The 144,179-nt window shown below is 42.6% G+C and overlaps 1 long non-coding RNA gene across 1 annotated transcript; it reads right to left on the bottom strand.

The window, feature by feature from the left end:
• Positions 1 to 62,574: 62,574 nt before the first annotated feature.
• Positions 62,575 to 105,743, bottom strand: LOC141105808 (uncharacterized). Its single transcript, XR_012235654.1, has 2 exons — positions 105,709 to 105,743; positions 62,575 to 63,911 (listed from the first exon to the last, which is right to left on the bottom strand). It is a non-coding gene; the product is annotated as an uncharacterized lncRNA (long non-coding RNA).
• Positions 105,744 to 144,179: the final 38,436 nt, after the last annotated feature.

The following is a 144,179-nucleotide window of genomic DNA, read 5'->3' as shown; positions in this document are numbered from 1 at the left end:
TACGCATGCGCAGTGTGTATAAAGCGTAACACACGTGCGTCTTACGTACGATCTGTGAGCGGAGGAAGGAGCATCGGAGACGCCGATCGTGATAACGAAGGTAAGATCTAAACTTGCGCCTATACTGCTTCGAAATGGAAGCCTATATTGTAACAAGATTAGGGGAGTTTGGCCTGACATTAGGGTTTGTCTTGTGTTGTGTCTTGCAGAGAAAATGGATGGGTTCAACGACCACAATTTCCTGCCCCTGTTCATAGACAAATACAGGGAGCTGCCCTGTCTGTGGCAGGTGAGACACCCCTACTATAACCACAAACAGAAGAGGCAGGCAGCGCTGGAGAAACTGCTGGAGTTGGTGAAGCCAGTGGTCCCCACAGCAACCATCCCCTATTTAAAAGCCAAAATTGGTGGCCTGAGGAGCACTTATCTGAGGGAGCGCAAGAAGGTCACAGATTCCCAGAGGTCCGGAGCTGCAGCAGATGACGTTTATGTCCCCAGGCTGTGGTACTATGAGAGACTGCGATTTCTGTCAGACCACACTGAAGTCAGGGAATCACTCTCTACTCTTCCTTCCACTCTTCCTTCCATACCAGCTGAGGCTTCTGATGTCCAACCTGGGCCTTCCAGCCAGGAAGAAGTGGAGGAGCCCAGCTGGAGTCAGGTATAGCATTGTTCTACTGATTTCTGGTCAATAAATAAATGATGTTTACTAGATGTTATTATTGATCACTAATTGCTGATTGAAAAAAGTGTTTTACATATCAATAGACAGTAGTGGGCACCCAAAATTGGGACAAGAATGAAAAATACTGGGCTCAGAATGATAGTCTGTTATATTTGTTAACATTCAATTTGCAACAGTCAGGAGGTGAAAATTGTGTGTGATTGATGAAGAAAAACTAAAACTATGTCCCTTTTTCATACACAGGAAGACCTCAGCCAGGAGGAGGCTGTGGAATTTGGCAGTCAGGAGGAGGCGAGGATTAGTGGCAGCCAGGAGGAGGCGGGGCTAAGTGTCAGCCAAAAGAAGCCTGGGACCAGTCGCAGCCTGACTGAGTCTCAGGTCCCTCCCCTCTGCCTTCCATACAAAAGGGCCAGGAAGGCCACTCCGAGTCTTGTGCAGGATTCAGCGTACAGGCTGATCCAGGAGGCTTCTGCGTCCCTCAGAGCCTTCCCCAGTCCTGAAGAGGCCTTTGCCTGCATGGCTGCCACCAAATTGCAGGGCATGCAGGAGGGTCAACGCAGGCTCTCTGAGGACCTGATTTATAAAGTCCTACGTAAGGGGTTGAGTGGGGAACTAACACCCAAGACGGATGTCATTGAGATGGACGATCCTCCTCCTCCTCCTGCTGCCACAACTCCACCACCACAGCCACCGCGTGGAAGGAAGCTTGGAGGGAAGACCTGAGAGTGATTGCCCTGGGTTCAGTCTGGTCTGACAGAAGATGCAGTCTCTCGTATGACCACAGCCTGGGGACACAGATGTCATCTGCTGCTTTCCGGATCTCTAGGACTTCTGGACCAGACTGCCCTCCCTTAGATAAGGACTCCTCAGGCCACCAATTTTGCTTTTAAATAATTGATGTCTGCCCTGGGGGTCCAAGGCTTCGCCCACTTCTGCAGTTTCTCCAGCGTTGCCTCCCTCTTTGTTTATAGTTGTGACCCCTTAATAAATTTTTTTGGTAAATTATACTCTCCTGTGTGTGTTTTCATCCAAAAAAGACAGTTTGTTGGTGAGGATTCAGGTACATTTCTAACATAAAATGTGAAATTAACAAGGGACAACAACACCAAACAATCTCCTACAGATTAAATAGAACAACATATCAATGGTGTTGTGGGAACTTGTCACAAAAAACACACACAAACATTTTCGGGAGTACAAATCAAAATCGCAAAAAAAAAAAAAATAATAGAAACACAAAAAAAGATTCTACATTAAAGCCAAAAAAATTAATAAAAAATATACAAAAATATGTTGTCAGATGTGAGAAATCAAAATATATTGAGGGAATCCCGATAAATAGTAACAAAATAAGTTTGTGAGAAGTGTGTGTGAATATGAGCAACAAAACTACTATATTCTTGTCACATTATAAAGAAGAAGAGAGTGCGCTGTATTAAACCATTTTGAACATTGCAGCGTGACGAAAGTGCTGTATCCATTGCGAACGCTAATTTTACCAGAACGAGCTGTCCCGTCTCGGAATTTCTTCTGAGCATGCGTGGCACTTTGTGCGTCGGAACAGGCCACACACGGTCGGAATTGACGCGATCGGATTTTGTTGTCAGAAAATTTTATCTCCTGCTGTCCAACTTTGTGTGTCGGAAAATCCGATGGAAAATGTCCGATGGAGCCCACACACGGTCGGAATTTCCGACAACACGCTCCGATCGGACATTTTCCATCGGAAAATCCGACCGTGTGTACGGGGCATAACTGTGCGGGCTTACAGTGTTGTGGCAACACCAACACCCAAGACCCAAATTTCTGCAGAGTATATAGGGCAGGCCCCTACTTTCAAACATCCAACTTACAAACAACTCCTACTTGCAAACGGAAGGAGACAACAGGAAGTGAGATGAAATCTACCCCTAGGAAAGGAAATTCTCTCCTGTAAGAGTTAATATGGGAAAAATGTGTCTCCTCTCCACTGATGCTTTATCACCAATCCTTGTTTCACTAAAAACCCCAAATTTTCAAAAAACATTTGTCATTGGGATAGAAAGTGAGGTGAAATCTTCTGAAGAGGTGCACAGACAGCAAAACAATTGTTACAGGGGTGATAACCCTTCCCTATGTTTTCCAAAAAGCTTATAGATTTTTTGTCTGGAGCTACACTTTAAAAATGTACCAGTTCAAAATTACAAACAGATTCTACTTAACAACAAACCTACAGTCCATGTCCTGTCTTGTTTGCACCGCCTTTATACGGCTGTTCAGAGTATATAGGGCCTGGGTGCCCCACGCCTTTCCTTTTTTTAATTTGGGTGCGGGGTTCCCCTTAATAGCCATACAAGACCCAAAGGGCCTGGTAATGGACTGGGGGGGGTACCCATGCCATTTGTCTCACTGATTTTCATCAATATTGCGGGGACCCGACATTACATTAAAGCCGCAAGCAGTTTTACACAACTTTTATTCCTTTAAAAATGTCATTTTGTGCAGGGACTGTTCTAAGCACGGGAAACACGCGCCACTTTACACTATAGACACCCCCAGATACGATATTTAAAGGAATATTTCACTTTTTTTTCACTTTAAGCATCATTAAAATCACTGCTCCCAAAAAACGGCCATTTTAAAACTTTTTTTTGCACTGATACATGTCCCCTGGGGCAGGACCCGGGTCCCCAAACCCTTTTTAGGACAACAACTTGCATATTAGCCTTTAAAATTAGCACTTTTGATTTTGAACGTTCGAGTCCCACAGACTTTAACGGGGTTCTAAGGTTCGCGCGAACTTTCGGTCCGTTTTCAGGTTCTGGTGCCAACAGAACCGGGGGTGTTCGGCTCATCCCTACTCTTGAGCACAAAAATGGGCCCTGCTGTGAAACATTAGATAAAAAAATTGTAATTATGTGCCCCTTTTAAACAGGGGCAGAAAAATTGGGCCATAGGCAGTGGTGTTGGTGCCACGCTATAACCCCTCACAGATTCTCTTGTTGAGGGCAGGTACCAGCCCCGCTGTGAAATATTAGAGCAAAAATTGTAATTACATGCCCCTGGTAACCACTTAAGGACTGCCTCACGCCGATGTACGTTGGCAAGGTGGCACGGGCAGGCAGAATCATGTACATATACGTGATCTGCCTCCCGCGGGGGGGGGGTCCGATCGGACTCCCCCCCCGGTGCCCGAGGCGGTTCGCTTTTGACCAGCGGCGATCAGAGGTGAGGGGGAGACCATCCGTTCGTGGCCCCCCTCGCTATCACAGCCGGCCAATCGAATCATTCCTCTGCTGCTGTATGATAAACAGCAGCAAAGGAAATTATGTCATCTCTCCTCGGCTCTGTATTTTCCGTTCCGGCGCCGAGGAGAGAAGACTGCAATGTGAGTGTAACACTACACACACACAATAGAACATGCCAGGCACACAAAAAACCCCCCTTTACCCCCCGATCACCCCCTAATCCCCCCTCCCCTGTCACACTGACACCAAGCAGTTTTTTTTTTTTCTGATTACTGCATGGTGTCAGTTTGTGACAGTTAGTGTGTTAGGGCAGTTAGGGTTAGCCCCCTTTAGGTCTAGGGTACCCCCCAAACCCCCCCTAATAAAGTTTTAACCCCTTGATCACCCCCCGTCACCAGTGTTGCTAAGCGATAATTTTTCTGATCGCTGTATTAGTGTCACTGGTGACGATAGTTAGGGAGGTAAATATTTAGGTTCGCCGTCAGCGTTTTATAGTGACAGGGACCCCCATATACTACCTAATAAAAGTTTTAACCCCTTGATTGCCCCCTAGTTAACCCTTTCACCACTGATCACCGTATAACTGTTACGGGTGACGCTGGTTAGTTTGTTTATTTTTTATAGTGTCAGGGCACCCGCCGTTTATTACCGAATAAAGGTTTAGCCCCCTGATCGCCCCAGGCAGCGTCAGATTAGGGCCAGTACCGCTAACACCCACGCAGCATACGCCTCCCTTAGTGGTATAGTATCTATACGGATCAATATCTGATCCGATCAGATCTATACTAGCGTCCCCAGCAGTTTAGGGTTCCCAAAAAGGCAGTGTTAGCGGGATCAGCCCAGATACCTGCTAGCACCTGCGTTTTGCCCCTCCGCCCGGCCCAGCCCACCCAAGTGCAGTATCGATCGATCACTGTCACTTACAAAACACTAAACGCATAACTGCAGCGTTCGCAGAGTCAGGCCTGATCCCTGCCATCGCTAACAGTTTTTTTGGTAGCATTTTGGTGAACTGGCAAGCACCAGCCCCAGGCAGCGTCAGGTTAGCGCCAGTACCGCTAACACCTACGCACGCACCGTACACCTCCCTTAGTGGTATAGTATCTAAACAGATCAATATCTGATCCGATCAGATCTATACTAGCGTCCCCAGCAGTTTAGGGTTCCCAAAAACGCAGTGTTAGCGGGATCAGCCCAGATACCTGCTAGCACCTGCGTTTGGCCCCTCCGCCCGGCCCAGCCCAGCCCACCCAAGTGCAGTATCGATCGATCACTGTCACTTACAAAACACTAAATGCATAACTGCAGCGTTCGCAGAGTCAGGCCTGATTCCTGTGATCGCTAACGTTTTTTTTGGTAGCGTTTTGGTGAACTGGCAAGCACTAGCGGCCTAGTACACCCCGGTCGTAGTCAAACCAGCACTGCAGTAATACTTGGTGACGTGGCGAGTCCCATAAATGCAGTTCAAGCTGGTGAGGTGGCAAGCACAAGTAGTGTCCCGCTGCCACCAAGAAGAAGACAAACACAGGCCCGTCGTGCCCATAGTGCCCTTCCTGCTGCATTCGCCAATCCTAATTGGGAACCCACCACTTCTGCAGCGCCCGTACTTCCCCCATTCACATCCCCAACCTAATGCAGTCGGCTGCATGAGAGGCATTTTCTTTATGTCCTCCCGAGTACCCCTACCCAGCGAACCGCCCCCCCAAAAAAGATGTTGTGTCTGCAGCAAGTGCGGATATAGGCATGACACCCGCTATTATTGTCCCTCCTGTCCTGACAATCTTGGTCTTTGCATTGGTGAATGTTTTGAACTCTACCATTCACTAGTTGAGTATTAGCGTAGGGTACAGCATTGCACAGACTAGGCACACTTTCACAGGGTCTCCCAAGATGCCATCGCATTTTGAGAGACCCAAATCTGGAACCGGTTACAGTTATAAAAGTTAGTTACAAAAAAAAGTGTAAAAAAAAAAAAAAAATTATATATATATATATATATATATATATATATATATATATATATATATATATATATATATATATATATATATATATATAAAATAAAAATAAAAATAGTTGTTGTTTTATTGTTCTCTCTCTCTCTATTCTCTCTCTATTGTTCTGCTCTTTTTTACTATATTCTATTCTGCAATGTTTTATTGTTATTATGTTTTATCATGTTTGCTTTTCAGGTATGCAATTATTTATACTTTACCGTTTACTGTGTTTTATTGTTAACCATTTTCTTGTCTTCAGGTACGCCATTCACGACTTTGAGTGGTTATACCAGAATGATGCCTGCAGGTTTAGGTATCATCTTGGTATCATTCTTTTCAGCCAGCGGTCGGCTTTCATGTAAAAGCAATCCTAGCGGCTAATTAGCCTCTAGACTGCTTTTACAAGCAGTGGGAGGGAATGCCCCCCCACCACCGTTTTTCTCTGGCTCTCCTGTCTCAACAGGGAACCTGAGAATGCAGCCGGTGATTCAGCCAGCTGACCATAGAGCTGATCAGAGACCAGAGTGGCTCCAAACATCTCTATGGAGTATGAAACCGGAAGCTACGAGCATTTCATGACTTAGATTTCGCCGGATGTAAACAGCGCCATTGGGAAATTGGAAAATCATTTTATCACACCAATCTTGGTGTGGTCAGATGCTTTGAGGGCAGAGGAGAAATCTAGGGTCTAATAGACCCCAATTTTTTCAAAAAAGAGTACCTGTCACTACCTATTGCTATCATAGGGGATATTTACATTCCCTGAGATAACAATAAAAATGATTAAAAAAAAAAAAAAAAAAATGAAAGGAACAGTTTAAAAAAAAGATAAAAAAGCAAAAAAATAATAAAGAAAAAAAAAAGCACCCCTGTCCCCCCCTGCTCTCGCGCAAAGGCGAACGCAAGCATCGGTCTGGCGTCAAATGTAAACAGCAATTGCACCATGCATGTGAGGTGTCACCGCGAACGTCAGATCGAGGGCAGTAATTTTAGCAGTAGACCTCCTCTGTATATCTAAAGTGGTAACCTGTAAAGGCTTTTAAAAATGTATTTAGTTTGTCGCCACTGCACGTTTGTGCGCAATTTTAAAGCATGTCATGTTTGGTATCCATGTACTCGGCCTAAGATCATATTTTTTATTTTATCAAACATTTGGGCAATATAGTGTGTTTTAGTGCATTAAAATTTAAAAAAGTGTGTTTTTTCCCCAAAAAATGCGTTTGAAAAATCGCTGCGCAAATACTGTGTGAAAAAAAATGAAACACCCAGCATTTTAATCTGTAGGGCATTTGTTTTAAAAAAATATATAATGTTTGGGGGTTCAAAGTAATTTTCTTGCAAAAAAAATTTTTTTCATGTAAACAAAAAGTGTCAGAAAGGGCTTTGTCTTCAAATGGTTAGAAGAGTGGGTGATGTGTGACATAAGCTTCTAAATGTTGTGCATAAAATGCCAGGACAGTTCAAAACCACCCCCCCAAATGACCCCATTTTGGAAAGTAGACACCCCAAGCTATTTGCTGAGAGTCATGTCGAGTCCATAGAATATTTTATATTGTGACACAAGTTGCGGGAAAGAGACAAATTTTTTTTTTTTTTGCACAAAGTTGTCACTAAATGATATATTGCTCAAACATGCCATGGGAATATGTGAAATTACACCCCAAAATACATTCTGTTGCTTCTCCTGAATACGGGGATACCACATGTGTGAGACTTTTTGTGAGCCTAGCCGCGTACGGGACCCCGAAAACCAAGCACCGCCTTCAGGCTTTCTAAGGGCGTAAATTTTTGATTTCACTCTTCACTGCCTATCACAGTTTCGGAGGCCATGGAATGCCCAGGTGGCACAACCCCCCCCCAAATGACCCCATTTTGGAAAGTAGACACCCCAAGCTATTTGCTGAGAGGTATAGTGAGTATTTTGCAGACCTCATTTTTTGTCAAAGTTTTGAAAATTGAAAAAAGAAAAAAAAATGTTTTTTCTTGTCTTTCTTCATTTTCAAAAACAAATGAGAGCTGCAAAATACTCACCATGCCTCTCAGAAAATAGCTTGGGGTGTCTACTTTCCAAAATGGGGTCATTTGGGGGGGGTTTTGTGCCACCTGGGCATTCCATGGCCTCCGAAACTTTGATAGGCAGTGAAGAGTGAAATGCATATTGAGCAAGCTCTGGCCAGTGGTCCATCCTCAAGACCCAGTAACCCAGTGGATGTTCTGTTGGAAAGTTCTCCAAGTCTGATCTTGCCCCTAGATATTCCTGTACCATGTCAGATGCTGGCGATGGTTGCTGGAACCGATCAGACCTTGGCACTGAGGACTGAAGAATTGTCTGAAATCATTGGTCAGCCGGCCACCTTCTCCACCACTCTTTCTGTGACTGAACGAAGCCTCAGCAACACATTGTCCAGCACCAGGAAATTGTAACCTTCCAGGCTCTGGAAACACATAGCACAAACCTTTCTGAAGATGTTTCATCTTCTGCTCCCTCTGCGAAGGCTGGATAAGTTTTGCAACCTTACCCTTGTAATGTGGATCAAGAAGGATTGCCAGCCAGTAATGATCCCTCTCCTTGATACCACGAATCCTAAGGTCCTTTCGCAGGCTTTGCAGGATCAGGGAGGCCATGCAGCGTAAGTTTGCAGAGGCATTCGATCCTGAGTCCTCTGGGTCACTAAGGATCACATGATCCACAACCACCTCCTCCCAGCCACATACAACTCCATGGGTTTCTGGGGACTGAAAACGATCCCTTGAAGACTGCTGCTGATGCTGAGTGTTATCCTCCACCTCCATTCTGACACAATCATCCTCCTCCTCCTCCTCCTCCTCCTCCTCCTCTTCTTCTTCCTGTGTGATCGGCGGGCCCGCAGGAATACTATCTGGATAAAGGGGGCCTTGGGAGGTAAGGAAGTCCTCCTCTTCCTCCCGCTGTTTTGATTAAAGTGCCCTGTCCATTATTCCAAGAAGCGTGTGCTCCAACAGGAAGACAAGATGGACAGTATCACTGATGCATGCACTCACTGTCACTGCTCACCATCCTCGTGGCCTCCTCAAATGGTGACAGGACAGTGCATGCATCCTTGATCAGTAGCCACTGGCGTGGCAAAAAAAAGCCAAGCTCGTCTGACCCTGTCCTGGTACCATACTCACACAGGCACTCATTGATGGCCCCCTGCTGCGTGTGCAGCTGCTGCAGCATTGCCAGCATTGAGTTCCACCTGGTGGGCATGTCACAAATGAGGCGGTTCTTGGGCAGGTTGCATTCCCTTTGAAGGTCAACCAGCCGAGCACTGGCATTATATGACTGGCGGAAATGACCACAGACTTTCCTGGCCTGCCTCAGGAGATCCTGTAAGCCCGGGTACCTGCTCAAGAACCGCTGCACCACCATATTCAGGATGTGAGCCAAACAGGGAACATGGGTCAAGTGTCCCTGTCGGAGGGCAGAGAGGAGGTTGGTGCCATTGTCGCATACAACCATTCCTGGCTGAAGCTGGCATGGCGTCAACAACCTCTGAGCCTGCCCCTGCAGATCTGACAGAATCTCTGCCCCAGTGTGGCTCCTGTCCCCTAAGCAGACCAACTCAAGCACCGCATGACATCTGTTTACCTGAGTGCTTGCGTAGCCCCTTGTACACCCCCAGAAAAGTAGTAGCAACTGCAATAGGGGTGCACTGTACTGTGTACACCAACAGAAATGTAATAACTATGGGTGCACTGTATTGTGTACTGTGTACACCACCAGAAAAGTAGTAGCAACTGCACTATGGGTGCACGGTACTGTGTACACCGTCTGAAGATATTAGAAAAAGTACACCAGTAATAGCCTGCGGTCAGATATAGGCTTGGCTACACTGGATGCAGTATATATATTTATATACATACACACACACACACACACACACACGGAATAACCTGCCTGCCTGAAGTATATTAGAAAAAAAACACCAGGAATGGCCTGCAGTCAGATCTAGCTACACTGGATGCTGACTGTGTGTGTGTGTGTGTGTGTGTGTGTGTGTATGTGTGTGTGTATATATATATATATATTTATTAAATACACTGCAGCTAACTGAATAACCTGCCTGCCTGCTCAATCTAAATCACTCTCTCTCTCTGTCAATGCCAACAACACACTACACAGGGCCGACGTGCAGGCAGCCTTATATATTTTGGGGCGTGGACTTAGTCCCCCTGAGCCATATTGGCTAAAGGCACCCTGCCTTTGGCCAATTATGGCTCTCTTTGCTGAGGGCGCTGGGATTGACCAAAGCATGCAGGTCATGGTGCATGCTTTGGCCAATCATCATACAGAAATGCACTGCGATCTCGCAGTGCATTATGGGGCGTCAAACGGCGCTCAAATTTGCCTCGAACTCGACTTGAATTTGCCGCGAACCGAGAATTTGACTCGAACACCCGATGTTCGAGTCGAACTCATGTTCGACCCGAACATAAAGCTCATCCCTACTTGTCACTTTAACTGCTTCCTGACCGCCACATGAGGATGTACATCTGCAGACTGGCACGGCTGGGCAAATGGGCGTACCTGTACGTCCCTTTAAATTTCCCGCCATGCCATTGCGTGCGCGCCGGCCGGGACCTCTGTGAGTCGGGTCGCGGGTCCCGCGGACTCTAACACCGTGGGGATACCTGCGATCGTCTCATGGAGAGGATGAACGGGGAGATGCTAATGTAAACAAGCATCTCCCCGTTCTGCCTAGTGACAGTGTCACTGATCTCTGCTCCCTGTGATCGGGAGCAGAGATCAGTGACGTGCCACACACAGCCCCTCCCCCCACAGTTAGAAACATTCCCCAGGACATACTTATCCCCTCCCCGCCCTCTAGTGGTTAACCCCTTCACTGCCAGTGTCATTTACACAGGAATCAGTGCATTTGTATAGCACTGATTGCTGTATAAATGACAATGGTCCCAAAAATGTGTCAAAAATGTCCGATGTGTCCGCCATAATGTCGCAGTCATGATAAAAATCGATGATCGCCGCCATTACTAGTAAAAAAAAAAAAATATTAATAAAAATGCCATAAAACTAACCCTTATTTTGTAAACGCTATAACTTTTGCGCAAACCAATCAATAAATGCTTATCACAATTTTTTTTACCAAAAATATGTAGAAGAATACATATTGGCCTAAACTGAGGAAAAAAAATGTTTTTTATATATTTTTGGGGGATATTTATTATAGCAAAATGTAAAAAATAATGCGTTTTTTTCAAAATTGTTGTTCTTTTTTGGTTTATAGCGCAAAAACTAAAAACTGCAGGGGTGATCAAATACCAACAAAAGGAAGCTCTATTTGTGGGAAAAAAAGGATGTCAATTTTGTTTGGGAGCCATGTTGCACGGCCGCGCAATTGTCAGTTAAAGGGACGCAGTGCCGAATTGCAAAAAGTGCTCTGGTTAGGAAGGGGGTAAATTCTTCTGGGGCTGAAGTGGTTAAACCTTTGTTCACCACTGACTGACAGGTGGAACCTTTATGCCCTATTCTTGTTTCCCTGGGGAATGTTTTAATCATCAGACACTTCCCCCTTCCTCTAGTTTTGGAGAAAGGGGTTTTTCATTTGATTCAGAGGAAAGCAAGCCAGCAGTACCTCGTGGGGAGGTGATTGTTTATTGAAGTTTTCTAAAGTTTAAAGTTGCACCCCTTGGCAAGCGGAGCAAGGTATGCAGTAAAGGTGCATTGCCTATAAAAGTATATGTCATTAGGCATAAATTGAGTCCATGCTGTTAGTTTTAAAGATATGCTGTAGACAAACCAAATGTTTGAACATATAGTCATGTTTCCTTAGATGTTTAATGTCAATTTAGATATATGTGTATAGATAACGGAACACCACTTTGTAACTCCACATTTGTAATTCTGTTGTAACCCCCCCTTTTGTGATCTGTGTAAACTAATGCATTTTATGTCATTTTACAGTTTTCACGGTGCAAATGGTGCTTATGGTGTTTAAGGAGTTAAAAGGATTAACCTCTGTGGTGTTCAACCTTAATGCACACCTTTTATGGGAAAAGAATAAAAGTACTGCACCTGTCAGAAGCTCTCCTCTCGTTATTTACTCAAAGCCAATGGGGCCGCTACAGTGAAAACTTGTCGCTGCAGTGGAGACTTGACACCGCATCTCTGTCATCACCGGCTGCGTCGCTGTCTTCATCAAACTGTGAGTAAAGGCTTCCCAATACCTCGCAAGGACACGTGCGGACGCCATCTTAGCAACAGAGAATAGGCTGAAAAGTAAACGCGTCACATGAACAATTGAATATAGCGGGCTGCTTTTTACGCAGTCTGGAAATTACCTTTAATTAGTATACAAACTAAATAATGAATATTTTACTAAAGCAATGATTGTTATTATATTCGTGATATGAGTGCCTAGTGTTTAGTGGCCTAGTGTCAAATTGTAAGCAACGCTATCTGCCAAGTTCCTAATCCACTAAACTGTTGTTAATTATGTAAAGGGTAAATTGTCTGATTAAAAAATATCAGCAGTATATTCGTTTAACAACATTTTGTCGTATGGTATGCATTGTTTGCTAATCTTTGTAAGTTACAAGTGTAAATGCCTATTTTCTTTCGTAGCCCCTTAGTAGCAAGTTTAAGCCAACTCTCATTCAAATTAGGTTATAGAAACACACTTGAAAGGCAAAGGCACACTAAAACAAAATGTTGTCACCCACTGAAGAAACAGACAAACCTGAGTCACAAGTGCGGTCCAGCTCCAGAGAGCGAAGCTTAACAGAAAAGGGCCAAGAAATGCACAAAGAAACAGTTAAGAAAAATAAAATGGCATTCAATAAGGTGTACAACTCTTGGAAGGAGCTAGCAAAAGAAATTAGGACGAAGTTAAAGAACATCTGCCTAGCCGAAGACCTTGATACAAGAATGAAGGAGATTAAAGCCAAAGTAGCGTTAGTACACCAACAGTATGAGTCCATTTGCCGTAATCATTCCACTACCTCATACGTTGTTACAAGAATGGATGCATGCACCACGTTAACAGCTGAAATCTGCAAGCTCACCAGCAAACGGCTTGAGAATGTGGAGAAAACCTTTAAAGGTCAACATGTAAAGGAAAGAGTGAGGATGGTACTTAATAAAGAAGAGCACGAGTCAGTCTTTGGAAACACAGAAACAGAAACTGTCCTCTTAGAGTCATTACCAGACTCAAGCTAGAGAGCCACTTCCAGATCTTCTAGCAAACGCGCAGACGCAGAAGCTGACCTTGCAACCAAGATAGAACAGGCAAAAGGCGATGCAACAGATGCGTGAGCAACAAGCTAAGCTGAGCAAAATGGAGGCAGAAATTAAACTTAAGTTAGATGAGAAAAAGACAAGACTGAAACAGCTACAAGCAGAAAATGAAGTCAAGGTAGTTGCAGTAAGAGTGAAAGCTTACAACGCCTATGATAGTTTTGAATATTGTGAACAGGAGACAGACCACAAGGTGCAAAACCTTACAAAAAAAAAGAATCACAAACCTCATTGAATCCGAAAGCTGTGCCATTTCAACCTTCAAATACACCACTTGAGGTGTCAACACCACAAGAAGAAGGTAGTCTAATACCAGGACTTGCAAGTCTGCTCATCTCCAACAGTCTCCCTATACCTGAACCAACTGTATTTACAGGTGATCCTTTAAAGTTCATAGATTGGAAGATATCCTTTATGGCACTGATTGATCAAAAACCACTCCCTGTGTGCAAAAAAATGCTGTACTTAAAGAGGTATCTCGGTGGTGAAGCTCATAAGGCAGTGGCAGGTTTCTTCTACCGGAATTCAGAAGACGCATATCTAGGTGCCTGGGGAATCCTACAGGACAGGTATGGAGGTCCATTCATAGTGCAAAGAGCTTTCAGAGAAAGGCTGACTAAATGGCCAAAGATATCGGCAAACTACCCTGTAGCATTAAAAGTTTGCGGATTTCCTTCAAGGTTGTGGGGAGGCCATTTACCATGTTAAAGGCCTAGCTATCCTAAATGATTGTGAAGAAAACCACAAGCTTCTCAGAGAAACACTGAGCCTGTCAAAACACCAAACGATGATTCAGTAGCTACGGGAGATAAGGTAAATGACAACATTCCCAAAGTTATGTCCCATACATTGACAAGGCATACTCTTGCCACCTCCTGCATTGTTCCAGTTCTGTTGTCAGCTGCGGCGGAGCCTCTGAGAAATCCTTACTTATGCCTTACTTGACACGCAGAGAGATTCAACCTTTATTTTGGCAGACCTGGTATCTAAGCTAAGTGTGAGCACCAAGCCGTTACAGCTAAAGCTCAGCACCATGACAGCCATTGATAGTTATATCAAACAAATTTTCTCACGGTCTGCGAGTGCACGGTTTCGACTCTAAAGCTCTAGTCCAACTCCGTCAAGCCTATACGAGAGACTTCATTCCAGTAGTTAAGTCTCACATCCCAACCAAGGAGACTGCACTTCAGTGGCCACACCTCAAGCATTTGGCAAACAAGTTACAACCACTTCAAGACTGCAAAGTTGGACTGCTGATCGGTTACGATTGCCCATCAACACTGTCTCCCTTGGTGGTCATTGCTGGCTCCGAAGACGAACCCTTTATTCTTCTCCTCAGTCTTCACGAGTGAATCGGGGGGCTTCAGTAACCAAAACTGGAGTGTTTATCCTCAAGACACAACACAGGAAGCACCTACATGGTTAACAGAGGACGGAATTAAAATTAGACTTGAGAAACTTAACATTAATAAATCACCGGGACCAGATGGCTTGCATCCGAGGGTACTTAGGGAACTCAGTCAGGTGATTGCCAGACCGTTGTTCCTAATTTTTACAGACAGTCTAATGACTGGAATGGTACCAGCTGATTGGAGAAAAGCCAATGTAGCACCAATATTTAAAAAGGGCCCAAAAAACATCCCTGGGAATTACAGACCAGTTAGCCTAACATCAATAGTATGTAAACTCTTGGAGGGGATGATAAGGGACTATATACAAGATTTTAGTAATAAGAATGATATCATTAGCAGTAATCAGCATGGATTCATGAAGAATCGTTCTTGCCAAACCAATCTATTAACCTTCTATGAGGAGGTGAGTTGCCATCTAGATAAAGGAAGGCCCGTAGACGTGGTGTATCTGGATTTTGCAAAAGCATTTGACACAGTTCCCCATAAACGTTTACTGTACAAAATAAGGTGCGTTGGCATGGACCATAGGGTGAGTACATGGATTGAAAACTGGCTACAAGGGCGTGTTCAGAGGGTGGTGATAAATGGGGAGTACTCAGAATGGTCAGGGGTGGGTAGTGGGGTCCCCCAGGGTTCTTTGCTGGGACCAATCCTATTTAATTTGTTCATAAACGACCTGGAGGATGGGATAAACAGTTCCATCTCTGTATTTGCAGACGATACTAAGCTAAGCAGGGCAATAACTTCTCCGCAGGATGTGGAAATCTTGCAAAAAGACCTGAACAAATTAATGGGGTGGGCGACTACATGGCAAATGAGGTTCAATGTAGAAAAATGTAAAAGAATGCATTTGGGTGGCAAAAATATGAATGCAATCTATACACTGGGGGGAGAACCTCTGGGGGAATCTAGGATGGAAAAGGACTTGGGGGTCCTAGTGGATGATAGGCTCAGCAATGGCATGCAATGCCAAGCTGCTGCTAATACAGCAAACAGAATATTGGCATGCATTAAAAGGGGGATCAACTGCAGAGATAAAACGATAATTCTCCCGCTCTACAAGACTCTGGTCCGGCCGCACCTGGAGTATGCTGTCCAGTTCTGGGCACCAGTCCTCAGGAGGGACGTACTGGAAATGGAACGAGTACAAAGAAGGGCAACAAAGCTAATAAAGGGTCTGGAGGATCTTAGTTATGAGGAAAGGTTGCGAGCACTGAACTTATTCTCTCTGGAGAAGAGACGCTTGAGAGGGGATATGATTTCAATTTACAAATACTGTACTGGTGACCCCACAATAGGGATAAAACTTTTTCGCAGAAGAGAGTTTAATAAGACTCGTGGCCACTCATTACAATTAGAAGAAAAGAGGTTTAACCTTAAACTACGTAGAGGGTTCTTTACTGTAAGAGCGGCAAGGATGTGGAATTCCCTTCCACAGGCGGTGGTCTCAGCGGGGAGCATTGATAGCTTCAAGAAACTATTAGATAATCACCTGAATGACTGCAATATACAGGGATATGTAATGTAATACTGACACATAATCACACACATAGGTTGGACTTGATGGACTTGTGTCTTTTTTCAACCTCACCTACTATGTAACTATAATTCACTTTTCCTTATATAGAATCAAACTAAAATATATTCAAGTCAATTATCTTAAGATCTTTGAGTATGTGTCGATACGAATGTGATGCATTTGAGGTATAAATGGATTTAGAGTTAGATTTAGATTATATATGGATTTAAAATAAGATTGTTTAATCTATCATTTTGAGAGGGAAATGTTAGAATATCAGAGTTTATGAATGCATTTGGGTCTTTTGAGAATGATTGACTTGCTTATGTATATCATCATATATTCTAGATATGGATAAAGTGAAATATATATGTATAGATTTTTACATATATTTATGTAAAGATTTGTTCAAAGCTTCATATGCATTTCTTGGGATAGCTTCAAAAGCAGTTCTATGTAGAATTCTCCTGTGGTATCAATTAATCTCACCTCCCCCATCTCATGAGAAGAAAAGTTTCAATTCTTCTTTAGAGGCTAATAGTTTCAAGTTTTAGTTAAAGAACATAATTTCTTTATATTACAATATTTCTTGATTAGGATTATTATTAAGAACATTCTATATACTGATGTATGTAGTAATTGATTCAAGGATTTTAGCTGTAAAAAGAAACTTATATTGTATATGTTTAACTTTACATTGACAAAGCAGATATGCCATCCCCATGGAATGTTTTGATTAGACGTGGTTTTGTATTTCACATCCTGTGTTGGAATGAGTGACACCCACCTTTTTAAAAAGGTGGGAGTGAAATTACTCATTGAAAGTTCCCGGTTTTTCTTTAGGACTATAAGACAAATACAAACTTTTAAGCCAGGCGCCCTGCCCTGCGGCCCCCCCACCCCAAAGCACCTTGCCCCCATGTTGATGAGGACAAGGGCCTCTTCCCGACAACCCTGGCCATTGGTTGTCGGGGTCTGCGGGCGGTGGGCTTATCGGAATCTGGGAGCCCCCCTTTAAAAGGGGCCCCCAGATCCCTGCCCTCCACCCTATGTGAATGAGTATGGGGTACATCATACCCCTACCCATTCACCTAGGAGAAAAAGTGTCAATAAAAAAAAACACACTACACAGGTTTTTAAAGTAATTTATTAGACAACTCCGGGGGTCTTCTTCCGACTTCGGGGGTCTTCTTCCGACTTCGGGGGTCTCTCCGGTCTCTTCTCCCGGCGTCCGGAGAACATTTAAAAATGTTGATATAGAATATTAAAGCTTCCCTATAGCATTTTGGGGAAGGGACAAAGTTCCAACAGTTTTTTTTTTCTTCTCTCTTTCGACATTGGATAATTGTTTTATATAAATGTATGTCATTGTAGCTATTACCAACTATGACAGTAACACCTGGGTGTTAGCAACAGTCATGTGACTATTTTCTTTGTATATGTGACATACAGTCCTCTCTACAGTTCTAATATTTGGCAGTCATCAGATGTGGTCATTGATCAATTTTTTTTTGTTGGTCAGTTTTCTTTTTTGTGCCATAACTAAGTTCAAAGAGCATTGCGTGAATATCATATAGATATATTGGGACTTGTGAGACTCATAATGATTGGCAAATAGCAGGGAGTATAATACAATTGTACTTAAGAGGATTTTAGTTTGATTGTTCCAAAAGCCACTAGTGACTGGTGACATCACACTTATCCATATTCTGAAATCAAGTTATTTTTGTTTGCGTAGGCGACACTGCCTAATCTGCAAATGAGAACTCTTAAAGTGATGACCTCTTCCGTAGCCTGCTAAAGGCAGGACTCGTACAGTAGCTACACACAGTAGCCAAGGACAGAGCTATATGCACAAATGTTTGGCACCCACTAGGGTTTGTAGAACTGAACACAGCTTCAGTAAAAAGTGTTAGTGGTGAGTTGCGATGGCAACAAGATTCCCCTGGACACTTGAAGGGTCATACACACACACACACACACCGTGGTATTCCACAGAAGGTGGGGCAGAGTTACTTGCAGGCATATGACAATGGAGGAAGAAAGATGGGGGATGGAAATCAGACACCTGGCTGAAGGGTGTAACCATTCAAATTGTCACACGTCACTGGGAAAGGGGTCTAATTATTATGTTGCAGTATATGTATGGCAATTCTAATCAAAGAATACTGCTCAGACTTACCAGACAAGCATTCAGTTGAATGCATATGTCTTAAATGTACTCGTGTTTCTTTCTCTACCTTTGTCCACATTAATAAAATATAATCTTAGAAAGCCAGGAAAGCTGATCCCCAGGCCGTTACTGTATGCTGTATCCAATTGGAATCACCAGGGAAGGCTGTCCCAGAAGCAAGGGCAACAAGACCAGATTAGTCTTATAGACTTTCGTACTGTTATTATCGGACTATTGAGAACAAGGATCCTAATATTTTTTGTTTCCCTTCTTGTTTTTTTTTTGTGCTGGCTCTTATGATTTTTATTATGGACTTATGACATCTCGAACAAGTAATGACCACCAATACGGGTATCCAGAAATGTGGACTGTAGAGATGGAGACTTTAAAAGTTTTTTTTTCCCCCTCAGAGTTTTTTTTTGTTGTTTCAGAAGGCAAAGCCAAAAGTTCCAAATATTAACCACTTCAGCCCCGGAAGGATTTACCCCTTTCCTGACCAGAGCACTTTTTACAATTTGGCACTGCGTCGCTTTAACTGCTAATTGCGCGCCCATGCAATGCTGTACCCAAACGAAATTTGCGTCCTTTTCTTCCCACAAATAGAGCTTTCTTTTGATGGTATTTGATCACCTCTGCGGTTTTTATTTTTTGCGCTATAAACGGAAAAAGACCGAAAATTTTGAAAAAAATATATTTTCTACTTTTTGTTATAAAAAAAAATCCAATAAACTCAATTTTAATCATACATTTAGGCCAAAATGTAGTCGACCACATGTCTTTGGTAAAATTAATGTCAATAAGCGTATATTTATTGGTTTGCGCAAAAGTTATAGCATCTACAAACTAGGGTACATTTTCTGGAATCTACACAGCTTTTAGTTTATTGCCGCGTACACACGAGCGGACTTTACGGCAGACTTTACACGGCAGACGGGATTTCGTCGGCCAATTCGATAGTGTGTGGGCTCCAGCGGACTTTGTCTGCTCAAAAGTTGGACGGACTTAGATTTGAAACATGTTTTAAATCTTTCCGTCGAACTCGAGTCCGGTCGAAAAGTCCACTCGTCTGTATGTTAGTTCGATGGACAAAAACCCACGCTAGGGCAGCTATTGGCTACTGGCTATGAACTTCCTTGTTTTAGTCCGGTCGTACGTCATCATGTACGAATTCGTCGGACTTTGGTGGATTGTGTGTAAGCAAGTCCGTTCATTCAGAAAGTCCGTCAGAAAGTCCGTCGAAAAGTCCGCCGGGCAAAGTCTGCCGTAAAGTCCGCTCGTATGTACGCGGCATATGACTGCCTATGTCATTTCTTGAGGTGCTAAAATGGCAGGGCAGTACAAACCCCCCCCCCCCCAAATGACCCCATTTTGGAAAGTAGACACCCCAAGGAAATTGCTGAGAGGCATGTTGAGCCCATTGAATATTAATTTTTTTTGTCCCAAGTGATTGAATAATGACAAAAAAAAATTACAAAAAGTTGTCACTAAATGATATACCCCAAGCTTTTTGCTGAGAGGCATGTTGAGTCCATGGAATATTTTATATTTTGACACAAGTTGCGGGAAAGTGACAAATTTTATTTTTTTTTGCACAAAGTTGTCACTAAATGATATATTGCTCACACAGGCCATGGGCATATGTGGAATTGCACCCCAAAATACATTTAGCTGCTTCTCCTGAGTATGGGGATACCACATGTGTGGGACTTTTTAGGAGCCTAGCCGCGTACGGGGCCCCGAAAACCAATCACCGCCTTCAGGATTTCTAAGGGCGTAAATTTTTGATTTCACTCTTCACTGCCCATCACAGTTTCGGAGGCCATGGAATGCCCAGGTGGCACAAACCCCCCCAAATGACCCCATTTTGGAAAGTAGACACCCCAAGCTATTTGCTGAGAGGCATGGGGAGTATTTTGCAGCTCTCATTTGTTTTTGAAAATAAAAAAAACACAAGAAAAAATGTTTTTTTTCTTTTTTCAATTTTCAAAACTTTGTGACAAAAAGTGAGGTCTGCAAAATACTCACTATACCTCTCAGCAAATAGCTTGGGGTTTCTACTTTCCAAAATAGGGTCATTTGGGGGGGTTTGTGCCACCTGGGCATTCCATGGCCTCCGAAACTGTGATAGACAGTGAAGAGTGAAATCAAAAATTTACGCCCTTAGAAAGCCTGAAGGCGGTGCTTGGTTTTCGGGGTCCCGTACGCGGCTAGGCTCCCAAAAAGTCTCACACACGTGGTATCCCCGTACTCAGGAGAAGCAACAGAATGTATTTTGGGGTGTAATTTCACATATTCCCATGGCATGTTTGAGCAATATATCATATAGTGACAACTTTGTGCAAAAAAAAAAAAAAAAAATTGTCTTTTTCCCTCAACTTGTGTCACAATATAAAATATTCCATGGACTCGACATGCCTCTCAGCAAATAGATTGGGGTGTCTACTTTCCAAAATGGGGTCATTTGGGGGGGTTTTGAACTGTCCTGGCATTTTATGCACAACATTTAGAAGCTTATGTCACACATTACCCACTCTTCTAACCACTTGAAGACAAAGCCCTTTCTGACACTTTTTGTTTACATGAAAAAAACATTTTTTGCAAGAAAATTACTTTGAACCCCCAAACATTATATATTTTTTAAAGCAAATGCCCTACAGATTAAAATGGTGGGTGTTTCATTTTTTTTTTTCCACACAGTATTTGCGCATCGATTTTTCAAACGCATTTTTTGGGGAAAAAACACACTTTTTAAAATTTTAATGCACTAAAACACACTATATTGCCCAAATGTTTTGAAATAAAAAAGATGATCTTAGGCCGAGTACATGGATACCAAACATGACATGCTTTAAAATTGCGCACAAACGTGCAGTGGCTACAAACTAAATACATTTTTAAAAGCTATTAAAAGCCTTTACAGGTTACCACTTTAGATTTACAGAGGAGGTCTACTGCTAAAATGACTGCCCTCGATCTGACCTTCGCGGTGATACCTCACATGCTTGGTGCAATTGCTGTTTACATTTGACACCAGACCGACGCTTGCGTTCGTCTTAGCGCGAGAACAGGGGGGGACAGGGGTGCTTTTTTTTTTTCCTTAAATATTTTTTTGCTTTTTTATCTTATTTTTAAACTGTTCCTTTCATTTTTTTTTTTTTTTATTGTTATCTCAGGGAATGTAAATATCCCCTATGATAGCAATAGGTAGTGACAGGTACTCTTTTTTGAAAAAAATTGGGTCTATTAGACTCTAGATCTCTCCTCTGCCCTCAAAGCATCTGACCACACCAAGATCGGTGTGATAAAATGCTTTCCCAATGGCGCTGTTTACATCCGGCGAAATCTAAGTCATGAAATGTTCGTAGCTTCCGGTTTCTTAGGCCATAGAGATGTTTGGAGCCACTCTGGTCTCTGATCAGCTCTATGGTCAGCTGGCTGAATCACCGGCTGCATTCTCAGGTTCCCTGTTGAGACAGGAGAGCCAGCGAAATACACGGAAGACGGTGGGGGGGGGGCATTCCATCCCACTGCTTGTAAAAGCAGTCCAGAGGCTAATTAGCTGCTAGGATTGCTTTTACATGAAAGCCGACCGCTGGCTGAAAAGAATGATACCAAGATGATACCTAAACCTGCAGGCATCATTCTGGTATAACCACTCAAAGTCGTGAATGGCGTACCTGAAGACAAAAAAATGGTTAACAATAAAACACAGTAAACGGTAAAGTATAAAAAATTGCATGCCTGAAAAGCAAACATGATAAAACATAATAACAATAAAACATTGCAGAATAGAATACAGTAAAGAAGAGCAGAACAATAGAGAGAGAATAGAGAGAGAGAACAATAAAACGACAACTATTTTTTTTATTTTATATATTTTTTGTGTTTTTTTTTTTTTTACACTTTTTTTTGTAACTTTTATAACTGTAACCGGTTCCAGGTTCGGGTCTCTCAAAATGCGATGGAATCTTGGGAGACCCTGTGAAAGTGTGCCTAGTCTGTGCAATGCTGTATGCTACGCTAATACTCAACTAGCGAATAGTAGCGTTCAAAACATTCACCAATGCAAAGACCAGGATTGTCAGGACAGGAGGGACAATAATAGCAGGTGTCACGCCTATATCCGCGCTTGCTGCAGACACAACATCTTTTTGGGGGGTTCGTTGGGTAGGGGTACTCCGGAGGACATAAAGAATACGCCTCTCATGCAGCCAACTGCATTTGGTTGGGGATGTGAATGGGGGAAGCACGGGTGCTGCAGAAGTGGTGGGTTCCCAATTATTAGGATTGGCGAATGCAGCAGGAAGGGCATTATGGGAACAACGGGCCTGTGTTTGTCTTCTTCTTGGTGGCAGCAAGACACTATTTGTGCTTGCCACCTCACCAGCTCGAACTGCACTTATGGGACTCGCCACGTCACCAAGTATTACTGCAGTGCTGGTTTGACTACGACCGCAGTGTACTAGGCCGCTGGTGCTTGCCAGTTCCCCAAAACGCTACCAAAAAAACTGTTAGCGATCGCAGGGATCAGGCCTGACTCTGCAAATGCTGCAGTTATGCGTTTAGTGTTTTGTAAGTGACAGCGATCGATCGATACTGCACTTGGGTGGGCTGGGCTGGGCTGGGCGGAGGGGCAAAATGCAGGTGCTAGCAGATATCTGGGCGATCCCGCTAACACTGCGTTTTTGGGAACCCTAAACTGCTCGGGATGCTAGTATAGATCTGATCGGATCAGATATTGATCCGTTCAGATACTATACCAATAAGGGAGGCGTATGCTGCGTGCGTGGGTGTAAGCGGTACTGGCGCTAACCTGACGCTGCCTGGGGCGACGCATATCACCGCCGGGCGATCAGGGGGCTAAACCTTTATTAGGTAATAAACGGCGGGTGCCCTGACACTATAAAAAAAAAACTAACTAACCAGCGTCACCCGTAACAGTTATACGGGGATCGCTGGTGAAAGGGTTAACTAGGGGGCAATCAAGGGGTTAAAACCTTTATTAGGTAGTATATGGGGGTCCCTGACGCTATAAAACGCTGACGGCGAACCTAAATATTTAACTCCCTAACTAGCGTCACCAGTGACGCTAATACAGCGATCAGAAAAATGATTGCTTAGTGACACTGGCGACGGGGGGTGATCAAGGGGTTAAAACTTTATTAGGGGGGGGTTAGGGGGGTAACCTAGACCTAAAGGGGGCTAACACTAACTGCTCTACCACACTAACTGTCACAAACTGACACCAATGCAGTAATCAGAAAAAAAAAAAACTGCTTGGTGTAGTGTGACAGGGGGGGAGGGGTGATTAGGGGGTGATCGGGGGTGAAATGTGTGCCTGGCATGTTCTACTGTGTGTGTGTGGTGTGCACTCACTCGGATGTCTTCTCTCCTCGGCGCCGGAACGGAAAATACCGAGCCGAGGAGAGATTACATCATTTCCTCTGCTGCTGTTTACTATACAGCAGCAGAGGAATGATCTCATTGGCCAGGAGCGATCGGGAGGGGGGCCACGAATGGATGGCCACCCCCTCACCTCCGATCGCCGGGGGAGAAATGCCGACCGCCTCGGGCCCTGGGGGGGGTCCGATCGTGATTCTGCCTGCCCGTGCCATTCTGCCGACGTATATCGTCGTGAGGCGGTCGGCAACTGGTTAAGGGAGATTACACATAAACCATTATTTCAGGTGTGGCCGAGTCTCATATTCTCAACTGGCCACAAGGGGCCATCTGTTGCCTTATGAGTTTATGTGAAATCTCCATTAATAGCTGTAAAATATTGTAATTATGAATATAGTTCATTTAGCTTGCATCTATTGAAGGCGTGCAAAAGGGCGTCACAGAAGTGCTTGTTTAGAGCAGACACTTCGTGCCTAGGCTTTTGTGTACAAACAATGGGTTTCCAACCTCATTGTGGTACACAAACTCACTTCAAAGGCTCCCATCCTGGCATATGCAATGAAGGTGGCCCACCCCGGATTCAATACTTAAACTTCCCGGGATCATTCAAGTTAATCTATGGCTCACAAGGATGTGCATTAAAGGGGGCTGGCTTAGGCAGAGTATAGGGAAGCTAACCAATCAGAAGTCACGCTATGCCGACCAATGAGGCATCAGCCTGTATTCATATACACAAACTAGATGGGAAAGATTTTTCTCTTTATGGTAGAGCAGCCATCAGAATGGAACCTTGGTGAGAAACGGGTAATTATGGGAAAGGTCTGCCCTTTTACTTGTAATAAATATGTTTGTAGATTAATGTTTTAAGGAATATACTCTGTATTCCTTCATGTAATTCTTTTATTTTAACCTAATCTTTTTTTCTTTGGTGTAAGACTATAGATAGATGTTTGTGTATTAGATGCTTTCAACTACTGCCTAATAAATGTTATTATATTAGAACTTTCACTCTTGGTCAAAGGACTCTCATTTAACCCACCTCATATATTTGAGATATTAAATCTTAAATATAATAAACGGGTAACATATGTGTGTGTGGATGTTGCTGCATTATGTAAGGCTGGGTTCACACTAACTTTGCATGCGGCTCACAGCAGGGGTCCGTTACGTCCCTGTTCACCGTTTCAGGTCCAATTTCCAAATTTTTGTCTGAGTTCGGACTTGAAAAGGACCAAAAGATGCTCAGGGCTCCTGTGCAAATTCGCAATGGAGCCACAGCGGAGATGTGTGAAGCGGCTCCATAGAGAGCCAGTCAAAATCTCCTGCTATTGTGAATTTGATGCTGGGAACCCACATCCAATATGCAATAGTGTGAACCCAGCTTAAAATTATTCAAATAGTTATTTACAATTTAGAATGGGGTACCTCGAGACTGTGCATAATTTTAGAGGGTGCCTTGACTAAAAAAAGGTTGAGAAACACTGCTCTAACCTGTACTTGGCATTGAGTCCTTTGTATGGTGTTAACCCAGCCTATATAGTAATGTGCTGTCTAAAGTATGCCTGTATGCCCTGGATACTGAAATGAAAGAATTAAACATAAATAAATAAGTAAGCCATCAGTTCCAGTTTGGGAGTACTTGGCAGATATTTATAAAAGTTCTGAATGAGCTTTAAATCAACAGCTAGAAGCCTGGAGGATATTATAATTATTAGCACTTTACAATGTAAAGGGGTACAGCACAATTACAATACGGTTCAATACAGAAGGGACAGGAGGGCCCTACTCATGGAGCTTACATTGTAAAGGGAGTGGGAGGTAGTACGAAATGTAGTAGCTGTGGGGATGGTCTGATGGGGGTGGCTCGGTTACAGTTCTTAGGTGGGTGTGGGATAGGCTTCCCTGAATAATTGAGTTTTCAGGGATCTCCTAAAGGTGGACAAGGTAGGGGCTGAGAAGACAGACTGGGGCAGGGTGTTCTAGAGGATGGGAGAGGCTCTAGGGAAGTCCTGAAGGTGAGCATGGGAGGAGGTAACAAGGGAGCTAGAGAGCAGGAGGTCTGCAGCTGAGGTTGGTGATGTTGCTGGGGGCGATATTGTGGATGGCCTTGTATGTTGTGGTTAGTATCTTCAATTCTATATGGTGGGTACCCTGGCAAGTGTGGAGGGACCAATGGTTGTGCCGTTGATCTTAATGGTAAAGTCACGGGGAGGGGATCGGGGAGGAGGAAATATTACAAGCTCAGTTTTAGAAACACTGAGTTTAAGAAAGTGGTGTGACATCCATACCGATATGTCATTCAGTAAGTTTGTGATCCTTGAGGAGATCGAGGGGGTGAGTTGAGGAGTGGAGAGATAGATCTGGGTGTCGTTGGCATAGAGGTGATATTGGAAGCCATGGGAGGTTATCAACTGGCCCAGAGAAGAGGTATAGAGAAAAAATAGGAGGAGCTCAAGGATGGAGCCTTGGGGTACCCCAACAGAAAGAGGAAGAGGAGCGGAGGGGATGGTGTTGTATGTGACACTGAAAGTGCGCTGAGTAGGAGGAGAACCAGGATAGAGCAGAATCACGGAGACCAAGGGAGTGGAATTTGTTGAGGAGGAGAAGGTGGTCAACTGTGTCGAAGGCAGCAGAGAGGTCAAAGAGTATGATTATCGAGTACTGACTGTTGGTTTTAGCAGCTAGTAGGTCGTTGGTGAGTTTTAGCAGGGCAGTTTCAGTGGAATGTTTTGGGCGGAAGCCGGACTGTGGGGGATTGAGAGGGTTGTTGTCAGTGAGGTAGCAACTCATATGGTCATGGACAAGGCGTTTGAGGAGCTTGGAGGCAAACAGGAGCAGGGAGATGGGTCTTAAGTTATTCAAACAGGTGGGGTCCGGTGAGGGTTTTTTAAGTATTGGGGTAATCGGTGCACGTTTGAGCGGGACGGGAAAAGTGCCAGAGGAGAGGGAGAGGTTGAAGATGTGGGTTAGAGAGTTTAAGATAGAGTGGGAAGGTGGTCTCAGTATTTGTGAGGGGACAGGGTCCAAGGAACAGGTGGTGGGGTGGGACATGGAGAGGAGTTTGGCAACTTCCTTGGTGATAACAGGGCTGAAGGAGGAAAGTATTGAGTGCCAACAGAAAGAGGAAGTATTTGCCCTATCCCTATTTCAGCATGCTAAGTAAGGATGAGGTTCGGGTTCAAACCAAAGTAGAATCCAGTCTGAACTTTGCCTGTCTGGTGTTCGGCAAACTGGAAAACTAAATGGGATGATCACCTGTCTGCTGTGCTGATCCTCTGGCTACAATGGAAAGTGATATTTTGTCACAGCTCCCCCCTGTGCGGGTGCCTGTGAGCTGGGGCAGGTGCACTGTGCAGTGCCGATCTCAGTGTGTACAGACAGGATGGAGGAGGCTCAATCTAACTTAAAACAGGGCCTTAAATCTATGGTATGTATGTTGAGGGATTTCCCATGCCATGTTTAAGCTAGGAAACAAAGCTAACAGGGAGCTAACATTTACTGGCAATTTAAACTGCATTCTTTTTCTTTCTAAATGTCTATTTTACTGTAGTACATTGTATGATTGTATGTACATAGAGTCCCCTAAATCAAAAAAGAAACATCAGGGGTCTGTTTAGATCCCTGATATTTCCCCAAAGTACTGTAATGTGAAAAAAAAATAGAAAAATAAAGATTAAAAAAGGAAATAAAAACACTGTTTCCTACAGGAAGTACAGTCACTGTGAAAGTGTTGGGGGTCATGCCGATGCCTTTGGATACAAAGGTTTATAAATGGTGAATTCATGCCTGTATGTCCCTCCATTATTTGATGTGTGTGAGCAACTTAAAAAAACAAATGTTTTATTCATATAAAATAGTGTATTATTTTTGTCATTATTTGATCTTAAGTGATCTCAACAGTTCTTACCTATTTACCTATTCTCTATTTATGTAGTTATACAAACTGCTGTAATGTATATTTGAGAAAGAAAGGGGCATTAAGGCCATAAATTGGCCCCAGGGACTTTTAACGGTGCTAGGATCAATAAAGTAGAGAACGTAAAATAAAACAGATCTTTTATTTAACAATCTTTAAAAACAGACATTGGCCAAAAACAACACTAAAGTAGATTTACAAAGCAAATACGGTAATTCATAGATACAGAGATTAATACCACTCTCTCAACATGTTTCGCTTTCCTAAGCTTCTTCAGGAATATGCTGTGGTATTTTGGTCAACTATAAAGGTAGAAAAAATATACAATAAGAATTTAATGTCTGCTAGTGAATTTACAGTCATAGAGTATATTGGTTTAATCTAAAGGGAAAAATATAAATGAAAAAATATAAAGATGAAAAATATATCATACAACAAAACATACAATATATAAATTGCTATTATAACTTTACTTTGTATGGAAAAAAAAAAAAAAAAAAAAAAAAAAACACACACCACGTCACACACCACGTCACAGATTTCTTTTCGATCTTACCCGTAGAGAAAGACAGATGTATATTAAAAAATAGATTTGTGCATGGCAGATGTTTTGCTCTTCAGTCCGCACCTCAGTGAAAAGGCATGCAGAGAGGGATACAAAAAATTCAAAGAGTAGATGAAATTCTCTAGAAAAGGGAGAAGTCAAATACAAGGGTATTACAAAAAATAGTATCAATTTCAATAAATAAGGTTGGCTAGCAATGACACTATATATGGGGGTGAAAAGCATCCAGGATAAGGATATAGTTGTATACCTTTAATATGGTAAGTAGAATCAATTCACAGGTAACAAAGAATCACATCCGAAGGATGATGAAAAGCCTGATTGCTGAATATATAAATGAATGGTTCTTTTAATGCAGCAGGATAGCAGCCGGGAAATGGGCAGCATACAGGGCTAGAGCACCCACAAACAGCTGGTGGGTAATCAAACCTGGGGACACGTATGCAGCCTACCACAAAGAGCCTAAAAATGTAAGCAAAAAGAATGGGCTGAGTTTCATTAACACAGAAAAAGTAGTGGGTTTTTGCTAAAGAGAGTGGAAAAATAACCAAAGAACTTACTAATAGTGGTCGGAACCATTTGTAGCAGCACTAGCGTAAGGAACATCCATCTGCCCAGCATATCAAAAAGGAATGACAGAGACTGGCGGGGAAAGCCCCGCTTTTTAAGCCTCTCCAGCGTGGCCTTGGGGCCTTCTGGTGCCTGTGAAGAGAGGGAGGAAGCAGAGGAGGTGTCAGAATCATTAGGTTCAGAAGGGGCATCTCTAGAAGTTTGCATTTTAGTATTGCGTCTCTTGTTTGTTTTAGTCTGTGTCCAAGCATAAGCTTGATTAGAAATTTCTTTTTCTTCGTTTTTAGAATTTCAGCTACATAGGTCTCTATATGTGCTTTGAGGGTGCCCTCACGGCTAGAAAAAAGCTCATTTGAAACAACTGAACTATTTTCAGCATACAATTTTTCTATCTCCTTATCTAGAGAAGCCAATTCCAATCCTGCTCCATGAAAATGATGGAACTATTATGTGGTCATTATAGCGAGGAATTGGCTTCTCTAGATAAGGAGATAGAAAAATTGTATGCTGAAAACAGTTCAGTTGTTTCAAATGAGATTTTTTCTAGCCGTGAGGGCACCCTCAAAGCACATATAGAGACCTATGTAGCTGAAATTCTAAAAACGAAGGAAAATAAATTTCTAAGAGATAAATTAATATGATAATAATCAAGCTTATGCTTGGACACAGACTAAAATAAACAAGAGACGCAATACTAAAATGCGAACTTCTAGAGAAGTTCTCCAGAACCTAATGATTCTGACACCTCCTCTGCTTCCTCCCTCTCTTCACAGGCACCAGAAGGCCCCAAGGATTTTGGATCCTCTAAGTGCACCAACGGTAACATCAATGCGCCCATTGGGTCAAGTAAGCGGCACCAAAACACCAATCGAACACCAATTCACACTAGAGCCATCATGGCCAAAATCAACAACACTTCACACGCACCGGGACACCGGGACACTCTTCCCAACACTCATACAAGTACCTCACTACCCTCAACATCGGCACCATCAACAAATAACACCAACGATCCCGTCACCCAGTCGGATTTTCATCCGGCCCCTATCTTTACACAACTGGTGCACGATTCTTCAAAAAAGATGACCGTCATGGAGGGTCTTCAGAAACAGGCAAAAAATTTGAAGTAATCAATCTATCCTCCATTCCTCTCAGTGCTGATCAAGTTTCTGTCTTGGAATTAGGGTTAACCTTCTGTCCGACACAGAAAATTGATCAGTTTGAACTTATAAAAGATCTTAATCTATTTGCTCGCAAACTAATGCTTCGCATTATGTTTGATAAACCTGTACAACCCAGTTCCACGCCACTTCCCCCTGAACCTGCAGTGGAAAACATCACACTGAACGAGATTAAAGCAATGGAAGAACTCATGGAGCTTTGGGACGAGGGACACATAGATGAGACAGATCTCCTGGAAGCTCATACCCTTGATCGGGATGGCTTTCCCGACCATGAGTCATGTGCTCCCCGCCCAGTAGTCCCTTTTACCTCTAGGGAATATAAACCCAAACCCAAAACTTTTCCCACACCACAGGGTAACCCCAATGTCTGGGCCTTTATCCATCAGGTCACAGAAGACAACTGCAAGACCAAATGGAAGGGCCTAACACAATCAAATCTCACAAGCCAACAAAAAATGGCTTTAAAGTCACTGCAGCTGGACTCTCGTCTGGTGGTCAAACCCTCAGACAAGGGAGGCAATCTGGTAGTGATGACCACCGAACAATATGAGTCTATGGTCTTACGCCTTTTACAAAATCGAGATTGGTACAAGAAAGTATCTGAGGCGCATGTCACCAACATGACCATACGCTATAGAAAATTAATTGGGACTGCTTACCATCAGGGTTTGATCACCAAACCAACATGGGAGTTTCACAATGTGCCCTGTCCTCGGATTCCTACACTGTACGCCCTCCCCAAAGTGCACAAGGACTTATCAAACCCCCCTGGCCGACCGATAGTGTCCGGAAACGGATCTCTCACTGAAAATGCTAGCCAACTTATAGATGATTTTCTCAGGCCTCACATCATACTTACAAGATACCAGTGAACTTCTTCGAACTTTGGATGGTTTGGCCATTCCAGAGGGAGCATGGCTTGTGACTTGTGATGTGGAGGCCCTCTACAACTCCATTCCCCATGATTTGGGTTGTGGCAGTTGTGGAGGGCTTCATTTATCGCGATGGTGATGTCCCCCGGACCTAGAATGGGTTCATTTTGGACCTATTGAGGTTCATTCTCACAAATAACATTTTTCTGTTTGCACGCTCCCACTACCTCCAGGTGCAGGGGGTCGCTATGGGGACCAGATGTGCCCCATCTTATGCGAACCTGTACCTGGGGGAGTGGGAGCAAAGACTTTTCTTTAGGGAAGATATGCAAACCCTGGTGGAAAATATACCGATATGGAAACGGTATATTGATGATGTGTTCTTGATCTGGACGGGCAGCAGAGAAGATCTCTCCCATTTCTTAGAGGGTTTGAAAACCAATCCCTATAACCTAACGTTTACCATGGAAGCGAATCAGTCCATCTTAACTTTCTTGGACATCACCCTATTCATCAACCCCGACAGAACCATAGGAACTACCCTTTTCCCGCCATTTTGGATGACCCCGGAAGTGCCAATGCAAACAAGCCTGGGAGCTGGATTCTCATCAGAGGGGTCCTTGTCCCTATATAAAGGAGTCTGGCTGCAGTGAGCAAGTACCCCAGACGAAGTCTTGTATGATGAAACGCGTCGGGAGGACTCCACTGCCGCCATTTTACTTGCAAGCGCTTTTTATTCTGAAATGTAAGTGTTTTTCCTTTTAATAAATTTTTTATGGTTTACGGAATTACGCTATGAGCCCCTTCTTCATTACATGTGGGTAATGTCTGTTGGTGTCCAAGCTTCCATATGAAGAAGACCTCTTTGGGATAGCAACGTTACAACTTCACCATTCACCAGCCCTTGGTTCCCTACCTTCATTGCCAGTGAGCAATCCAAGCCTGTTTGACCCATATAGCGTATGCTAGGTGGGTCCCAACTTTCTGGTAAGCCTCCAGTCATCCTAGGTGGCGGTTTCGCACAAGTGTTTGTCAGCACATGTTGGATTACATACAGAAATCTCTCACGAGTATATGTTTTGGAATTTATCACCATTGCAAAATTTATGTTCATCGTACCTGCACATTCAGTTTTGGACTTTATTGCCATTTTTACATCCTGTTATCACTTTTGGTGACCCTAAGGCTTTATAACATAAGTGTTCTATATGTATGAATGTTCACAAAGTATACAAAACACTATCTTTTCACAATTCATTTTGCTATTATATGTGGTATAGCAATATTCTCTTTCTCATTTTTTAGCGCTACACTTGGTTACATATGATTTATTACAAATTTTCTATTTGTTGTGTTAGCTGCTTACATCTATGACTTTTTTGGAGTAAGCGCATGGTTTATAGGTTTTTTTACTCACGTGGAAGGCCTGACATCATACTTACAAGATACCAGTGAACTTCTTCAAACTTTGGATGGTTTGGCCATTCCAGAGGGAGCATGGCTTGTGACTTAGGATGTGGAGGCCCTCTACAACTCCATTCCCCATGATTTGGGGGTGGCAGTTGTGGAGGGCTTCATTTATCGCGATGGTGATGTCCCCCGGACCTAGAATGGGTTCATTTTGGACCTATTGAGGTTCATTCTCACAAATAACATTTTTCTGTTTGCACGCTCCCACTACCTCCAGGTGCAGGGGGTCGCTATGGGGACCAGATGTGCCCCATCTTATGCGAACCTGTACCTGGGGGAGTGGGAGCAAAGACTTTTCTTTAGGGAAGATATGCAAACCCTGGTGGAAAATATACCGATATGGAAACGGTATATTGATGATGTGTTCTTGATCTGGACGGGCAGCAGAGAAGATCTCTCCCGTTTCTTCGAGGGTTTGAAAACCAATCCCTATAACCTAACGTTTACCATGGAAGCGAATCAGTCCATCTTAACTTTCTTGGACATCACCCTATTCATCAACCCCGACAGAACCATAGGAACTACCCTTTTCCGTAAAGCATCAGCAGGAAATTCACTCCTGCATGCTACCAGTTCACATCCTCTATCACTCATTAACAAGTATCTAAGATTAAGGAGAAATTGCAGTGAGAATGTTCACTTCGAATCCGAGGCCAGGGCACTGAGAGAACGTCTCAAGGCACGTGGCTATAGTAATAAATGCCTAAAAAGAGCCTACCTCAGGGCCAAAAAAAGTAACCGTAGCCAACTCATTCATGGGTACACAAAACCAAAATTAGACCCAGGCCTAAGAGTAATTACAACCTTCTCTGGACAACATCAGCAAATGCGTGATTTGCTACAAAAGCACTGGTATTTGCTGATGGGTGATCCGAAGGTGTCTAAACATCTAAAAGATCATCCGGAGATCACCTACCGACGATCCCGGTCAATCAGGGATCACATTGTCCATAGCCACTATGCCCCACTGTCCACAACCAATACCAAAAACAAGGGTACTAAACCCTGCCATAAGTGTGACTTTTGCAGGTACATTCATGCATCTCGCAATATCATCCTCCCAAATGGACAGCTTTATAATCCCAATTTCTTAGCCACATGCCAATCCATCGGCGTGGTTTATATAATGATATGCGAATGCAATGCATTCTACATGGGGAAAACCAAACGTCCCTTCTTCCATCGGATCAGAGACCAAGTCTCCTTAGTGAATAAAAAAAAGATGGAAACTCCCATAAGCCGGCATATGGGTCTTTGTCACCAATTCGATGACATTAAAATGCACTTTTATGCCCTGGAGCATGCCCCCCCGAATGAAAGAGGGGGTGATTATGATAAGACCTTACAACGCGAGACTAAGTGGATTTTTACTTTAAATGCTCTGAAACATCCGGGCCTGAATGATGTTTTGAGTTACAAACCCTTTCTTTAATATTATGTTTTAATATGTTTTTTCTTTGTTTTTTTGTTTTTTTTTTACAACATCACCCACGCATTTCTTCCATATATATTTACTTTTTTATTGTCTATTTTTTCAGATTCGATCTGTCATAAATAATTAACCGAATAAGAATTCTGAATTTGTAGTTAGAATTCTTGATGTTATTTACATATTTATTTTTCTAATTTTGACCTTTACTGCTATTGTCTCTATATCAAGATTTTTGTGCGGTATGAGTTTTTTCTTTTATTTTCTCTCCAGTCCGTTTTCCTCTATTTTCCTGGCATGCACGGACACCCGGGGCACTCAGCAATTCATTTCGTAATCAATGTTTTGACTGCTCTGCTGCCCTTGAATTGACAAGTGCTGTCCCTCTTCCTCCCGGTTATCTTTCTATGTGGTACATTATGCCTTAATACCTATCTTTAGCCTTAGGGCTTCCGTATTGCCACATTCAGGGCATAGGATTTTCAAAGTTGGCAGCGGGTCAGTCATACATATCTGACGCCGCTGACGCTTATCTCCGCATAGAAGCTGGGATGCGTGCGCATGCGCAGTTGTCACTATCGGTCCGCAGCGTGACGGTGAGTCAGACGCCGTCACACTGGAGAGGCTTAAAAAGCGGGGCTTTCCCCGCCAGTCTCTGTCATTCCTTTTTGATATGCTGGGCAGATGGACGTTCCTCATGCTAGTGCTGCTACAAACGGTTCCGACCACTATTAGTAAGTTCTTTGGGTATTTTTCCACTCTCTTTAGCAAAAACCCACTACTTTTTCTGTGTTAATGAAACTCAGCCCATTCTTTTTGTTTACATTTTTAGGCTCTTTGTGGTAGGCTGCAGACGTGTCCCCAGGTTTGATTACCCACCAGCTGTTTGTGGGTGCTCTAGCCCTGTATGCTGCCCATTTCCCGACTGCTATCCTGCTGCATTAAAAGAACCATTCATTTATATATTAAGCAATCAGGCTTTTCATCATCCTTTGGATGTGATTCTTTGTTACCTGTGAATTGATTCTACTTACCATATTAAAGGTATACAACTATATCCTTATTCTGGATGCTTTTCACCCCCATATATAGTGTCATTGCTAGCCAACCTTATTTATTGAAATTGACACTATTTTTTGTAATAACCTTGTATTTGACTTCTCCCTTTTCTAGAGAATTTCATCTACTCTTTGAATTTTTTTTTTATCCCTCTCTGCATGCCTTTTCATTGAGGTGCGGACTGAAGAGCAAAACATCTGCCATGCACAAATCTATTTTTTAATATACATCTTTCTTTCTCTACGGGTAAGATCGAAAAGAAATCTGTGACGTGGTGTGTGACGTGGTGTGTGTTTTTTTTTTTGTTGTTTTTTTTTTTCCATACAAAGTAAAGTTATAATATCAATTTATATATTGTATGTTTTGTTGTATGATATATTTTTCATCTATATATTTTTTTATTTATATTTTTCCCTTTAGATTAAACCAATATACTCTATGACTGTAAATTCACTAGCAGACATTAAATTCTTATTGTATATTTTTTCTACCTTTATAGTTGACCAAAATACCACAGCATATCTCCTGAAGAAGCTTAGGAAAGCGAAACATGTTGAGAGAGTGGTATTAATCTCTGTATCTATGAATTACCGTATTTGCTTTGTAAATCTACTTTAGTGTTGTTTTTGGCCAATGTCTGTTTTTAAAGATTGTTAAATAAAAGATCTGTTTTATTTTACGTTCTCTACCTTATTGATCCTAGCACCGTTAAAAGTCCCTGGGGCCAATTTATGGCCTCAATGCCCCTTTCTTTCTCAAACGTACTTTTTGGGATGTGGTGCTCTTGACCTTTCCTCCTTTCCAAAAAAATGTTTTTCTTGCTGTAATGTTTACTGTACACATGCATCCCAATGTAAGATTGAATCTTCCTGTACTTTCTGAAATTGAATATTTTAAAAACACAGACTATGATTAGATTAGAATGAAGTATCAATTTTACATTAGGGGTAATCAACACTTTTTAGAACATTTTTTCCCAACAGCACCTAAAGGAAACTTTGACAAAGGAAAGATGAGAGATTCCTGGAGGCTGAGGACTGGCAAGAAATTGGCAACAGTGGCAATACATAGGCAAAAATAGCACGAAAAACATGAGCAACAGAAAGCCATTCAGTACACTACATGGGCAGTAAATGGGCATACAATACATTACCTGGGCAATAAAGGGGAAATCATTACATTGTATGAGAAAGAAAGACTTGATAACAAGCCGCAGCCAGCAAATGGGCAATCATTACAATTCATGGGAAACAAATGGGTAATTTTTACAATTTGTAGGTAGTAAATAGATACTCATTACAATATGCGGTAGGCAAATAGGCAATCATTACAGTCTGCAGACAACAAATGGGAAATTTTAGCAATTCATAAATATCAAGGATGCAAGCCAGCAGCAGCTAGCTGGCCAAGGTGAGTCAGTTGAATAGGGTAGGAGGAAATGAGGGGGAGCTTACTTTGAGTAAGCAAGACTGGCTGTGATACATTTTTCATAGCCCACACTACCTCTGGCCACCACTAGAGGGAGACTCCATGCCAATCTAGCTTACTGACCACACACAGGCAATCACATGCAATCTGGTGCACTCTAAGGCCCCTTTCACACTGGGGCCGAGGCCACGTTATCGCTAAATCGCCGCTCGTTTTAATGTGGCTTTAGCGCTGCTTAAACAAACAAAATATTTCTCAGCACACTTACCAGTCAGCCTGCAAAACAACCAAATTGGCCCTGTCTAACAGTTTTTGTTAAAAACAGAGGGTGTTTGCACACATTTGTAAATATATGCATAAGCCACAGTGCCCACATCAAGGGACCTCTGTATATACTGCGGTCCTAACTCAAAAATAAACACAAGAGGGCGCCTCTATCTAGATGTAGAGATTTATTAAAAAGGCATAAAAGACAATAATAATGCCACTCACTAGATAAAGGTAGATCAAAGCAGCTGTCAGACTTAAAGCTGGAACATAAGCATCAGCAGCTTCCAGAAGTGGCAAGATGGCTGCGGCTGCAAAACAGCACCTCTCTCGGCTGGGTGAAGACAGGAAGTGGAGGGGATGTGGCTACAATACAACAATCTCTCTAGTGATACGAGTCCTAGCTTAGTACAAAAAAGAAATGTATTAATTAAGACAAAAGGGTGTACAAAGTTTGTCTGTTTGCTGTGAAAAGAGGATAAAATAACAAAAATAGAATTTTACCAAGACACAAAAAAGAGGAAAGTGCACCAAAATGAGCCACGTCCATAAATCATTGAGGATACAAAATAAGGTAGTACTGAGTATTACCAGGGAGGCGGACTTTTTAGGCTAAGAAACAGTGGAGAAGATATAGCAGTATAAAAAATATAAATTTATTGAAAAATACAAATATCTAAAAAACAATGACAATTGTAACATATCATTTTAAAACAAAATTAGTGCAGCGCAAATTAAGAAATGTCCTTTATAAACTCATGAAACAAGTGCATTGATCCCGGAAGGAAAATGCTGAAGTCGTTCCCACAAGCATCAGTAATCGCCAAACCAGTAGTAAAATGCGCTTACCGGACTAGGTGGACCCCTTAATTATAGGAGCCTGGGTTCCTTAAGGAACTAATTACGACCTGGGTCTCTTGAGGGCACCGATCATCAACATCCACCAGTGGTCACATAGAGAATGAAACTAGTTAATAGTAACGCTCTGTGGGTTTCATAATCGAATCCTCCAATGTAGCATACCATAAGGCGATATCAAGTGTCGATCCCAAAAAAAGAAATAAAGATCCTCTAAGTGTAAACCGTTTGGCATTTATTAAAAAATAATTAAAAAAGTGGTAACATGTAAAAAGCGCTCAGCAGCGCAACTCGATACAAAAAAGCAGTTAATTCAAAATAAAATTATCCACACCAAGGCACAGACTGTTTGCGTCCGAACAGCTGAGAAGGCTGCGGGTGATGTCACAGGTGAAGCTCCACCCCCGTACGCGGCGTTACGTCCATACGGACTTCGTCAGCGAGGGTGGAGCTTGTTCGTCACCCTGGGTGTTAATAATTGATTTGATATATTTTATCAGTGGCAGTGGCTGTAAACTCTCATCCTTTTAACATTAAATTTGCATTGCTTACAAGCTGGACATTTTCCACATGCGTAAAACCCAGATATCTAATCAGGAATTTAATCACCTGTGACACTGTAGGTGTAGTGTACATGCTACAGTGTGAATGTGGACTCCAGTATGTCGGTAGGACTTCCAGACCTATGGGAGTCCGCATTGGCGAGCATGTTAATAACATTAAAAAAGGCCTTAAGACACATTATGTATCGAAACACTTCAGGATATGTCACAACAGAGATCCTAAAAAACTACAATTTTGGGGGATAGAGAAAGTGACAAAACACTGGAGCGGTGGTAATTTTATTAGGCAGCTTAGCCAGAGAGAATCTTTATGGATACATGAGATCCGAGTAGGTGTCCCTAGGGGGTTAAACGTTGAGTTTGACCTCAACTGCTTTATCTCTGATAAGTAAATTACACCAGGGGTGTAAATTGCCCAGTTTTGTTGTGTGGGGTACTCTTTGGGTCAAACTAACTATATATATCCTGTACCATGCTATATATATATATCCCTTTTTATATGTACTATTTATCTAGTATCCTATGTATACATTTTGTAAGAGAACGCTGCGGGTGTTTACAGGTTAAAAATATATATTTTTTATTTAGTTTTCAACATTCTTTTTAATATAACTTTTTTCTGATTTTGACACAATGTTGCTACAATCTTGCTCAATTAGGTTGTTCCTTGACCACAGTTAAGTTTTGATTGTTTTTATATACGAAGAGATTAGCCTTTATCATTGGTGTCATGAAAATCAGTATTAGCCATGTCCGGGATGGTGTCTACCTTCAGCTTTCCTTGTAAATTGGAGAGCGGTTTCCTTTTCCGGTCACCAGACACTCCCTGCTGACAGTCGGCAGCTTTATTAACACCCAGGGTGACCAACAAGCTCCACCCTCGCTGACGAAGTCCGTATGGACGTAACGCTGCATACAGGGGCGGAGCTTCACCTGTGACGTCACACGCAGCCTTCTCAGCTGTTCGGACGCGAACAGTCTGTGCCTTGGTGTGGAAATTTTATTTTGAATGAACTGCTTTTTTGTATCGAGTTGCGCTGCTGAGCGCTTTTTACATGTTACCACTTTTTAAATTATTTTTTAATAAATGCCAAACAGTTTACACTTAGAGGATCTTTTTTCTATTTTTGGGATCGACACTTGATATCACCTTATGGTATGCTACATTGAAGGATTCGATTATGAAAACCACAGAGCGTTAATATTAACTAGTTTCAGTCTCTATGTGACCACTGGTGGATGTTGATGATCGGTGCCCTCAAGAGATTCAGGTCGTAATTAGTTCCTTAAGGAACCCAGGCTCTTATGACCTCCTATAATTAAGGGGTCCACCTAGTGCGGTAAGCGCATTTTACTACTGGTTTGGCGATTATTGATGCTTGTGGGAACGACATCAGCCTTTTCCTTCCGGGATCAATGCACTTGTTTCATGAGTTTATAAAGGACATTTCATCATTTGCACTGCACTAATTTTGTTTTAAAATTGTAATTTTAGGTTGGTGAACCCTATAGTGTTCAGCTTGCAATTTTTTTTTTTCTTCTCTTTTACACATATTATTGTTTGCGCTGATTGCCCTTAGTTTAATTTATCAGTTTCTTTCACCTATCTATCAGCTGCATCCATGGAAGTCTTTTCCTTTCTTAAGCAGAGAGAGGGTAAATTGAATGAAATTTTTTCTAACACCCCCTCTGTTAATAGTTCGGATGACCTTACTACTAGCTTTAGAAAACTTGGATATCTTTTTGAAAAAAATATTAAAGCTTGGTGGGATATTGTGTCATTTGAACAATATATCAAATATAAACTGGTACCTAGCAGATTGAGGTGGGATCTTCCCCCCAATGATGGCCTTGCCGATGAGGAATCTATATCAGAATAGCACCAGTTTTTTAATAGTAAAGGCCAGGAACTTATAGAATTTCTCCTTACCAGAAAGAGGAAAAAAATGTTACTCTTAGATCAACAAATTACCGAGCTAAAAAGTTCATTGGAACTGGTACAGAGCTCTTCTGAATTTTCCAGGTTATCAGTAGAATTAAAAAACAAAATGGTTAAGTGGGATAAGGATGCACAAGAGAAAAAAAGAAATAAATTCATTAGGGATTCAGGTGATTTTTCTAATGGAGATATTTTTAAATGGCAATCTAAACTACCAACAGTAGCACCTGCTCCTGTTGCATCCACCCATCCTACTTCAAATACACTTCCAGTAGGCACACCTAGACCCTCCTCCCTACCTTCTTACTCACAGGGGCACTCCTCTCAGGGTGCTGTTCCCAGGAGAGTTACCAGTAGAAACCGAGGAAGAGGAAACTCTTCTAGAAAAGGTGGTGATAGGGCTCATTAACAATTGCCCCCCTATGATCAAGAACATAGAAGGGACAATTGGAGACCCCCACGCTCCCCCAGAGGACGGGGTTCCAATCATTCTGATAATAGAGGCCATCAACCATATTCTGATTACTATCCACAGAATAATTAGTACGAATATTGCCAGGATAGGACTCCCATCGCTTTAAATAGTAGATTTGCCCCTCTATCTCAGGACGATACATATTATCAAAATCATTTTTTAGGGAACCCCCAACCCCAATGGCCAGATCCAGGGGATTATACCCCAACAGGGAACAGACAAGGGGGAAAACGAAGACAAAGAGAGGGAGAAGAGCCGGACGAAAAACAAAAAAGACAAAAGTCCCATTAGGTATGGGCATTTATAATATCAGTGGCGTAGATCTTTCGGAAGACAAATTAAGAGTCTTAGACAAAGGTCTTAAATTCGCCCCAGCACGTAAACTCAGTAATGATGTGGAAAATGTCCAGCTTGTAAGCAATGCAAATTTAATGTTAAAAGGAAGAGAGTTTACAGCCACTGCCACTGATAAAACATATCAAATTAAGAATTTAATCACCTGTGACACTGTAGGTGTAGTGTACATGCTACAGTGTGAATGCGGACTCCAGTATGTCAGTAGGACTTCCAGACCTATGGGAGTCCGCATTGGCGAGCATGTTAATAACATTAAAAAAGGCCTTAAGACACATTATGTATCGAAACACTTCAGGATATGTCACAACAGAGATCCTAAAAAACTACAATTTTGGGGGATAGAGAAAGTGACAAAACACTGGAGGGGCGGTAATTTTATTAGGCAGCTTAGCCAGAGAGAATCTTTATGGATACATGAGACTTGAGTTGGTGTCCCTAGAGGGTTAAACATTGAGTTTGACCTCAACTGCTTTATCTCTGATAAGTAAATAATTACACCAGGGGTGTTTTGCCCAGTTTTGTTGTGTGGGGTACTCTTTGGGTCAAACTAACTATATAAATTCTGTACCATGCTATATATATATATATACCCCTTTTTATATGTATTATTTATCTAGTATCCTATGTATACATTTTGTAAGAGAACGCTGCGGGTGTTTACAGGTTAAAAATATATATTTTTTATTTAGTTTTCAACATTCTTTTTAATTTAACTTTTTTCTGATTTTGACACAATGTTGCTACAATCTTGCTCAATTAGGTTGTTCCTTGACCACAGTTAAGTTTTGATTGTTTTTATATACGAGGAGATTAGCCTTTATCATTGGTGTCATGAAAATCAGTATTAGCCATGTCCGGGTTGGTGTCTACCTTCAGCTTTCCTTGTAAATTGGAGAGCGGTTTCCTTTTCTGGTCACCAGACACTCCCTGCTGACAGTCGGCGGCTTTATTAACACCCGGAGTGACGAACAAGCTCCACCCTCACTGATGAAGTCCGTATGGACATAACGCCGTGTACGGGGGGCGGAGCTTCACCTGTGACGTCACCCGCAGCCTTCTCAGCTGTTCAGATGCAAACAGTCTGTGCCTTGGTGTGGATATTTTATTTTGAATGAACTGCTTTTTTGTATCAAGTTGTGCTGCTGAGCACAAAGTGGTAACATGTAAAAAGCGCTCACCATGCCTCTCAGCAAATAGCTTGGGGTGTCTACTTTCCAAAATGGGGTCATTTGGGGGGGGGTTGTGCCACCTGGGCATTCCATGGCCTCCGAAACTGTGATAGGCAGTGAAGAGTGAAATCAAAAATTTACACCCTTAGAAATCCTGAAGGCGGTGCTTGGTTTTCGAGGCCCCGTACGCGGCTAGGCTCCTAAAAAGTCCCACACATGTGGTATCCCCATACTTAGGAGAAGCAGCTTAATGTATTTTTGGGGGGAATACCACATATGCCCATGGCCTGTGTGAGCAATATATCATTTAGTGACAACTTTGTGCAAAAAAAAAAAAAAATGTGTCACTTTCCCGCAACTTGTGTCAAAATATAAAACATTCCATGGACTCAACATGTCTCAAAGCAAATAGCTTGGGGTGTCTACTTTCCAAAATGGGGTCATTTGGGGGGGTTTTATGCCATCTGGGCATTTTATGGCCTTCAAAACTGATAGGTAGTGAGGAGTAAAATCAAAAATGTACGCCCTTAGAAATCCTGAAGGCAGTGATTGGTTTTCGGGGCCCCGTACGCGGCTAGGCTCCCAAAAAGTCCCACACATGTGGTATCCCCATACTCAGGAGAAGCAGCTAAATGTATTTTGGGGTGCAATTCCACATATGCCCATGGCCTGTGTGAGCAATATATCATTTAGTGACAACTTTTTGTAATTTTTTTTTTTTTTTTTGTCATTATTCAATCACTTGGGACAAAAAAAATGAATATTCAATGAGCTCAACATGCCTCTCAGCAATTTCCTTGGGGTGTCTACTTTCCAAAATGGGGTAATTTGTGGGGGTTTTGTACTGCCCTGCCATTTTAGCACCTCAAGAAATGACATAGGCAGTCATAAATTAAAGGCTGTGTAAATTCCAGAAAATGTACCCTAGTTTGTAGGCGCTATAACTTTTGCGCAAACCAATAAATATACACTTATTGACATTTTTTTTACCAAAGACATGTGGCCGAATACATTTTGGCCAAAATGTATGACTAAAATTGAGTTTATTGGATTTTTTTTAGAACAAAAAGTAGAAAATATCATTTTTTTTCAAAATTTTCGGTCTTTTTCCGTGTATAGCGCAAAAAATAAAAACGGTAGAGCTGATCAAATACCATCAAAAGAAAGCTCTATTTGTGGGAAGAAAAGGACGCAAATTTCGTTTGGGTACTGCATTGCATGACCGCGCAATTAGCAGTTAAATCGACGCAGTGCCAAATTGTAAAAAGTGCTCTGGTCAGGAAGGGGGTAAATCCTTCCGGGGCTGAAGTGGTTAAGGGAGCAGCCATTAGAGGGAGGAGGGCCTATACCGGATGCACCACTTAGATCCTGGATTTAGTATCAGCAATGCTGAAGGCTCAATACAATCCCATCGCTGCATCTATAAGCATATAATGACAGATTAACCTAAATATAAAAACGGTAATATCATGTAGAAATTTTACTGCAGCAATGATAATAGCATATAGGAAGTTTGGGGCAGCAAGGGCCAAGTGATAGTATATAGCTAAGTCCCTACATTCAGAATACAAATAATCCAGCGTGCCCCTGGGAGACAGCAATACACTGCACACAGGACCAGCAGCAGCTGACAGATATTTATATCCTTGATCAGTCACAGCTGATCCTGAGAACTAGCATCATGTGATTCCAGGATAGCAGATTGAATTGTGGGGATTGTAGGCCAACAGCAACAGAGCTTTCTGCACATATGCAGGAAGATATGCCGAAAAAAAAAAAATCCTATCTGTGAATCCTAGGATTTTTTCAGACGGATGTTGGCTCAAACTTGTCTTGCATACACACGGTCACACAAAGTTGTCAGAAAATCCGATCATTCTGAACGCGGTGATGTAAAACACATACGTCGGGACTATAAACGGGGCAGTAGCCAATAGCTTTCATCTCTTTATTTATTCTGAGCATGCGTGGCACTTTGTGCTTCGGATTTGTGTACACACGATCGGAAATTCCGACAACGGATTTTGTTATCGGAAAATTTTATAGCCTGCTCTCAAACTTTGTGTCGGAAAATCCGATGGAAAATGTGTGATGGAGCCCACACACGGTCGGAATTTCCGACAACAAGGTCCTATCACACATTTTCCGTCGGAAAATCCGACCATGTGTACAGGGCATAAGTCTGTTTAACATATGTTACCTTATCTAAAGGAACAGAAAGGGGAAAAGGGGGGATGGGGGGGGGTAAATAGGGAAGCAATTGAGGAGGGATACACAAGAGCTGCAAGTGAAGCAAATCGCATGGTACAACATAGGATGACCGCATTAAAGAAAGGGTTTGAAACTGATCATGTCATTTGTGCCTGGATAGACCGTGGCTCATAACTTATGTATCCATTGCGTTTCACGCTGGAGTACTCTTTTATCAAAATCGCCCCCACGGGGGTCTGCGTAGACAATGTCAAGAGCTGCAAATTTAAACATCAGTAGTTAGAATGTGCCAATGTTTTTGGATAGTTGAACGTATGGTTTGATGTTGGTCAGAATAGGTTGTGATGAACCTAACTACCTCTGAATTAGTTTGTTTTGGTTCCGGAAACAGCAGGGCTTTTTTAATAGCTTTTTTGAGAGTGGTTTTGGTGTATCCTCTTACTAATGCGACTTTTGCGATTTGCTACTGACAGGACCTTCGGTTCCTCTCCCAAATGGTCACACACACGTCCTACGGCACCACATCACATGTCAAACTCAAGGAGTTATTTACATCATCTTTTGTCCATGTGGAGCCTTCTATGTGGGCAAAACCATTAGGCCCTTCTGGAGTAGAATTAAAGACCACGTATACTATGCTACAAATTGTCTTTTAAACACCACAATGGGTTATCACGTAGCCTTCAAGCATATGTATGACCCCGTGATGTTTAAATTTGCAGCTCTTGACATTGTCTACGCAAACCCCCGTGGGGGCGATTTTGATAAAAGAGTACTCCAGCGTGAAACGCAATGGATACATAAGTTACGAGCCACGGTCTATCCAGGCATGAATGACATGATCAGTTTCAAACCCTTTCTCTAATACGGTCATCCTATGTTGTACCATGCGATGTGCTTGACTTGCAGCTCTTGTGTATCCCTCCTCAATTGCTTCCCTATTCCCCCCCCCATCCCCCCTTTTCCCCTTTCTGTTCCTTTAGATAAGGTAACATATGTTAAACAGACTTAGTCCGTATTTGAATCATTTGTAAAATTTGGTAGATGATTTGAATGGAGATATCGATATATATACCAATATAATGTCATGTATGCATAATGAGCATTAATCATAAACTGCATGTGATTTGGAGAATTCACGCATGGTCTACACATTGTTCTAATATATATGTGTATCATTTTGTTCATATACTGTGTTATATGCATCTTTGTTCTGTTTTTATGATGTATCATGCGCTATCCACCTGTGAGCGATATTGATGGAATATCTGAAGCTGAGTACCTGCTGTTCATCTACTTTCAAGTATGCAGCTCCTCAGATATGTATGTCTGGGGTAGCATACTGATCACGGTATTTTTAAAGGGATTTTTTACTGTCTAGCACCTGCTGACCTTTGCTAATTATAGCTAAGACAACAATGATTGCGCTTAGATTCGTGCGTTTTCTAGATAGCGATGGGGTAGCATACTGATTGTTATATTCTTAATATCTAAATTTTAATTGGCTTTATTAATAAGAATATGCATTTTCCATATTTGTGGGAATGATAGGACTTTGAGCTAGTGATATCCAGATGACCATTCATTGACTGAAAATGCAGGTCAAGACCCTGTCAGAATTTGATGGATTTTGTAAATATATGTATGGGTCTTCCTATGTAACCGATACTTTGTTTGATTTATGCGTTTATGTTTTAAGAGGTCTGATGTTTAGTCTGATAGCTTCTCACATATATCTGGTTTCATGTTTAAAAGGTTTGGTTAAAGTGAAAAACAGATGTTGCTCTCTGTTAGAAGGTGGAGAAAAAGGGAGTGTATGGGAGGGATTTGTGTTTGGGCGCGAATTTGAAAGACTGAGTTCATATAGACACAAGGAATCCAGTCTTCGGGCTCACTCTACACACACATCTCACTCTTTACACACATCTCTTCCTCTCAAGACACAGCTCTCTTTGCACACAGCTCTTGCTCCAGGACACATCTCCCTCTTCAAGACACACAGTTATCCTATGCACACAGAATTACTTCCAAGACACAAGAGGTTAATCGGCCATCTTAGATGACGAAACAAAGGAAGCACATGTCTAAAGACTTTCAGATCTTTGAAACAAATGAACTATATTTGAACATTTTTTGCATATATGAAACAACACTAATTCTGAATATGAATGTACTATTTTTGTAAGTATTTTCCAAGTTTATGTGTGTACAATAAAACACACGGTTTTGATTTAAGCTGACTCAAGCAGAAATAATTCCAAAATTCGTCTCACGAGAATCATCATTATTGAAGGCTTTTTATACAATATTAAGCCATATATTTCATTGGCGGACGCCAGCCAGTTTCAATCGTCAGAAGTTTTTGCCACTTTTCCGTTGTTCAGAGGGGAAATGTGATGAACAGGAGAAAACTTTGCAATTATTGAAAGAACCTAGAATCGCTTGATGTTTTTGATGATTGTGTGAAGACCAGAGGATTTTGGATACAGAAGTCTTGACAGACGGTTTAATTAGAGTCCAGCGGAAAACGGAAAAGTTTTATATTCGGTGAGTACCAAAATATGGAATTTATAAATGTTATAGCTGAAGGAAGTAAGTTAGAATTTGAAGGTTTAGCCAGCTATATTTCAGACACTAAGTTATGGCAGTCAATGTATAATCAATGCCTACAGGCAAATAAAGAAATTGAGAAGAATAGATTTTCATTAGCTAAATCTAAGAGAAAATTAAGCAATATAATGAAATTAGTCTCAGTCTTCAATGCCATGGTTTTTGATATGCCAGGAAAACAAAGGCAAAGTGTAACAGAAATTGCACAAACACAGGAGAATTTACATATTGAAAAATTAATGATTGAAAAAGATGCATTAGAATATAAAATGAATGCATTATTGGAATCGGTTAAAGAAAAAGAAAGTTGTATTACTTTTTTAACTCAGAAAGAAATTGAACAAGAGAATGTTATAAGTTTGCTTAAAACGCAATTATTGCAAGCTCAGTCTTCTGCACATGCTCAGTGTTTAGCTTATGAACACGTGACAAAGTCAGAGGCGAGGGATAATGATGCTGATTCTGGATTTGACTCAGTGGAGTCATTTGAGGAGGTTAATATTTCCTCAGACAATGAAAGCGTGAAGTCTGTTGATTTGAATATTAGTAATATTCAACAGAAATGTAAATTTTCATCGCCATATACTCAAAGAAAGGTATATGCAAAAAAACCAACTCTTAAATGTTTAGTTTGCAAAAGAGAGGGTCACATAGCTAGGTTTTGTGTGATGGCTAATAATAATGATATACAAAAGAGGTTGTATTATCCAAAAACGATGCCAAGGCGCTATGAAGTGTATTCTGTGCGCTGGTGTAGTAATTTGAGGTATAGAGGCCATAATAATCAAACTAATTTCCCTTTTAAGACCCAAATGCAAAGATTGCAAACTGCAAATAGTCCATTAAGACAGGAAAGGTATCACTATGTATCGTATAACACTGTGAAAAACAATGTTAGCAGTCCTTAAATGAACTGCATGGATGGTAAGGATTTTCTGGTTATTGATTCTTTGCTATGGATAATAAGGTTATGATTAGAGGTTTAGAGATTTGGTTTTTATTTGATATATTTTTTAGTATTTTCAAGGATAATCCTTTGGATTATTAATTTTTTATTAATTTTTCCCAGTTATGATTATTATGATTTTCATTTTTCATTTTTTGTTCAGATGGAACATTGAGAGGTTTAGCTCATCTGATAAGGGGGTAATTGACAGCTTTGTACTCAATTAGCAAAGGATGCAGATTTGTATGGAGAATTAGTGATTTTAACCTGAATATGGTCAAAATTATGTTGTGGAAAAAACAAATATAAGATTTTCCTTCGTTTTCAGAGGTTTAAAAGTTAAATCAATCTTTTCTTCCTCATCGGTTGTTATTAGATCTATATTTTTGTTAATGATAACAGGATCTAATATCATGACTTAGATGGATTTTCTATATTTTAATGTACCACAACACCTACAGGTGGAATTCACTAAATTTAACTATGACAGTTTAGATCACTTTGGTAAGCAAAAATTGCTTGAAGTTCTTAAAGAGAAATTCTATTGGGATAAAATGGAAGAGACAGTAGACAGAGTAATTAAATATTGTCTAATCTGTGTACAAAGATATTTTAATTACTGACAGGATATGGATTAATCATGTTTTTCTAGTTTGAGGTATACTAGCAAATCTCAGTAGTGACAGAGGATTCCATTTATAGGTAAAATCATGCAGGTAATGTGTAAAATCTTGGGAATAGGACAGAGATTTCATGTATCATATCATTCACAGTTTGCAGGTACAGTTTGTTCAGTTACGGAGTATTCTTCATTTGATTTAATGACAGGAAGAATTATTCTGTCACTTGTGTTTCACAATGAACGTTTGGTTGGCAATATACAGCAAGGATTGTTAGTGTAATGCTTGTGATTTGAGAAGGGATATTAGGATGTTATTTAAAGGTATTGAATGTCATTCAGAAAATGATATTTCTTTTTGGTATTTTGTGCTCCTTTTGCATAACAGTGTTTTGGTTATAGATGATCAAGGACAATTTGAACAGAATGGTGTTACATGCAGTTACTTGTATGAAAAATGGTCCTTCCACTCATTTTTAAGTTTGAGTTAAAAGATCATAATTTCCTTACTTTACAATATTCCTTGTTTAGGAGATTATTAAAAGACAATTTGTATATATACTGATATGTAATATTTGTTTTAGAAGTTTAAAGAAACTTGTATTGTATAAGTTAAATGGTTACTCACAGAGCACATAGCCCCACCCTTAGGAATTTGGAGAGTGAAGTGACACCATCCTTTTTAAAAAGGAGGGGGGGATTACTCATTGAGAGTCTGCATCTGTGGGACTACAAGACAAAAAAGAACCTTTCTGAATAAGAAAGGAGGGGGTTTGTCTTTTTAGGAGTAGAATGCCTGTAACAGAGTTTTTTGACAGACATGCACTCCAGTAGATGTTGCAACAGACACTCACTCCAGTATACACAAGACACATATACAGCATGAAAACTGTTGTTACATCCACACACACATATCAGATTCTTGTAACATTTTGTTATTTTATTATTAAAACCAAAATTATCTTTTATTCAAGATAAATGGTTTATCAAGATTGATGAATAAGAACGGAAAGATTTATTTAAATCAAAAATTAGATGCTGTTAGCATAAGTTTATACAGAAAGAAAAATGGTGATTAAAGAGTTGCCATGTGTATGGTCACACCCAGAGATGGTGAGTAGGGATGAGCCGAACACCCCCCGGTTCGGTTCGCACCAGAACCCGCGAACGGACCGAAAGTTCGCACGAACGTTAGAACCCCATTGACGTCTATGGGACTCGAACGTTCGAAATCAAAAGTGCTCATTTTAAAGGCTAATTTGCATGGTATTGTCCTAAAAAGGGTTTGGGGACCCGGGTCCTACCCCAGGGGACATGTATCAATGCAAAAAAAACTTTTAAAAACGGCCGTTTTTTCGGGAGCAGTGATTTTAATGATGCTTAAAGTAAAAAAAAAAAAGTGAAATATTCCTTTAAATATCGTACCTGGGGGGTGTCTATAGTATGCCTGTAAAGTGACGCGTGTTTCCCATGTTTAGAACAGTCCCTGCACCAAATGTCATTTTTAAAGGAAAAAATCTCATTTAAAACTGCTTGCGGGTTTAATGTCATGTCGGGTCATGGCAATATGGATGAAAATCAGTGAGACAAACGGCATGGGTACCCCCCAGTCCATTACCAGGCCCTTTGGGTCTTGTATGGATATTAAGGGGAACCCCGCACCCAAATTAAAATAAGGAAAGGTGTGGGGCCACCAGGCCCTATATACTCTGAACAGCAGTATACAGGCGGTGCAAACAAGACAGGGACTGTAGGTTTGTTGTTAAGTAGAATCTGTTTGTAATTTTGAACATTTTTAACGTGTTTAGCTCCAGCCAAAAAATCTTTTCTAAGCTTTTTGGAAAACATAGGGAAGGGTTATCACCCCTGTGACATTTGTTTTGCTGTCTTTCCTCCTCTTCAGAAGATTTCACCTCACTTTTTTGTCCCAATGAAAAATGTTTTTTGAAAATTTGGGTTTTTTTGTGGAACAAGGATTGGAAAGCATCAGTGGAAAGGAGAAATTGTTTTCCCATATTAACTCTTACAGGAGAGAATTTCCCTTCCTAGGGGTAGATTTCATCTCACTTCCTGTTGTCTCCTTCCGTTTGCAAGTAGGAGTCGTTTGTAAGTTAGATGTTTGAAAGTAGGGTCCTGCCCTATATACTCAGCAGAAATTTGGGCCTTAGGTGTTGCTGTGGCCACAACACTGTAAGCCCTCACAGGGCCCTGCTGTGAAATATTAGATCAAGAATTGTAATTACATGCCCCTGTTGAACAGGAGCTGAAAAATTAGGCCTTAGGCACTGGTGCTGGTGCCACAACACTGCAACCCCTCACAGACACTCTAGTTGGAACGCAGGAACGAGCCCTGCTGCAAATTATTGCTTCAAAAATTGTAATTACACGCCCCTGTTAGACAGGGGCAGAAAAATTGGGCCTTAGGCACTGGTGCTGGTGCCACAACACTGCAACCCCTCACAGACACTCTAGTTGGAACGCAGGAACGAGCCCTGCTGCAAAGTATTGCATCAAAAATTGTAATTACACGCCCCTGTTAGACAGGGGCAGAAAAATTGGGCCCTAGGCACTGGTGCTGGTGCCACAACACTGCAACCCCTCACAGACACTCTAGTTGGAATGCAGGAACGAGCCCTGCTGCAAAGTATTACATCAAAAATTGTAATTACACGCCCCTGTTAAACAGGGGCTGAAAAATTGTGCCTTAGGCACTGGTGGTGGCGCCCAGAACCAAAAATGTTCTTACAAGCTATCAGCGTGATGATTGAGGAGGAAGAGGATAATTACTCAGGGATAGTCACTCAGCATCAGCATAGGCAGTCTTTGAAGGGATCTGAGATTTCAAAAAAAATTATTCGGTTACATCAGCATCAGGTGCTTGGTAGCTGGTGGTGATCCAAGACTCATTCATTTTTATGAAGGTCAGCCGATCGACCGAGTCGGTGGACAGACGCACCCTGTGATCGGTTACCACGCCTCCAGCAGCACTGAATGTGCGTTCCGAAAGAACGCTGGATGCAGGACAGGCCAGTAGCTCAATTGCATACTGTGCAAGCTCTGGCCAGTGATCCATCCTCAAGACCCAGTAACCCAGAGGATTTTCGGTGGGAAAGGTGTCCAAGTCTGATCTTGCCCCTAGGTATTCCTGCACCATGTAAAACAGACGCTGGCGATGGTTGCTGGAACCGATCATACCTTGGGGCTGCGGACCAAAAAATTGTCTGAACGCATCGGTCAGACGGCCACCTTCTCCACCGCTCCTTCTTTGACTGACCGAAGCCTCAGCAACACGTTGTCCAGAAACAGGAGTTTGTAACCTCCCAGTCTCTGGGAACGCGTTGCACAGACCTTTCTGCAAGGCCTCCCGAAGATGTTTCATCCTCTGCTCCCTCTGCGATGGCAAGATAAGGTCCGCAACCTTACCCTTGTAACGTGGATCAAGGAGGGTTGCCAGCCAGTATTGGTCCTTCTCCTTGATACCACGAATACGAGGATCCTTACGCAGGCTTTGCAGGATCAGGGAGGCCATGCAGCGTAGGTTTGCTGAGGCATTCGGTCCGGAGTCCTCTGGGTCACTAAGAACGACATGGTCCGCAGCCACCTCCTCCCAGCCACGTACAAGTCCATGTGTTTCTTGGGACTGATCCCTTAAAGACTGCTGCTGATGCTGAGTGCCAGGCTCCACCTCCATACTGACACAATCTTCCTCCTCCTCCTCTTCCTCCTCGTCCTCTTCCTGTGTGATCGGCGGGCACGCAGGAACACTGTCTGGATAAAGGGGGCCTTGAGAGCTAAGGAAGTCCTCCTCTTCCTGCCTCTGTTCTGCCTCAAGTGCCCTGTCCATTATTCCACGCAGCGTGTGCTCCAACAGGTGGACAAGGGGGACAGTGTCACTGATGCATGCACTGTCACTGCTCACCATCCTCGTGGCCTCCTCGAATGGTGACAGGACAGTGCATGCATCCCTGATCATGGCCCACTGGCGTGGGGAAAAAAAACCAAGCTCCCCTGACCCTGTCCTGGTGCCATAGTCGCACAGGTACTCATTGATGGCCCTCTGCTGCGTGTGCAGCCGCTGCAGCATGGCCAACGTTGAGTTCCACCTGGTGGGCATGTCACAGATTAGGCGGTTCTTGGGCAGGTTAAACTCCTTTTGGAGGTCCGTCAGCCGAGCACTGGCATTATATGACCGGCGGAAATGCACACAGACTTTCCTGGCCTGCCTCAGGACATCCTGTAAGCCCGGGTACCTGCCCAAGAACCGCTGCACCACCAAGTTAAGGACGTGAGCCAAACAGGGCACATGGGTCATTTGTCCCTGTCGGAGGGCAGAGAGGAGGTTGGTGCCATTGTCGCAAACCACCATTCCTGCCTTAAGTTGGCGTGGCGTCAACCACCTCTGAACCTGCCCCTGCAGAGCTGACAGAACCTCTGCCCCAGTGTGGCTCCTGTCCCCCAAGCACACCAGCTCAAGCACCGCATGGCATCTTTTGGCCTGCGTACTTGCGTAGCCCCTTGAACGCCTACGGAGCACCGCTGGTTCCGAGGAAGAGGCCATGGAGGAAGAAGAAGAGGAGGGGGTGGAGGAGAGAGGTGTGTCACAATCAGCATTTTGGAGGCGTGGTGGCGGAACAACCTCCAACACTACTGCACCTTGTCCTGCATCCTTCCCAGCTGCCAGCAGAGTCACCCAATGCGCCGTGAAACTTAGGTAACGTCCCTGTCCATGCCTGCTGGACCATGAGTCAGCGGTAATATGCACCTTACCGCTGACCGCCCTGTCCAGCGAGGCATGGACATTGCCTTCCACATGCCGGTAGAGAGCCGGAATCGCCTTCCGTGAGAAAAAGTGGCGTTTGGGTACCTGCCACTGAGGAACCGCACATTCCACAAACTCACGGAAGGGGGCAGAGTCTACCAACTGAAAAGGCAGCAGTTGAAGTGCTAGCAATTTTGCCAAGCTAGCATTCAACCGCTGGGCATGTGGATGGCTGGGAGCAAACTTCTTTCGGCGGTGCAGCAGCTGGGGCAGGGAAATTTGCCTGGTACAATCTGACGTCGGTGTACCAAAAGCAGATTGCCCACAAGTACTTGGCTGTGACACACCTAATTCTACACCTTCATTCCTCTCACTGCAGGTCTCAGAGAGGACTGAAGGTCTAGTGGGGTTGGAAATCTCAGCTGATGAGGAGCAAGGAGAGATCCTCTTTGTTCTTTGGTGTGGGTCTTTTAGATACGCTTGCCAACGAACTGCATGGCAGGTCAACATATGTCTGGTCAAGCATGTGGTACCCAAGCGGGAGATATTTTGGCCACGCGAGATACGCTTGAGACATATGTTGCAAATAGCAGCGGTGCGATCTGATGCACTCGTCTCAAAAAAGGCCCACACCAAAGAACTTTTTGAATAACGCGCAGAGACTGCAGCGCCCTGCACATGTGGAGCTTTGGGGTGTGATGCAGTCAATGTGCTGCCCTTAGGCTGGCCCCTGGAGGGCATCCTGCCTCGTTGGTGATGTGCTGCCGCCTCCTCCTCCTCCTCCTCCTCCTCCTCCTCCTCCTCTCTCCTATCAGGCACCCACGTTGAGTCAGTGACCTCATCATCCCCTCCCTCCTCATCACTGGAGCAAACCTGGCAGTATGCTGCAGCAGAGGGAGCATGACTGCCAGATTGCTGTCCTTCTTGGGCACCCCCTCTGTCCGCGCTCATGTTGCTGCCGAAAAAAAGGCCAAGCGTGTCCCATGGCCACGTGCTGATGAGGATGCACCGTCTCCACGACCAGCACTAGACACAGAGCCTGCTTGCCCTCTCTTATTGGCTTGTGACTGTCTGCCTCTCCTTCTTGGCCTTCCAGACATACTAATGGCCTGTAGCTGCACTAAGCTGGGATAGAACACCTGTAATTTTCTTCAAGTAGCTTTATATACTGTAACCAGACAAGCCTGCCTGTCAGTAGGAAGATAACAGGAACGGATCTAGCTGAACACTGTGAGCAGGACGCACTGTACTAAATGTAAATAGTCTAGCTGCCTGACCGTGGTACTAATAGGATCAAATAGAACACCTGTAATTTTCTTCAGGTAGCTTTATATACTGTAACCAGACAAGCCTGCCTGTCAGTAGGAAGATAACAGGAACGGATCTAGCTGTACACTGTGAGCAGGACGCACTGTACTAAATGTAAATAGTCTAGCTGCCTGACCGTGGTACTAATAGGATCAAATAGAACACCTGTAATTTTCTTCAGGTAGCTTTATATACTGTAACCAGACAAGCCTGCCTGTCAGTAGGAAGATAACAGGAACGGATCTAGCTGAACACTGTGAGCAGGACGCACTGTACTAAATGTAAATAGTCTAGCTGCCTGACCGTGGTACTAATAGGATCAAATAGAACACCTGTAATTTTCTTCAGGTAGCTTTATATACTGTAACCAGACAAGCCTGCCGGTCAGTAGGAATTTAACAGGAACGGATCTAGCTGAACACTGTGAGCAGGACGCACTGCACTAAATGTAAATAGCAGGAACGGATCTAGCTGAACACTGTGAGCAGGACGCACTGCACTAAATGTAAATAGCAGGAACGGATCTAGCTGAACACTGTGAGCAGGACGCACTGCACTAAATGTAAATAGCAGGAACGGATCTAGCTGAACACTGTGAGCAGGACGCACTGCACTAAATGTAAATAGCAGGAACGGATCTAGCTGAACACTGTGAGCAGGACGCACTGCACTAAATGTAAATTGCAGGAACGGATCTAGCTGAACACTGTGAGCAGGACGCACTGCACTAAATGTAAATAGTCTAGAAGATAACAGGAACGGATCTAGCTGAACACTGTGAGCAGGACGCACTGCACTAAATGTAAATAGCAGGAACGGATCTAGCTGAACACTGTGAGCAGGACGCACTGCACTAAATGTAAATAGCAGGAACGGATCTAGCTGAACACTGTGAGCAGGACGCACTGCACTAAATGTAAATTGCAGGAACGGATCTAGCTGAACACTGTGAGCAGGACGCACTGCACTAAATGTAAATAGTCTAGAAGATAACAGGAACGGATCTAGCTGAACACTGTGAGTTGGACGCACTGCACTAAATGTAAATAGCAGGAACGGATCTAGCTGAACACTGTGAGCAGGACGCACTGCACTAAATGTAAATAGCAGGAACGGATCTAGCTGAACACTGTGAACAGGACGCACTGCACTAAATGTAAATTGCAGGAACGGATCTAGCTGAACACTGTGAGCAGGACGCACTGCACTAAATGTAAATAGTCTAGAAGATAACAGGAACGGATCTAGCTGAACACTGTGAGCAGGACGCACTGCACTAAATGTAAATAGCAGGAACGGATCTAGCTGAACACTGTGAGCAGGACGCACTGCATTAAATGTAAATAGTCTAGATAGAAGATAACAGGAACGGATCTAGCTAAACTGAATACAGTGTATATATATATATGCAACACCTGGGATGCATATATATACACAATACACTGTAAGTGCAGCTAACTGACTGACTGTTCTGCCTAATCTATCTAACTCAAATCAAATGACACTGTCTCTCTCTCTCTCTATCTCTCAGCACACCGGAACACACACTACACAGGGCCGCCGTGCAGGCGGCCTTATATAGTGTGGGGTGTGTACTAAATCCCCTGAGCCATAATTGGCCAAAGCCACCCTGGCTTTGGCCAATTACAGCTCTCTCTACTGACGGCGCTGTGATTGGCCAAGCATGCGGGTCATAGTGCATGCTTGGCCAATCATCAGCCAGCAATGCACTGCGATGCCGCAGTGAATTATGGGCCGTGACGCGCAACATGAATTTAGCGCGAACGGCCCATAACGTTCGCAATTCGGCGAACGATCGAACAGCCGATGTTCGAGTCGAACATGGGTTCGACTCGAACACGAAGCTCATCCCTAATGGTGAGATACACGTCACAGGCGGAACTAAAGGTTCAGGAGAACTGGACCATGGCAAAGTAATTGGGAAGGTCCATTTGACATTTTGGATGTTCAAGGGACAATGGCAATAGTTCAAGGATTTCTCAATTTAGTGAAAAAGCATGTATAAATAAAAATGTGGGTATAACAAATGTAATATTCTGAGATAAATGATGCTGCTTTTATTTTTCCTAGGAATGAATTATATTTCATTAACCTGGAGGAATCATGGATTCCAAAAAAGAAGAAAGATGACAGTTCAACAAAAGAAAGTGTTAAAGAGAGAAGATTTATCATCATCACAGGATTCATCTTTTCCCTAGTGACAATTTTATTTGTGGTAAAATATATCACAAACTGTTCCAGCTATGCAGAGGTTAACAGGATTGAAGAATTACACAACAAAGTAATTACATTATTCAGAGACAAAAAGAGATCTAGACACTGATATCAATATAGATGACAAAAGTGATAAAGACATTGATCTTAATACAAATGACAGAATATAATTCTAGATACGTTGATAACAATACAGCTGAAGAATTGTATGGATATGTATTTGTAGGACAGGGATATGATTGCTGTATGGAATTATATTTCATTCATAGCAATAATATCGAAGTCAACGTTAAAATAGAATCCAAAACAAATTGTTAAAATGCTGGGATCTTATAGGTTAAACAACAGAATCCGGAACTTTTGAATGTAATATATTGGGAAGGAGTTTTTGGTCAGTATTTGTAAAAGGTAACAATCTTTGAACATTTTTTGAAGATAATGATAGTTTGCATTTGATATGTAAAACAAAAATATCTGTACCTCAAGATTCATTGGTAATTTGGAAAAGGAACGATGAATTTTTGGGAAGTTTTCTTCACAGTTCTACTATGATAATTCATAAAGGAATTTATGGTAGTGTGAATTGGATCAATAATACATTTGTTTATCAACAAATGAGAGTATCTTTGAATGATACTGGTATATATGAATGTTGCATATCAATAGTAAATTATCCAATGAAATGTGCGAAGGGAAGTGTTGTTGTAAGGTCTCCTAGGAAAACTCCATGTGTTGGTAAGAAAAGTGTCTCAGCAAATCCATTTCAGATTAACCATTTCCAATCCAGAACTCTTTTGAGAGAGGGAAATTTTGTCATTATATTGTGGAACTTTAATGTTTCAGAATGGAAAATTTCTACAAGGTTTCCACAATGTCAAGGACATTTGGTTAATATGGAATTGGGTATTGAAAGATGATTTGGAATTAATAATAGAAATCATAACAGAAATAAGCGTGGTATTGTTGAAGGTATTTTAGGAGGGATTGGCACAATTGGGAATATTACTAATAGTATGGACATTAATACTTTAAAGTCTGATCTTGAGACAGCTGGTTTAGTGGGTAGTAATGGGATTAAAATACAAAGAAATTTAAATGAAATTTTAGAAAATATGGTTATTAAAACAGCAAATATAATGGGTCCATCTATTTTACATCTTCAAAATATTACTCTTGATTTAATGTTAAGTGAACAACATTCTCATATTGCCAGAGCATGTTTAGAGATCCAGACTGAATATTCCTCTAATTTTAAAATTATTGCACAAGCATTTCAGAGTGGAATAACCCCTCTTGGCATTTTACAGAATTTACCCAGAGAATATGTATATGCTATAAATCATACAGATTTATGGGTAAATAAATGGATAGGATGTAAACAGGATGTTTGTTATAGTTCTTTTATGATTCCAATAGCAGGACAAGAACAAATTTTGGTTCCAATCACTGTCTTGGGATTACCCGTCAGCAATACACAATTATTGTATTATAAATTACAGTATACAGATTTTGCATTTAACAATGAAAATTCTGAATTAGAACAATTAGATTTGTCATCATGTTTACAATTTCAGTCTAAAGTTATTTGTTTACCTAATCAAGATAAAAGTATTTTTCATTCTTGTTATCATAATCATACATTGTGTTCAGCAAGAATAGAAAAGGTTGAAACAATTTCTGAATTAATTACTCGTGTAGATAAAAAGAAGGTTTGTTTCCAGATCATGTCAGATACAGAAAGGGTTAAAACTTTTTTCTCTTCTTGTACAAATACAGAAAACCTAAATCAAGGCTTGTATTGTACAGAAGGAGACATTGTAGCAATAAGTATTAATGGGTTTAGAACAAATTTAACAAATATGCTTATGAAAAATATAAGTGCTCTTCCCACACAATATAATATATCTCAGATAGATGAATTTCCTTGGGAAGAATGGGCAAATGTAATTCATAAGGATAAAGGTTTATTGATAGCTTTGGCTAAGGAACTTCAGAATGCAGAAATATTGTTTAAACATGAACAAGGTAATTTGCAAGAGATATCTCATCAATGGTCAGAATTTTCAGGAAGTAATTGGTGGAAAAAATTTAGTAATAGTGTATCAATTTGGGGAAAAACTTCAATAACCTCAGCAGCAGGAAATATTTTATCACATCCTATAGTTATTCTTTTTATTATTATTATGCTATTCATTATATTCCAGTTATGTTTGATGTTTAGAATGAAAAAATTATATTATCAAATTAGAAATGAAATCAAGAAAGGAGATGATTTATTGCAAAATAAGCTTAAGAGAAAGATGAGTTTTGGTATTGCAAACTTGGTTGGTGATGGAAATACATTTGGAGTTATTGGATCAAAGTCTGAATGAATGGGACATGGATGCTATGAATGAATTTTAAAACCTTGAAAATATGATTGTTATTCATATTTCAGAGGGGAATGTTATATTCTTAATATCTAAATTTTAATTGGCTTTATTAATAAGAATATGCATTTTCCATATTTGTGGGAATGATAGGACTTTGAGCTAGTGATATCCAGATGACCATTCATTGACTGAAAATGCAGGTCAAGACCCTGTCAGAATTTGATGGATTTTGTAAATATATGTATGGGTCTTCCTATGTAACCGATACTTTGTTTGATTTATGCGTTTATGTTTTAAGAGGTCTGATGTTTAGTCTGATAGCTTCTCACATATATCTGGTTTCATGTTTAAAAGGTTTGGTTAAAGTGAAAAACAGATGTTGCTCTCTGTTAGAAGGTGGAGAAAAAGGGAGTGTATGGGAGGGATTTGTGTTTGGGCGCGAATTTGAAAGACTGAGTTCATATAGACACAAGGAATCCAGTCTTCGGGCTCACTCTACACACATCTCACTCTTTACACACATCTCTTCCTCTCAAGACACAGCTCTCTTTGCACACAGCTCTTGCTCCAGGACACATCTCCCTCTTCAAGACACACAGTTATCCTATGCACACAGAATTACTTCCAAGACACAAGAGGTTAATTGGCCATCTTAGATGAAGAAACAAAGGAAGCACATGTCTAAAGACTTTCAGATCTTTGAAACAATTTTTTGCATATATGAAACAACACTAATTCTGAATATGAATGTACTATTTTTGTAAGTATTTTCCAAGTTTATGTGTGTACAATAAAACACACGGTTTTGATTTAAGCTGACTCAAGCAGAAATAATTCCAAAATTCGTCTCACGAGAATCATCATTATTGAAGGCTTTTTATACAATATTAAGCCATATATTTCACTGATCATGGTATTTTTAAAGAGATTTTTTACTGTCTAGCACCTGCTGACCTTTGCTTATTATAGCTGAGACAACAGTGATTGCGCAGAGTTCTGGAGATTCATGCGTTTTCTAGATAGCGATGTCACTGCAACACTGGCAATCCGCCTATTTCGATACAGATCAAAAGTCTAGTAATGGAGAGAGGCACTATTTCCTACAATGTCCACAAAGCCGGCGTATGTGCGAGGTCTTCTCGCTCGGACGCTGTACTTGTTTGGCTCTCTTCACAGATAGGATTTTTTTTTTTTTCTTCGGCATATCTTCCTGCATATGTGCAGAAAGCTCTGTTGCTGTTGGCCTACAATCCCCATAATTCAATCTGCTATCCTGGAATCACATGATGCTAGTTCTCAGGATCAGCTGTGACTGATCAGGGATATAAATATCTGTCAGCTGCTGCTGGTCCTGTGTGCAGTGTATTGCTGTCTTCCAGGGGTATGCTGGATTATTTGTATCCTGAATGTAAGTACTTAGCTATATACTATCACTTGGCCCTTGCTGCACCAAATGCCCTATATGCTATTATCATTGCTGCAGTAAAATTTCTGCATGATATTACCGTTTTTATATTTAGCTTAATCGGTCATTATATGCTTATAGATGCAGCGATGGAATTGTATTGAGCCTTCAGCATTGCTGATACTAAATCCAGGATCTAAGTGGTGCATCCGGTGTTGGCCCTCCTCCCTCTAATGGCTGCTGCCTTAATTAGGAATATTGTTTGTTTTCATGCCCCTGCTGAGATATTTAGATATATCTAATATAGCAAGTCTCATTCTTTAATAAACCTATAAAGTTTTCTCTGCCCAAATGCATATTCTCGCTGATTGACGCTGGTTGCATTTGCTTTCATTTCAGCTTTCTTATTGCTGATTGAACTTTCTCATGCTACCGTGACTTGCATGATTTTGCATTCCAATTTAAGGTACCGGCTTGGTGGTCTTTCCTATGCTCGCAGTTGCTTAGCGCATGATTTTTATCGTTAACAGTTTGTTTATGTGTTTAGTTGTGTGTGTCTAATGACATTATATCTCATTTTAGATAGAGAGACATATTCCCTTCTCTGTCTCATCTGTGAACCTTGGCCGTGTTCTGAGGAAGCCTAACGGTGAAATGCGTAGACATACAAGGGCTCACTGCACAATAATCATAGATGCTATATGTTACAATTGTCATTGTTTTTTAGATATTTGTATTTTTCAATAAATTTTATATTTTTTATACTGCTATATCTTCTCCACTGTTTCTTAGCCTAAAAAGTCTGCCTCCCTGGTAATACTCAGTACTACCTTATTTTGTATCCTCAAGAATTTTACCAAGGTTTATCCCTTTACAGAAGCATGTCAGAAATGTCCTCAACTCACCAGTTAGACCGTCTCCACGTGAATCACCTATCCATATCTCAGGATCTTCAATTTATTGAGATATGGATGCAGGCTGGACTTTAGCCCTTGGCCAATCAACCCTTGGGGGTGTTCCCTTCCCAGCCCACAGGACACTTTTGTGTTCCAAAGTGATTAGAGTTAAATGGGCCGTGAATGGTTCTGATGGCTGGGTGGAGGATAAGATTTTCAACACCAGTGCAGAAGTCTGATCCCAACAAGACCAATAACCACTTGGCTGTCACAATCAGGTGCCATATAACCATACTGCAGGTCTCTCTGGGGTTTTATATACACTACAAATACAGTTTAACATGTACATATACCCCAAAATGTCTGATCAGAAGGAACTATTTTCATCTCTCTGCAACTAATATTTACATTTTTTATGAGAGATAAAAATATATTCCTCTGATAGGAATCAATGGCGGGTAGACATTTGGGTGCCTCCCGAGTGAATAGACGTCGTAGACCTTGTAGATGAATTGGCTAGATATTCACTTTGAGGCTTCAGGGAGGTGACAATTCTACATCTACAAGGATGGGATCATTTTATTTGCATCTAGGTGTCAGTTCTGGTCTAGAGGCTTGCTCTGTCCTTTTCAAATTCTGTAGGGGAGCATCTGCCTATGACTGATTACTGATTAAGGGAATACGGTATCTTTAATACCACCAAATGAAACGATATCTACAATCTTGTTACTTTTACATTTGTGTTACACCTCCGCTATTGCTAAAATGATCCTACTTTTACATTTATGGTACAATAATCAAGTGCTACAATACATGAGCAATAAATAGGTAACTGCTAGGCCCCGTTAACATATCGCATAGCGGGAATGAGCGTTCCCACTACACGATTTTTAAAAAGAGCAATTCGCACTCGATTTTGCCTGTCACATAGCCCATGTAAATGGGCTGCCCTACATGTGTTTGTCGCCCAAAAAGAAGCCTCTGCTTCTTTTTTGGGTGACAAGCTTCACACAATTTTTAAATTGTGCGTTTGCTTGCGTGACCCTGTTGCCACAGAATCGCATTATGTTTAGTGTGCCATTAGGGATAATGGCACCCAAAAGCATGTAGCATGTTGTGCTGTGACTGCCGTGCGATTTGGGATTGCAGCGAGAATCGCAGCAATTCTATGCACAATCCCTAATCGTGAGATGTGAACGGGGCATTACAGTACGTGATGTTTGTTACAAATCTAAATAAATGTTTTCAACTAAAGAAGTTTTTGGCATAATCGGTCCTGAATAGTTGAAAAGAACTTTGCAGTAACTGTATAGCTTTCAAAACTGTGGAAAATAATGGTTTCCTTCTTGCTTGATTATACTTGCCAAACCAAAAAAAAAAAGAAAGGATAATTAAGACATATGGATTGTAAATGTAATTATTTTATTATGATATTATACAGCAGGAATTTTACACCACTCCCACAAACACACTCATGTGCTCCTTCTGCTGGATTGAGACAGCAACTTTGCAGCTCAGTTGGCAAATGGAGCGAATTTAATGGACAGCAGCTAGATGTTCTGAGAACAATGGCCCAGGGACAGGAAATCCCATCCAATGGCCACATTTTACATACCGTACCTTATGATCCATACTGCTGTGCTGGTGTGGTTGGCTCGCATGGAGTAGCTGCGTCTCCTCACAGCTCCCACACCACGATCAACAAATCTGCATAGAAATACATGCCTGACCCCCTCTTGACGCCGGAAGCTCTCCATGGGTGTCTCCCACTCTTCTACGGACCTAACGGTCTGCATTTACCGGCCTCATACACGGCCGGGACGAACTCACCCGGCAGCACGGCCCTCGCGTCATAAACATTCGCCCCTGATCGCAAGACTCCTCGCCCGATCATAGCAAAGTACCTCAACTACAATGACAAGACCTTCATCCTATACATGACTCCGGGACAGCATTGAGGCTGTTATGTTCCTGGTAATTCTTATGCATGACTCCAGGTCAGGATTGAGACTGTTGTGTTGCTGGTAGTTCCTGACTCCAGGTCAGCATTGAGGCTAGCGTTGTTGCTGGGTAATGTGGCAGTAGCTTGGTTTGCCACTAAGGGTAAAGACATGAGGCAAGCTCATACACGCCTGTCTTAAATAAATAACAAATAAATATCAATAATAATTATACAGGAAAAAGAATGAACAAAAGAGAGAAAAAGAGCGGAAAAAAAAAGACAAGTAAAGCAGCACACACGGATTTTGTAATTTTATTAAGTACTGCAGCACAGTTCTGGTGTTGGATTTTCCTTTCGACTTCATTGCAGCTTTGAGGGTGGTATCATTGGCATTTCCTTGGATTCACTATGGTGTAAGGCTGAGGCTGTTTAATTGTTGACATTATCGAAACATAACTTTGGTGTAGTGCTGAGGCTAGCATTGCTTGTATTTACTGTGCACTTTCAGTGGTGAGGCTGTTGGATTGTTGACATTTGCTATGCTCAGCTTGACTCAGGAAGTGAGCGTTGCCATGAGCCCTAGAAGAAAATGCTGCCGCCAGGATCCTATTTCTTCCACCATTATAGCCTTCCAATCTGGCCTTGGATGTGTAGATGTATAGCACAATGGAATTGTAGACTTAACAAGGATCGGCCATCATATTTCAGTTGTAAACTAAATTTGAATGTGGAGTTTTCCACTTTAATTTCATAACCAACAGAGATGTGATCCCGTATAAAGCTGCGTACGAAATCCATCTTGAAAAAAATAAAATAGTCTTGCATTAGTATATTTCATAGAATAAGGAATGAAGGGGAGGGGGTGTGGCAGAAAATATCCTCTAAGTACTGAGTGCATGTGCGATCAAAATATTTTTTTTTTTTTTTATCAATACTTAAAGGGAATCTGTACTGAGTTCTGATGTATCCGACTTAAAACCATGGCTCAGCCGCCTATTTTTTATTGATACCTGACTGAAGTGTAAAGAAGCCCTAAGACACGTTTGTGGCTTCAGAAAACAACCCTGAAAAAAGGTAATTGCTATATAGGATTGATACAAAGTTGTTGATTTACTAAAGGCAAAAAGACTGTGCACTCTGCAAGTTCAGTTGCTCAGAGCTTAGTAAATGAGGTAATGCTTCACTTGCAAAAAATACCCGATCACATGCAAAAAAAAAAAAAGCATTTTTGCTTGAACTTGATTGGATGAGGGATGTCAGCAGAGCTTGGCCGCATTTACTAAGCTCTGGAGCAACTGCTCTTGCAAAGTGCACTGTCTATTCTATTGCCTTTTGTATATCAACCCCTTTAATGTTTCATTGATGGAACTCCGTCTTTTGGAGAGCAAAAAACAATGGTGGACCTCGTTTCGCCCGGTGTTTTTTGGTGCTGAGCGCTCCATGTTTCATAACTGCAATCTAGTACCAATAGGATCTCCTGAGGATGCTGCAAAGCAAAACTCGTAGTGACCCCTCTGTACCTTTTATTCCCCGGGGGGCCCTGATATGTTTGACCTCTTCTATAGACCCACTACAGAGTCCATCATAACCATGGGTATACCTACAGGTTCTCTCGTGTTCAAATAGGACACATTTGGGACAATACCATGTATGTACATGGAAACACTTTTTCTATGTCTGTTTTAATATATTAATTTTAACATGATTATATAATAAATTTCTACTTTTACTATATTGAGTGCTCTTCATTTGGGTCTACTGGTGGCTACCAATTTAAAGTCCATATTCCCCTTTTTTGATTTTTCTTCTCTGTATTCATACAGTATTTGGGTGTGGTGCCACATTCTGAGTCATGTCAACATTTTTCTATGTTGGAACTCAGTCTTTTACTTTCAGTGATCTGTTGCATATCTGTCAAGGGTTTCAGTCTGGTAAACTTGTCAAACAAAAGATTTATTGAGAAGTCAGCAAATGTGAAATCCAGGTGAATTTGAATAAAAAAAAATACACATTTCTATGTATTATGTACAAAAGTCAAACAAGACGGATTTTATACCGTACGCCCATACACTTGACTTTACGGCTGTTTGCAAGAGGTTTTAAAGTGTACATAAAGGCAAAATTTCCCTCTTCTATCCAAAGCTGCAAAAGATTTTTTTCTGTATATACATTTTGATAATTGTTTCACTTATCGCTAATCATCATAACATCAGGATACGGAACACAATTTTTTTTCTCAAATACAACTTCATATCTCAGGGTTTGTACAGACTAAATTAGGTGAATGAAAATAAATACAGTACTGTATATTTGAACTGTTACAATAACCTCCTAAATCATCTTCAATATCCACAGCTATAATTCAATTTTACAATGTTTCTATTTTAGCTCTAATTCCATCTTAAAGCTGTAAGGTCAGATAGAAAAGTTACACTTACCATCAAAAATTGTATGTAATGTTACCTTGGTCATGTATGTGAGCCTTTTTTTGTTAAACGCCCTTCCAATCACAAAGAATAATGTCATACTCCTTTGCATAACATGGAAATTTTTAAGGAGTTCTCAAATCTAGCTCTCTCTGGGTGCCTGTCCAATGCTATGTCAGAGGGATATTGAATTTGAGACTTTGTTTTTTTTCTTTGTGTGATTTATTTTTAGCTTTGTTTTTTACTTTTTTTTTTTTTTTACACACTTCCTGCTAGTCTGGTTCCATGTCCCTGTGTACTTGTACTGTGTACTTGTTCTTATTCTGTATGTATAGACTCTGCACAGTAGCACTTCTCTTCTCCTATATAATGCTCGGCATCTGTTCTAATTCTATACAGCCATGGCCAAAAGTTTTGAGAATGAAACCAATATTAATTTTCACAAAGTCTGCTGCCTCAGTGTTTTTAGATTTTTTTTTTTTTTTTTTTTTGTCAGATGTTACTTTGATATACGGTAGTATAATTACAAGCATTTCATAAGTGTCAAAGGCTTTTATTGACAATGACATTAAATTTATGCAAAGAGTCAATATTTGCAGTGTTGACCCTTCTTTTTCAAGGCCTCTGCAATTCGCCCATGCTGTCAATCAACTTCTGGGCCACATCCTGGCTTAGCACATTCTTCCATAATCAATGCTTAGAGTTTGTCAGAATTTGTGAGGTTTTATCGTTCACTCGCCTCTTGTGCAGTGGCGGCCAGTGGTAAACAGTACCACCCACCCCCCGATCGGTCAGGTCTGGGGCACTTACCCCATCTATGTTGGGCAGCGCTTCACCGGCGGCTTTCCCTACTCTGCAACGGTGGCTTCCCCTGCTCTCCATGGGCATTGTGGCGGCTTCCATTTCCTCCCACCTCCTCGGCCAGTTGGGACTCTTCTTTTTTTGGCCAAATGGAAAATGGGTCTCAGACCCGCTTCTGATTGGCTGGATTGAGGATCAGTGTTTTAATAGCGAATATTCATTCGCTGTTGTAACACCTGGGTGGACTTGTAGCGCAATGCTCTGCGCCATGAGCCCACCCTATTTTCAAGCCTATTGGAGCCCGTGGCTCTAATCAGGTGCTTAAAAAAAAAAAAAAACACCCCCGCCGCTGTAATTCACGTGCCCGGTATCCTGAAAGGGGCCAGACACATAGGGGGTGACGGCCGTGGATAGAGAGGGTCGTGGATAGAGGGGGCGCACCCGGGCACCCCCTAATGGAAAGGCCGCCACTGCTCTTGAGGATTGACCACAAGTTTTCAATGGGATAAGGGTTTGGGGAGTTTCCTGGTCATGGACCCAAAATGTTGATGTTTTGTTCCCCTAGCCGGCTGGGGTTTCTTTAGCCGTCTGGCCCGCTGGGAGAGCCTATTTATTTGGGTGGAGTCAGGTGATCAGGGTTCTGTTACCTGGACGGCTCTCTAGGTAGACGTGTGTTATGTCATCCCAGGTTGCTAGGCCAGTAGCCTGCGGCCTACCCTGGGGCCACCTAGCTGCTAGGCTGCCTGAGGCCAATTTAGGAGCAGGAGAAGCAGCGTAGGGTTGGGAATGCAGGATTGATGTCCAACTGAGTTGTGAAGGTTCAGTCGGAGGGGAACCAGTCATGGCCAGAGGTAAAGGTGAAGCAGTCCCCACTAAGGGACCATCCACCTTATTACCAGAGACTACTGTGAGTAAGCCTCAAGAAGTACCAGACCAGTCTTCTCACCAGCTGGGGACGGTGAAGAAGTGGGAAAGCTTCAACAAGTGCCAAGCCAGGGACCCAGCGGGTTAGCAGGGGTGACGCTTGAGGAATATACAGCAGGTTTAGCTGTGGAAAGAGCTCAGGGGATCCAACGTGTAGCTGGCATCTTGAAGTCTAGGGAGAGACTGGGGGCTCAGTGATTGAAGACCTACAGTGGGAAACTGAGATAAGAGAAGAACCATACTCTGTTGCCAAGTTCTATGTGTGAAGATCTTTGGAAACTGTTAAAAGCTTAGTTGCCATAGGAGACAGAGGTCCTGCCAATACAGAAGTTGCATCCGGCTGGAGGTTTTGAACTGTATAGCTGTCTGCCATTGTGTCTCAGAGTCTGCTAATTGTCATTGCATCTACCTTAGGGTGTCCTGGCCCTAACACTCTCTCCCACAGTTCTTGTTAACAGACAATAAATCTCTTTATTTGCATTCAAGAAGTGACTGGCGCCCATTTCATCTTAAATTACACCCACCATGCCTGGTAACCCACTCTACGAAAATGGATGTCAGAGCTCCCTAACTCTGGAGGTCACCATCAGGCCTCTAGAAGTCTGGGAGGCTGCTACATTTTTTTTTTTTATGGGATTAAGTTCTTTTTCATGGCAAAGAGGGACTGCCAGGGAGGATGACATCCTGACAGGCAGGCCTCACCACATCTCACTATAGGGCAAGGGTGCAGGACATAAACTTCTATGACTGCTTATCCAAGGACTGAGAAAATGTTTTGCTAAGGGCCCACACTATACCTTCCCTATAGATCACCTGTTCCTGTCATCATTCCTCATATTGACTGTGGTTTGCGACCAATCAGTATAGGGACCTCCGTAGGAAATACCGGGTTGGTTCCTGGGGGTCGTCGTTGGGGATCTCCACTGACGCCATTTTCTGCAGTGATCCTCTGGATTTCTGTTTATTTCATTCATTTTAAACATTGCACCTTTTTATTCTATCTTAAATTTGGATATATATTTGAATACATATTCTCCCATCTAATACCCCTGACGAAAGGCCTGAACCTGAAATGCGCTGGGTACCGAAGAGTTATTCGAACATTGGAGAGTAATACTATATTGACCCTATGTTTTATGTATATGAATCCATTTTGTTGTTTTTTTTTTTTACCAGATCATCACATGTGTGATTGATCTATTTTAACATGTATCAATAAATATGTAATTTTGATCAATTTGGTGGTGTTGTTGCCTTTAAAATCCCACCTAGGGGGTTTCTCCATTCTTTCTCAAAACTTTTGGCCACAGTTGTATATACACTGTTTAGCCATAAGTCTATGGCCAATGACAGGTAAAGTGAATAACATTGATTATCTCATTACAATGGCATCTAAAAGTGAGTGGGATTAAGCAGCAAGTAAACATGTTGTCCCTGAAGTTGATGTGTTGAAAGCAGAAAAATTAGCAAGAATAAGGATTTGAGTGACTTTGACAAGGCCAAAAATAGTTAGACAACTCGGTCAGAGCAACTCCTAAACTGCAGTTCCTGTGGGATGTTCCTGGTCTGCAGGGGTCAGGACCGACCAAAAGAGGTTCAAGGAAGGAAAAATGGTGAACTGGCAATAGGGTCATGGGTGGCCAAGGCTCACTGATGCACGTGGGAAGTGAAGGCTGGTCTGTGTGGTCTGATCCAATAGAAGAGCTACTGGAGCTCAAATTGCTAGCAAAGTTAATGCTGATTCTGATAGAAAGGTGTCAGAACACACGGTAACAACATCCTAGCAACAAAGCAGGAAGGTAGAATAAATAGGCAGGACAATAACTAGGGAGCAGGATGATGAGGCTGTGTTAGGGGTTTAATGTATCAGTTCCTGGTGTACTACCTCTTCACTCTGTCCAAAACAAAAGAAAACAACAAAGTTTTGGCTTTTGCAATACTTCAATTTCTTTCTCAGTGATTATTATTTTATCTTTCCCTTATCGTCTTTCAGGACAGCACTTGAGAGAGTGACTCCTCCCCTTGCCAACAGGAAACACCTCTTCCACCAAACTTTAAAAGGAGGCTCCTTTCCACACATTGTCAGTTTTTGTGTTTCCTCCGGAGGGAACACTTCGTGGGAAGTCAGGGCTCTCGACTCCAGGGGATTGCGGTAATTCCATATCTGGACGACCTCCTCTTTTTTGCCCCATCCAGGGAAAAGTTGCAGGAGGATTTGAACAAATCCCGCAGTCATTTGGAGTCACTAGGGTGGATAGTGAATGTTCAAAAATCAAATTTCATCCCAGCCCAGCAAGTACTGTTTCTGGGTTATTTGATAGATTCAGTGGAGCAAAAGATTTTTCTCCCAGAAGAGAAAAAGATCAAGGTCCAAAGGGTAATAACGGCACTACAAACAAATCAACTGATTTCAGTCCGAAAGGTTATGTCGGCTCTGGGGACATTAACCTCTTCAATGCCAGCCATCCAATGGGCAAGGCTGCATTTCAGGACTCTCCAGAGGTTCCTTCTAAGGACATGGAACCAGAGGACGGAGAGTTTGGATACAAAAGTAAAGATTCCCACCAGAGTCAAACGTTCACTTTGGTGGTGGAAAAGTCAGGTGGTACTGCAAAGAGGTCTTTGGTCTTTTCCGACCGGGAAAGTGGTCACAACAGACGCCAGTTTGCAGGGATGGGGGGCCCACATGGGTCAGGCCTTAGCGCAGGGAACATGGTCCCAGTTCGAGGCCCAAAGATCCTCAAATTGGAGAGAGCTGAAGGCAGTTGCCCTAGCATTAGCTTTCTTCTCTCAAAACCTCATAGGTTGCCATGTCCAGATTTTGTCGGACAATGGCACGGCCATAGCCTACCTGAACAAACAGGGAGGCACAAGAAGCAGGGCCCTTCACTTACTGTCAGTAGAGATTCTGGAGTGGGCGGAGAACCACTTACTATCTCTATCCACAGTCCATCTAAAAGGTACATTGAACGAATTAGCGGATTATCTGAGCCGACAAAAAATTCAGGAATCAGAGTGGAGTCTGAACAGGAAGGTGTTTGCATTAATCACCAGTGTTTGGGGCCTTCCGCAGGTAGATCTGTTTGCTTCAAAACAAAACACGCAGCTCCCGAATTTTTTTCTCCCTTCAGAGAGACATTTGCTCTCAGGGGATAGATGCTCTGGCACATCCGTGGGATTTTTCACCTAGGGTATGCTTTTCCTCCATTCCGATTAATCCCTCTAGTGTTGAGGAAAATACTGAAAGAGAGAGTATCAATCATTTTGATTACTCCATATTGGCCAAAGAGAGCTTGGTTTTCCACGATTCTGCAGTTGGCAATCAAACCAAGTATGGAAAGTCTATGTTTCTTTCTGTCATTCAGAACATAGGGGGGTTAAAGACCTAGTTTCAGTGCTGGAATTTTTGCAAAAAGGTGCAGACAAGAATCTGGCGGTCAGCACTCTTATGCCCCGTACACACGGTCGGATTTTCCGATGGACATTGTCCGATCGGAGCGTGTTGTCGGAAATTCCGACCGTGTGTGGGCGCCATCGGACATTTTCCATCGGATTTTCTGACACACAAAGTTGGACAGCAGGAGATAAAATTTTCCGACAACAAAATCCGATTGCGTCAATTCCGACCGTGTGTGGCCTGTTCCGACGCACAAAGTGCCACGCATGCTCAGAAGAAATTCCGACACGGGACAGCTCGTTCTGGTAAACTTAGCGTTCGCAATGGATACAGCACTTTCGTCACGCTGCAATGTAAAAAATGGTTTAATACAGCGCACTCTCTTCTTCTTTATAATGTGACAAGAATTAAGTCGTTTTGCTGCTCATATTCACACACACTTCTCACAAACTTTTATTTGTGTTTTTTTAGTGGGATTCCCTGAATATATTGTTATTAGTTGTCACATCTGACAGTTTTATATTTTTAATGTTTTTTTTATTTTGGATTTTAAGCCTTTTTTTTTTCTTTAATGTTTGGATTTTTTCCAAGGCTGATCTTTGTTCAATGTTATTTTTATTTTTACTCCAGAATATTTTTGTGTGTGTTTTGTGTGGCAAGTTACCCCAACACCATTGATATCTTTTATTATTTAATCTCCATGAGATTTTTTGTTGTTGGTGTCCCTTGTTCATTTCACATTGTATATTAGAAATGTACCTGAATCCTCACAAACAAACCATCATTTTTGAAGTAAAACACATAGGAGAGTATAATTCAAAACAAAAATCCTTTATTAAGGGCTCAGAACCAAACAAAGAGGAAGGCAACACTGGATCAACAGGAGAAATTAGTGAAGCCTGGGACCCCCACGGCAGACATCAATTCTTAAACCTCAAAATTGGTGGCCTGAGGAGTCCATATGTAAGGGAGGGCAGTCTGGTCCGGGATTCACAGAGATCCGGATAGCAGCAGATGACATCAGTGTCCCCAGGCTGTGGTACCACAAGAGGCTGCATCTTTTGGCCGACCAGACTGGATCCAGGGTCCTCACTGTCTGGTCTTCCTTTCACACTTCCTTCCGGGCTGTGGCTGTGCAGTTGGAGATGTGGCAGGAGGAGGAGTAGGACCTGGAGGAGGAGTAGGACCTGCAGGAGGAGGAGGAGGACCATCGCGAAGGTGTGTTTGAGGTGTAATTTGGCCCCTCATACCTTTCGCCAGAGCCTCTGATATGAGGGCCTTACACATGGCTTTTTGGCCCTCCTCCATCCTCTGCATTTTATATGCTATGAATGCAGCAAAGTTCTCCTGCCTGGTGTGTGGTGCTCCCAGGACCTCTGTAGCCCTACAAAAAAATCTGATAGCCGCCTCCTCTAGGGTACTCCTCCTACTGCCACTTTCTCTTTCCAGGGGGGATGGAGGGACCTGCAGATCAGCCAGCCGGCTCGGCCTGGCCACCTCCTGGCTGAGACTTCCCTGTGTATGAAAAAGGACATGGTTTTAGTTTTTGCATCATCAATCACAATCCTAAATTAGTACTCCCAACTAACATCTAGTTCACATCATTGATTGGACAACCAGAAATATTTAGAAGAATGCTGTACCTGGCTCAATCTGGGCTCCTCCACATGTGGCCTGGAAGGCCCAGGTTGGGCGTCAGAAGCCTCAGCCGGGGGGGAAGGAAGCGTGGAAGGAAGACTGGAGAGTGATGACCTGGGTTCAGTCTGGCCTGCCAGAAAGTGCAGCCTGTCGTAGTACAACATCCTGGGGACATAGATGTCACCTGCTGCTCCGGATCTCTGCGAATCCAGGACTTTATTGCGCTCCCTCAGATATGTGCTCCTCAGGCCACCAATTAATATCTTTAAATAAGTGATGTCTGCCGTGGGGATCACCTGCTTCACAATTTAACACAATTGCTCCAGTGCTGCCTTCCTCTTTGTTTGGTTCTTGTAATGGGGGTGTTTAATCTCCCACAGACAGGGCAGCTCCCTTAGCATCTCTATGAAGACTGAAATGAAGTCCTGATCTTTCAGTACCATATCCATGTTCACTGCAAGACACAACACAAGACAAAGCCTAATGTCACACCAAACTCTCCTAATCTTGTTACAATATAGGCCTCAATCTATAGAAGCAGTATAGGCCCAAGTTTGTCTCTTACCTTCGTTCTTACGATCGCCGCGTTCAATGCTCCTTCCTCCGCTCACAGATCAAACGTACTACGCACGCGTGTTACGCTTTATATACACTGCGCATGCGTGTAACTCCGCCCGCCCCTGACGTTCTTTCTAGTGTATTCCCCGCCCCTTTTCGTTCGGCGCAGTGGGGGAAGAGCATGATGGCGGACATGCAGCAGGTGCGGACTAATTGTAGCAACGAGGAGGAGGAGGAGGAAAGGGCGGATCCAGGCACGTCCCGATCCAGAAGGAGACGTTTTAAGGCCACAAATATGTCGTTTGGGGAGATGTTGGAGATGGTCGACATCATGAGGAAGTCCGACTATGACGGAAAATATGGGCCTTACCCCAACCCCAATATCCGAAAGGCCAAAATCATGGCGAAAGTGGTCAGGAGTCTAGAGCGGAATTTCGGGGTACGAAGGTCTAAAGATCAGCTCAGGAAGCGGTGGTCGGACCTGAAGTTGAGAGAGCCAGAGCAGTACCGAAAGATCCGGAGAGTGCTGCAAAAAAGTAAGTAGTTGTGCTGTGTTCCTATTCTTTCTGTCTTTATTACGTTCGTTCTGCTCCATATGCTTTGATTAGTTGTAACGTTTCCAAAGGTCAACTTTAATGTTCATGGGCACATTATTCGTTCGTATCAAACATTTTTCTTTCGGCCTCTAGAACACCATTGTTTAGGCCATATGCATTTTCACACATTTTTGGGGGCCTACTTGGATGCCAAATATTTGTTTGTGTAGATGGGTTTGTTACTAGAATGAAATGCAAACTAGATTGTGTGTAAGGAGAGGACACTGAGCAGCTGTTTTCACATCTGGACACTGGAGCACTAGTGTGGGACACAAGAACACCATTTTTATTAGGGGGGCACACAGGTGCTCCAGTGTATACTATAGGGGGAGCTACATCTGTGAAGCTTGTACCAAACAGGTAAAGTATTGCAGCTTGACAAAGGGCAATAAAAAATATACATCTTGGAACTCGGCTAAAATAGACAATTGTACCCCACTTCCAAGCAATGTTTCCTATTTCTATAGTTCTGCCATCAAATATCTGTGTGCTAAGTATACCATTTTTGTTTTACATAGGGGAGAAAAGACTCGGACACCCCTCATCCCAGGAGACCAGAGACCCCCCCACCTCTGGAAGAAGGTGAAATACCAAACCAAGAAGAAGAGCAGGAGGAAGAAGAAGACGTGGTGGAGATTGGCACCACAACAGGTGAGTGTCTGCGACCACAGACTCAGGTAAAAGAGATGGCTGGTGGCAGATTTTTGAGACCTTTTTTTTTGTTCTTTATCTCTTTTTAGGTGATCGTGATGTGAGGGATCCAGAACGCTTTACATCTGAAAGTGCCCAGATACTGATCGGGGAGATCATGGGGTGTAATCTCCAATTGCAAAACATACATCAACAAATCAGTGATGTTATTAAAAAAAATAATAACATCATTGATGTTTTGGGGCGAATTTAAACCCCACAAAATCACCTGTTTTATCGTACCAAACTTTTTTCAATGTTTAGAAAAGCCAAATTTGGAGGATGCACACAGTGTGCCAACATGTGCTATCTGCCATCACGGGAGATCAATGGACGCGTTTTGGGGGGGCAACCCCTTCCTCAATTATAAAGTAGCGTTGAGGAAGGGCTTGCTCCCCTCAACACGTCCCTTGATCCCCCATGATGGCAGATAGCACATGTGGACATTTGTAAATTGGTGTGCATCTTCCAAATTTGGCTTTTCCAGGGGTGATTTCCCCCCATCTGAATGCTGTATCAAACCCAGTTCCTAAATACTGATGTCTGATATAGCCTTCAGGTTTTACCTAATGTGAACTTTGTAAGTTCAAGTTTTTTGGCTTTCTTGTTGGTTTTACACAGGCCTGTTTTATCTGAAATGGATATTTAGATTTTTCATAATGCTACTGCAAACATTGTTATACAACAAACATGTTGGTTTGTTTTAAAAACCTTTGGGAAATGCACATGTGATTGTGCAGGTATAAAAAAGTGCCTTACTCAAGAATGTGTGGATTATTGTCTCAACACTACAACACTTTTGGGGTGATGTAATTGTTGTTTTATGCACAAATGGGGGTTATTTCCTAAGGGCAAATCCTCTTTGCACTACAAGTGCAGGTTCAGTGCAGTTGCAAGTGCACTTGTAGTGAAATGTGTTTTTGCATTTAGGAAGTACCAGCCAACACTGTTTTTTATAAGGTTACCCAATCACGACATTTTCTGCACTCAACACATTTCTGTCAAGGTCAGCTAAAACAAACACAAGCAGTAAATGGCCACCAAGAATTTCTTTTGGTTGTTTTTTATTTGAAAAAGGTGTCACATATTGTCTGGCATATTGATAGCCCCCCTACCCGCAAAGAACTCCAGGTATCGTAACCGGACATCACGGGCATTCAGGGAGGGCAAGCCAGGACGGCCGCTTTCAAGTGCCGTCATTGTTGATGTATTTGGGATTCCGGCCTCAGGCCCAACTGAGCCAGCATAGTTGGCTGAATGTTTTCGTAGAAAATTATGGAGAACACAGCAGGCAAGTATTATATGGTTCAGTTTATACTCCGCCATATGGATGGGTGTCATAAATAATCGGAACCGGCTGGCCAGGATTCCAAATGTGTTCTCCACCACTCTTCGGGCTCTGGCCAGCCGGTAATTAAAAACCCTCTGTTCCGGGGTGAGGGTCCTCATCGGGAATGGCCGCATCAGGTGGTCCCCCAGCGCAAATGCTTCATCAGCAACGAACACAAATGGGAGACCTTCAACATTGTCCTCTGGAGGTGGCAAGTCCAAGCTGCCATTCTGGAGACGCCTGTAGAACTCCGTCTGGGCGATCACTCCACCATCGGACATCCGGCCATTCTTCCCCACGTCCACATACAAGAAGTCGTAATTAGCCGACACCACCGCCAACATCACTATACTATTAAACCCCTTGTAATTATAATAGTACAACCCCGAGTTGGGTGGTGGGACGATGTGGACGTGTTTCCCATCAATTGCCCCTCCGCAGTTAGGAAAGTCCCACCGCTGGGCAAAGTGGGAGGCCACAGTCTGCCATTCCTGTGGCGTGGAAGGAAACTGTTGAGGAAAAAACAATAAACATTACTATTTTTTCACAGAAACCTGGCAAGCAGATTAGACACAAACATTATGGGTCAACCTCCAGATAGCATTTATTAAGGGGAATTTAACAACAACAAAGTATAAGGTACACCTATCATATTCCCCCCCCCCCTCATGGGCCATTTCTAACATTATAGGGGGGGGGGACTCTTGGACAGGTAACCCTCTTCACTTCATTGAGAGATGAATGCCTAAATACAGGGTATTACTTGGAACAGCCCCTCCTTAGTTACACTATTGGCAGACCACTGGACAGGTAAGAAGTGTCATAATACAAAGATATAAATACACACTGTACACATTTGAGGACATTTGGACATTCTGCTATTACCTATCAAGATCATAATAGGATACAAGAACTTTAAACAGTACCATTGGAAAGTATACAGGCAGGCCCTTGCACTACATGCTTTGGGGAATTCATCCATAAATCTGAGCACAAAATAGATGGGTATAGTGTGTATGGGTTTGGCAAAGTCAGCAGATAGATGATTGAGGATAGAGAATTGGGATCAGCTGACTTAGCAGTTGGGGGGAGGGAGGGTTACCAAAAATTTGGGGACACCACAAAAAAAAGCCTCTGGCCCTCTGCCTGAATTTAAATCAAAAATAACATTTCCAAACATTTTAGGGGGTGTTTGGGGTAAAGCACTACTATGGAGCTGATAAAATACATTGTTAAGTGACTACATGAGGTGAATATAGGCCAGGAGACACCATGCTGGGGAGGTTATTGAAGAGCAAATATGTATGAAGGACCTAAAATAATAATTACATAAAAATCCAGCATGCATGAGGACAAAGGGGACATTCACAGCATATTACAATCATGGTAATTAGGGAATGAGGAAAGAAATACAATATATTATCAAACATTCAATACAATAAAATGTGATATAAAAGGATAAAAATCTTACCTTCATATACTCCTTCTGTAGGACCTGGATGATGGCAGAACAGGTCTCTGGGATAATGATCCCCAGAGCCTGGGGGGAGATGCCTGTCGAGAACTTGAGGTCCTGCAGGCTTCTCCCTGTGGCCAAATACCGCAGGGTAGCGACCAACCTCTGCTCCGGAGTGATGGCTTGCCTCATGCAGGTATCCTGCCTGCTGATATAGGGGGTCAGCGAAGCCAACAAACGGTGAAATATGGGGTCCGTCATCCTGAGAAAGTTCCTGAAATCATCAGGATTATTCTCACGGATCTCACGGAGCAAAGGCATGTGACAGAACTGGTCACGCTGAAGCAACCAATTCTTGGTCCATGAACTCCTCCCCACCCTGTTCATGGACTGGACTTGTGTCAAGGTCAGGACCCCAACACCAAGCCCCCGCACAGCACGAACTCTACGAGGAGTACGCATACGCAACATGGCTAGAAAACGGTCGGCTGCTCAGAACGAAGTAACAGAACGCACTGAAGAACAGCAAGGCCTGTGAAGAGCGACCTGAAAAACAGCAACGAGCGGACAAGATTGCACAGAAAACTCCAATACGAACTGACTGCACGCACTGAAGAGCAGATACAAACCCACAAGCACAAACTGAACGGCAGAAAACGATCTGAAAGCCACGAGTCTGAAAAAGCGCGAATCGTCTCTCACCAAACTTTTACTAACACGAGATTAGCAAAAGGAGCCCAAAGGGTGCCGCGCTTGGTTCTGAACTGGCCTTTTCTAGTCTCGTCGTACGTGCTTGACGTCACCGCGTTCTTGGCGATCGGAAATTCCGACAACTTTGTGCGACCGTGTGTAGGCAAAACAAGTTTGAGCCAACATCCGTCGGAAAAAATCCGAGGATTTTGTTGTCGGAATGTCCGAACAAAGTCCGACCGTGTGTACGGGGCATTAAGGTGCAGGTGGCTGCCTTGGGAGTTTATCTGGAGAGATCCTTATCTTCAGAAACTCTGATCATGAGATTTTTCAAAGCACTTTCCAGGTCGAGACTGGTACCGGTGAAGCATTTCCCAAATTGGGATCTCTCGGTGGTTCTGCAGGCTTTGGCAAAAGAACCATTTGAGCCTTTACAGGCCACATCCCTAAAGAATTTAACTTTGAAGACTATTTTTCTGGTCGCAATTACTTCAGCAAGAAGGATTAGTGAACTGCACGCCCTATCAGTAAAAGAGCCTTTTTTGTCAGTTTTTCCTGATAGAGTTGTCCTTAAAGTAGATCCGGGGTTTTTGCCAAAAGTGGCAAGCTTTAGTAACAGGTCTCAGGAGATTACTCTACCAACCTTTTCTGCTAACCCTTCGGGTGCAAAGGAAGAGCAGTTTCACAATTTAGACGTAAGACGTATCCTATTACAGTATTTGGAAGTAACAGGAGGGTTTAGAGTTTCAGATTCATTATTTGTTCTTTTTTCTGGAAACAAGAAAGGCCAACAAACATCAAAAGCATCATTGGCTAGATGGCTTAAGACAGCTATTTCTGTAGCCTATTCTCAAATGGGTTTATCTTCCCCGCTGGGAATTAGGGCTCATTCAACAAGAGCCCAGGCCACTACATGGGCAGAAAGAGCTGGTGCCACCCCAGATCAGATTTGTAAGGCGGCTACGTGGTCAAGCTACTTAACGTTTGTCCGTCATTACAGACTGGATCTCCTATCAGCAGGTGATCAGGCTTTTGGCAGAAAGGTTCTGCAGGCTGTGGTCCCTCCCTAGGGGGGGTAAGTCTCTATTATCCTCTCAAGTGCTGTCCTGAAAGACGATAAGGGAAAATTCAAGTTAGACTTACCGGTAACTTGTTTTCCTTGAGTCTTTCAGGACAGCAGCATCCCGCCCTATTGTTTTTTTATATATATATACTGTGACTAATCATATCTCGATTATGTGTTCCAGTTTGGGGCCGGAGGTTCTCTACTACTACTGACAATGTGTGGAAAGGAGCCTCCTTTTAAAGTTTGGTGGAAGAGGTGTTTCCTGTTGGCAAGGGGAGGAGTCACTCTCTCAAGTGCTGTCCTGAAAGACTCAAGGAAAACAAGTTACCGGTAAGTCTAACTTGAATTTTTTAAAAGTGCAGGCCACACTGAACTGTTGGAGCTGTGGACTGGGAAAGGACCTTGCAATGGGAGTGAATGGCGCAATGGACTACAATTCCCAGACAGAGCCCCCTAAGAAGAGGGAAGAATGAGTTTTGCTGGGTGATAGGGAAAAAGACCCTGTTTGCGGACCCAAGCTGCACACACCTGTGTGCAGAGATAGACAGCCACAGAGGATCAGAGAGCTGGGGGACTGACTCACTGAGGATCAGAGACAGACAGATGAGTGTCCAGAACAAGGTTTGTTAGGTGCAAGGACTGGTGAGCTGCTGTGGATATGCTGAATTTCCACTATTTAGCAGATCATGAAAAGAGGAGACTGTCTATTTGCCTAATAGCTCCAATAGCAAATCGCTGTATGCAGGCTTAAAATGAATGGTAATTAAGTGCATCACCATACAGACTGGGCCCCATTTCTTAGTCTGCTGGAGTTTGCAGGTCAGGTGCCAGATCCTGAATAACTGCCGCCCAGGGATTTCCCTTTCATACATAATTCATACCTACACTCAGGGGGATATACACTGTGAGAAACCTCTTGATAATCTATTGCAGAGGAGTACATAACAGTATATGAGATTTTTTTTTTGTAGAACACTACAGGTTTTTATTTTACATGCATAAACCTTTATATTTATGATATCTGATCTGAAAGTCTAGGCTAGAGAGTTGAGCACAAATACATGTACAGTATACACATCTTTGTGGATCTATTCTGACCTTTCTTTCTCTCTATGCCAAGAGAGAGTTGATTTTAATTCGCTCCACTTTCGTAAGATTTGAAGTGTTGGTATTTTTTCTTGAATTTGGCACAGGTGTTGTGGTTCAAATTGGAACTACTTGCATTTAGCCCAGGAGTCGGTGTCGGAACCAAAACCATTACAGATGTTTCTTGAATTAGGCACAGTGTATTTACAAGAACAGTTAACTACAGAAAAGTGGTGCAGCAGCAGCTTTATTAAATTTCAAACTACTGGGGCCCCTTGTCTGCATGGGCCTACTACTTATGTCTTCAGACTTCATCAGTTATCCAATTATTGCAGTCTTGATTCAACAAAGAACTTTGGTTTTGATGAAAAAAACTCTTGTTAATGTAGTGCTACCCCCAAAGTAGCCACTGATAGATTTGGATACTCTGCTTTTTCCTTGGCCCCAATCGGAGCCCCACTCCTGCCAACATCACATTAATACCTTTGCCGAGAAGTCTCCTGGCAGTCACACAAGAAAGATATGATGTGCACCGGCTGTGATTAAAATGACCAGGTTTTCTTGGTAGCATAAATAAAAAAGGAGGGGGAAACGGGTCCTGTAGGATTAAATCCAGAATGGAATTAATTTTACTCTTTTATGTCACCCATCAGTGTGGGGTGCTGTTACCATAGCCAAAACAAACCAACGCATACAAAGAAAGACCCAGGTAAGATTACCAGGATCAAATAGCGGTTACTCCGGTAACAGAGTCTCAAACAGGGTTTAATTTTAAAAAAGTGCAAAAAGTTTTAATCAAATTTCACCATTTCAGCAAAATATAAAAGTTAATAATGCAACTATAAATACCATGACCATTTCTTTTACTATACCATTAGGGCTTCCTAAAAGAAGGAAGGGACACTAAAGGTTGGTGCTAAGGAGCAGACAGAAAATGCACATGACAATACAAACACACACACATAAAACAATGATCCTGCGCTACAGCAATAAAATTGTCTAAAGTGCAAAACGTGATAAATGAATATATTGTTAATACAATGTAAAAAATGAATTAATAAATTAATCCAGGGACATTCAAAGTAAATAGTGACAATTAGTCCATGTGGTGATTAGAAAAACCTCTTCTAATCGCGCAAGAGAGGGGGAGGGGGCAGGAGAATTCAAGAAATTAGGGTGAGAGTTCTGTGAGCTCATTTTATGGATTATACACCTCTCACCCTTATGATTTGCGGTTAATATAGCCCATTTATGAGAACATTTTGGATAAACCAGTAATTAGAAAGATGAGGATTTTCTAATCACCACATGGACTATTTGTCACTATTTACTTCGAATGTCCCTGGATTAATTTATTCATTTTTTATATTGTAGTAACAATATTTATCACGTTTTGCACTTTAGACAATTTTATTGCTGTAGCGCGGGATCATTATTGTTTTATTTACTTTGTTAGTGTGATGTGAACGCTATTAGACCCTGCTGCAGACCGTTTTCTATTACAATTTATTGCACTTTAATTGCACATAACGCACTTTTGATTATTTTACCACAATTCTGTGGTGGTTTTATTTGAATTCATCCTATTATTATTCCAAGTTATTATCCTTTTATCATATTAGACATCTTTGAACACATCACAGTAGCGTGAAGGCCCTGAATCAAAAACAAAGTCCGGACGCCAGCTGACATTCACAGAGAAACTGTTGTGCGATAATAATCGCATTAATACAAAAATACAGGGAAAAGGAAAAAATATTCCATTAAACAAAAAGTAATAAATATAAACTAAGGACGGTTTCCTTGTGAATGACCCCCAGGGGATCTAGGTGTTAACTCAACCTGCCTGAAATAGAATAAATACCACACAGAAAAACAGGGATTCAAGAATACATCAAATCAAACGGCACAGGAAAATCCAGAGCTATGTAGGTGCGCTTTTCGGCTGAATCGGTAAAGGGGTTATGGAACTATGGATTTTCCTGTGCCCTTTGATTTGATGTATTCTTGAATCCATGTTTGCCTGATCTAAGGAAACCCCTGGGATATGAATGTGAAGGCCCTTGGGGAATACCTTCTTTCCTGGCTGTTGTTTTCTCAGACAAGATTGGAACTAAATATTTTCTCAGCTGATGTATTCTTTGTTGGCAAATCTAAGGTAGTCAATTCCTCTGAGTCAAATTATCCTTCCGTGCATTTAAATTTAGAGGTATTATTTCTTAGACATATATATATATATCCTTGTTTATCAGATGGGCCTATGATACATCCTCTTAATATTTCATAGACCTCTCTATGGTACTCCCAATTGACCCAATATATCCATGCATACTATGGTGTCTACTCATCTATTAAATACACAGGTTAGTGTCCATGCCAGTGCATTAGCTGTGGTATATATTCTGCCCAGTCTGCAATTTCATATAAACATTTTGTATCTTGTTAGTATTTTCATTTTTCATCTTTTGAATATGTATTTTCTATTGTAGTAATCATCTTATATACTGTGCCTGCTGTAAAAAGTCTCCTGAAGAAGCCACCAAATGGCGAAACATGTAGAGATTTATCAGCTGTGCACCTTTTGTATATTTCAATGATCCAATATATAAATGTTTTTTATGTATTCAATTATCAAATTTTAATTTATTAAATTTCTATTTTTCTACATTGTTGGTCTTGTGCGCTTAAAATCCCAAACAACCATTCTTTATTCATACAAGGGATGTGGCGCTGTTTAACCGCTTGCCGACCGGCTCACGACTATATACTTCGTCAGAATGGCACGGATAGGCAAATCAACGTATATTTACGTCACTTTGAATTTCCCACCGCGATCGGGTCATATAGCTTCAAAACAGAGAGAGGCAAGTGTAAACAAGCATCTCCCCGCTCTGCCTAGTGACACTGTCACTGATCGTATGGTCCCTCTCATCGGGAGCAGCGATTAGTGACGTGTCACTCATAGCCACGCCCCCTAACAGAATCACTCCCTAGGACACACTTAACCCCTTCCTAGCCCCCTAGTGGTTAACCCCTTCACTGCCATTCACATTTACACAGTAATTAATGCATTTTTATAGCACTGATCGCTGTATAAAAGTGAATGGTCCCAAAATAGCGCCAAAAGTGTCCGAATGGGTCCGCCATAATGTTGCAGTCAAGATAAAAATCACTGATCGCCGCCATTACTAGTAAAAAAAAAATTAATAAAAATGCCATAAAACTACCGTATATACTCGAGTATAGGTCGTTTCGGGTATAAGTCGAGGCCCTAATTTACCACAAAAAACTGGGAAAAACGTATTGACCCGAGTATAAGATGAGGGTGAGAAATGCAGCAGCTACTGTAAGTGGAAAAAGAGGGTCAACAATGCCCATCTGCAGCTGTATACCTCCCTGTGTCCTGTGCATGTGTCCCTGTGCATATGTCACCTACCTGTGTCCTGTGCATGTGTCACCTACCTGTGTCCTGTGCATGCCTCCGTGTGGCGATCTCCATCCTCCGTGTGCCTCTCTGCACCGATCAGCGTGTCATAATACAATTCGGCCATTCTACTGTTCAAAAGCTGCGCCTCCTCCTCGTCTGTGATAGACAGAACACTCCATTTCCCAGCAGTAAGCGGTCAGCCTATCACGGACATTCTCTCATTCTCATACCACGGAGAATGTCCGTGATAGGCTGTACACTGACTGCTGGGAAATTTGAGTTTTCTGCCTATCACAGACGAGGAGGAGGTGCGGCTTTTGAACAGTAAATGGCCGCTGCATGGTAATATCACACGCTGGCCGCCGTCTGCCTGCATGACACGCTGATCATGTGGACAGACGGCAGTGACTCGAGTATAAGTCGAGGGGGGCACTTTCAGCCCAAAAAAAAAGGGCCGAAAATCTCGACTTATAGTCCAGTATATACGGTATCCCCTATTTTGTAGATGCTATAACTTTTGCACAAACCAATGAAACGCTTTATTGCGATTTTTTTTTTTTTTCCAAAAATATCTAGAAGAATACGTATCGGCCTAAACTGAGGAGAAAAATTTTTTTTTTTTATATATATTTTTGGGGGATATTTATTATAGGGAAAAGTAAAAACATATTGCATTTTTTTCAAAATTGTCGCTCTATTTTTGTTTATAGCGCAAAAAAATAAAAACAGCAGAGGTGATCAACTACCACCAAAAGAAAGCTCTATTTGTGGGGGAAAAAAAGGAGGTCAATTTTGTTTGGGAGCCACGTCGCACGACTGCACAATTGTCAGTTAAAGTGACGCAGTGCCGAATCGCAAAAAGTGGCCCAGTCATTTGGCAGCCAAATGGGCTGAAGTGGTTAATGAATTTTCAATAGCCTTGCTCAAAAACCTTTTTTCTCCTTTGTACATATTGTAAAAAATCAACATACATTATGTCTATATAAAAAAAGTGTGTGTGTGTATATATGTATATATATATATATATATATATATATATATATATATATATATATATATATATATATATATATATATTATATTAAAATATATTCATATGTTTTTGGGTGTTTTTTTTTTTTTTTCATTGGTTTTCTTTTTAGTAGATTCCTTTTTTACCAGATGGCTTTTTAGCAGATTACTTTTTTTATCAAATACCTTTTTAACCCCTAGTGTGTCATAGAGGGTATGAATATATTAATTAGTTGATTAATGATATAGCTTCAAAACAAATTAAAGTAATTGTATAATTTAAAAACAATTGCTATCAGTTTTTCTAAAGAAACATATAATTAATTTTTATAGAGCCCTACATAAATTTTGATTTTAAAAATTATAAGTTGTAAATGAATTGGAGGTTTTTTATATAATAAATTGATTTGAAAATTCTTTATATAAATAATACTACACATACCAGCAATAAACTAAACTACATGATGATAATAAGTATTTCTACCTGTTAATAAATTGATGATAGTGGTATAATAGATATCGATAAGAGAATATATTTTGCACACCTTTTGTATGACAACAGGCACAATTTTGTCACCTTCAGGTAGCTGCATTGAAATGGCTTCTATTCCATACAACTCCAAACCACTGGTACTCTCATTGTGGTGAGTGCTGAAATGGCGTAGCACAATGAGAGTACTAGTGGTTTGGAGTTGTATGGAATAGAAGCCATTTCAATGCAGCTACCTGAAGGTGAGAGGTTTTCGCAATTATGCCGTAGAGAAACTTTTTGAATATTCACTTTAAAAACTAAGTTCGGGGGGGGGGGGGGCTCAATGAGGAGTTGGAGGTCAGTACATCATTTAACCAGTTTCATCTCCCCCCTCTCCCATTTTACCTCTGTTATGCTGGTGATGTTGCAGTCTACTTCATTGTGCTGTAGGCAGATTGGTTCATTTTTGACACCAAGCATATTAGTCAGTGTAACATATTCGTCAGTGTAACCTTGCACTGGCTCATATGAATTTGATATTACTGTACAGCACGGTTTTATTGACGTACATGTGGTTTTTGTCTATATGCATCCCAATTGGATTGTATGTGGCTAAAATTCAGCCTTTTGTCATACAAAAGTTGTGCAAAATATATTCCCTTATCGATATCTATTATACCACTATCATCAATTTTATTAACAGGTGCATATACTTATCCTTATTATCATCAAGTAGTTTAGTATATTGCTGGCATGTGTAGTATTATTTATATAAATAATTTTCAATCAATTTATTATATAAAAAAACCTCCAATTAGTTTACAACTTATAATTTTTAAAATCAATATTTATGTAGGTCTTTATATAAATTCATTTTATGTTTCTTTAGAAAAACTGATAACGATCAGTTATCAAATAAAAGAATTGTATAGCAATTAAAATATTATATTCATGTTTTTTATTATTGATTTTTATGAATGTATTTATTTATTTTATTGTTTTTGATCTATATATATTTTTTATATAGACATAATGTATGTTGACTTTTTACGATATGTAGTTGCCATATATTATTCCCTGCATGTTTCCAGTGGAAGCTTAATGATTTGAGAGTAAAGGGTTAAAACCCTGGACATTTGATCGTAGCTACAAAAGCGCTCCCTGGACAACACAGGGCGTACTTAAGGAAGGAGGCCACACCCTCTGAAACGCATTGTTCTGGCAACCACACAGCATCCCCTGTCAGCTTGTTCCATCTGAGCTCTCCTTGGGCCAAGTGTTGGAGGCGACCACAGCTTTGTCCTGACCAGCAGATCTTGGAGTCAGTGAGCCGCTCTCTCGCAGCCTGTCGGCAGCTGCTTGAGGAGTCTGTGTCTATGGAGCCAGTGTATCCATCCATCCTGTGAACCTTTTTTTTCAACCCCGGCACTCAGATGTGACTCTGTTTAGGCTTCTGTGCTGGAGGAATTTTGACGTTTGTGATTCACCTACATTTGTAAGTGTATCGATTTTATCTTTTATATTGCAATAAACAAATGTTGTTTGCACCATGTGCACTCGTATTTTTCTTATGTCTTCACAGCTATCAGTCTCCTGCTGATCATGGAGCTGCAAGGTGTGTGGTGTCAGATAGACTTTTGCATTAACTTTTTCCCTTGAGGAATCCCTTTTTGTTTTGGACGCCATACATTTTTTAGCGCAAAGACTGTTGTTTTGTTTACAGATGAAAAACAGCCCCCTCTCATGGTCTGTCCCACCAGTGCAGTGCCCACCAAATGCAGCCTATCAGTGCAGTGCCCACCAAATGCAGCTCACCAGTGCAGTGCCCACCAAATGCAGCCCACCAGTGCAGTGCCCACCAAATGCAGCCCACCAGTGCAGTGCCCACCAAATGCAGCCCACCAGTGCAGTGCCCACCAAATGCAGCCCACCAAATGCAGCCCACCAGTGCAGTGCCCACCAAATGCAGCCCACCAGTGCAGTGCCCACCAAATGCAGCCCATCAGTGCAGTGCCCACCAAATGCAGCCCATCAGTGCAGTGCCCACCAAATGCAGCCTATCAGTACCTGGATCACGATCTCCCGCTGAGCTTGGATTTGAATTGTCTGCCCGGGCGGCCGCTGTAAGAAATTCCCGCCTCCTAGACCGACTCCTATGACACACCTCACACTAATTCAGTCACCCATTGGATCAGTGTACCGTCTATCACAGAAACTGGTCTAGAAGGCAGGGATTTCTTACAGCGCCACTGAACAATTCAGACCCCCAGCTCCATGACACAGCAGGAGGTCGCCGCTGTGTGTGCCACATGAGGAGGAGGGAGGGGAGGACTCAACTTAAGCTTCTTCACCTGGGCGCCATGCACCTGCCCAGGATCGGACCTGCATCCGGGATATCGTGTGTCGGGGAGCCCCAACTGAAACGCAGGAGACTTGGGATGTCTGCGTAACCGCCCGGGTTCTGCAGCCATTGTCAACAAACTCTCCTGTTCACTGAACCTGCCACTTGGGAGATCATGTGACCAGACAGGAGTGTCCTCAGAATAGGTAACTATACACATCTTTCCTTTTACAGGGTAGTTCGAATAGGCTTAGAATGGGGTTGAGAACTAGTTTTGATATAGTCACGTTTTGACTATACTTCCATCTTAAGTACTTTTCACGTTCAAACCTTTTATTATTACTGTTGTAAATTTTACTATTTTAAAAATTACTGTTTTGACTGTTTTGAGATACATTTTCTGTAAATATTTCATCTTCAATTAATACATTTTTCTTTTCTTTCATGAAATGATATTTAAATTCATTAAGCTGAATCTGTAAATGTTCTAACTAGAAATAAAGGACTCTTCCTGAAGCTGAAGACTATCGTAGTGTAAAATGTGTTACTTTCCTGTCTAGGCATGGCAGCGGATCATACAGACTTTTATTTAAAGGTCAGAATCATGACAGCTGATCATGTGAACAGTGTTTTCATTAGACATGTGCACTGCCGAAATGTTTTTTTTTTTTTTAGTTTTCGTTTAGTTTTTTTTTTTTCATTTTTCGGATCATTCGTTATGATCAATATTCGTTATTTCAAATACATTTTTTAACTTTGGATAAATTCAAATTTGTTACGTTCCATTCGTTTAGGTGCAGTATTCGTTATTTCGATAATTAGAACGAAAATCCAAAATTTTAAAATTCGAAAGAACGAAAATCCGAAATTCTACATTGCATGACTCCAGATCAACTTTCTTTGCAAACATTCTGCAAGTCTGCTGTAAGTTCTGGTTCAGTTATGTTGTGTAATAGTCATCCCACCACAGGGGTCACTGCAGCGGTATTTTCATCATTGCTCCCTGCTGTGTTAAAAGTTTTTCTTGAATTGGTGCTGGGGCAGCCATAGAATCACTTTGGGAGTGGTGTGCAGAGAGGTGAGTGGTAACTGTTATGTCCCTTCGACACATGGTCTCTCAGGGTGTTGCTAGCAATGCTGCCAATATCCGCTCAGCAAGTTACACACATGCCAGATGCACTTCTTAACCAGGGAAGGGTTTATTACTCACTCAGAAACATGATGACATTCTTACATGGAGGAGTCTTAATACAACAGGCTTCTGTCATTATCAGATGTAATCCCTTCTAAAGGCCCGTACACACGATCAGATTTTCCGATGGGAATTGTGTGATGGCAGGCTGTTGTCGGAAAATCTGACCGTTTGTATGCTCCATCGGACAATTGTTGTTTAATTCTCTTCTCACTGACCCAGAAACAACTCAAACAATTTCCAAAACACTTACAAATTACTTTGCTGAAAACATACAAGAAGGCTCTTCCCCGGACACAATCTGGGCGGCACATAAATGTGTTATTAGGGGAGTATTCATATCCCAAGCAGCCAAACGGTCAAAACTAAGAAAAGCCCGCATTGAGAAATTGACTTAACGCATACATACACTAGAAATAAAACACAAAGCCACTCTAGCCAACAATGCCTTGTCCGATTTGATACAAGCCAGAGAGGAACTCCTGGAGGTATTGAACAAATCAATAAAACGCAAATTCGCCTTGACTCAAAAAATCTACTACGAGTTCGGAAATAAATCTGGGAGGCTATTAGCTAGGGCTGTACAAGTTAAGAAGGCAATGAACACTATCCACTCAATAAAAGACACGGCAGGAAACGCCTATGAGACCACAGATAAAATAGCAGACCAATTCGTAAGGTACTTCTCCAAATTGTACAATCTAACTTCCCCACTGACAGCTTCAGACACTAATGACAGACGATCCAGGATACAAGACTTCCTAAAACAATATACACCTTCACCCTTAAACGATGCAGAATCTGCAGGTTTAGACTCTCCACTATCTGTAGAAGAAATCCTACAGGATTTGAAACAATTAAAAACCGGCAAAAGCCCAGGTCCTGACGGATTAACGGTAAGCTACTATAAAACCGTCCCAGATATACTCATTCCACACTTAGTACAGGCCTTTAACAATCTAAACCCCACAAATAGTGCGAACAAAGACATCTTAGAAGCACATATCGCTGTTATACCAAAACCTGATAAGGACGCTACCCTAGTATCAAACTATCGCCCCATATCGCTTCTAAACGTTGACGTAAAACTTTATGCCAAGGCACTGGCCAATCGTCTACTTCCCCTAATTCCCAGATTAGTATCCCTGGACCAAGTCGGTTTTGTCCCTGGCAGGGAAGCAAGGGACAACACAACAAAGGCTATAAATATCCATCATTGGCTTTCCTCTACCTCGACCCAGGGCTTTTTCTTGTCCCTGGATGCGGAGAAGGTGTTCGACAGGCTAGCCTGGGATTACATGGAGGAAATACTTTGTATAGTGGGTATACCACCACGCCTCTTACAGATGATTCTTGCTCTGTATTCCTCCCCAACAGCAAAAATCAGAGTAAACGGTTGCCTGTCGGACGCCTTCTCCGTGTCTAACGGAACGAGACAGGGTTGTCCCCTCTCCCCCTTACTATTCATACTCACCATGGAACCTATGCTATGTAAACTCAGAGAGAACCCTGATATAAAAGGCTTATGGGGCGTACACACGGTCGGACTTTTCAGCTACAAAAGTCCGACAGCCTGTCCGACAGACTTTCGACGGACTTTCGACGGACTTGCGGCGGACTTTCTAACGAACAGACTTGCCTACACACGATCACACAAAAGTCCGTCGAATTCTTACGTGATGACGTACACCGGACTAAAATAAGGAAGTTGATAGCCAGTAGCCAATAGCTGCCCTAGCGTGGGTTTTTGTCCGTCAGACTAGCATACAGACGAGCGGATTTTTCGACCGGACTCGAGTCCGTCGGAAAGATTTGAAGCATGTTTCAAATCTAAAGTCCGTCGGATTTGAGGCTGAAAAAGTCCGTTGAAAGTCCGGAGAAGCCCACACACGATCGGATTACCAGCCAGCTTTAGTCCGTCAGCGTCCGTTGGACTTTTGTAGACGAAAAGTCCGACCGTGTGTACGCGGCATTAGAGATAAATCACAGAAACTATAAAGTAGCTGCTTACGCAGATGACATCTTACTATTTCTAACGGAACCTATAACCACCATCCCCAACCTGCTTAAGGACTTCTCTCTATTTAAATTACTCTCCAACCTACAAATACATTTTTCCAAATCAAAGGCCCTGAATATAACCCTGCCAAATACACTGGTTACACAATGTAAGAACAACTTCCCATTCCAATGGGAATCCCAAACCATCACATATCTGGGCATTAAAATTCCTACCAACCTGACTGATCTATACGCTCAGAATTTTCAACCCACCTTAATGGCCATCCAAGGAGATCTGCATAAATGGCACACAGGTCCCTTTTCATGGCTTGGCAGGATAGCTATCTTCAAAATGAATGTACTACCTAGACTACTGTACCTGTTTCAGGCTATCCCCATCAAACTCCCCAAATCCTTCTTTGTTACCTACAAACGAATATGTAGGGCTTTTATCTGGTCCTCTAAAACACCCAGATTGAGTTGGGAGAGGCTGACACTCCCTAAATCGCAAGGAGGCTTGAATCTTCCTGATATTCAGAAATACCATTGGGCATGCCACTTGACTAGAATAGTCGACTGGCACTTACATGGAAGTAACAAGGACTGGATTCAGCTAGAGAATGCTTTCTCCCAAATCCCAGTGGCACACATACCCTGGCTTAATCCCTCGAGCATCCCTAAAGACCTTAAAACTCATCCCTTAATCAATGCTACAACACTGCAATTCAAGAATGCAAGTTCAAAATTAAACTTTAAACCCTTCCGCGGTCCCATGACTCCTCTAGTAAACAACCCTGATTTCCAACCGGACATCTCCTCACTCCCTTCATTGACAGACCCACCCAGACGACATATTAGGGTAAATCAATTGTTTCACAACGATAGATTGCTTTCACATCAAGCTATGACTTCTCAGTTACCAAATTATCAAATACCATTTTACAAGTACCTGCAAATTCGGCACTTTCTTCAACACTCTAATCCAAATCCTCAATGGTCCCGAGACCTCTCACCTTTCGAATCCATATGTAACAGCGAAGAACCGCAAAAACACTTAATATCGACGGTATATGCACTCCTTTTCTCCTCACATAAAATAAAAGACGACAAGCTGGTCAAACAGTGGGAAACAGACCTCAAACTGTACTTAAGCACGGAGGAGTGGGATCGCATATACAACCATATACATAAAGGCACGATTAATGTATCAACACAAGAAAGCAGATTCAAAATATTTACAAAATGGTACAGAACACCAGACAAAATCCACACGTTCCACCCTAGTGTCTCCCCTTTGTGTTGGAGATGCAATGCATCTCATGGGACCCTACTTCACATCTGGTGGGAATGCACCCTCATTCAACCATTCTGGATAGAAATACATCGATTAATCAGTCAGATCACAACTATCACACCTGACTTTACCCCAGCTCAATTTTTACTACACAACACAACAATTCCTAGATCGACATACAAAAATTCCTTAGTTCTTCATCTAATAAACGCCGCTAACCAATGCATCCCAGTACATTGGAGAAGCACTTCCCCCCCAACAATCTCAGAATGGATATGCAGAGTTGACAAGACAGCTGAAATGGAACACCTCATACACCAATCCCGAGACAAACCAACAAAATACTGGGAAATTTGGGCATGTTGGTTGCACTACAAAGAGAAACTAACAGATAGTGCTTCCAAAGGAATCTCTTCCCCCTTGTTACAAAGCACCACGTAGATACTATTTCTACAAAAAAAAAATCTCAGTCCTCCGCCCTCCTCATACCTCTCCCCACACTTCCCTCAATTTCATATAACTCAATTACTTTACACCGAACATATCACTAAATGCAATACATACACTTTCTAATAATAAGACTTTTAAAGCTTCACAGGTTGAAATACATTAATTGATACCCATACATAGATTTCTAATACCTAAGCTCAAGCTTACTTACCATCAGGCTCTTTCCCCCTAGATGAAGCTCCGATCTTACCGAATCCTTCACTACACATGTAGGTGTTCCCCCCTGACCACAGTTAGAACCCCTCTGGGGTGGTCAGAGAGGAGAACTAATATGGTCGGATAATATTCATACTTTTTACAGAGCCCATATCATAACCCTAATACCTCTGCCCGTTTTAAAACCCGTTGTTTTTTCTATGATCTATACCACACACGTCTACATTATACTAAGACAGTTACGAATATGTTGACTTTCAAGAGTTCATTCTTCTTACGAAACTCTAGGAATTTATATTATCGTTAAATACAACATCGGATAGACTGTTGACATTTTGCATGTAATAGTGAATTATTGTAAAGTCATTGTATTTTAAGACTTCACTGTATTCCCTGTAAAATTGTAAACTTTCAATAAAATTTCTTTAAAAAAAAAAAAAACAAACATTTAGGTATCATTTCATGAGATCATTTATGAGGGCATGATTAGGGGCAGGGCAACTGGTGGCGAGTAACCCTTGAGGCCTGGCTAGTAGCTCAGGACTTGAAATTTTGAGCCCTGATGTTGTCACACAGATTTATTGAGAATGGGTATAAAAAATGTGAGCTTTTTAAATTTAGAGAAGAAGTGGGTAAGATGGAGAGAGCCCCGTTGCTACAGCAAAGACCTACGAGAAATAATAAAACAGATTTGCCTTCATCACAGGCTTTAATGTACAAAATAAAAGTTTTGAAAGGAGCAATAGAAAAATTTGGCCCATATTGAAGAAAGACAACACCTTAACGACCTACTTTTATCTATAAGAGAGCCCCAGTTATCAAAAATATGATAGCTAGGAATGTTCTAGACCCCCGCAGAAGGGCAACCACTGTCTTGGTGCTGGTGTCAGTGCTCTCTGTATCAGTGCTGGTGTCAGTGCTTTCTATTTTGGTGCTCTTCATCTCTGTGCTGATGTCAGTGCTCTCCTATCTTGGTGCTGGTGTCAGTGCTTTCTGTCTTGGTGCTGGTGTCAGTGCTTTCTGTCTTGGTGCTGGTGTCAGTGCTTTCTGTCTTGACGCTGGTGTCAGTGCTTTCCATCTCAGTGCTCTCTGTCTCTGTGCTGATGCCAATGCTCTCTGTGTCTGTGCTGGTGTCAGTGCTTTCCATCTCAGTGCTCTGTCTCGGTGCTGGTGTCAGTGCTCTTTGTCTCTGTGCTGGTGTCAGTGCTCTCTGTCTCGGTATTAGTGTCAGTGTTCTCTGTCTTGGTGCTGGTGTCTGTGCTCTCTGTCTTGGTGCTGGTGTCTGTGCTCTCTGTCTCGGTGCTGGTGTCTGTGCTCTCTGTCTCGGTGCTGGTGTCTGTGCTCTCTGTCTCGGTGCTGGTGTCTGTGCTCTCTGTCTCGGTGCTGGTGTCTGTGCTCTCTGTCTCGGTGCTGGTGTCTGTGCTCTCTGTCTCGGTGCTGGTGTCAGTGCTCTCTCTCTCAGTGCTCTCTATCTTGGTGCTGGTGTCAGTGCTCTCTCTCTGTGTTCTCTGTCTCAGTGCTGGTGTCAGTGATCTCTGTCTTGGTGCTGGTGTCAGTGCTCTCTGTCTTGGTGCTGGTGTCAGTGCTCTCTGTCTTGGTGCTGGTGTCAGTGCTCTGTCTTTTAGTGCTCTGTCAGTGCTCTCTCTCAGTGCTCTGTCAGTGCTCTCTCTGTGCTGGTGTCGGTGCTCTCTGTCTCTGTGCTGGTGTCGGTGCTCTCTGTCTCTGTGCTGGTGTCGGTGCTCTCTGTCTCTGTGCTGGTGTCGGTGCTCTCTGTCTCTGTGCTGGTGTCGGTGCTCTCTGTCTCTGTGCTGGTGTCGGTGCTCTCTGTCTCTGTGCTGGTGTCGGTGCTCTCTGTCTCTGTGCTGGTGTCGGTGCTCTCTGACTCTGTGCTGGTGTCGGTGCTCTCTGTCTCTGTGCTGGTGTCGGTGCTCTCTGTCTCTGTGCTGGTGTCGGTGCTCTCTGTCTCTGTGCTGGTGTCGGTGCTCTCTGTCTCTGTGCTGGTGTCGGTGCTCTCTGTCTCTGTGCTGGTGTCGGTGCTCTCTGTCTCTGTGCTGGTGTCGGTGCTCTCTGTCTCTGTGCTGGTGTCGGTGCTCTCTGTCTCTGTGCTGGTGTCGGTGCTCTCTGTCTCTGTGCTGGTGTCGGTGCTCTCTGTCCCTGTGCTGGTGTCGGTGCTCTCTGTCTCTGTGCTGGTGTCGGTGCTCTCTGTCTCTGTGCTGGTGTCGGTGCTCTCTGTCTCTGTGCTGGTGTCGGTGCTCTCTGTCTCTGTGCTGGTGTCGGTGCTCTCTGTCTCTGTGCTGGTGTCGGTGCTCTCTGTCTCTGTGCTGGTGTCGGTGCTCTCTGACTCTGTGCTGGTGTCGGTGCTCTCTGACTCTGTGCTGGTGTCGGTGCTCTCTGTCTCTGTGCTGGTGTCGGTGCTCTCTGTCTCTGTGCTGGTGTCGGTGCTCTGTCAGTGCTTTCTCTCTCAGTGCTCTGGTGTCAGTGCTTTCTCTCTCAGTGCTCTGGTGTCAGTGCTTTCTCTCTCAGTGCTCTGGTGTTAGTGCTTTCTCTCTCAGTGCTCTGGTGTTAGTGCTCTTTATCTCAGGGACTCCCCATTTTGGAAGAGCTCCTGGCGGGAGATAGCAGCTCCTGGCAGTGCCAGTGTAGAATGCAGATCGCCCAGCCTACCATGGCTGAGGATTAGCACTGGACTAGGCTGGGACCTCCTAACCCCCCCGCAGTGGAGCCCTGCATAGGCGGGTGAGGGCAGGGGTCAGGGGATGTCGATCACAAGGGGCACACTGGGACACTGGCAGAGGACTCAGCTGTCCTTACTGTTTGTGGCACTGATAATCAGGAGGAACGGAGTGGAGGGGATGGGACAGGGGATGGATATAAAGGCTGGTCACTGTGGCTAAGGAAAGCTGGATGTTTGAGGAGCAGGGATGGGGGGTCTGGCTCTCTCATGGTGGTGGTAGCTGGCTACAGAATCGGGTTGTGGCGTAGTAGCTGTGTCTCTCCCTGCAGCTGGAGCCCCTGATCCCCCTACCCTGATTGACAGCCCGGAGAGGGGTGGCCCAGACACCTCTTCTTTCCTACTCCCCCTTCCATCAGCTCCAAAAAGCCCTGGTGAGGCCTCCTTCCCGGGACCCTCCTCCTTCCTTCCCCACCACTGCTTACCAGATGCCAGGATGCTACCCCTGGGTGTGCGGGGACCGTCCGCGGAGCACTCCAGTAGGGAGTGATGGGAGGGAGGGGCGGCTCCGGAGCAGTGAAAAATTAAACTGTATTATTGATTTGCTCCGGCTGCTCCTCCTCCCCTGGACAACACAGTGCTGGCCCGCCTCCTCCCCAAGACACACAGCCACCCTCCCCCCCCTCTCTCTCTATGACTGCCTGACAATGGTGTTTGCAGGCAGCATTAACCCTCTGCAGGCCGGAGCGCAGCACCACAACGGCATTGTCAGCCACAGCCCTGAATACCCAAAGGCAGCTCTTCAATTGTGCAAATTAAGCGGCCGCGGGGCCCCTGTGTGTGGGAGGCCTTAGGCGACCGCCTAATTAAAGAAATGCCTCTGTCTTTATGGATTGAGATATGTAGGAAGGACTACAAGATATTTGGCTAAATGCATTAATGAACACGTAAATAAGATAAAAAAATGGAGTTAGACAACACAGTGGGGTTGATTTACTAAAGGCAAATCCACTCTGCACTACAAGTGCACTTGGAAATGCAATCACTGTAGATCTGAGGGGGACATGCAAGGAAAATAAACAGCATTTTTGCTTGCACATGATTGGATGATAGAAATCAGCAGAGCTTCCCCTCATTTCAGATCTTCCCCTCAGATCTACAGTGACTACACTTCTAAGTGCACAGTGGATTTGCCTTTAGTAAATCAACCCCAGGGTGTCTAACCATTGGTGCACAAAGACCCCTCTCTGTTGGAAAAGATAGCATTTATAAGCATTGGATGGGGAGTTATTTGTGAAAACAGATATCCCAAAATGAGACCAGATGATATAGTATATGAGCTTGACACGCTTAGTCCATCTGGTCTCAATATTGATATTGATCTTAATTGTTTTACGGATTTTTGAAATTGACCTATTAAATTTTAAGTTGAAACTGTGTCACACCATAGGAGATCGTGTGTCTGGCAGCAATTATGGTTTTAAAAGAGGCTAAGACACATTTTAAATTCTTATTTTCTTATTTTTTGATTTTTTTAAACAGCTTTTTTTCTTTCTATTGTAATAATATGGATGTACACTAGATGACGATAGCTTGGCACAGAGTTTATATTTATTGTGGTAATATAAAGGTTCATATTTATTATTGCAATCTGTGCTCAGCCGCTAAAGTGTAGGGACTGCTGATCTAAGAAAATCGAGTACTGGGATCTGAAATAGTTGTGAAAAATAGATAGCGCGCTGTCTAAAAATAAAATTTAAAAGTTATGTGTTATATATATATATATATATATATATATATATATATATATATATATATATATATATAATGCATCAACACACATATATCTTAAAACAAAACAATCAATCTTCCAAATATACAGTTCAATGATAATATTGCACATGCAACACTCAATACTTGTGAACTGACAACCAAATGTGCTTTAAAGAGATTGCTTTTGGATATGTAAACCAATTCAATGTAAAGTGACTTGTGCATACAAAACTGCTTAAAATGAAATAAAGCAAATATAATATCACAATACTTGTTTAGAAAAAAAAAATGTTCCTAGATATAGTAAGTGAGTAAGTGTCCAGCCATATCCTTGATTTTACAGTGTCTCCATGCAAAACCGGTTAAAAGTGCCAGTGCTTCACCCCTGTGTCCTAAGTAAAATGAATGGCCGCTTGCCAGAGGCTAAGATCCACAAGGGATCTTATGCATATATAATATGTCCTGATGGAATGGGTGCCACTCCTCATGAGCTGGGTGTGTGCTCAGTGTTTGCTGGAGATACACAGCTAGCTCTCTGTGTGGAGATCAAATCCCCTCTCTGATCTGCTGAGTGCTGCACTGACACTGATGAATGAGTTGGGTTGTCACTATGTAAGGAAGGGCACCCTATCCTCCTCTTAGCTCAGCACCCTGAGGGTTCTCACCCAGCTCAGCAGCTCTCACTGTGGACTATCACAGCCCATCCTGGGCTTTAAGACACCCAGGGCCGTTTTTAATATTGACTGGATCCCGGGCAAACATTTTCTTGGGCCCCCTCTTCCGTGCAATTTCGCTCTCCACATGCTTTGAAACATACAATAAATAGCAGCTAGACTCAAAATCAGTTTACTGAATCAGATCAGGCAGCGATTGCAATTGGTTGCCAGAGGTTACAGTGTATCATTACCACTCACTGACTGGCTGCTAGAGGTTACAGCACACATTATGCCTCACTGTTTATTTTCTAGAGGTTACAGCACATGACTTCTGGTTGTTTGGTTGCTAGAGATTACTGTACATCAATACTGCTCACTGATTGATTGCTAGAGGTTACTGGACATCTATACCACTCACTAAATGGTTCCTAGAGGTTACTTCATATTATTACCGCTCAATGACTGATTGCAAGAGGTTAGTGCACAGCATTACTGCTCACTGATTTTTTTTTTTGTCAAAGGTTACATCATCTCCTAACTGCCTGCACACCATGGACTGGGGAGGTGAGGGGACCCATCAATAAACAGAAAACTCCTAAGAATCCTAGGACTCCTGGGATCAATGGCAATGCTGGGGGGGGGGGGGTGATCAGTGGCAATGCTGGGGGGTTGATGGGATCAGTAACAGTGGTGGGGGGATGGGATTAGTTAGGAGGCAATGCACTGTGGCAAATTCTGAATCTTGTAGAGCAAATCTGGAGATCTTTGGCAAGTATATAGTGGAGGATTCTACCAATGTAATGGGGAATTTACAATGACCACCAATGTGAGGGGGGATTTACACTGACCATCAATATGAGGGGGATTTTGCATTGACCACCATGTAGCAGGGGATTTTATACCACCCACCAATAGGAAAGAAGGATTTCTACACTGACACCAATGTAATTAGAGCATTTACACCAACTAACAGTGTTAGGGGGAATATACAATGACCTCCATGTACGGGGGAATTTGCACTGACAACCATTGTCGAGGAGATTTGTACTGATCAATGTAAGGTGACACTTCTACACCGACCACCAATGTTAGGGGGGATTTACACTGACCACCAATATAAAGGGGAATTTACACTGACCACCAATGTAAAGGGGGATTTACACTGACCACCAGTATAAGGACAATTCTGCACTTACCACCAATGTAAAGGGAAATGTACACTGATCACCAATGTTATGAACAATTTACACTGACAACCAATGTAATGGGGGATTTTACATTAACAGCCAATAAAGGGGGATTTATACACTGGCCACCAAAGTAAGGGGAATTTACACTCACCACCAATTTAAAGGGGGCTTCTACATGGACCACCAATGTAAGGAAGGATTCAAAACTGACCAAAAATGCAAGTTTGGATTTTTTTAACAATTACCAATATAAAGAGTTTCTACACTGGCCACCAATGTAATGGGGATTTACACTGACAGCTAATGTAATAGGAGCATTCACGGTAACCACCAATGTAAAGAGGAATTTACACTGACCACCAATGTAAGGGGGACCTTCACACTGGTCACTAGTGTGAATGAAAGGATTGTAAAGCAAGCCCCAATGTAATGAAAAAATTTACACTGACCACCAATGTAACTGAGACATTTAGCCTGTGTTCACATTTGTGTGTGTAGGGAACACATGTAAAATGTCTTACCTTACACCACAGAAATATGCTGCCCTTTAGCAGATACACAGCAGTGCCATTAATTGTCAATGATACCCTCATGCATCAGCTGAGATGTGCGTATTCACATGCACCAAAATTTAGTGTGCTGTGGCACCATGATGTTTTGAAGAAGGTGTTCCACCTTCAATTTGCTTACCTTTGCTGAACAGGCTGATGTTAGGCTTAGAGACTATAGTTGTAGGCAGGACACCTTTACCTCCCCAGTGGGCAGCATTCAGCAGAAGTGATGATAGATGTGACCTCAGGGGGACGTGATATACATATGAATGCTGCCTCTATTTACATATAAATGCTACGGTTTGCGTCTATTTACATATTGTTACAGCCGCTATTTACATATCAATGCAGGTCATTTACATGTAAACACAGGGTCTGCAGGTGAGTCATCTGTACATGGCAAAAGGGCAGAGCTGGGCAGCAGCAACAGAACTTTACACTGAGATATTGGGACACAGTACAGGACTAAAACTTCAAGAGATAATTGAATTTAAACTGGGATAGTTGGCAAGTATGAGGTAGCTGCTTTGGGCCCCACAACAATGATGGGACCCAGGGTGGCTGCCCCTTTTGCCCTTCCTTAAAAACGGTCCTGAAGACACCCTGCTGGACTAAACTTCACCTTCTTCAGTTGATTTGTATAAGCAAAATCTGGGAACACCACAATCCAGAGGATAACGCACTATGAGTTATTTTCTTTATTTTAACTCCTAACATCTATGAGCTGAGTCCCTTTTTTCACTCTGATATCCTGGTGAGTTGTCCATAAAGGTGTGGTACCCATTCCATCAGGACATATGATATGTGCATAAGATCCCTTGTGGATCTGAGCCCCTGGTAAGTGGCCATTCATTTTACTCAGGACACAGTGGTGGAGCACTGGCACTTTCAACCGGTTTTGCATGGAGACACTGTAACACCAAGGATACTCAGTGTGGGCATTTCCCTCACTTATCTTGGAACACGTTTTTTTATCTAAATAAGTATTGTAATACTATATTTGCTTCTTTTCACTTTAAGCAGTTTTGAGTGCACAAATCACTTTATATTGAATTGGTTTACGTATCCAATAACAATCTCTTTAAAGCACATTTGGTTGTCAGTTTTGAGTGTTGCATGTGCAATATTATCATTGAACTATATATATATCTAAGATTGATTCTTTTGTTTTAAGATATGTGTGTTGATGCATATATACGACACATAAGTTTTGATCAGTCATTGTCCGATGAAATGTGGGCAGAGGGTACTTAGAGGCAACAGCCAGGAAATGAGCATTTTAACAGAAAGTTCAGCCACAGAAGCCTATTTGTGTTATCATTACAGGTTTCCTTTAAAGCAGGCCACTGACAAGTGTTTGTTTTAGAAGATCAGCTAATTTGCTCATTAGCAGTCAACACTATGAATTATTAAAACCCCCAAAAAACACTGATTTGTTCATTTTTATCTTCCCTGGAAACGTGAATGCCGATCTATGGAAAGTCAGCAAACGTGAAATTCAGGGAGTCCTGTTTCAAAAATTGTAAAATTATGTACAATTCATACAAATCTACAGGCTTATAAAATTCTGGCAAATGCAACACAAATTAGTCTGACTCAGGCTCAGTTCATACCTTTGCAGTTTGCTTTTGATCCATTTCTGCAACGCTTTTTGCGGTGCATGTTGCGTTTTTGCACACACGATTTTGATGCTTTTGCAATTACGTCACAAGCTATACATTTCCTTTAGAGCCCTTTCACACTGGGGCAGGGGGCGGCGTCGGCGGTAAAACGCCGATATTATTAGCGGCGTGTTACCGTCGGTATGTGGCCGCTAGCGGGGCGGTTTTACCCCCCGCTAGGGGCCGAGAAAGGGTTAAATACCACCGCAAAGTGCCTCTGCAGGGACGCTTTGCCGGCGGTATAGCTGCGCCGTCCCATTGATTTCAATGGGCAGGAGCGGTAAAGGAGCGGTATACACACCGCTCCTTCACCGCTCCAAAGATGCTGCTGGCAGGACTTTTTTTACCGTCCTGCCAGCGCATCGCTCCAGTGTGAAAGCCCTCGGGGCTTTCACACTGGAATGCAAGCAGCGGCACTTTCGGGTCGGTTTGCAGGCGCTATTATTAGCGCAATAGCGCCTGCAAACCGCCCCAGTGTGAAAGGGCTCTTAGCGATTTAGCAGAAGTTAACTCTTTGTACTTCTTAACACAAAGATATCTTAGTATGACATTTACTCTATGCATGGTTTCCGGTAGTTTCAAAAGTTTAGCTTTTGTGGTTAGCTTTATCTGTCTGACTTATCAATATACAAGCTATTAGCTGTTTTTGCAAAGCAAGAACATCCTGTTTAACCACTTGCCTACTGGGCACTTAAACCCCCCTCCTGCCCAGACCAATTTTCAGCTTTCAGCTCTCTCACACTTTGAATGACAATTACTCAGTCATGTAATAGTGTACCCAAATACATTTTTTGTCCTTTTTTTCATACAAATAGAGCTTCCTTTTGTTGGTATTTGATCACCTCTGGGTTTTTTATTTTTTGCGCTATAAATGAAGAAAGACCAAAATGTTGAAAAAAAACGAATTTTTCTTAGTTTCTGTGATAAAATTTTGCAAATTATTATTTTTTCTTCATAAATTTTGGCCACAATTTATACTGCTACATATCTTTGGTAAAAATAACCCAAATTGGTGGATATTATTTGGTCTTTGTGAAAGTTAGAGAGTCTACAAGCTGTGGTGCAAATTATAAAAAAATGATCACACTTGATGTACTGGTGGCCTATCTCATTTCTTGTGACCCGAACAAGCCAGGAAAGTACAAATACCCCCCAAATGACCCCTTTTTTGAAAGTAGACATTCCAAGGTATTTAGTAAGATACATGGTGAGGTTTTTGATGTTGTCATTTTTTCCCACAATTCTTTGAAAAATGAAGATTTTTTTTTCCCCACAAAATTGTCATTGTAATAGGTTATTTCTCTCACATGGCATGTGTATACCACAAATAATGTCCCAAAGTGCATTCTGCTACTCTTCCTGAGTATTACGATACCACATGTGTGGGAATTTTTCACAGCCTGGCCACATAGAGAGGCCCAACATGCAGGGAGCACCATCAGGTGTTCTAGGAGCATAAATTACACATCTAAATTGTTGACTACCTATTACACTTTTGAAGGCCCTGGAGCACTAGGACAATGACACGTGACACTGACGTGGCACTGATGACAGATGGCACTGATACGTGGCACTGATGACACTGATGTGGCACTGATGGCACTAATATGTGGCACTGATGACAGATGGCACTAATACGTGGCACTGACAGATGGCACTAATACGTGGCACTGATGACACGTGACACTGATGACAGATGGCACTAATACGTGGCACTGATGACAGATGGCACTAATATGTGGCACTGATGACAGATGGCACTAATACGTGGCACTGACAGATGGCACTAATACGTGGCACCGATGACACGTGACACTGATGACAGATGGCACTAATACGTGGCACTGATGACAGATGGCACTAATATGTGGCACTGATGACAGATGGCACTAATACGTGGCACTGATGACAAGTGACACTGATGTTAGATGCCACTGATACGTGGCACTGATGACATGTGACACTGATACCAGATGGCACGTGACACTGACAGATGGCACTGATGACAGATGGCACTAATATGTGGCACTGATGACAGATGGCACTAATATGTGGCACTGATGACAGATGGCACTTATATGTGGCACTGGGGACAGATGGCAGTGGGAACAGATGACAGATGACAGTGGGGACGGATGGCACTGACGTGACTTTTTTTTCGTATTTTTTTTTTTCACTCACCGCTGCAGCGGTTCGCTCTCCCTCCTCACACGCTGTCTCTGTGTGAGGAGGGAGAGCCGGCGATGAGAGATGATCTCATATGTTTTCATATGAGATCATCTCTTATTGGCACTGCCGATCGTGCTGAAAACGGCCGCTATGATTGGCCATTTTCAGCGATCTGTGACTGGCTGTGTCCAAGGGACACGGCCAGCACAGAACTTCCCTGATGCGTGCCCGCGAGAGCTCGCATCACGGAAGTAAACAGGAGGACGTCCAGGGACGGCCTCCCGGCAATTAGTGTCCGCGCTGCAGGCGTCTTTCGGCTATAGCGCGGGCGCGAAGAGGTTAAAGAGGAGGTCCATCTAAAAAAAATATATATATATTAAAAGCCAGCAGCTACAAATACTGCAGCTACTGACCTTTAATAAATGGACACTTACCTGTCCAGGGTCCAGCGATGTCGGCAGCTGAAGCCGATCAATTGCTCGGCTCTCGGCAGCTGCCGCCGCCATCCTCGGTTACGGAATCAGGAAGTGAAGCATTGCGGCTTCACTTCCCGGTTCCCTACTGCGCATGCACGAGTCACGCTGCGCGTCCTAACTGGTCCCCGCTATCTCCTGGGACCTGTGTGTTTCCCAGGAGACAGCGGGGGGGGAGAAGGGGCTTGACTCCCGCAGAAGTCTATTCCCGGAAGTGGATGCAAATACCTGTATTATACAGGTATCTGCACCTCCCCCCCCCTGAAAGGTGCCAAATGTGACACTGGAGAGGCGGGAGGGTTGCGAAAAGCGGAGGTTCCATTAGCCATTAGCCCCCTAGCCCCTCCTACCACACCATAGGAAACCATGATAAATGTACTTTAGTGCGTTTCTGCAAAGTGCAATAAAATATAAAAATACAATTTTAGACCTCCCCCTGGAATTACAGACCCCTCTCCCAGCAACAATGGATCCGGGCAACAAAATTCCACCCAGAAACATCAGGCCTCCGCCAGAAACAATGGATTTCTCAGCAGCCAGCAACAGTACATACCTTCCAACAACAATTGACCCCACCAACAACAATAGACTACCCCTGCAACAATGGATCCCCCCCCAGCGAAGTTAATGTGTGTGCAAAAGGCAGGTGTCCCAAAACTTTTGGTAATCTAGTGTATCTCTTTGTTTGCAGAGGCTGGCAGACCGCAAAAATACAGACTACTTCTACAAAAAAAATGACAATAATTATATTTTTTAAAAACTGTGTTAAAATAAAAAAATTTGTGTAAAATAAATAAGAATTTTTTTTTTTTTAAAGCACTCCGTCCCGACGAGCTCGCACGCAGAAGCGAATGCATACGTGAGTAGCGCCTGCATATGAAAACAATGTTCAAACCACACATGTGAGGTATCACTGCGATCGTTAGAGTGAGAGCAATAATTCTAGCCCTAGTGCTCCTCTGTAACTCAAAACATGCAACCTGTAGATTTTTTTAACCTATGGAGATTTTTAAGGGTAAAAATTGTCGCAATTCCACGAGCGGGCGCAACTTTGAAGCGTGTCATGTTGGGTATAAATTTACTCAGCGTAACATTATCTTTCACATTATAAAAAAAAATGGACTAACTTTACTGTTGTCCTATTTTTTAACCCCTTCCCGACCGCCGCACGCCGATATACGTCGGCAGAATGGCACTGGTGGGCAAAAGGGTGTACAGGTACGTCCCCTTTAAGAATTGGCATTGTGGGCCTGCCGCATGCTTCATAACCGTGGGTCATGCGGACTCGATGTCCACCGGGGTGCCCGCGATCGTGTTACGGAGCGCAAGAACTGGGAGATACCTTTCTAAACAAGGTATTTCCCCATTCTGCCTAGCAACATGACAGAGATCACTGCTCCCTGTCATCGAGAGCAGTGATCGCTGTCATGCGAGTAGTAGCCTATCCCCCCCCACAGTTAGAATCACTCCCTAGGACACACTTAACCCCTTGATCGCCCCCTAGTGTTTAACCTCTTCACTGCCAGTGTCATTCACACAGTACTCAGTGCATTTTTATAGCACTGATCGCTGTATAAATGACAATGGTCCCAAAATTGCCGCCATTACTAATAAAAAAAAAATAATAATAAAAATGCCATAAAACTATCCTATATTTTGTAGACGCTATAACTTTTGCGCAAACCAATCAATATATGCTTATTGCGATTTTTTTTTTTCCAAAAATATGTAGAAGAATACATATCGGCCTAAACTGAGAAAAAAAAATTATATATTTTTGGGGGATATTTATTATAGCAAAAAGTAAAAAAAATTTGCTTTTTTTTCAAAATTGTCACTCTTTTTTTGTTTATAGCGCAAAAAATAAAAACCGTAGAGGTGATCAAATACGACCAAAAGAAAGTTCTATTTGTGGGAAAAAAAAGAAAGTAAATTTTGTTTGGATACAACGTCACACGACCATGCAATTGTCAGTTAAACGCAGTGCCGTATCGCAAAAAGTGCTCTGGTCAGGAAGGGGCTGAAGTGGTTAATTAAAAAAAGTGAATTTTTTCCAAAAAAAGTGCGCTTGTAAGACCGCTGCGCAAATATGGTGTGACATAAAGTATTGCAACAACCGCCATTTTATTCTCTAGGGTGTTAGAAAAAAATATATAATGTTTGGGGGTTCTAAGTAATTTTCTAGCAAAAAAAATGTTTTTAACTTGTAAACACCGAATCTCAGAAAGAGGCTCGGGGCTTAAGTGGTTAATTCAAACGGCTACAACAACCTTCTCTTAAATCATCTCCAATATGTACAATTCTACATCTACAATTCAATTCTACAATGTTTCTATTTCAACTCTAATTTAATTTTAAAGTTGTAAGAAGATTAGAAAGGTTCACTTACTGTACTCCTGTGCCGACTGCAGCCTCGTACTCATGAGCGCTGCTTTATAGCAAACCCATCCTCCAATTACAGTGAACAACGTGTCATATTATTTAAATGATCTGGAAATTTCTAAAGGTTCTCCAAATCTCTGGGCACCTGTCTAGTGACCACTCCCAGATGTATCAGAGGGAGGAGTGTTTTTTTTTTTTTCTTCTTGTGTGTGCTGTTATCATTCTTGTTTTTAAGTTTGTTTTTTTCACATTTTTGTTTGACTATAGGCCTCCTTTTAGTTTTAAGTCATGTTCTCGTGTACTTCTTGTTCTGTAATTATAAATACTGCACAGTACCACTTCTATTCTATATGCTGGGTGGAATTCTAAGTATATGTCCTCATCTTGCACATTTTTTGGTGATTTGACATATTTTCCCCTCAAATTGCATGGTGTTTGGAGGGATGCTACACAAAGCTAACCTATGTTCTTTTGTATGTAGGTTCTTACCCTGTGGGTTTGTGTGTTTGTTTGTGTGTATTTTACAATTATTTGATGCTTCTTAAAGCGGTAGTAAAGTCTTTTTTTTTTACTTTGATCTACAGGTAAGCCTATAATAATGCTTACCTGTAGGTAAAAAGAACATCTCCTAAACCTATACGGTTTAGGAGATATTCCCCTTGCATGCAACCGCTGACTTCAGCGGCGCATGCGCTCTGAATTTCCCGGGCGAAAGGTCTGGCAGGCGCTGGACCTTGCCAGAAAGAAGTCTCCCGCGCTCATGCGCGGGAGTGATGACATCGCGGCTCCGGCCACTCACAGCGCTGGAGCTGCAATACCCGGAAGACACGCCGAGGGAAAATGTCTGCTCCCTCGGCGTGGACCCAGATCATCTGCCAACACCTCGTTCTAAGGTAAGTATTTCATAATGAACTAGTATGTGGTGCATACTAGCTCATTATGTCTTTTGCCTTACAGGTTTTAAAAAAAAAAAATCTGCGGGTTTACTACCGCTTTAACATAAAACTGTACAATACATACAGAAAAATACGAAAAAAGTAAAATAAAAATAGATTGTTTAACCCATTTATTCCCCATTTAAAAAAAAAAAATATACATTAACAAGAAAACAAATAGGGACGTAGGGCTGATAAACTTGTTTTTGAACTTTTACATATTGTGATAGTCAAGGGAAATAGCTGGGATGCAGGACACCAAAATGTTTGTTACAAAAACAAAGTCTTCTTTGTGACCTTGGGATTAATTCACCAAGAGTTAAAGTGGAGTTCCACCCAAAAGTGGAACTTCTGCTCGTTGTACTCCCCCCCCCCCCCCCCCGTGTCACATTTGGCACCTTTTTTTGGGGGGGGGACAGGATACCTGTCTCTTCCGGGAGCCTCAGCCGTGGGTATTGACGTCACCCCCCACGCTCCCTCCTCCTTCCCCCACCGCCGCCCAAAATAGTGTCAAAAGTGTTCGATGTGTCCACCATAATGTTGCAGTCATGATAAAAATCGCAGATCGCCGCCATTACTAATGAAAAAAAAATAATAATAAAAATGCCATAAAACTATCCCTTATTTTGTAGACACTATAATTTTTGAGCAAACCAATCAATATAAGCTTATTGCGATTTTTTTTTTTTTTTTTTTTTTTTTACCAAAAATATGTAGAAGAATACATATCGGCCTAAACTGAGGAAAAAAAAAAGTTTTTTTATATATTTTTGGGGGATATTTATTATAGCAAAAAGTAAAAAAATATTGTTTTTTTTTTTTTCAAAATTGTCGCTCTTTTTTTGTTTATAGTGCAAAAAATAAAAACCGCAGAGGTAATCAAATGCCACCAAAAGAAAGCCCTATTTGTGGGGAAAAAAAACGTAAATTATGTTTGGATGCAACGTCAAACAACCGTGCAATTGTCAGTTAAAATGACGCAGTGCCGTATCGCAAAAAGTGCTCTGGTCAGGAAGGGGGTAAATCCTTCTGGGGCTGAAGTGGTTAATTAAAAAAAGTGCATTTTTCATTTTTTCCAAAAAAAGTAAGACCTCTGCGCAAATACGGTGTGACATAAAGTATTGCAACAACCGCCATTTTATTCTCTAGGGTGTTAGAAAAAAATATATAATGTTTGGGGGTTCTAAGTAATTTTCTAGCAAAAAAAAATGTTTTTAACTTGTAAACACCAAATCTCAGAAAGAGGCTCGGGGCTTAAGTGGTTAATTCAAACGGCTACAACAACCTTCTCTTAAATCATCTCCAATATGTACAATTCTACATCTACAATTCAATTCTACAATGTTTCTATTTCAACTCCTAATTTTATTTTAAAGTTGTAAGAAGATTAGAAAGGTTCACTTACTGTACTCCTGTGCCGACTGCAGCCTCGTACTCACGAGCGCTGCTTTATAGCAAACCCATCCTCCAATTACAGTGAACAACGTGTCATATTATTTAAATGATCTGGAAATTTCTAAAGGTTCTCCAAATCTCCGGGCACCTGTTTAGTGACCACTCCCAGATGTGTCAGAGGGAGGAGTGTTTTTTTTTCTTTTCTTGTGTGTGCTGTTATTATTCTTGTTTTTAAGTTTGTTTTTTTCACATTTTTGTTTGACTATAGGCCTCCTTTTAGTTTTAAGTCATGTTCTCGTGTACTTCTTGTTCTGTAATTATAAATACTGCACAGTACCACTTCTATTCTATATGCTGGGTGGAATTCTAAGTATATGTCCTTATTGTGTACATTTTTTGGTGATTTGACTTATTTTCCCCTCAAATTGCATGGTGTTTGGAGGGATGCTACACAAAGCTAACCTATGTTCTTTTGTATGTAGGTTCTTACCCTGTGGGTTTGTGTGTTTGTGTGTGTGTGTGTATTTTACAATTATTTGATGCTTCTTAAAGCGGTAGTAAAGTCTTTTTTTTTACTTTGACCTACAGGTAAGCCGCGGAGCCGCGATACCCGGAAGACACGCCAAGGGAAAATGTCAGCTCCCTCGGTGTGGACCGAGATCACCTGCCAATGCCTCGTTCTAAGGTAAGTATTTCATAATGAGCTAGTATGTGGTGCATACTAGCTCGTTATGCCTTTTGCCTTACAGATTTAAAGAAAAAAAAATCTGCGGGTTTATTACCGCTGTAACATAAAACTGTACAATACATACAGAAAAATACGAAAAAAGTAAAATAAAAATAGATTGTTTAACCCATTTATTCCCCATTTAAAAAAAATATATACATTATCAAGAAAACAAATAGGGACGTAGGGCTGATAAACTTGTTTTTGAACTTTTTTACATATTGTGATAGTCAAGGGAAATAGCTGGGATGCAGGACACCAAAATGTTTGTTACAAAAACAAAGTCTTCTTTGTGACCTTGGGATTAATTCACTAAGAGTTAAAGTGGAGTTCCACCCAAAAGTGGAACTTCTGCTCGTTGTACTCCTCCCCCCCCCGGTGTCACATTTGGCACCTTTTTTTTGGGGGGGGGGGGGACAGGATACCTGTCTCTTCCGGGAGCCTCAGCCGTGGGTATTGACGTCACCCCCCGCGCTCCCTCCTCCTTCCCCCACCGCCGCCCAAAATAGTGTCAAAAGTGTTCGATGTGTCTGCCATAATGTTGCAGTCATGATAAAAATCGCAGATCGCCGCCATTACTAATGAAAATAAATAATAATAAAAATGCCATAAAACGATCCCTTATTTTGTAGACACTATAATTTTTGCGCAAACCAATCAATATAAGCTTATTGCAATTTTTTTTTTTTTTTACCAAAAATATGTAGAAGAATACATATCGGCCTAAACTGAGGAAAAAAAATGTTTTTTTAAATATTTTTGGGGGATATTTATTATAGCAAAAAGTAAAAAAAATTGCTTTTTTTTTCAAAATTGTCGCTCTTTTTTTGTTTATAGCGCAAAAAATAAAAACCGCAGAGGTGATCAAATGCCACCAAAAGAAAACCCTATTTGTTGGAAAAAAAACGTAAATTATGTTTGGATGCAACGTCACACGACCGTGCAATTGTCAGTTAAAGTGACGCAGTGCCGTATCGCAAAAAGTGCTCTGGTCAGGAAGGGGGTAAATCCTTCTGGGGCTGAAGTGGTTAATTAAAAAAAGTGAATTTTTTCCAAAAAAAGTGCGCTTGTAAGACCGCTGCGCAAATATGGTGTGACATAAAGTATTGCAACAACCGCCATTTTATTCTCTAGGGTGTTAGAAAAAAATATATAATGTTTGGGGGTTCTAAGTAATTTTCTAGCAAAAAAAAATGTTTTTAACTTGTAAACACCAAATCTCAGAAAGAGGCTCGGGGCTTAAGTGGTTAATTCAAACGGCTACAAAAACCTTCTCTTAAATCATCTCCAATATGTACAATTCTACATCTACAATTCAATTCTACAATGTTTCTATTTCAACTCCTAATTTTATTTTAAAGTTGTAAGAGAAGATTAGAAAGGTTCACTTACTGTACTCCTGTGCCGACTGCAGCCTCGTACTCATGAGCGCAGCTTTATAGCAAACCCATCCTCCAATTACAGTGAACAACGTGTCATATTATTTAAATGATCTGGAAATTTCTAAAGGTTCTCCAAATCTCCGGGCACCTGTCTAGTGACCACTCCCAGATGTATCAGAGGGAGGAGTGTTTTTTTTTTCTTTTCTTGTGTGTGCTGTTATCATTCTTGTTTTTAAGTTTGTTTTTTTCACATTTTTGTTTGACTATAGGCCTCCTTTTAGTTTTAAGTCATGTTCTCGTGTACTTCTTGTTCTGTAATTATAAATACTGCACAGTACCACTTCTATTCTATATGCTGGGTGGAATTCTAATGCCCCGTACACACGATCGGACATTGATCGGACATTCCGACAACAAAATCCATGGATTTTTTCCGACGGATGTTGGCTCAAACTTGTCTTGCATACAGTGAGAAAAAAATGATTTTAGCCCGGATCAACCTCCAGATTAAATTAGTTAATTGGGTATAGGCAGATATTCATCCAATATAATAATGGGTGCAGTTTGGGTCGCCTTATAAGGCATACAAAAAATAACAAGGAAAAAGAGATTCCCCAAAGAAAGGCAGAAACCCAAACACAATCTGTCAAAAAACAATATATTTATTAAACTATAAACACCACACAAGGAATACAAAAATAGGCAATTATGGGCAAATCAGGGAGGATATCAATTGACTAATTAAAATTGATAACGTTATCATTAAAAACAACGGAGCCGCGGCCAAACATACCCCATACACACACCAATCACAGCAACAGATTCTAACTAGGTCAGCTAGAAATTGGATAATATAAGACCTCAGATAAGTCCAAGTACAGGCGGTGTGGCGGTGTGGGGGTGGGGTGGATGAATGTGGATTAATTTGGTAATATTGCAGGGAGGTTCAGTGGTTTGAACACAATTGAAGATTTAGTGCCAGACCGGGAGCTGAACAGTGGTATATACAGACTGACCACAATGACCGGTAAAACCTATTAATGGCAGTGATAACTCAGGACTTTCAAGCAAAGCAGTTCATCCGGACAGCAGGCGGTAGGGGGAGCATGTACGGTAAGGCTGCACTGATATCATAAATTGGAGTAATACATCTCTCACCAGGTAAATCAGCAGCTCACAGAATCGCAGGCTCTACCCCGAGTGGTCACTTGTAGACAAAGACTGTTGCGTTTGCTTGTGCCGTCAGGTGGAGAAAGTCCCGCTGTGTTAGTGCCTTGTATCAGATGGTATAGGTCGGTCGTCAGCTGTTGGTTCCCGGCAAAGCATTCAAACACCCTGTGTTCGCGGCTCCGAGATGACGTGCTGACGTCACGTGCTGACGCGTTTCACCAGCCAATCACCGCTGGTTTCCTCAGAGCAAAGGAGGGGTCCGTGGGCGAAGGTTAAATAGACTAACCAATATAGGGTGTAATTACATCAGGTGTCCACCAGATGTCGCACACAGTCACCACTCATCACAGACATTTCAGCAAGAGCAAAAAACCTCACAAATGGCTTCACAAACATGACTGCTATCACTTGCACATTAAACTATGATATAACGTGATACAAGAGAGCCTTTGATGGTGGTGGGTATGTACATTTACATGGAGACCAAGTGAAGCGAAAAACAAAAAATAAAAAATAAAAATTAAAGACAAAAAACAGGTAAAGCATAACGAATTAAAGCACCAGTGTAACGCTAGAAAATCGCTTGGAGACAAAAAACAGGAAAAGGTACTAATATAAATGGTTACTGCAGAGGAGGTCAATTAAATTATTTCTCCAAAAAGGACTGGAGGCTACATTCGGTATTTAACCCATTGGGGGCCATCGCCTCCAAATAGTAGGTCCACATCTTTTCCTTCTGAAGGAGAATGGTGTCAAAATCGCCACGTCTTGTAGGTAAATTCAACCTGTATATGCCTTTTACTATTAGACCCTTGGGGTCCCGGTTATGGCATTTGGCAAAGTGTAGTGAAATGGGGCGTTCATCATTCAGTTTTTTAATACCAGCAATATGTTCCCGAATCCTAACCCTTAGGGCTCTTTTGGTTTTGCCCACATAGGTTTTATTACACGGACAGGTAAGTGTATAAACCACTCGAGTAGTAGAGCAGTTTATAAACTGTTTAATCCTATAGTCTACACCTCCGCGGGGATTCGGGAACATATTTGTCTGGTGGACATACTTGCAAACATTGCAGTGTCCACATCTATACATGCCTGGGGAGATTCTGGAGTCACTAAGCCAGTTCTTTTGAGTGGTACGGGTGTATTCAGAGTGGACAAGCAGGTCACCAAGATTATTTGATCTTTTTGCTGTCAGGAGGGGTTTTGGACTCACCAGTTCGGAGATTAGGGGGGCTGAAGTTAAAATGTGCCAATGTTTTTGTAGGACTCCTTGAACCATTTTCCATTGGGATCCAAATTTAGTAATGATCCTTGGGAAGTTCTTTTCAGCATTTCCTTTTGGTTCATTATCTTTATTTTTAGCATGAAAAGAATTAACAGGGGGTGTTAGGAGTTCATCACGATTTTTAAGGGTGGCTTTTTTCTTTGCCTTTTTGAGGGAACTATGTGAGTAACCCCTTTGTCTAAATCTGTGATACATCTCATATGCCTCCTTATGGAATTCCTCCTCCACAGAACAATTCCGTCTGATCCTCAGGAATTGTCCTGTGGGTATCCCATGGATTAATGGTTTGGGGTGGTGACTCAGGGCAGACAACAGGGTGTTAGCTGCTGTTTCCTTCCTGTAGGTGCTAGTAACAATTTCACTCCCAGATCTCCGTATAGATAGATCCAGAAATGGGAGTATGTCGGGATGGTGTGAATAGGTCAGACGTATGTTATAGTTATTCCTATTAAGTTCGGACATAAAGTCCTCAAGTTGTTCGACTGAACCAGTCCACACCATCAAGACGTCATCAATGTACCTCAGCCACAGGAGGGAGTGGCTGAGGTACAAAGGGGACTGATAGACCTTCATTTCCTCCCAAAGTCCCAGGTGGAGGCATGCGTATGAGGGAGCCCAAGGCGCCCCCATACTGGTGCCTCTAATCTGCTGATAGTAATGACCAAGAAATTGGAAGAAATTGTTATTAAGCATGAATTCAAGAAGTTCCCCAATAAACTCATTTTGAGCACCCTGTTGAGGATGGTGAAAGTCCAAAAAATGCATTGTAGCCTCAATACCACAGTGGTGTGGTATCGACGTATACAAGCTCTCCACGTCGATGCCCACCAAAAGGGCGTCTGGGGGTATGACAAAATGTCGTAATCTAACCAGAACGTCTCTGCTGTCACGGACAAAAGAAGGAAGTAGATTAACCATATGTTTAATCATAGAGTCTATGTATTTGCCTGTTTTTTCTAAGGGGCCCTTTATAGCTGAGACGATTGGCCTGCCAGGGGGACATGTGAGGGATTTATGGAGTTTGGGTATTATATAAAAGGTAGGGATTGTAAATTTATCTACCCTAAGGAAAGAAAATTCCCTTTTCGTTAGAAGGCCGGCCTCCATCCCCAGTTGGAGTTTTTTATTCAGTGTCTCAACAAGAGTGGGAAAAGGGGAACTGGTAAGTCTCTGATAAGTGGAGGCATCGCCAAGAAGTCTTAAAGATTCATCCTCATACATTTTTTCACTTAAAAGTACCACGTTTCCCCCTTTGTCGCTCTTCTTAATCACTAGGTTTGGTGCATTTTGCAACTCAGATAGAGCTTTTCTTTCCTTGTTTGTGAGGTTGTTAGGACCGATCCATTTCCAATTGATCTTCATAAGGTCAGATTTGACTTGATCTAAGAAGAGCTGCAACCACTTGTGCTTAGATAGTGGGGGCATCTTGGTAGATCTAATTCTTAGATCAGAAGGTCTCCTCAAAGTATGGCATAAGTTTTCATCTACCTCGCTATCACAGTTCTCATCCAACAAAGAAATTAGGCATTCAATGGCCTCCTTATCATCTTTATCTAGTGAGGACTCCGAGGTGAGAGAATCATTTTCTCGTTTTGCATGCCATAACTTGAAAAGAACCTTCCTCAAAAATAAACTAACATCCTTAAAAACCTCAAACTCATTCATGGATGACGTAGGGGAAAACGAGAGACCTTTTTTGAGTAGATTAATATGGATTTCTGTGAGGTGAAAATCTGACAGGTTTACAACGTTGAGATCCATCGGAACACAGTCCGAGACATTCAACGTCTTCTCTGGTTTCTTAGTCTCCCACTCGTTCGACTCTGTACACTGTCCCTCTCCTTTCCTTTTCTTTCTGTTTTTCCTTTGTCTCCTCCGTTTTCTTGTTTTTTGTCTATTTTTCGTTTCTGAGTCTCTGGGGGTGTCTTCCCTTCTAAATGTTCTAAAAAAGAGACTGTCTTTTGAGCAGTATCCTTGTCAAACTCACTGTCAGATGAGGAGCTGTTCCCTGTTTTAGACTGGCGTTGTCGCTGTCTGGTGTTTCTAGAAAGTGATCTACCTCTTTTTTGGTTTGTGGGATCAAAAATATCACCACTCTCCCAATCAGCTAGGTTCTGTTTGAACTTTTCTTGTTTGCTATATTTTAGACTTTTTTGAATCCTTTCTATCTCCTTTTTTATATACTCATTATTTTTGTCAAATTCAGGATCATGTTTAAAGGGTTCTAGTGCTTTGGAGCTTGCGTCAAGTTCCACGCGTATCTCCTCCAGCTGGGCTTCCTCCTCATCGACAATGAGTCTTAGCAAAGATAGACCTCTATTTAGGCATTCAGTTTTCCAAGCTGATAAGAATCTAGGGGTATGTAGGTGTTCCGCAGGTATAACTCTCTCACGTAAACCCCTAGGGATAATCCCCTTAGAAATATGGGATTTCAATGAAGAAATATCCCATTTGCGGTTAAGGAATTTAATTACAAGTTTTTTGTGATGTTTAAAAAGTTTCCTAATTGGTTCTCTCTCTGTATCGCAACTTTCCACACCAACATCAAAGGCAGTATCAATCTCTATGTCCAGATCATGGTTAATCATATAAGCCATATATGCGAGGTAAGAGTCAAATGAAATCTACCCTAGAGACAGCCCAGTATGGCTTAGTTGAGCCAATAATTTATAAATTGTACTACTATTTAGTAGTGTGTGGTGGGGGGATCTACAAGGGCTAGGAAGAGGGAAAAAATCCCAAGAAGAAATTTCTGTGAGAAAAAAATGATTTTAGCCCGGATCAACCTCCAGATTAAATTAGTTAATTGGGTATAGGCAGATATTCATCCAATATAATAATGGGTGCAGTTTGGGTCGCCTTATAAGGCATACAAAAAATAACAAGGAAAAAGAGATTCCCCAAAGAAAGGCAGAAACCCAAACACAATCTGTCAAAAAACAATATATTTATTAAACTATAAACACCACACAAGGAATACAAAAATAGGCAATTATGGGCAAATCAGGGAGGATATCAATTGACTAATTAAAATTGATAACGTTATCATTAAAAACAACGGAGCCGCGGCCAAACATACCCCATACACACACCAATCACAGCAACAGATTCTAACTAGGTCAGCTAGAAATTGGATAATATAAGACCTCAGATAAGTCCAAGTACAGGCGGTGTGGCGGTGTGGGGGTGGGGTGGATGAATGTGGATTAATTTGGTAATATTGCAGGGAGGTTCAGTGGTTTGAACACAATTGAAGATTTAGTGCCAGACCGGGAGCTGAACAGTGGTATATACAGACTGACCACAATGACCGGTAAAACCTATTAATGGCAGTGATAACTCAGGACTTTCAAGCAAAGCAGTTCATCCGGACAGCAGGCGGTAGGGGGAGCATGTACGGTAAGGCTGCACTGATATCATAAATTGGAGTAATACATCTCTCACCAGGTAAATCAGCAGCTCACAGAATCGCAGGCTCTACCCCGAGTGGTCACTTGTAGACAAAGACTGTTGCGTTTGCTTGTGCCGTCAGGTGGAGAAAGTCCCGCTGTGTTAGTGCCTTGTATCAGATGGTATAGGTCGGTCGTCAGCTGTTGGTTCCCGGCAAAGCATTCAAACACCCTGTGTTCGCGGCTCCGAGATGACGTGCTGACGTCACGTGCTGACGCGTTTCACCAGCCAATCACCGCTGGTTTCCTCAGAGCAAAGGAGGGGTCCGTGGGCGAAGGTTAAATAGACTAACCAATATAGGGTGTAATTACATCAGGTGTCCACCAGATGTCGCACACAGTCACCACTCATCACAGACATTTCAGCAAGAGCAAAAAACCTCACAAATGGCTTCACAAACATGACTGCTATCACTTGCACATTAAACTATGATATAACGTGATACAAGAGAGCCTTTGATGGTGGTGGGTATGTACATTTACATGGAGACCAAGTGAAGCGAAAAACAAAAAATAAAAAATAAAAATTAAAGACAAAAAACAGGTAAAGCATAACGAATTAAAGCACCAGTGTAACGCTAGAAAATCGCTTGGAGACAAAAAACAGGAAAAGGTACTAATATAAATGGTTACTGCAGAGGAGGTCAATTAAATTATTTCTCCAAAAAGGACTGGAGGCTACATTCGGTATTTAACCCATTGGGGGCCATCGCCTCCAAATAGTAGGTCCACATCTTTCCTTCTGTATCACGTTATATCATAGTTTAATGTGCAAGTGATAGCAGTCATGTTTGTGAAGCCATTTGTGAGGTTTTTTGCTCTTGCTGAAATGTCTGTGATGAGTGGTGACTGTGTGCGACATCTGGTGGACACCTGATGTAATTACACCCTATATTGGTTAGTCTATTTAACCTTCGCCCACGGACCCCTCCTTTGCTCTGAGGAAACCAGCGGTGATTGGCTGGTGAAACGCGTCAGCACGTGACGTCAGCACGTCATCTCGGAGCCGCGAACACAGGGTGTTTGAATGCTTTGCCGGGAACCAACAGCTGACGACCGACCTATACCATCTGATACAAGGCACTAACACAGCGGGACTTTCTCCACCTGACGGCACAAGCAAACGCAACAGTCTTTGTCTACAAGTGACCACTCGGGGTAGAGCCTGCGATTCTGTGAGCTGCTGATTTACCTGGTGAGAGATGTATTACTCCAATTTATGATATCAGTGCAGCCTTACCGTACATGCTCCCCCTACCGCCTGCTGTCCGGATGAACTGCTTTGCTTGAAAGTCCTGAGTTATCACTGCCATTAATAGGTTTTACCGGTCATTGTGGTCAGTCTGTATATACCACTGTTCAGCTCCCGGTCTGGCACTAAATCTTCAATTGTGTTCAAACCACTGAACCTCCCTGCAATATTACCAAATTAATCCACATTCATCCACCCCACCCCCACACCGCCACACCGCCTGTACTTGGACTTATCTGAGGTCTTATATTATCCAATTTCTAGCTGACCTAGTTAGAATCTGTTGCTGTGATTGGTGTGTGTATGGGGTATGTTTGGCCGCGGCTCCGTTGTTTTTAATGATAACGTTATCAATTTTAATTAGTCAATTGATATCCTCCCTGATTTGCCCATAATTGCCTATTTTTGTATTCCTTGTGTGGTGTTTATAGTTTAATAAATATATTGTTTTTTGACAGATTGTGTTTGGGTTTCTGCCTTTCTTTGGGGAATCTCTTTTTCCTTGTTATTTTTTGTCTTGCATACACACGGCCGCACAAAGTTGTCGGAAAATCAGATCGTTCTGAACGCGGTGACGTAAAACGCGTATGTTGGGACTATAAATGGGGCAATAGCCAAAAGCTTTCGTCTCTTAATTTATTCTGAGCATGCATGGCACTTTGTCCGTCGGATTTGTCTACACACGATCGGAATTTAAAGGATCGGGTTTTGTTGTTGGAAAATTTTATAGCCTGCTCTCAAACTTTGTGTGTCCGAAATTTCAATGGAAAAAGTCCGATGGAGCCCACACACGGTCGGAATTTCTGACAACAAGCTCCAATCGCACATATTCCGTCGGAAAGTCCGACCGTGTGTACAGGGCATAATTGCATGGTGTTTGGAGGGATGCTACACAAAGCTAACCTATGTTCTTTTGTATGTAGGTTCTTACCCTATGGGTTTGTGTGTGTGTGTGTGTATTTTACAATTATTTGATGCTTCTTAAAGCGGTAGTAAAGTCTTTTTTTTTACTTTGACCTACCGGGTATCGCGGCTCCGCGGCTTACCTGAAGACACGCCAAGGGAAAATTTCAGCTCCCTCGGCGTGGACCCAGATCACCTGTCAATGCCTCGTTCTAAGGTAAGTATTTCATAATGAGCTAGTATGTGGTGCATACTAGCTCATTATGCCTTTTGCCTTACAGATTTAAAAAAAAAAAAAAAATCTGCGGGTTGACTACCACTTTAACATAAAACTGTACAATACATACAGAAAAATACGAAAAAAAGTAAAATAAAAATAGATTGTTTAACCCATTTATTCCCCATTTTTAAAAAAAAAATACATTAACAAAAAAAACAAATAGGGACGTAGGGCTGATGAAAACTTGTTTTTGAACTTTTTTACATATTGTGATAGTCAAGGGAAATAGCTGGGATGCAGGACACCAAAATGTTTGCTACATAAACAAAGTCTACTTTGTGACCTTGGGATTAATTCACTAAGAGTTAAAGCGGAGTTCCACCCAAAAGTGTAGTCTTTGTATTCCTCCCCCCCCTCCGGTTCCAAATTTGGCACCTTTCGGGGGGGAGGGGGACAGGATACCTGTCTTTCACAGATATCCTGTTCCCACTTCCCGGAGCCTCAGCCGTGGGTATTGACGTCACCGCCCGGGCTCCCTCTTCCTTCCCCTGCCGCCAGGCCAGTAGGAGAGAGGAGCGGAGCCTTGCACATGCACAGTAGTGTTCCCGGCATGAAGCCGTAAGGTTACTCGCAATGAAGGCAGCATGCACCCCACAACTGATGGAAACATCAGCTGCGGTGCCGAATTCGGTGGACTCCAGGACAGGTAAGTGTCTGACTATTAAAAGTCAGCAGCTGCAGTATGTGCAGCTGCTGGCTTTTAATTTTTGCAGCGGTGGACAGACCTCTGCTTTAAATAATTACTTGAAAATTGCAGTAAAATAACTCATGTAGTAATAGAATTTCAACGTGCAATAAATTACGAAATGTTTGTTAAGTAACACATGCAATAAAAAGTCCAATATGATTAGCTACGCATTTATCAGAACACATGCCTTACCTGGCTACAAGGGCGTGTTCAGAGGGTGGTGATAAATGGGGAGTACTCAGAATGGTCAGGGGTGGGTAGTGGGGTCCCCCAGGGTTCTGTGCTGGGACCAATCCTATTTAATTTGTTCATAAATGACCTGGAGGATGGGATAAACAGTTCCATCTCTGTATTTGCAGACGATACTAAGCTAAGCAGGGCAATAACTTCTCCGCAGGATGTGGAAATCTTGCAAAAAGACCTGAACAAATTAATGGGGTGGGCGACTACATGGCAAATGAGGTTCAATGTAGAAAAATGTAAAATAATGCATTTGGGTGTCAAAAATATGAATGCAATCTATACACTGGGGGGAGAACCTCTGGGGGAATCTAGGATGGAAAAGGACTTGGGGGTCCTAGTGGATGATAGGCTCAGCAACGGCATGCAATGCCAAGCTGCTGCTAATAAAGCAAACAGAATATTGGCATGCATTAAAAGGGGGATCAACTGCAGAGATAAAACGATAATTCTCCCGCTCTACAAGACTCTGGTCCGCCCGCACCTGGAGTATGCTGTCCAGTTCTGGGCACCAGTCCTCAGGAGGGACGTACTGGAAATGGAGCGAGTACAAAGAAGGGCAACAAAGCTAATAAAGGGTCTGGAGGATCTTAGTTATGAGGAAAGGTTGCGAGCACTGAACTTATTCTCTCTGGAGAAGAGACGCTTGAGAGGGGATATGATTTCAATTTACAAATACTGTACTGCTGACCCCACAATAGGGATAAAACTTTTTCGCAGAAGAGAGTTTAATAAGACTCGTGGCCACTCATTGCAATTAGAGGAAAAGAGGTTTAACCTTAAACTACGTAGAGGGTTCTTTACTGTAAGAGCGGCAAGGATGTGGAATTCCCTTCCACAGGCGGTGGTCTCAGCGGGGAGCATTGATAGCTTCAAGAAACTATTAGATAATCACCTGAATGACCGCAATATACAGGGATATGTAATGTAATACTGACACATAATCACACACATAGGTTGGACTTGATGGACTTGTGTCTTTTTTCAACCTCACCTACTATGTAACTATGTAACCTTGTACACCCAGATCAGGTAGGCTTCATCCCCCAACGTCAGGCCTCTGATGGCACCCGTCACTTTGTGGATCTCATTCACTGGGCTGAACATCACCAAACGCCCTCTCTGCTGATCTCTCTTGACGCAGAGAAGGCGTTTGATAGAGTCCACTGGGGCTATCTGGAAGGGGTGCTGAGAAAATTTGGCATAGAGGGCAAATTTTTGCAAGCCATCCTAGGTCTCTATTCCTCACCCAGCGCTAACGTATGGACTTCAGGCATTCTCTCTAATTCCTTCACAATCACCAATGGTACTCGACAGGGGTGTCCACTCTCGCCCCTGATCTTTGCCTTGGTGATTGAGCCCCTAGCCCAAACCATCTGCACAAACCCCTCATTTCAGGGATTCTGGTTGGAGACACCCATCACAAAATAGGGATTTATGCAGACAACGTTATTATCGCACTTACTGACCCTCTAAATTCGCTCCCCATTTTATCTCAAGTACTTGATGATTTTAGTAAGATCTCAATGTATAAACTAAACCACTCCAAGTCATCCATGATTGGCATTTCAATATCACCCTCAATCAAAATGGAGATTTCCAAGGTTTCCCCTTTCTCCTGGGCCCCCGGCTCCTCAATGACATATCTGGGCATCCAACTTGTATCCCCTTCCTCCACGCTCCTTCGCACTAACTTATCTTCCCTTCATCAGAATCTACTAAGCATAACTTCGGCTATGTCATCCATCACAGCATCATGGGCTGGACGGATAGCCCTGACCAAAATGTTTCTTCTCCCACGTGTTCTTTACTACTTTAGGACACTACCATTACCAATATTACCGACAGAACTATCCAAAATACAACAAATTCTCAACTCCTTTATTTGGGCAGCTCGCAAACCACAACTGAAAGCTTCAATACTATCCTCTCCTACTACCTGTGCTGGGATGGGTGCACCCAATATCAAATGGTACTATACAGCAGTCATCTTAGATCAAGTAAAGCAGTGGTGGTCCCCGCACCCTACTACACTGGCATCAAATTGAATCAACTGCTATACCGAGTACCCCACAACTAGTATTATCAGCAACCTGGATGAACTTCCATGCTCCGCGCTCATACCTTCCTACGGTCAATGCCTTTATCGCAACATGGAAAGCTGTATGTCACACCTATCAAGGAATACACACAGACACCTTGAAACTACTTCCAATTCTCGCATTGCAGCTCCTATCTCCGAATTTAACTATTCAACATTGGTATGAAGCCGGAATTAAGACAATTGGAGACCTATACCTCCAATTGAACCTCAAAAGTTACCAACAACTCACCAGGGAATTCGGTCTATCAAGCAAAGATTTTTACATCTATCTCAGGATCCGACATATACTCTCAAAACTGCCTAATTCTACAGAAATGACCTCCAGGGACCTGCTCTCCTTCTATGTTCACCCCACCAACAAAGTCAAGGGCATCTCTTACATCTACACTCTACTCTCACGAACAGTAACCACACACAAACCAGCGAGTGTGCTATACTGGGAATCAAAATTAAAGTCCTCCTTTCCTACAAAAGAATGGTACCGAACTCTTCGCCTCCTGTCTATCTTTTCCAAAAATGTATCCCACTGGGAAACCCTCATGAAGATTTACCATAAATGGTACTACACACCTGCTAGACTGGCATCCATATTTCCTTCTCAATCTTCAAAATGCTGGAGGAATTGTGATGAAACTGGGGACATGTTTCATATATGGTGGGATTGCCCTATCATAATACCATTTTGGAAACAAGTATCTGCATTAATCATTAACACAACTAACATCTCCCGACAATTGACTCCACAGATGGCTCTCTTTGGTTTAGATTCCCAATCTTGGCCTACAGCCAAAATCACAATTATTCAACATGTTTTAATAGCAGCGCGTGCAGTCTTAGCCCGCGCCTGGAAAAACCCACTCCCACCAACTATCACTTCTTTCATTAACACGCTTAATGAGCACTGTCATATGGAATATCTTTTTTCCAAAGCTAATCTGACAGGGGACAAATTCCATAGACACTGGTCCCCATGGTTAGCACACACTAGAAGTATAACACTCAACTGACTAGTACACCGCTATTTGTTAAACTACTTCACTCATAAGAACTGGCCCCCAGTACGATCTAGACCGGACAGAGCCAAAAGTGAATACCTCTTTTGTGTCTTTCTATATAACTGTACAATCCAAGGCTTACTAACGATTCATGAGTATACACGAGAATGATTAATCAGCTTTCCTACTCTACGTCTATGGACACAAATGCTGGACTGGGGAGTGCGCCCGCAAGGTAACCCCCGGGAGAGCGCTTCTCCTAGGGGGTTATCTGTCAAGAGGAGCTGCGAGAGCCGCAGAGGGACCCCAAAAGTCGAGGATCAGGGCCACTCTGTGCAAAACGAGCTGCACAGTGGAGGTAAGTATGACATGTTTGTTATTTAAAAAAGAAAAAAATGAAGCCTTACAATAAGTAGCTTACAGTAACTGTGGGGGAGGTGCTTTCACTGCATGAAGACATGGATCGGTACTCGTGGAATGACAGTCTGCCTTGTTTACATAGGATGCATTAAGGTGAAAAAACACGAGGGTTTACAACCCCTTTAACCCTTTGATCGCCCCTGATGTTTACCCCTTCCCTGCCAGTGTTATTAGTGCAGTGAAAGTGCATTGTTTTTAGCACTGATCACTGTTATGCCCCGTACACACGGTCGGACTTTGTTCGGACATTCCAACAACAAAATCCTAGGATTTTTTCCGACGGATGTTGGCTCAAACTTGTCTTGCATACACACGGTCACACAAAGTTGTCGGAAAATCCGATCGTTCTAAACGCGGTGACGTAAAACACGTACATCGGGACTATAAACGGGGCAGTGGCCAATAGCTTTCATCTCTTTATTTATTCTGAGCATGCGTGGCACTTTGTCCGTCGGATTTGTGTACACACGATCGAAATTTCCGACAACGGATTTTGTTGTCGGAAAATTTTATCTCCTGCTCTCCAACTTTGTGTGTCGGAAAATCAGATGGAAAATGTCCGATGGAGCCCACACACGGTCGGAATTTCCGACAACACGCTCCGATCGGACATTTTCCATCGAAAAATCCGACCGTGTGTACGGGGCATAATAATGTTACTGGTCCCCACAAAGTGTCAAAAGAGTGAGTGAGGTGTCCGATGTGTGTGCTGCAATATCGCAGTCCCTGACCGCCGCCATTACTAGTAAAAAAAATAAAATAAAAAATAATTAAATAAGAAAAATAAAAAAATAAAAATGAGAGGGGGGGGGGAGTGTGAATGAGACCCCTAGCCCTGCATGTAGTCCCTCCTGTGCCCCCCTGTCTGTGGGTAGGTGTGTGTATGATGCACCTACCTCCTGCCCATCCTTGTCCTCTTGGCCCTCAGTCAGCCTATCTTCCTACTGATGTCATAGTGGGGAGCAGAGAGGAGGTTAGAGGAGGAGTGCAGGCTTTGGGAGGCGCCAGGGATGCTGCGCCCACTGCTGCTCAGGTCAGGGTGGCAGTGGATGTCTTCTCCCTCCCGGGCTCCCGGTTCTAGCCAGTCTGGGGCCACCCGCTCGCTGTGTGAAGACACAGATTTGTGGATTTAGCTCCACTGCCCTGCACCTTGCCGCTGGGACTCTCCAAAACAAGGGCTCAAGTTTGCAGCTGCTTTGGGCCCCACGTGCACCAGGCACGGAGAAGGAGAATGTTGAATCCTCCTCCCCTTTGAAAGCTGGGCAGGGCCAGGGAGTCAGGGAGTTGTGGCCGTGACTCCACTGGTTACTAGATGCCAGGCAGCTATAGCAACTAGTGACCAGTAGAGTCTCAGGTGGGGGTGGAGTCAGCGTTATAGTGGCTCCGTCTGCCCCTGTTGTCTGCATTCCGGACAGCTCTGTAAGTTTTATTGTGGGACATGTGGTGATCCTAGTGGGGGCGGCTTTTTTGCCCCCCCCCCACAAAATGCAGCCCTAGGCCACCAGGATACAGCACTGGGTAAGAGCAATCATATGCACGCAATCGGCTAGCTAACTCTGCATATTGGGCTTCATAGAAAGCAACCTGGAGCATGCATGCAACTGCTAGCTAATTCTGCATACAATACATCTGTATGGGCAGCAATTCTGAGATTACAAGTCTGTGCGTGTCTGTTCCTCAAAACACACAAAATATTTTACAGCGCACACATACAAGAATGACATTCTTGTATGTGTGCGCTGTAAAAATATTTTGTACTGTTTGTAGGTCTTATAGCAGCACCATCTTGAATTTAAACGCATTGTATGGTGTGCCCCCCAAATATGTTCTTGTATGTTCTTGTTCCTCAAAACACAGTACACATCGCTCTTGTATGCAAAACAGACACATGCACAAACGAGTATGATTTACAAGAGACACATATGTGCATGTTTTCCTAAAATTACAGTACATTTAAACAATGATCGTGTGCATTGAAAAACAAACAGATGTCATGCATCTACTTGCATATGGTTGCATACATGCCAAAAGTCACGATTTTCCGGGGACATTCACGGGATCTAAACCCTTGTCCCGTTTTTACATTGTCCCGGGAAAAATCACGGGAAATTGGCCTTTGTCCCGACTCCCAGAGAATCGCCAGAGCCGCCACTAGAGGTCTGGGGCCGGCACTGGTAATGATCTCCGTCGCCATTTTACAGAAGATCAGCTCTCGTGGAGGCCTGCCAATAAAAATGGAGCTGCCACTAACCCCCCGACCAGCGGCCTTTCCCACAACAGGTCACAGACCGGCAGCAGGCAGCGGGGGGTGGTGGGTTGGCAGCAGCTCCATTTCTATTGGCAGCCAGCTGGGCTCTGCCTCTTGTTTCTTCCTCTCGGCAAGTCAGGCTCGGCCTCCATGAGAGCTAGTCTTCTGTAATGGTGGCGGAGATCAAATCATGCATTATCCAATGAGAGGCAGAGCAAAGGGACTCTGTTGGGGGCGCCTGATGTAAGGAGGGACTCTGCTGGGGGTGTCTGATGTAAGGAGGGACGCTGCTGGGGGAGCTTGATGTAAGAAGGAACTCTGCTGGGGGCGCCTAATGTAAAGAGGGACTCTGCTGGGGGCGCCTGATGTAAGGAGGGACTCTACTGGGAATGCCTGTTGTAAGGAGGGACTCTTCTGGAAATGCCTGATGTAAGGAGAACTCTGCTGGGAATGCTTGATGTAAGGAGGGACTCTGCTGGGAATGCCTGATGTAAGGAGGAACTCTGCTGGGAATGCCTGATGCAAGGAGGGACTCTACTGGGGGCACCTGATGCAAGGAGGGACTCTACTGGGAATGCCAGGTGTAAGGAAGGACTCTGCTGGGGAGCCCTGATGTAAGAAGGGACTCTGCTGGGGATGCCTGATGGCATCTGGTGGCAGGCGACTGTGGCAAGTGACACACTCAGGGCTCCCACTGATTCTGCATTATGGTGAGTTGAATGATTTCATTTTATATCACAATGCAATAATAGAAATAATGCACTTAAATCATCTTGACACCATATTAACCATGGTGCCTTTTTGACAATGTTGCCAACTATATGGTTGCTTTGCATATGAACAGTGACAGGGTACTGCCTTTTTTAGAAAGCCATGCACAGTACATTTACTGCTCTGCGCCAGATCACATACCTAGTTCTGACACTTTTGGGTCTGGTACTACACAGCGGAAGCCCAGCAGCGGGTACCACAGACTCGATGTCAGCTGGCACCCACCAATGACACCCACCGATGTAAACAAGGCAGATTGTCATTCTGTCAGACGGGAAGGTAGTGATTCTGCGTTTCTGCAAAGCAGGAACACGGATCTTTCCCCTAGTCAAAGTACTTGTCAGTTAACCACTTGCTTACTGGGCACATATACCCCCTTCCTGCCCAGGCACATTTTTAGTTTTTAGTACTGTCGCACTTGGAATGACAATTGTGAGGTCATGCTACATGCCGCAGGGGCCGCGTGGGCAGCACAAGTATGGGAGGATGTCTGTGTATGTATGCCCTCAGGAAGGGGGTAAAACCTTCCCGGAACTCAAGTGGTAAATATCAAGTAAATATCAATCACTGTTGGAGGAGCTCCATTGGACTTGGAGGAGGTGCTTGCAGAATTCCAGATGAAACATTTCTGTTTGGCTGGAGTCCCATTTGCATTGGTCTGGGAAGGTGACAGGACCCCAAACTTCACTGCCATAAAAGAAGGATTGGTGTGATGACACTATTAAATATTCTGAACTAAACTCTCACCAGTGGTTTTAAGTGGTCTAATGTCAGCAAAGAAACTCTGCATGTCTTGTCTTTTAGTGCCTCTATGGCTGGCTTGAAACTTCCTGATTGGTTAATTTTTAGGCCAGGGTATGTGTACTGTAGTTATGGGATTCATCAAGAGTAGGGATGAGCCGAACACCACCCGGTTCGGTTCGCACCAGAACTTGCGAACGGACCAAAACTTTGCACGAACGTTAGAACCTCGTTGAAGTCTATGGGACTCTAACGTTCAAAAGTGCTAATTTTAAAGGCTAATTTGCATGGTATTGTCCTAAAAAGGGTTTGGGGACCCGGGTCCTGCCCCAGGGGACATGGATCAATGCAAAAAAAAGTTTTAAAAACGACCGTTTTTTCGGGAGCAGTGATTTTAATAATGCTTAAAGTGAAACAATAAAAGTGTAATATTCCTTTAAATTTCGTACCTGGGGGGTGTCTATAGTATGCCTGTAAAGGGGCGCATGTTTCCCATGTTTAGAACAGTCTGACAGCAAAATGACATTTCAAAGGAAAAAGGTCATTTAAAACTACTCGCGGCTATTAATGAATTGCCGGTCTGAAAATACACATAAAAGTTCATTGATAAAAACGGCATGGGAATTCCCCACAGGGGAACCCCGAACCAAAATTTAAAAAAAATGGCGTGGGGGTTCCCCTAAATTCCATACCAGGCCCTTCAGGTCTGGTATGGATATTAAGGGAAACCCCGTGCCAAAATGTAAAAAAAAAATGGCGTGGGGGTCCCCCTCAAAATCCATACCAGACCTGAAGGGTCTGGTATGGATTTTAAGGGAAACTCCGCACCAAAATTTAAAAAGAAATTGGCGTGGGGTCCCCCCAAAAATCCATACCAGACCCTTATCCGAGCATGAAACCTGGCAGGCCACAGGAAAAATAGGGGGAAAAGAGAGCGCCCCCCCTCCTGAATCGTACCAGGCCACATGCCCTCAACATTGGGAGGGTGCTTTGGGGTCCCCCCCAAAGCACCTTGTCCCCATGTTGATGGGGACAAGGGCCTCATCCCCACAACCCTTGCCCGGTGGTTGTGGGGGTCTGCGGGTGGGGGCTTATCGGAATCTGGAAGCCCCCTTTAACAAGGGGACCCCCAGATCCCAGCCCCCCTCTGTGTGAAATGGTAAGGGGTACAAAAGTACCCCTACCATTTCACAAAAAAACTGTCAAAAATGTTAAAAATGACAAAAGACAGTTTTTGACAATTCCTTTATTTAAAGTCTTCTTCTTTTCCATCTTCTTTCTTCTATCTTCTTTCTTCTATGTTCCTTCGATTTCTTCCTCCATCTTCTTCTTCCTTTGGTTCTTCCTCCGATCCTCTGCTTCTTGCTCTGGTGTTCTCGTCCAGCATCTTGCTCCGCGGCGTCTTCTTCCCTTCTTCGTTCTCAGACCGCTCCGCATCCATGATGGGAGGCTCCCGCTGTGTGACGCTCCTCGTCTTCTGACACTTCTTAAATAATGGAGGGCGGGGCCACCCGGTGACCCCGCCCCCCTCTGACGCACGGGGACTTTTAAAAAAAAAATTTGGTTCGGGGTTCCCCTGTGGGGAAATCCCATGCCGTTTTTATCACTGCACTTTTATGTGTATTGTCGGACTGGCAATTCATTAATAGCCGCGAATAGTTTTAAATGACTTTTTTTCTTTGAAATGTCATTTTGCTGTCAAACTGTTCTAAACACGGGAAACATGCGCCCCTTTACAGACATACTATAGACACCCCCCAGGTACGAAATTTAAAGGAATATTACACTTTTATTGTTTCACTTTAAGCATTAATAAAATCGCTGCTCCCGAAAAAACGGCCGTTTTTAAAACTTTTTTTTGCATTGATCCATGTCCCCTTGGGCAGGACCCAGGTCCCCAAACACTTTTTATGACAATACCATGCATATAAGCCTTTAAAATTAGAACTTTTGATTTCTCCCATAGACTTTTAAAGAGTGTTCCGCGGCTTTCGAATTTGCCGCGAACACCCCAAATTGTTCGGCGAACTGACGAACAGCCGATGTTCGAGTCGAACATGAGTTCGACTCAAACTGGAAGCTCATCCCTAATCAAGAGTGCAGTTGTTAAATGTAAAGGAAGGGTTAATTGCAGGGCTTTTTTTCTCAAATAGGTACTGGAACTCAACCACGACCCCCCAAAACCCCTCCCTCCACGCACACCCTCCAAATCACATCAAATGGTGGGTGTGGTCATATTTCACAAACAGTAGAAGGGTCTTAAAGGGGCATTAAATATCAGGATTGCATTACATACAGAGTGCAGAGTTCATGGGGGTTACGCACAGAGTGTATAGCTGTCACTTGTAAACACCGAAACCAGACTTCTGTGTTTACAAGTGATTGTGGTGAGCAGTCACCAAAGGGTCTGAGCCTGAAAAAAAGCCCTGGTTATTTGTTTGTTTTGTGCTCTTCCTTCGAAACACCTTGAGTTGATAGGCGGTGCCCATGTGGCACCTTATTTCTCCAGAACTTCCAGGCTGTCTTGTAGGCCTTTCTCCATTGGTGACAGAAGTAGGGGGTCATCTCCTGTCTCTATCTCTCCTCTCTCTTATCAAATTCAAATAAGCTTTATTGGCAGGACCAAATACATTTTAGCATTGCCAAAGCAGTTGATTTTGTCTGGGAAGGGGTCGCTCTAGGGCAGCTTTGGGGGGTAATATAAAGGGGGATGGGGTTGAGTCCCTGTAAAGAATTTTTAAGTCCATGGTTTTTCATTTCCCTCTCAGTCTGTGACTGAATAGACAGGATGGAGTTAACTTATTTAAGTGGTGGATATAGGGTGAGGCTCCACTTACTGATGAAGTCCATGTCCAGGACGACATGCGTTTGGGAATCAGGAGCCAGACTCTCGGATGTTATCCCGCGGTCACTGCCACCTATGTGGATGCATGTTGGGATTATGCTATTTGTCTGACACGCCGGCACGGTTGATTGTCTTTTATGCGAGTGTTCAACCCCTATTTTATTCGGCTAAAGTATTTACAGAAAGCACGAGATATCGCTGAATGAGAGCATGTATCATTGAAAGGAGGTGTTGGAGATCAAGAGCCGAGCATGCATCTGAACTTACCCCCATTAGGGGAATGCTTACTTGGACCCACTGGTAAAACAAAGGTCTAAGTATAAGGTGCACTGCCATCCTATCACTGGTGAAGGATTCTTTCTGAATACTGTTACAAGTATCTAACACAAAGGTGGAAGATCATTAGCACAACACTTTTGACACTTTTTTTGGGAACCAGTGACATTATTACAGTGATCAGTGCTAAAAAATATGCACTGTTAGTGTACTAATGACACTGGCAGAGAAGGGCTTTAACACCAGGGGCGATCAAAGGGTTAAGTGTGTCCCTAGGAGGTGCTTGCTAACTGTGTGGGGGGTGGACTGACGGGGTAAACACAGAGATCCGTGTTCCTGCTTAGCAGGAACAGAATATCTCTGTGTCCTCCCCTGTCAGAACGGCAATCTGCCTTGTTTACATAGGCAGATCACCATTCTGCCTCTCTGGGAAACGAATGCATGGGCGTGCACCCACAGTTTTTTTTGCACGAAATGACGTACTGGTACGTGATTTAGCGCAATAGAGGCGCCCTGCCACTATATATATATATATAAATGTGGTGGGCGGTCTACAAGTGGTTAATTGAAGGTAATAGAGGAGATAAAAATTATTTTGTTTTGGGGCATTTTTAGGGTACAATTGGCTTTTAATGGCTTCTGATATTTACGGAAGCTCCTTTAAACTTTAGTGGACGTGTTCTTTGTACAACAACTGGCCTCTGATTAGCCTAATTTTTGACATTTTTCACAGAAGGAAAAAAAATAGACAAAATGATTAAATAAAGAAAAAAAAGGGAAAAAATAATTTAAAAAAGCAGTAACTGATGCCCAGTCCATTTTAGATATACAGTATCTCACAAAAGTGAGTACACCCCTCACATTTTTGTAAATATTTTATTATATCTTTTCATGTGACAACACTGAAGAAATTACACTTTGCTACAATGTAAAGTAGTGAGTGTACAGCTTGTATAACAGTGTACATTTGTTCTCCCCTAAAAATAACTCAACACAGCCAATAATGTCTAAACCGCTGGCAACAAAAGTGAGTACACCCTGAAGTGAAAATGTCCTAATTGGGCCCAATTAACCATTTCCCTCCCCGGTTTAATGTGACTCATTAGTGTTACAAGGTCTCAGGTGTGAATGGGGAGCAGGTTTGTTAAATTTGGTGTTATCGATCTTACTCTCTCATACTAGTAACTGGAAGTTCAACATAGCACTTGGTGGCAAAGAACTCTCTGAGGATCTGAAAAAAAGAATTGTTGCTCTACATAAAGATGGCGAACCTTGGCAACCCAGATGTTTTGGAACTACATTTCCCATGATGCTCAACTACACTGCAGAGTGCATGAGCATCATGGGAAATGTAGTTCCAAAACATCTGGGGTGCCAAGGTTCGCCATCACTGGCCTAGGCTACAACCCCTGGCAAAAATTATGGAATCACCAGTCCCTGAGGATGTTCCTTCAGTTGTTTATTGTTGTAGAAAAAAAGCAGATCACAGACATGGCCAAAAACTAAAGGCATTTCAAATGGCAACTTTCTGGCTTTAAGAAACACTAAAAGAAATCAAGAAAAATAATTGTGGTGGCCAGTAACAGTTAGATTTATAGAACAAGCACAGGGAATAAATTATGGAATCACTCAATTCTGAGGAAAAATTTATGGAATCACCCTGTAAATTTTCATTACAAACACTAACACCTGCATCAGATTAAATCTGCTTGTTAGTATGTAGATAAAGAGGGTAAATCATCACGCAGTGTTGCACAAGATGTTGGTTGTTCACAGTCGGCTGTGTCTAAAACATGGACCAAATACAAACAACATGGGAAGGTGGTTAAAGGCAAGCATACTGGTAGACCAAAGAAGACATCAAAGCGTCAAGACAGAAAACTTAAAGCAATATGCCTTGAAAACAGAAAATGTACAAGAAAACAAATGAGGAACAAATGGGAGGAAACTGGAGTCAACATCTGTGACTGAACTGTAAGAAACCGCCTAAAGGAAATGGGATTTACATACAGAAAAGCTAAAAGAAAGCCATCTCTAACACCTAAACACAAAAAAAAAAACAAGGTTACAATGGGCTAAGGAAAGGCAATCGTGGACTGTGGATGATTGGATGAAAGTCATATTCAGTGATGAATCTCGAATCTGCATTGGGCAAAGGGATGATGCTGGAACTTTTGTTTGGTGCTGTTCCAATGAGATTTATGCAGACGACTGTCTGAAGAAAACATGCAAATTTCCACAGTCAATTATGATATGGGGCTGCATGTCAGGTAAAGGCACTGGGGAGATGGCTGTCATTAAATCTTCAATAAATGCACAGGTTTACATTGAAATTTTGGACACTTTTCTTATCCTATCTATTGAAAGGATGTTTGGGGATGATGAAATCATTTATCAAGATGATAATGCATCTTGCCATAGAGCAAAAACTGTGAAAAAATTCCTTGAAGAAAGACACATAAGGTCAATGACATGGCCTGCAAACAGTCCGGATCTCAATCCAATTGAAAATCTGTGGTGGAAGTTAAAGAAAATGGTCCATGACAAGGCTCCAACCTGCAAAGATGATTTGGCAACAGCAATCAAAGAAGGCTGGAGCCAGATTGATGAAGAGTACTGTTTATCACTCATTAAGTCAATGCCTCAGAGACTGCAAGCAGTTATAAAAGCCAGAGGTGGTGCAACAAAGTACTAGTGATGTGTTGGAGTGTTATTTTGTTTGTTTGTTTTTCATGATTCCATCATTTTTTCCTCAAAATTGAGTGATTCAATAATTTATTCCCTGTGCTTGTTCTATAAATCTAACTGTTACTGGCCACCACAATTATTTTTCTTGATTTCTTTTAGTGTTTCTTAAAGCCAGAAAGTTGCCATTTGAAATGCCTTTAGTTTTTGGCCATGTCTGTGATCTGCTTTTTTTCTACAACAATAAACAACTGAAGGAACATCCTCAGGGACTGGTGATTCCATAATTTTTGCCAGGGGTTGTATAAGAAGATTGCTAAGACCCTGAAACTGATCTGCAGCATGTTGGCCAAGACCATACAGCGGTTTAACGGGACAGGTTCCACTCAGAACAGCCTTGCCAGGGTCAACCAAAGAAGTTAAGTGCACATGCTCAACGTCATATCCAGAGGTTGTCTTTGGGAAATAGACGTATGAGTGCTGCCGGCATTGCTGCAGAGGTTGAAGGGGTGGGGGCTCAGTCTGTCAGTGCTCAGACCATATGCCGCACACTGCATCAAATTGGTCTGCATGGCTGTTGTCCCAGAAGGAAGCCTCTTCTAAAGATGATGCACAAGAAAGCCCGCAAACAGTTTGCTGAAGACAAGCAGACTAAGGACATGGATTACTGGAACCATGTCCTGTGGTCTGATGAGACCAAGATAAACTTATTTGGTTCAGGTGGTGTCATGCGTGTGTGGCGGCAACCAGGTGAGGAGTAAAGAGACAAGTGTGTCTTGTCTACAGTCAAGCATGGTGGTGGGAGTGTCATGGTCTGGGGCTGCATGAGTGCTGCTGGCACTGGAGAGCTACAGTTCATTGAGGGAATCATGAATGCCAACATTGTGAGATTGGGGTGATTAAACTCAAGTAGCAGGTGCATTTACAATGAGCTGCACCAGTCCAAGCTTTAGTTTTAGGGCGTGGCAGCCCACTTTTATTGAATAAAGGAAAAGTTCACTTATACATTGTCAGGGAAAATCTAAGCTTCTCCATATAAGCATATAATTTCTTTGCGCTTAAAAGCACAAAAAGCTCTCTTATATAATGCCGGGAAAGCGCGCCTTTCTTTCTCTCCAAGTAACACAAACAGACGGTATCACCTCAAGCTCAATGCAAATCCTGAGCAAAATAGCCAAGTGGCTTTTATTTATACTAAACACATGGATAACAAAAGAGGCTGCTGACTTCAGAATCAGCCAATCAGACATTTGTATTCATTCAAAAGAGCCAATGACACATATGCATATAATCAAATAGAAATGCAGTAGTGACGTGTGCAGACAGTAGTGTGCAAAACTATGCAGCAAGCACATGGCTTTAAACACAACTATGTGCACACTCCCACTGCTACCAGTGATGCGAACCGTACTATACCATGGCCCAGTGGGCCATAATATTGTATGGTTATACTATGGTTCCCAAAGTATGCAAACTTGTTTACTCAGGAGTTGAAATGTGGTCGCCATGGAGTGGCCAGGTCCTTGGAGAGACATAAACAGACATCCTTAAAAAAGCAAACAGTTTCCGCATCCAATGGTCTTCCACCAGCATCTGTATGTGCGAATACCCTCACATGAGAGTATTGCAGCAAAACTGACACTGGGGGGCATCTGACAAGATACATAAATAAAATTTTCCACAACAGCTCCTCCTCTTTGTCATATCCTCCCATGTGTCCCTCGATGAATCTTGATCTTCTTCTTACACCTGGAAATGTATCAGTCCTTACAGTCCATATGAGTCCATAAGAAAAGGAAAACGCGGCTTGACTTGTAGATTCTGTTCTTCAGGAGGAATGACTTGTAAAGAGGACACGACATGGTGAGCTTTAGTAATCGCTGGTCGGTCTGGCATGCTCTGTGTCTCGTACGTGGGCTGGCCTTCGGGGCGTCTCATCTCGGTGAGGAAGATGTGGTCATCTGCTTGGGCTCTGGTCACGCGTCCAATCAGGCAACAGGAACACCTCATCATGACATAAAGAAGGAATAGAAATAAAAACAACATGAGTATATATACCCCTACTTCCTTCAACCATGATCCGATGGAAAATAAAAAATCCCCCAAGTTTCCCAAACCCTTAAAAGAATTCCAACCTTCACCAGCTATAGCTCTGGCTTAGCCTTGCAGGGATCTAACCTTATCCATATGATCCTGACCTTTGTCACTGGTATCCTCAATCCAGGTACAACAGTCTTTACCTATGAATTCACAGAAACCCCCCTTGGATGCCAACAGATAATCAAGGGCCATCTTTTCCTACAAGAGAAGGGTCTTGATCTGACGTTGTTCCTGTGAAATTTCCCTTACAGCCTCTACGAGTTCATTGAATATCCCATCCACAATGGATGACAAATTGTTCAATCGTTTCATAAGTTCAATCCCCCACCCTGTCCAAAGCCTGGTCGGAGTTGGTGAACAGTTCCCTTCTAGGTTTTCCTGCCCTTCTTACCTTCTCTCACGCCATCAGATCCTCCTGATCATCCGCGATGTAAGATGCTGGGACGAGTTTCACCAGGACGCATGAACCTCTTGCATTGGGGGGGAATTACCTTATAAGCTGATGTACCGCATAACAAATAGTAGGGGCCAGTCAGAGTCGCACAGGGGGAATCACTCTGACGGTTACGTGCATTGAGTAGTAACAGGATAGACTGGGGGATGGCTCCCTCGGTCTAAATGTCACACCCTTTCTTCCAACAGATGTAATCTGGCCTATTGGTGTAATTAAAAAGGCCGGGGCTTTCGTTAGTTAGATTAATTGTTATACCTTCCTTACAGGTGGTGGACCCTACGAAGGTATCCCCTCTACCGAAACTAAAATTGAAACACACTTGTGGGCTACCTAGTTGTCCCGATACCCATACTGTTTTTGTGAGGAAGGGGCAAAAGCCAGAGCTAATGTTAAAACTATAACTAATTTTACCCTCTAGGAATGTATCATTAAGTTCTATTGACAAGTGTCTGTTTGGATTTTACTAGTTTGTCAAAACTCCTCACACCAATATGAACGTCACATATAGCATGTACCGCCGTCATCGCTGGGGCACTAGTAGACCCGACCATGTGTCCTGTTCTCTTTCTTAGCTAGTTGGGAAATACACTTTAAAAATATAAATAAACAAAGATACTCCTCATCCTTTTGGTGTAGTTGAGCAGCTTCTTGCAGTGGCTGGCCTGGTCTTGTCCCTCAAACTTCTTTACAATGACCCAGTCACCTGGTTGGAAAGAATGTAAACTGCCCCACCAGCTGAGAATGTAGGTGACAGCTAATGAGGAAAATACAACTCTGGTTTTGGTTGACCTCCAAACAAACCTCATATGACAATAACCCAGACATTGGGACTGTGGTCACTACATAACCTGTGTGTGGCTTACCATCTGGGGTGTAATACCTGGAACCAGTGACAAAAAGGTTCTTAGCATCTGGGATGGGAGCCTACTTCACCAGACTGCTGCTTGCTGATTCAAATTCCATCAAAGAAAGTCTTGGCACAAACTTAGTTAGAATTAGAGCGGTTAGTATTGTTGGTTTGAAAATGTGTCATTCCCACCACTCTCATCCCCCCTTTTCTTCCCTCCTCATTACAAGCTGGAGGAAGACATGCAGGGTTTAGAATGGTGCAGAACAATACAGGGATATACAATGTAATACTGACACATAATCACACACATAGGTTGGACTTGATGGACTTGTGTCTTTTTTCAACCTCACCTACTATGTAACTATGTAACAAAACAGTGAAATAGCCTATGATACTTTTACCTTCTTATACACCTGTACACACACTTCCAGAAACTCTTTGGACCTGGAAAGATACTTATAAACAAAAGTTATTACTCTATCCTTCAAAGAATGGTAAACAATACAACATTTGTGTACATAGGGAAAATTGTCACTTGACATTCTACAAAACCGATAATAACTAAACCCTCTGTAACTCTTACTTTCATGTTTTTACTTAAAATACAACAGCCGCGACACGCAAGAGGGCTGTCGCGGTAGGTTCAAACATGTTACTACATACAAACATTGAAAACAGACAAACATTTAGATACAAATGTGGGGGAGATATTTCATAGTTCCCAAAAACGAAAATGAAAAAAATTAAAACGACCAGATGGAATACTGCCTTCACTCTTTTAGCGATAGAAAAAGAATACAATTTGAAAAGCACGAGAGCATTTCGAAATCTTTGCATGGACCAGCCACACAAATTTCAAAAACAGGCCTGTATATTTTTAATCACACAAACGTGTACTACGCATCCATCAACTCACTCAACATTATAGATTTCTGAAGCCACAGCTGAACTACTTCCAAGGTATTTTTATTCTGGGGTCTCGTACCTCCAGACATCAAAAGTACCTTCCAAAGGGATACACCTTACTGTACCCTCTGACCATATCTGCCAATCTTTAAGGGTTCTCATGTCCGGAGCCCCAAACCCAGATCTTATGTGAGGTGCAGCTGTCTGACTGGTGTGGAGCCTCATTTTTTCCTCCAACACATGGACGGCACATTACCCATGACGATTCAAATCGCTTTTTTGGCAAACTCTGCGTCCAGAGAACCCTGCGCTTTATTTTCGGAGCGATTATGGTTTGCGCCTTTATCACCATAATCGACCCCCGCATTCCGATTATCATACACGGCCTGAGCGGGGCTGTTAGCGTACTACTCCTCACATTTACATGCTCTACAACCGGTTATCGGCAGCCCTATAAATGTGTTGTCAGACAAACTACAAAGAACCATGAAATCCTACACTATTCAAAACAATATTATGGCTTCTATCTGTACCTCGATATTACAATAATAACTTGGATGCTTCCTGTTTGCTCTTTACCCAAAACTGTATTACAGTATAAACCTTAATTTAATTTAAAAATAAAAATGATTTTGTCCTTCCAAACACAAGTCAAAAGACCCCAAGCCCCTCCCACCAACTTCCTGTACCACACCTGAGTAGGAAGGGGGAGGGGGAGGGGAAGCCTTGAATAGCTTCATATTTTGTCTATCAAGACATTAGAAAAATCTATGGCTACCCTCAACAAATAAAAACTTTTGTCCAGGAGTGGGTGGAATAAGCCCCCATATTGCAAATGGGAGGGACTCCCCCTTGACTCCCATATCCCCTGGGAAGTCAAACCACAAGTTTTGAGACCGAAATACCACACAACAGTGTAACAAAAGCCAAAACTGAAACTCCTGCAAAAAGACGGCTGAAAGAGTTCAACCAAAGTCTTTTCCCTTCCACTGCAAGTCACAAACATAATGGCGCCATTAACACATGGAATTTAGTTGTTGATCTCGCCAAAATCGAGATTTCTTCACTAGAAACATGAACTTCTTTAAAACAACTGGAATAAAAACCTAAAGGATTCTACTGAAAATGGAATTCAGTACAAAACCAGAGATATTTCGCTCAAGACTAAAATCAGCAGAAACAAAAAGGCAGTTACAGCAATCGAAAATCGGTCCACGGCAAAATGGTGAATGAAACCCGGACTACAGAAAAATGGCCGACATTAACAAATGACAAGACAAACCAGGATTTCTCCTTACCAAAACTGACTATACAATTGAGACACTAATTTTAACACTTATCCCTAGACAAACACTTTAGGCTATGTCTATTAGGGCCTATACTGAAATATAGGCATATTTAACTAAACAATATTGGGTGGCACAGTGGTGTAGTAGTTAGCACCCCCGCCCAGCAGCAAAAAGGGCCGCTGGCCTGAATCCCAACCACGACACCACCTGCCTGGTCTCTGCATGTTCTCCCTGCGCCTGCGTGGGTCTCCTCCGGGCACTCCGGTTTTCTCCCACACTCCAAAGACATGCTGGCAGGCCAATTGGCCTCCGTCCAAAATTGGCCCTTGTACATGAATGCAAACCAAGGACCCCGGACTGCGGGCTCCCCGAGGGCAGGGACCGACGTGAGAAAGCGAAGCACGCGTGGAGCCCTGCGCAAACCGATGGCGCTATATGGGTATCTTTAAACAAATATGAGCATCTCAATGAGACACAATGCACAGGGACAACCGCAGACACACACCCACACTCACTCAGGCTGAACTGATCCACCCAACCCCACCAACCATGCAATTATGTAATATATAAAAAAAATCCCAAAGTTACATAAAACATGAAAAAAAAAAGTCTTAAACAATACACTCTTGTCCCAAATACAACACAATATTTAACTCTGAGATTTTAGAAAGTCAACAGAACTCCCCCCATGTTATTACCTATGTAGCACTAACTCTCGGTGGAGCTGCTGGTTTAAGCAGGTCTGTTACCTTCACTTTGCTTCACTCTGTTTCACCGACATCGGGTCTGGGGGTTCCGTTGAGTTTACTGCTGGACGACACACGCACCAACACTGGAGTACGTTTTCAATGCTTTATTGAACAGTCAAACTTTAGGAAGTAGCAGGAAAGAGACGGAAAAGGAACCCTTCAGGAGAAACTCAAATATCTTCTTACAAGATCTTAGCGACAAATGTCCCGGTAGAATTCAGATAATTATGTGGAATGCATTCCCCTCATGGGACGCACTCTTTGCTCGTCTGGATAGGCCTCTCTCACCGGTCTAGCAGCCAGTACGCAGCACGAATCCAAAGTCTCTGCTACAGACTCACTTGGGGGGGTAAATCTGCACGATCCTCTGCCACAGGATGTATCAGATCTTCTGCAGTGAACAGTCAGTCACAGTGCCTGAACCTTTAAGCCGAACTGGCGACACTATGCTGTATAATTACTTCTTTTGGATACGTCCTCCAACCGAGTCACCAGGCCCCTCTATAGACCAGCACGCTGCGTGATCTCTCCAAGACGGGTCCTCCCCTGGGATCTCCTCGGTTGTCCAGCTTCGTCACATAGGACCGACAGCTCAGGACCATTCCTCGGCTGCGGTGGTAGGCCCCAGACAAGCCTCTGGACCCACACCTGCGCCGTAGCATCGTGGGCCTCCCGATCGGAGGACCACGAGGTAGCTCCTTAACGCATACCTGTCGGCCAGGAGGGCCAGCAGGTGGCTGAAAAACGACCTTAGAACATGGCGTCTGTCCCATAAATACCCCCTTCCCAGAATGCAACCGAGCTTGTCTCCGAGACAGAAGAGCATCTATACACTTCGACACGTTGCCCTTCCAACACCGACTAATGGTAACAGCGACACCCACCAGTCAGCACGGAAGCACACACAACGTCGGCCAAGCTGGAACAGAGGCAAACTTTTAACCTTCCTAACACACAATTTACTAAATTTACCTAATCTGCGGTAGATTGTAAATCTACCAGCGCTACACCTAGAAACCTGAGACCCCCCCACAGGATGTAAACAACACCTATTGTGATGTCCCAACAATGCATGGGAACTTGGATATGCGACAGGCATTTCAACTTAATACCAAACCCTTTAAAAATATTTTTACACTTATGGGGACATGTGTCTTGGTCCCATACAAAGGTAAAAATCACAATTCATCCATTTCTATTTCTCATATACATCACAAACATATCACACAGCATACAATTACACAGCCTGCTCAGTCACACACAGCATACAGTTACACATCCTGCTCAGTCATACACAGCATTTACTTTAGGTTTGTATTAAATGGGACCTATAGAGGATTTAAATATAGGTGCTTCCCCAATTAATAGACCTACTTACAATGACAAAAGTATAACCTACAATAAAAGTCCCGTCATTATACAGAGAGCGACAAAAAAACATAAGGTTCTTTGGCTGGTAGATCTTACCTCATACAGCGGACAGAGAATCAAAAATCCCGAACACAGAACAGCAAAAATGTTAAAAAAAAAAAACTTGAAGTATGGTTGTCTTACCATAGGCCGGCCTTTGCTGGTCTGGTTCTGGAGGTCTCTTCCCCCTCGAGGTCCGCTGAATTAAAAAGATCTGTTAGCTTCCTTTCTGGCCCGCCATTAATGTCAGGGAAAATCTAAGCTTCTCCCTGTAAGCATATAATTTCTTTGCGCTTAAAAGCACAAAAAGCTCTCTTATATAATGCCGGGAAAGCGCGCCTTTCTTTCTCTCCAAGTAACACAAACAGACCTTGGTATCCCCTCAAGCTCAATGCAAATCCTGAGCAAAATTACTGTGACAAACTCACCCAGGACAGAGGCTATTGGAGGGGACTGAACGCAAGCCTCTTGCCCACCGATTATGGGCCCTAGCATTTGGGGGAATGGTGCTCTCTGTGAGCTGTATGCCTGGGGACCCTGGGGTTGGTGTTACTTTGGATTCAGCTCCATGTCCCCCCAAAACACACAGACTCTGGAACCCGTTATATGCCATATTAGAATGATAAGACTGAATTATACTGTTGGGACACATACTGTGAGGAGATGCTAATGTCATCAACTCCACTCACCTGTCTAATGTCAGCTATAATGTGTTTAATGTAAATAAGTTTAGTCTAGGTTCTAAGGGTATTCAACTCATTGTTGTTTGTTCTAATTAACCCTGTGTTGATGTGTATGGTAATGTGTGTAAATTGAATGAGCTGATCACATTGTCCTCTATACAATGTAGGAGACGGGACGACTCCTATTGGAGCTCATGTTAATTAGGTTAGCTTTGAGTCATCCTGGTGTATAAATGTGTGGGAGATCTCAAATAAAGTTAGTTCTGATGTACTCCAAGACTGGTGTTGTCTAGTTCTTGGGGTTCCTATAGCCAGATCCATTGGACTCGTGTTCCAGAACTTAGGAAGCGGTATATGACGGAAGCACTCAAGCGGAGTGTGGGACGTTCCGTGACAATTACCAAGTGGCTTTTATTTATACTAAACATATGGATAACAAAAGAGGCTGCTGACTTCAGAATCAGCCAATCAGACATTTGTATTCATTCAAAAGAGCCAATGACACACATGCATATAATCAAATAGAAATGCAGTAGTGACGTGTGCAGACGGTGGTGTGCAAAACCATGCAGCAAGCACATGGCTTTGAACACAACCATGTGCACACTCCCACTGCTACCAGTGATGCGAACCGTACTATACCATGGCCCAGTGGGCCATAATATTGTATGGTTATACTATGGTTTCCAAAGTTGTTGTTGTTGTTTCCAAACTTGTTTACTTAGGAGTTGAAATGTGGTCGCCATGGAGTGGCCAGGTCCTTGGAGAGACATAAACAGACATCCTTAAAAAAGCAAACAGATCCACCATGTCGACGGGAAGGTTTCCGCATCCAATGGTCTTCCACCAGCATCTGTATGTGCGAATACCCTCACATGAGAGTATTGCAGCAAAACTGACACTGGGGGACATCTGACAACACACATAAATAAAATTTTCCACAACAACATCAGTTGCCCACGCAGGGGTTTCTTCCACATAACATGTATTAACAAAAATACCAAGCCACCTGGCTTACGTGTTGGCAGCATTGCTGCTCCTCTTACCAGTTCTTTCACTGTGTCGATCAGCTTTCTCAGAACACTTGGCTCTCTAGCCTTCAGTCGCAGCGCCCTGTTGCATAGCCCACCTCTGGTCTAAGGATTGGGGTTCTCCTGACACCCCTGATAGGAGCCAACCTGAATCCTGGAACCGAGACCTGCTGTCTCCTGGCTTCTGGCTGGGCCCTCTGGCCCCTCGGTGAGACCTCTGTCTCGTGGCTTCTGGCTGGGCCCCCCTGACCCCGGGTGAGACCTTCTGTCTCCCACACTGGGAGCGGTCTCCAAACTGGAAGCTGTCTCCAAAATGGGAGCTCTGAGCAATGCTCAGACCTGATTATATAATGACCCTGCACACCTGTGTAGTGAGCCAGGCTGCAGGCGTCTAGCTAAACCTGGACCCAGGATCGAATGTTCCGATCCAGAACCACAGACCCTGGAGAAATGCTAGTTCTGAACCTCACATTAACCCCCCAATGAGACTCCTGCGTCCCCTTTTCCTAAATACTTAGTGACAGAGCCTCTCTCTGTCACAACATGTACAGTGACATACTGAAGCAGAGCATGATCCCCTCCCTTCGGGGACTGGGTCGCAGAGCAGTATTCCAACATGATAACGACCCCAAACACACCTCCAAGATGACCACTGTCTTGCTAAAGAAGCTGAGGGTAAAGGTGATGGACTGGCCAAGCATGCCTCCAGAGCATTTGTGGGGCATCCTCAAACAGAAGGTGGAGGAGCGCAAGGTCTCTAACATCCACCAGCTCCATGATGTCGTTATGGAGGAGTGGAAGAGGAACCCGGTGGCAACCTGTGAAGCTCTGGTGAACTCCATGCTCAAGAGGGTTAAGGCAGTGCTGGAAAATAATGGTGGCCACAAAAATATTGACACTTTGGGCCCAATTTGGACATTTTCACTTAGGGGTGTACTCACTTTTGTTGCCAGCTGTTTAGACATTAATGGCTGTGTGTTGAGTTATTTTGAAGAGACAACAAATTTGCACTGTTATACAAACTGTACACTCACTACTTTACATTGTAGCAAAGTGTCATTTCTTCAGTGTTGTCACATGAAAAGATATATAAAGATAAGATAAAGATATAAAATATTTAGAAAAATGTGAGGGGTGTACTCACTTTTGTGAGATACTGTATGTAAACATAGTTACATAGTTAGTCTGGTTGAAAAAGACACAATTCCATTTAATTCAACCAAGAAAAGGGAAAAAAGTGCAATCCTATATATATACAATCCTACAGGCAGGTCCATAAATATTGGGACAGCGACACAATTCTAATCTTTTTGGCTCTATACATGAAACGAACAAGATGTGCTTTAACTGCAAACTTTCAGCTTTAAATTGAGGGTATTTACATCCAAATCAGGTGAACGGTGTAGGAATTACAACAGTTTGTATATGTGCCTCCCACTTTTTAAGCGACCAAAAGTAATGGGACAATTGACTGCTCAGCTGTTCTGTGGCCAGGTGTGTGTTATTCCCTCATTATCCCATTTACAAGGAGCAGATAAAAGGTCCAGAGTTCATTTCAAGTGTGCTATTTGCATTTGGAATCTGTTGCTGTCAACTCTCAATATGAGATCCAACGAGCTGTCACTATCAGTGAAGCAAGCCATCATTAGGCTGAAAAAACAAAACAAACCCATCAGAGAGATAGCAAAAACATTAGGTGTGGCCAAATCAACTGTTTGGAACATCCTTAAAAAGAAAGAACACACCGGTGAACTCAGCAACACCAAAAGACCCGGAATACCATGGAAAACAACTGTGGTGGATGACCTAAAAATTTTTTCCCTGGTGAAAAAAACACCCTTCACAACAGTTGACCAGATCAAGAACACTCTTCAGGAGGTAGGTGTATGTGTGTCACAGTCAACAATCAAGAGAAGACTTCACCAGAGTGAAAACAGAGGGTTCACCACAAGATGTAAACCATTGGTGAGCCTCAAAAACAGGAAGGCCAGATTAGAGTTTGCCAAACAACATCTAAAAAAGCCTTCACAGTTCTGGAACAACATCCTATGGACAGATGAGACCAAGATCAACTTGTACCAGAGTGATGGGAAGAGAAGAGTATGGAGAAGGAAAGGAACTGCTCATGATCCAAAGCATACCACCTCATCAGTGAAGCATGGTGGTGGTAGTGTCATGGTGTGGGCATGTATGGCTGCCAATGGAACTTGTT

The sequence above is a fragment of the Aquarana catesbeiana genome, linkage group LG08 (genome assembly GCF_042186555.1).
Source record: "Aquarana catesbeiana isolate 2022-GZ linkage group LG08, ASM4218655v1, whole genome shotgun sequence".
NCBI lineage: Eukaryota > Metazoa > Chordata > Amphibia > Anura > Ranidae > Aquarana > Aquarana catesbeiana.
This window is presented reverse-complemented; position numbering and strand designations above follow the sequence as displayed.